Source organism: Barbus barbus, assembly GCF_936440315.1.
Source record: "Barbus barbus genome assembly, chromosome: 5".
NCBI classification, from domain to species: domain Eukaryota; kingdom Metazoa; phylum Chordata; class Actinopteri; order Cypriniformes; family Cyprinidae; genus Barbus; species Barbus barbus.
The window spans coordinates 25,402,771-25,513,303 of NC_136733.1; the positions used below are offsets into that span (position 1 = coordinate 25,402,771).

A 110,533-nucleotide genomic window follows, 5' to 3' on the forward strand; every position below is an offset into this window, starting at 1 on the left:
CAGCAATGGTTAAAATTTATGTTTGATTATGTTCCTGACAATTACAATTGTAAATTAGCTCTCTGTGCTGCGCATTTTACGGAAGACAGCTTCCAGAATCTACACAAGTTCAATGCCGGATTCAACCAGAAACTATTACTAAAACATGGAGTAGTTCCAACTTTAAAACCAGAGGCAGCAGTTGTTGGGCCACAACCTGTAAGTAAGATTTAATAATTTTAAATGTATTTGCATGTATAATTTGAGACGTAATGCTTTAGTTTTAACAAGGACGTAAACAAATGCCAACGTTGGCTTTAGTAGCCAGTTAGTTATGCTTTTTCGTGTGTCTATGACAAATGCGTACAAGCATTTTGGACCCGAATTTGTAATTATGTACTAATTTTGTAAATGTATTTTCCATGTATACTTTATGACGTAATTTTTCATGTAATTACTCAGTCATGTATTCAGTTATATTAAATGTTTAATCAGAAGAAAACCATATCTCAAAAGCTAACAAACAGCAGTAGCATTTTCAAGTAACAGCGTATCGAAATTCTTTGAGAGAATAATAATAAAACAAAAAAGTACCTTTCAGAAACGTTTTGTAAGAGCTGTGTTTGCGGAGGTTCTGCTTGACTCTCTTCATTACCGCTTTCTGGGTCTGATTCTGACTCAAACTGACACCATTATTTACATTTGACCGGAGCACATGCAACTGTCGCCCCGTAAAGGTAATAGGCGTGAAGTTTCCGGACAATGCGTAGTACGCAGTTTAGCCAATCACAACACACCGGCACAACTAACCAATCTGAGCCCATTGCCTGTTTCTGAGGGAGTGGTTTCATAGAATCAGGAAGTCAACCGGTCGTTCAAATGACAGAGGAGAAAGCGGCTTACAATAAAGGTGAAATTTATGAAAAATAAGGCGTTTTTTAACAAACGAAACACAAAGACATGTTATATTGCACCCCATAAACACAATCAAGCAAAGAAAAAAGGCAGTAAACCACCCCTTTAAGTGTCCCCAACTGAGCAAGCCAGAGGCGACAGCGGCAAGGAACCAAAACTCCCTCTGTGACAGAATGGAGAAAAAAAACCTTGGGAGAAACCAGGCTCAGTTGGGGGGCCAGTTCTCCTCTGGCCAGGAGATAATTGTTTATTTATTGTTTACTTATTGTTTTAATTAAAATTTTAAATGTATAAATGTATTTATTTATATTTTATATTGTTGCAATTTCTAACAATAATAGTATTATGTAGTTAGGTATTTTATTATATTTTTAGTCATTTTCTTTTATTTTAGTTTTAGTTTTATTGCATTTAAGTTGAGGTCTTCACTGGGGATATGTCCCCGGGGCTCATCCAGGTGTCCCAGGTGTTCTAGGTTATTACATGTGGGGTTTTTAGTTCCAATAATTAACACTTCTGTTTATTGGAGAATTAGCAGTAAGAAATTACTCGTCATCCAGTTTTTTATATCGACTATGCATTCCGTTAGTTTCTCAATTTGGTGTGTTTCACCGGGACGTGAAGAAATATAGAGCTGAGTATCATCAGCATAACAGTGAAAGCTAACACCATGTCTCCTGATAATATCTCCCAAGGGTAACATGTAAAGCGTGAACAGTAACGGCCCTAGTACTGAGCCTTGAGGTACTCCGTACTGCACTTGTGATCGATATGATACCTCTTCATTCACTGCTACGAATTATATCATTAAGTTTAAAACTTACTGTCAGAGAGCAAATCTCTGAGAGAAGTGTGTCTTTGTAAGATTTATGGCAATACTCGCTGGTGAGGTGAGATCTTCAATTCAAGTATAGGATAGTTCAAGGATAGTTTGCCTAAAAAACAAAATTCTGTCATTATTTACTTATTCATGTTGTTCCAAACCCATAAGCCTTTCTTTCTTCAGTGAAATGTAAAAGATACAGAGAGTTGTGCGCTTAGCTGAGCGCATCTCAGGGTCTGCTCTCCCCTCTCTGCAGGACATCTACCTCAAACGCTGCAAAAGTAGAGCTGTTAAAATCATCAAGGACTCAAATCACCCTGGTAACCATCTATTCACTTTGCTTCCATCTGGTAAGCGCTTCCGTAGCCTGATGGCAAAGACTGAGAGACTTAGAAGGAGCTTCTTCTCCCAGGCCATCAGGCTCCTAAACTCTAACTCTGTGTCATAACATCACTTGACTCCATGTAAATATCACCATATCAATAAGCTATTCATAATTTTTTCTACCTCATATTGCTGCTATTTAAATACCCTGTACAACTTTTTGCACATTCTTTTTGCACATTCCTCTTTATTACTATCTAAGTCAACAACATACTGACCTGCACATTTATATTTATATTTTTTATCTTTTATTTTATTTTATTATTCTTTTTTTTTTCTTTTCTTTTTCTTAATATTTGTATACTTTATAATTGCACTGTCCTTGGAGCGGACCTGACCTACATTTCACTGCTGGTTTTGCTCTGTATAATTGTGTATGTGACAAATAAAAATCTTAAATCTTGAATCTTGAATGAAAATAGTTTTGTCCAGTGGACACTAAATCTGTTTGGTTACCAACAACACTCTTCAAAATATATTCTTTTATGTTCCACAAAAGAATGAAATTCATACAGGTTTGGAACAACATGAAGGTGAATAAATGATGAGAGAGAACTGTACCTTTAAAGCTAAACTAACAACGATTTTGTCAATTAAAATAGACAAAATGTCTTTATTAAGAGAGCACACAAGAAATCGTTATTATTCTAACCCCAATTATTATTCTTATTCTATTATTCTAACCCCAGCTATTCTAACCAAGCTACAGTAATTCATGATTGATATTTTTAACAGTCAGGTTGAATTTAGCAGGAAATTTAAGATTAGTTTTTTTTGTCCTTGTATGTCCCGTATGGTGACAGAAATGCTACTAACAAAGCTGATATTTCAAATCTCCAGTCTTCAGTGTCACATGATCCTTCAGAAATCATTCTAAAATGCTGATTTGCTTCTCAAGAAACATTTCTTATTATTATCAATGTTAAAAACAGGTTTACTGCTTAATATTTTTGTGGAAACTGATAAATTTTTTCAGGAAAGTTCAAAAGAAAAGCATTTATTAGAAATCTTTTGTCACATTATAAATGTTATTAATGTTATTCTGATCAATTTATTGCATTTTTGTTGAAAAAGTATAATTTTCTTTTAACAACAGCGACAAAAACCTTACAGAATGAAAACCTTATTGAATGATACTGTGATTCTGATCTGTTCCCAAGCCACTAGGCTTCAGCATCAAGCATAAACCAGCCTAGAAATTCATGCTAGTCAAATCTGCTTCAGAATGCTGTCAGATCTTCGCTGAAGACACCAAAGACAATTTTTGTAGAGGTCTGGCCTTGCATTAGTTGTTTCCTTCCTCTCCTCACACAAACCTTTGGTTAAATATCAGTTTAAGGGAGTTTTATGTGTGTGCCTCAGGGTTATGTTTGCTCATTACTGCATTACTCTTGTTTGCTCTCACAGATATAAGGCCTGAATCTGAGTGCAAACGCTGAGAACGGTTTTCAGTGGAGAGAAAAGGGTTGGCCATGGTTCAAAAAGCAATGGACCAAAACTTTCAAACATAAAAAAGAGACACATGATGGAAACTTTATTTTTCATCAAGTGCTTTTAATGATTTCAGTGCGAAATTTCTGGGCCTGGATGCAGCTCACCAGAAAAAGCCTTGTCGGTTTAATGTGTCTTCTTGTAATTTTGGTCCCGCTGTATTTTTTCCTTTAACAGCCTGGCCCAGCATCTGTCTGTGGGGAGCATGGAAAATAGCTCAGTGGCACTGCTCCAACCGGCCAATGCAAAGTGTTCTCCACGTGGTCAATGAGAGCGTATCGGAGAAAACAAGGTTAAGAACGATACAATTTACTTGGATTCAGTGCAACAGAAATAGCTGTTCATCTTGAAAGCTAAAATCAGCTGATCCGTTTTAATATTAGCTGTATAAATTAATTTAACCGATTTTTCCAGAGATTTAGCGATCCTGAAGCCACAAGAATCTGGGAGTCTATAGAACTGAGGTGTGAAGAAATAAAGGATTGCACAGAATGAACATTTTCCCTCCACAACTGTTTTTACAGACATATACTGTGTCAAAGTGATTAACTGTATTAGACTCTCCATCTGTCCTATCAAAACCACAATGAAACATTATGCATTTCAGTTTATGAGTCTGCCTAGTTGCTGTCAGTATAAAGATCAAAGCTTTTTAGTCTGTGTTTGTTTGAATTGATTCTCAGAGTCCTGAATTTGCAGGCCAGCTCTTTGTGGTTGGTTAACTTGCTGCTTGGATGAATGAGAAAAAGACTGCCATCTTTTCCCTGGCATTAACAATGTCTGAGTTTGCACTTTTCTCATAGGCAAAAAGAAGCTTTGGCTCTTTCGTTTTTAGCGAAGAGATTGGTGCCATGTTCCCACAGTAATGGATATGAGCCTCTCAAATCAGGCACTGTGGTCTAGTTAAAACACACAGTACAAGAATGTTCCTTGATTGAAAGTAGCTTGTAATCATCAGATCAAATGTTTTGTTCTCAGTTGTTTCTTAATTATGACCGGAGGACTTCCAATATTGTGAGTGTCTGAATAAAATATGCATTAGAACTGTTTAAAATGCCAAGGACAAGAATTTAGTCAGACATTTGGATGAGTCAAATAGCATAAAAACTGGCAGCTGTGGTTGCTGTATAAATTTTTATTTATATTTATATAGTTTGGGATCAGTAAGATTGTTTACATTTTTTAAAGAAGTTTCTTATGCTCATCATGCTTCTTATGCTCATATTTTGAATAAATGCTTTTCTTTTAACTTTTTATTCATCAAAGAGTCAAAGTATTACAGGTTCCAAAAAATATTAAGCAGCACAACAGTTTCAACACCGATAATAAATCAGCATATTAGAATGATTTCTGAAGGATCATGTGACCCTGAAGACTGGAGTAATGGCTGATGAAAATTCAGCACTGTGTCATAGAAATAAATTATATTTATTTGTATTAAATCAATTTAATACAATTTTTATATCTTTTTATATACTGATAGCCACCTTCATAACATTGGTGGCACGATAGAAAGCCACATGATGACTCAGAGCTCACCGAGGTTGTCTTGTCTACAAAACTTGACCAATTCTTGTATATAGATGGTGCACAGGATCAGACAGACAAAACGCTGTCAGGGTAAAACACACTACACTAAAATAATGCTATAAACATTAACTAACCAACATAAATTGCAACACAGAGACATTACTGATAAAAAATAATAAGAAACAAAACAGTTTAAATAAAATATAATCATATGTGTTATTATGCATGGACTTATGGAAATGTCCTTTTACTCTTTTTCATGATTATTCTTCCAAAAATATAAATGTGACAGTATTTTACTGTAAAATTACATATAATGTGATGGTCAGTTTTCTGATAAGGTAACTTTAGTTTTAACTGTAGCATTTTTATATCATTTATTTCTGTTAAAAAAAGTACAGTATACAAGTGTTAAACAGATCTTGAGATGGAAGATTATATTACTCTTATATCATGTTTATCTGTCTCAAAATCCTAAATGCACTTGCTTCACTGGAAAAATGAATGTCTAAATCATTCATCTGCTAGGCATAAAAGAATAACACTCATTGAACCCCCAGATTTCTGTGGTCACAGATGGGCCTGAGGATTAGCTCTGTGCAATCCGGATATTCAGGTAATACTGTCTGGTTTGTGGAACATACCAGTTTGAAGCCCCACAAATTACATTCCACCATGTCTGGCTCTGTGATTTTCAGTCATGCACATTGTGGCTTTTTTGTGGAAAGTTGTGGTTGATTTGTGTACACACAGGCCCATGCGCATACACATCAAATCTTAGCTCAGTGTGTGGAATTACAAAATTGAATTGAAAGTAAGTGAATATATATGTGGGTCTCACATGTCCTATTTAAGATACTATAATACAAGGTTTCTGTTTTTCAAATACGTTCATGCTTTAATTTTATTTGAAACCCTTTTTGATTTCAAGTTTAACACGTAGTGTTTCTGAGGTGTGATTTCAAGCTCAAATTGCTTTATTTGTCCCCAATGGGGCAGTTCGTCGTGCAACAGATAGTATAGTACAAATCACAAACAATCACACACACAATACAGAGATTGCCTACCTTACAGGCATGGCTAAAAACAATAAAAACCAATAAACAATCAATAATAGAAAGTCAGTAAGTTATGTATGGTTCTTTATAGAATTGAGAAGCAGAATGGCAGCAGGTACAAAAGAGTGTTTATATCTGTTAGTTCTGAATTTTGGGAGTTTAAAGCATGATCCCGATGGCAACATTCAGCCTGTAAGGGATGAGAACTATCTGACAGGATAGATTCAACCCTTCTTAACATTTTCTTCTGATAAAGTTCCTCCAAATCTTTCTGCTTAGAACCTGTAATGCATCTGCTCATCTTAATTAATCCTGAAAGGGAGTTTTTTGTTTTACAGTAATGGACCCATAGCAGGCAGTGATTTTATGTGGTGAAAAAAGCTGTACAGTTGTTGCTTTGTCCACTAGAGGGCAGTAGAACAACATTTTCTATTTATTCCAGATGCGAATCTTTTTACTTGCACTAAACTGTGCCTTTAAGGTCTGCTGTTTTTTTATATAAGCATGTAGCTGGACTGTCCTTTAATGCAGGTCTCTGTAGTGCAAAATTGTTTAGTAGAAAATCATTGATTTTAACCATATTCCAGCCATAACTGTATTTTACTGCTACTTTTTCTCATCTCTTCGGAAATAATAATAGTTTTTAATGTGTAAAATAAATTTGAGCACTATGCAGGAACTATGTTTTTGACATTTGTATGTGTATGACTGTTAGAGATAAAAAAAACTGTCATATTTCTGCACTTTCTAGATAAATATAGTCAGACCAGCAACAGCAAAAGATACGATTGATGGTATGTTCAAGTCTCTGAATATTGTTCAAGGCTATATCGCTGTGAATGATGCAACTGTCTTTGGGACGTTTCCCCACAAACCCCTCAGAGTTATGTAAAGAATGTGTGCCAGACTGCTGGCCGCGACCGGATGGCTTTCATCATGAAACCAGGCTTCAGGAGGAAACGCCCAGCCAGTGCAGACTCAAGTGCAGTCCGTTATGATTTGTGGTATTTTTTTATTTATTTGATTTATTCATAACCTGGTGGAGACACCTTTCCTCTCAGCAGTAATTGAACTGATTTTTCCATCTGTTTTGTTGGAATATTATGATCCTGCCAGGAGGGAGGACAGTAAAATGGGGTTGCTTTTCCAAATCTGTCTGAAAGGATAATCAAAACATATAAAACTATAGTAACTTAATCATGAAGTAGCTTCAGGCTCGAGGCAAATACTCACCTCCTTCAGAATGACTGACACTGCTCAAGGCCAGTCAAATCTGTCACCAAACCAGAAAAAGATGTTTACAGTAATTTCCTTCAACGTTTCAATATGGATTATCATTTGACACCTAATAACTTTCTGTATTGTTAAACAAAACAGCATTGCACAGACCAGGTGAGATGAAGTGTCTGCTTCACTTGAGCACTTGGGCCAAATACAGGAAATATGTCATGTAAGTAGACAAGTAGTCAAGTGCAAAGACTGCAAGTCTGGTTATTTGGACAAGGCCAAAGCTTCCTGCTGTAATCACCACTACTGAATCAGTTAGACTAGTCTGATTCTGTAACGAAAGACTCTTGTGAGCTGGTTCTTTTTGTGAATCACAAACACTTGCGAATCATTCAAAAGAGTGATGAACTTTTGTGAAAATGTTACTTAACTGAACGTTATTTTTGTCTCCAACATGATGATTAACCGTGTTATGTTGAACTTTATGCTCATGAGAATACAATCAACATTAAATCATTACTTGCTTGTTGTTTATAGGCTATTATTAGTTGTTTTGCAATCAGTGGCAATTTAGAGAAATTAATGTATAAATCTCATTATTTGGCAACAGCTGATTGTGTGAATTGCACTTCAGATATTTCTACCTCAAATGTTTTCTACTAAAAAAGTATTTAATGGAACCCAAACCGAAAAGGTCGAAACCGTCCCTAATCATTCAAATGCTGCCTAAATAGGCAGTTGACTAGAATTTGAAACACCGCCACTGTGGTATTCCTTCTTGTGTCAATTTATCCGAGATTGACTGAGCGTCTCTCTTCAGTTGGGAGTTTGAAGAAGGGGCGGGACGATCTGAATTATCTCACAGGCGCTGGATGGTGCATAATGGATCCCAGACGCGCGTGCAAAGTTAGCGAGCGCCGAACCGAGACGTATTTTCATTTGACAACCTCAGAGCCACGGACACTGTCTGTATCTACAACAGGCTGTCCTGTGGAAAAGAGCAGCCATGGACTTTAATCAAGCTCTGAGTAGATCACATGAAAGGGGCGAGTCGCTGGAGCTGCTAGAAACATTTTCATGAACATACAGTGACTAGTCGCTCAGGGACTTTATACGGATGATTGCAATGATTATTGAACTCACGGGAGCCCAAACAGCGCGTGCCTGCTGTCTGGAACTGACCTTACTGCAAGAATGATGATGATGATGATGATGAAGGGGTGCAAGTGAACGTTTCAGGTACAAAACACGAATTTGCTAGTTTAAATAGCTGTATTATGCCTATTAGTCTATGTCTATTAAGCTACTTAAATGTTCGATGTATGTATTATGTTTAAGTGAAGACTTGTAAACAAGTGTTTTAAGAGCTTGACTTAATAATTACAGCGTTTTGGAGAAGAAATAAAAATCTTACAGATTATATTCAGTTATACACTTTTTTTGCATTGACTAATAGGTATCAGATAATAATGGCTAATGATATCTAAAGGGTAAATATCGGTTTCTAGTTTCTACAAAATTCAACAGCTTTTCATGTTTCTTATTGTGACATAAATCTGGGAATCCCTGGTATGACAGCATGTTTGTTGCTGAAAAATAAGTATGTTTACCTCTACTTTAACCCATAAATCTGGTTTAATCTCTGCCAATAGCATTAATTCATGTACTAAATCATGTATTGCTCTTTATTGGCAAAAATAAGAAATAAATAAACCGTTCTGTTTAGAATTTGGTTTACTCCTAAAATGGCACTCTCCCACAGTTGTTATGCGTTTAATGTGTTTCCTAATCCCATTTTTTTTTTTTTTTTCAACATTCTAAATGGCCAGTATTATCTTTATGTAGCTTTGTGGTCTTATCTGAACTCGTAGTGGATGAAATCAAAAGGTACTGCAAATGCTGCTTTGTGAATGGAAGTGTTCTATTTCCGAGGAAGCACTGTGTAAATAGAGCCTATAAATCTACTTATCTCTGAGTCACATAAGCTCCCCAGCAGCACTGCACAAAGAGGGATACTCTATGTCCTCGCATTTCTGAAACTCATTTGACAGGCTCGAATTTATGAATGAACAAAAAGGGCTTTGGTCAACTTATTGCACTAAATATTCCCTCCACAAAATGTACTGCTGCAATTCTGCATCTTGAGACTTGAGTAATGTTTACAGAAGGGAAAGAGGTTGTACATGCCATATTTTGTGGAATTATCCTACACTTTTCTTCTTTGTTGATGTTCTGTATGAATTATTTTTGCACTGCTTTGAAAGTCAGAATCCCAATGCAGCTTTAGTGCACACTGTCAGGATTTGGCGACGAGTGTATCCCTGAATTCCTTTGAGCCCCCAAAGGGAATAATAGATTTGAGCAACCAATTGGAACAGGTTTTGTGGTAACTAAGATCTATTTAAAGCAATGGGTCACGTTTGGGTTGTTTGACTGTCCCAAACAAACAATTTTGTTTTGCCTTCCACGGTCATGGTTTAGAGATGGATGACCATCTGTCTACATGATAATCTGAGTGAGGGGATATGGTTCCCCATTTCATTATTTTGTATACACTACTGTTCTAAAATAAGAGATTTCTTTCTATCTATAAAAAAAATCTTACCGACCTCAAACTTTTAAATGATAGTATACATCTGTGTTTTTATGGGCGGTTGAAGACATTTGATAAGATACTGACTTTACATAATGGTGATTTGAGAATTTCATAACAGGTCAGTATTGAAAACAGGAGTTCCTATTTCAAATAAATATAACAGAAACTGTATATTTCTGAGCTACCAGTATAGCAAACCATTTTGAAAACCTGTATCCCAACAAACTAAATCACACACTCCCAATTACACAATATGCAAGAAAAAGTGCACACATAGAAGAAATGAGAAGCTGACATCTGTCTCTCCATCTGAGAGCATTCAAATACAGAGCCGCTTGTGGTGGGCTTTATTTCCCCTCTGCAGGCTTGTTCATGGGGAGATTGCTGACTGAGGTTATTACTTCAGCTCTCCACCACACTGAGGAATGTCTTTACTACAGTATGTGTGTACGGCTGCCGTCTTGTCTCTTTTTGTAACTTGGGAGGCTTAACTTGTTTAAAATTAAATTTAAATGTATTTTAATGTAGAAGCATAAAATGACAGAAACCGGTGGATGCTCAAATCAGGATTCCTTGATAAACATTAGGGATGCACCGATAATCTTTTTTTTTTTTTTCTGAATCGATCCAATCCTGATGCCAGCCAGACTAACCGAAAGTAGAGTTTGCCTTTTTGTGGGGCTTAAGAATAACACAGAATAGTATGCACAGTATTGGTGTTGGAACAGTTTTCGCTGATCGATAACTGATCGGGCAAATAATGGCAGTATCGGATCCGATACCGATACTGAGTGTCAGATTAGCACATCCCTAGTAATCATTTCATAGGACTTTTCGCTTTAGTATAAATTTAGTTGAATATGCACAATAGTTTGTCTTTTTGACCTTTAGAAATATTACAGACCCTAAAAAGCATAGCTGTTTCCAGTGTCTTGGGGCTGGTGAAAATAGAAATGTAAATGTCTGTGGCTGGACACTCATTTGAAGCGACTGTGAAAAGCTGCTTCACAAGACATAAATATATTTGATATTTGTGGGATTTCTTGTTGACAGAACTGTTATATCAACACACTTGGAATTCAGATTATGTAAAATGTTCATGCTCTACTGTGTTCCATCAAACACTCTGTAGTTTAATTTAACCATTAAGTTTTTTTATATAGTGACTGATAATGATTATGCTAACAAAATATCTAAGACTGCTTTTCAGACAAATGTCACAAAAACATGCTTGTTAGGTTTTCTGTTTAAAACAATATCGATATTTTTTTTTACAGTTTGGTTATATAATGCATTCAGACATTTTTAAGAGTGATTTAAGTGTTCAATTAATTTTAGGGCCACTGTATGACCTAATGTGATTCATTACAAGAATCTCATGATTCTGTACAATGTCTTCCTCGCGTCTTCACAAATAAGCTTTTGTCATAAGATTGTTTGTTAATCTAATTGTTTTTTCAATATCATTAGCTTAGTGTGATGTCTATTTCTTGCAGTAATTTTAAGGCACTGAGCCTAATCTTAATCCTGTTTTTCTAGTGCTTGTTATTAATGTGACTGCTCATTCACATGTTGTTCCCTTCAAGTTAGTCACATGATGCTCTGACAGTTTCTTGTGTTGGTCACCACTTTGTCCTATGTAAAATCTGGATCCTGAAGCAAAACCAGCCAAGAACCACTAATGTGGATGCAGTTAAACGGATACTTTTGAAGAAATGTCAGTGTTTTGGTTTTGAGTATGTGGTGAGTCAGACCTTTCCGATCTTTGATTGTTTCTTATGTGTCTTTTGCACTGAGCAGTGGTCTGTGTAAAGTTTCTATTTCAAAAGAGTTTTGGAGCATTATATAGATCTCAGTTTGGACATGGAACTACATGAATCAGAGTTTTTGCTAGGAGCCTGTGCAATCTTCATCAGACTCCACAAACACATGAAAATGTGGAGTTGAAGCAGCATCTGGATAGAAGCGCTTATATAATAAAACTTTCAATCATTGCATAATAATCATTGATATCAGATGTCCATAAACCAGAAATCAGTTTATATAAACTGGCTCCTAGCTTGACTCTTCTTTTCTTTTATGTGGCCACCAATCTATTTATTGTATTGCCATATCTCATCTTCTGGTTTCATTACACAAATCATGACAAACAATAGGTAGAACAATTTTCTTCTTTCTTCTCTCCACCAGACTGATGGAATTCACCCCATTTGCCAGGAATTCCTAAGTGCATCTGTTTAAAAACTAAAAGCATTATCCTGTTATGGAGCCATTGCTTTACTCCTGTCCTGATTATGACCATGATCAGGGTCCTTTGCATTCCTCTCATGCCCCCGTAATCCAATGTCGTAATGTGACAAAATATCTTGCGCCTAACCCTCAATGATATTTCCGTGCGAGTCGTTATGGCGAATAAGGTGGAAAAGTATCTAAATCTAACCCAAGAAATGGGATTTCCTTACTTGGTCTGTCACAGTATCGGTTTATTCTTGTGAGTATGCAGGATCCGCAACATATGATATCCAGGTGCACAATTTTATGCACGTCTGCAGTCGCTTGGCTCACAGCCATGGGAAAAGACTTTTTAGGAGGTTTCAGCAGTGGATATAAATGGGCGGCTTCCCAACCTGATGTCTGCACCTTCGATACGATTCACACGTAGGCGCCACTTCAAATCCAAGATTGCAGAAAAGCAAACATAGTGCTTTGAAGGAAGACGTAGTTCTGTATTGTTTAGCCAACACTATGGGAAATGTCTTTGGCGTCCTCCAATCCACGACAACAAATCATTCCACGTAGCTCAGTTAGACTTCGAGGACTTCAAGACCATTTCAGCCAGTCGGTGTTTGGCTGGAATAGATGGATTTCCCTACTGCAGCTGTGGTTTAGTCTGAGAGAGGCAATGCAGGCTTGCTGGGTTTCTCTGAGACCCATTAGCTTTTACAGCAGCTTAAATTTCTTGTCGGTGTGCCAGAGCTGAGATCATGACTTGTTTTTCTTCTTGTTTGGTCTTTAGCAGACGCTGATTTGCATGACAGGTCTTCAGAATGGCAGGTTTTTATCTAATTTTTCACTTCAGTTGTTTCTCTCGAGCGTAATAATGAACATGTGTCTGCTTCGGTGGGACACTGATGTGGGCGATCACTTGAAAGCTCTCCATCAGTGCATGGCACACACCTCGTGAGAAAAACCGCGGTTGCAGAACTGAATTAATTTTTTTAACCATTCATCTGCATCCACGTTCCTTCTTTCCTTCAATACTTCCACTGATATACTTTTTTCGTCCCCTGCATTTTGTGCTGTGGTTTTCATCCATCATTCTGTTTCTGAGACACAGATGGTAGTTGGCTGAATGTTTGATCAGTGGCCTAAATAAAAGCAGTTTATGGCTTTTGATTGATATGAGGTTGATGAGCACCATTACAGTGTCTTGTTATATCACTTTATTGTGTGGTAATGTAATGTTTATGTTGCCCTCTGCTTATGATCCAGCATGTGTGGGTTGGCATAGCTTGAGTTAAATGGTCTAGCAATAGTAAGTAATAACACGAACTGAACATACATCATGTACATAATTCACATTTGGAGCTGCAGACTTACTCACTGCAGACTTGAGACACTCCTTCCCTTTTTATTAAAGAGGCAGTTCACTCTAGAATTAAAATTGTCATTATTTACCCTCATGTTGTTCCAAACCCTCTTGACGTTCTTCTGTGGAGCACAAACTGTGAAAATGTAACATTTTTAAAAACAATTATTATTTTTTTTTTATATAATAAAAGTCGTTTAAAAATGATGAAAAAGCACCATTAGAGGCTCAAACGTGGACTATATGGCTTCTGAAGTCATACAGTAGCCAAAATTTAATTTGTTATTCACTGACAATATCTTTGGCTATATCTCAATAACCAAGAATTATATCAGATTTTATTTCAGTTTGTTCCTTCACACTTATTTTTCAGTCTGGTCAGGGATTTTAATTTTTGGGTGAACAGGCATGAAATAAAAAATTTACCTTCTCTTAATCTTGTTGTTAACAGTTCATCCATGCATAAGTTTATTTTTTGATTTTTTTGAACATTTAGTTTTGAATCAAAATGTCATAACTGGCTCTTCTGGTAAAACAAAAAACTTCTGTCTGGTGATTGTATGTCGAACTCTTAGTCCTCTTAAACCCCATGCACAGTCAAAAACAAACACATTCAAAAACTGAAGGAAAGAAGTCCCTGCCCAACATTTTTTTTTTTTTTTTTCCAAATCCGTTACTGCCGTTATTTCCGTTTCATTGCAGCTTCTAATATTCTAAAGAAAACAAACAACTTATCCTCAAATATTTTCACCTTGTTTTTTCTGTTTTGGCACAATGTAATTGCAGTTACACAGGGTGCAGTTGTTGGGACATACACACCAATAGTCCACATGTGATATATGTTATGTCATCAGTAGCATTGTGAAGGTTTTAAGGGCTACAAGTAAAATAATAGTGTTGCAGTATGCAATACATTTTTTAACGCAGCCGAGCCAGACAAAGTGTCATCCATCTGAATAATTTGGAATGCAGTGTAACTTTTCCAGTCTGCCTTGGGATTGGGACTGTCATCAGAATCTAGGAAAGCAGATTTGGGTTTTACATGTGGCAGATTTGTGCTAAGATAGATTTAGTTGAGTTATGTTGAGAGATTTTCTCCTTTTTCCATTGATTTTCATGTGGGATGATTTTTGTCTCGAGTCCCACAACATTACAAACTTTGTTCTTATCAAAAAGGGAAGCTCATGGAAAACAGATCACGACAGAAATGGGTCAGACACTTTTCATTATCAGCTAGATGACAGAGGGAAAGAAATACCACAATAAAGGAACACTATAGAGGCCCGAAGTCCGTTGTCTCCAATTGAACGAAAATGAGACCACAGCTGCTTTAAAGCTTCAGACAGTGTGTCAAACCAACAAATTCCAGAGATGTGCTTTTTTTTTTTTATACCTGAAAATGCCTGATACATCCAAGCAAGCATACTGTCAGAAACTGCATAAAACTGCTGCCTCCTTCTTCTTCAGGGAATTGTGATCTTCATCGACATTTCCTGAACAATCCTCACTTTGTTGTATTTTTAACTTGCCTGTACTTTCAGTCCTTGCATGTTTTAGTTCCAGGAGATCTAATATGACTGCATTTGCATACCTCATTGATTCTGATCTCCAGAGAGGATCAGACCTGAAGCTAGCATGCATGTTGTTTATTTAAAAACAGCTCTTGCTAATTTTGAGGATGAATTCATATGGTATGTTTGCATGCCCGGGCTCTGTAATCATCTAAACAACAGCTTGACCTCGCTCTGTCATTAGCAGCTGGCCAGAGTGTAGAATGCATCATTTCTGATTTGAGCTGAAACTCAGAGGTTCTCATATACATGACTACTACTTTAAGTGAGGCATTGTCATGAAACATACATTAAGAGGTGAATAATAGCAACATATACTGATAACATTGCATGCACTGTAAAGATGTCAACAAGCAAAAAAACAACAAAAACTGTGTCATTAGACTTATTTTGTAATTGCTCTGAGTTTGAATGTGTTGAGAACATCTTTTGATGACCAAACTGAAAACATTAGCATGTACTTATGATATTCCATTCATGACACATTTAATCACGCTCTTTCTCTCTAAAACACCTATAGTTTCTCTTTCATTTCTTTCATCTCCTCCATTGTCTGGCTCGCTGTTTAGCTGATGTAAGCAAATGCTTTGTTTTGCACTGACAGTATGGCTAGTCCTTGTCATAGAAAGTCCACTCCCCCATGCTTTTATACAGCTGAAAGCTTGGAAAACTAGGGAAACAAATCACTCATCCACAGTTAGATCTGTGTGCAGCACGATGTAGTGTTTCCATAATATTCAAGGACATTCATTTGACCCTGGGACCCTGACATCAGTTAAACGTGAGGTGTGCGTGTGCTCTTTTGACTTAATATAGCATTTCTTAAGGCTAGTAGTTGTTCAGCAGTTTGTCTCTGTCTTTATTTGGTCTGTTTGAAAGTATTGTTCACCCAAAAATGAAGCTATTGTTTATTCATTGCCATGTCATTTCAAACCTCTACTTTCTTCTGCGGAACTCCAAAAATTTCCATTGTACTATGGACAAGATTTCACAAATATCTTCTTGTATGTTCTATAGTCATACAGGTTTGCAATGACGTGAAGGTGAGAAAATTATGACAGAATTTTATCTATACGTAAAATAGGCTGCCCACTGCTCCGGGTGTGTGTGTGTGTGTGTGTGTGTGTGTGTGCATTTGTTCACTACTCACTGCTGTGTGTGTGCACTTGGATGGGTTAAACGCAGAGCACCAATTTCGAGTATGGGTCACCATACTTGACAATACGTCACGACTTTACTTTACTTTACTTTACTTTACGAAAATGTCCCTTTAAGGATACGTAGATGTGATCAAGCATTTATAAACTTTAAGACACATAAATCCTTCATGCTTTGTGCTTTTAGGTCACCTTTTATATGGCACCATTAAAACCAAACTTTGCAAAACAAGCAGCACAAATGATTAACTATGATCATTTTAACTTGTTAATGTATAATAATGTTTCAGATCTCAACCAGCTGAGATAGTCAGACATGTTCAGTATACAGCTAAATATGTCAGTCTAAGCTCCCTTTATGAGAATCACATGAGAGAAGAGCTAAAATGGTGGTAATATAAGATAAGTCTGTGAAAGCGTTTTCTGCTGCTAGCAGTTAAACTTCTAAGTTTTAAGTGTCCTGGGACATGTCCCTGAGGTGCCATATATCACTATATCAGTTTCTTCTGTCATGACTCTGTCTTTGCACTTGTCTAGACATGGTGTAAAACATGCTCTGTGCTTTTTTGTATCAGTGCCCTTCCTTATTTCAAAAACTCCCAGATAATTTCAAAACCATTAATTATGACAGATTTAGAAACTCCTTCGTTTGCTCTCTGAATTATACAGGCATAGTTCACACAAAATGAACATTTTGTCATTTTTCTCTTCCTCACATTGTTCTTGTATGATTTTATTGTATGATCCTCCATAAAACACAGAAGGTGAAATATACACTGGTTAAAAAGGGTAAAGGTTTTAATGTTTTTGAAAGAAGTCTCACCAAGGTTGTATTTGTTTGATCAAAAATACAATAAAACAGTAATGTTGTAAAATATTAATATACATTTATTATATTTTAAAATGTAATTTATAGCCATTACCTGAGGCTTCAGTGTCACATGATCTTTCAGAAATCATTCTAATATGCTGAATTGATTCTCAAAAAACATGTATTATTAATAACAGGTGTGCTGCTGAATTTGTTTAATAAATGAATATCTCGTGTATGCTTCTTAGTATAAAGACTGGGGCTGTCAAACTCTAAAATGACAATAAAGCACCATAAATATGTCATTAAAGTGGACCAAGTAACACATGTGTTATATTCAATGTCTTCCAAAGTCATACAATAACCTTATCTGAGAAACAGAACACAATTTATGTTATTAACTTTTAATCTTCCAGTGGGTCATTATAGCCAGATCACCGAGTCATTGTTTGAACTCGAGAACCAGATCAGACTGGATGAAAAGATTTGGTTTAATAGAACCCCAGTACCCCTCTCATGAACTCTTTATCTTGAATGCATAAAGCAGAGGCGCAGTGGATGTCAAAATTTGTAAATATAGGCTTTGTAAGACTTTGAATATAGTGTGTAGGTCATTTAATTTACTTATACAGTAAACAATATATATATGAAACTATATATATATGTTATATTAGATTTTACACGTAAAAGAGTGGACAAGATATTATTTAAAAAAATCATCTTTGCTGTTCCACAGAGAAAATAGAGCACCTGGGTGTGATCTGTAAATATACATTTGACTGTAGGGCAGTTTATTCAGTGTGATTTTCTAAATCTTTGATTTGATGGACACCTCCATAATCCTTAGCATTGAGGGAGAAAACGTGTTTATTTTGGTATCAAACTGGTTGATTTACATTGTGATCATATATTAGGAGTTGGATAATTGTTTTTTCTTATTTTTCTTCAGTTACTTGGCGGACCAGTGCTGGAATGGAGGCTGCATCTACCTGATCATGTTGCGAAGAATTAAACGCAAGGCTCCTCTCCCTCCATGCAATGGCAATGGGGGCAACTCCGTGGAAGTCTCTAATGAGCACCGGCGCAATGTCTCCTCCGAGCCTGCAGGCAGCCCCACACAGAATGGACAGAACGGCAAACGAACCCGCAAATTTGGCGTCATTTCCCGTTCCTCCTTCACTCGCGATAGCAAAGACAGTAAAGATAGCCGGGACTTTGAGCATGAGAATGGCTACAGCTCCATTGAGGCAGAGGTCATGTCCCCAGAGAGCAGCACCCCTCAGGACACACCGACCGATGATAGTCCAGTTATTGGCTCCTCAGAGCTGATGTCCAATCACTTGAAGGTGGGAAGCACAGCCACCCTACCCAGCCGATCCCACTCACGCCTGTCTGAAAGCTACAAAACTGAGTCAATAAGCAGTGAACCTTCCAGTCAGGTAAGAAATATAACAGTACAAAATTATTAGATTAAATATATTAAGGTATATTATATATCGTAAAATAGCCTAAATTCTAAAACATTATGATATATTGTATATTATAAAGCCAAACTGTTTGAAGTCTGTTGTGTCTGGGGAATAGTTGCACAGATTATGGCCTGAAATGTCTCCGTAAAAAAAAAACTAAGCAAACAAACAGAAAAGAGGGCACTTTAAAGTCTTTGGAAACGCCCTTTAAGTGCACATATTTGAACATTTGCTCACTTTGCCGTTAACTTTGCTTTGAGGTTGAATGAGTGGTTGGTTGATGCTCATCATCTAATTAGAAGTTTGGAACCCACAGTGCAGCTAACTGCATATGTTTCCGATTTGATTCTCCATTGGGACCCCTAGTGTTCCTTGGAGCATGTAAGCCTTGTGACATTAAACTGAGTGGCTCACTCAAAATAACCATAAGGGTTCTTCTAGATGTGTCCATGTCAGTGGTTGGAAGAACTGCTTGGAGGGGTCATCCCAAAAAGCTGCATGGGTCTGATTTTGAACAATCACATGGGATTTTGAAAAACCAACAAGGTGCGGCTTCCATGAGATTCTGCAACAAGCCATTTTCGGAAAGCCACATGAGAGGACGACAGACTGAATCCATATGCTTAATTGTATAACTGTGTCCTTAACTAAAATTCAAAATAAAATAAAAAAATTTTTCCACACAGATTTAGCAAATACACACTCTTTTAAGGGCTTGAGATGGGTTATATTTTAATAGGGATGCACAATATATTGGTGCCATATTGGAGTTTGTTTGTTTATTTATTTTCAGATATTTAATTTTGCAATTTCATTTCTGCTATTAAATTTAGACTGCTTTAGCTATTCTTTTAATTAAAACATAATTTAATAAAATAAATTTAAATTAAATGTCGCCTAATCTTAAAATGAAATGTAATCAAATTATATATATATATATAATAAATTATATTGGCACTTCTACAAGCAAATGAAAAATGTAATATCAGCATTATCTCATTGAGCCACTGAAATTAGTCATATTACCTTGAAGCAATGTAATATCTTAACCAGAATGTGTATTATCTCCATTGTTGTATCTCACCAACCACAATATCAAAGAACAATTCATTGTGTATTACTTGTGCAAAAACACTGATGACTAATCAGTTATGACTTCACAATCCAGATGACAGAAAACATCATCTATGGCTAACATTAATGATGTGCTCTCTCTTTTAAAAACACTTATCCAATGTGATAAAATACATTTTCTATACAGTCCTACAGAGATTACCATGCAAGTAATTAGTAGCATTAATGTGTCTATGCAAGCGTTGAGTAGGAACATGTCAGTGGGATGATGTGCAAGCTTAATCTGACAGTGAGCAGGAAAAGCGTGAGAACCGGAGAAGAGAGGCAGCAGACCATCTCAGTCAGATATCTCGTGTCGGTGATTCACCCTGCCGACAGGCTTTCCTTGAGAACATGCCCCTATCCTAGACTGATTTCAAAGGAAACACGAACAAGTGGCAGCATGTTTGTAGTTTTGAGGTGTGTGCTGACTGTCATGTAGGGAAGGAGTGATAGAGGTAGAGTGTGTTTCTGCGCCACAAGAGGCACCAAGCGAAATTGCAAAAAATAATGAGCTTGTCTCTAAGCAGGTTACTCAGAAACCTCAAGCACCCTCTATCTAGGCTGAATAGTCAGATATATGCTACCATTCAATAGTTTGTGGTCAGTAAGTTTCTTTTTATGTTAAAAAAAATCACTTCTACTCACCAAGGCTGCATTTATTAGATGTGAGAATACAGTAAAACTGTGATTTATGCCTGTGATGGCAAGGCTGAGCAGCCACAACTCTTCAATGTCTTCAGTGTCACATGATCCTTCAGGAATCATTCCAATATGCTGATGTGGCGCTTACATTGCATATTGTACATTTTGAATACAGTGTCCTGCTTAATGTTTGTGGAAACCTTGATACCTTTTTTTCCACGATCCTTTGAATTGAAAGTTGAAAAGATCATTGAGACAAAACAATCACGTTTAATCAAATTAATGCATCCTTCGAGATAAGTAACCATTTCTTGAAAAAAAATCAGATATAGTTTTTATATAGTAGAATTAGTGCTGTCAAATGATTAATCGCGATTAATTGCATCCAAAATAAAAGTTTTTGTTTACATAATATATTTGTGTGTACTGTATGTATTTATTATGTATATATAAATACACACACATGCATGTATATTAGGGATGGCTCAAAACCATAATTTTGGCTTCAGTACGATACCAGAATGTAATACCTCGGTATCGATACTAAATTGATACCATAGGTGACAAATAACCAGCCTCAAAAGGTAAGTGAGTTGAAAACAATTATATTAAAATAATAATAATAAAACAGATTTGTATCAAACTGTAACAAAAAACCTACAGGGAACATAGGTTACATTTTGATGTTGGAGAAAAAAACAAAAACATATCTGAAGTAAAATATATTCAAATCTTCTTATCTTTTCAGTGCAAACAAAATGTCTCAAAAAAAACCTACCGGGAAGATAGGTTACATTTTGACTGAGTTTGAACAAAAAATAAAATACAACTGAAGTAATGCAATCAATGCAACAAATGTTGCTTTATTGTAAAGTTTTATTCTAACAGTCAAAGTAATTTTCAAAATCACGTTATTATTTATCTCTCTCTCAGATTTTTTTCAGACTTCAGACTCCGATAGCCAAAGAAAAAGCATTAAATAAATCTCACTCTCTCGGCTGCTTCATATTAATGGTCGGCAGCGCGGCAGAAACATTCCCTTCATGTTATTGATACGAAAATTAATATAGCTAAACTCTTGCTTAATTCAAATTCAGTTAATACTTGACTGTATGAAATGGTTTACTGGTTCTAGCGTGTCATGCACATTTGAGCTTTCGTTGTTACTGTATCACATCTTATAATATGTGCGTTGATCAGTTGTAAATAAAAGTTCAAATTAAATCTGAATTTATGAATGATGCACTCATCTGTCGATCTCTTAATTTTCTGAAAGATCAGGATGAGGCCCGGCCCGCGTCTGAACTATGATGTGAATATTGGCCCGAAGCCTGGCCCTAGGGACATAAAAAAGTAGGAGCCCGACTTTAAATAAAAAAAAAAGAAAAAAAAAAAAAAGAAATGGGGGCTAAAAGTGTGTTGTAATGCAAGCGTTACTGAACATGTACAGAGTAAAATATTACTGAAAATTGATTAGTAATGCCTTACACTACAGTAACGTATTACTTTTTGCTGTAACGCAGTAATGCATTACTTTTGTAACGCCTTACTCCCAACACTGCTTAAAGACTGTATAACTTTCTCATCCTCGTGCACTAAAAACGTTGAATAGATGCATTTCTTTATGCATGAAATATTTGAATATAAATTTGTTGTTAATGAGTTGTTAATTGCAGATAAACCATAGTTCTGTCATAATTCTGTTAAACCATTTCTGTTACAAAGTATTGTGGTGCCTTACACAAAAAATAAAAAACATTTGAAGAGTCAGGACTGATGTTTGCTATAGTTAGTCCAGAGCTACTAAAATATCAGTTTAATCAGTGAATCTTAGATTTTGTATTCTCCTGGGTGCACAAACTGCAGATTATATGAAAATTATAATATAAAAATATGAATTTATCGGTATCAGTATCGGCCACGAGAAGGACTTAATTATCGGTTATCGGTATCGGTTAAAATTTTTCATATCGTGCATCCCTAATGTAAATATTTTCAAAATATATACTGTATGTGTGTATTTATACATAATAAATATACACAGCACACACACATATATTATGTAAACAAAAACTTTTATTTTGGATGCGATTTTGACAGCACTAAGTAGAATATTTAGCTAATACGTAAAAAATAATTTTAGCAAGTTTGGCAGGTCTGTAAAAAGTCTCATTGTTTTTTTTGTTTTGTTTTTTTATCTTCCATGTTAACATCTTGTCAGTGTTTTTTTGTGTTGCAATATGTTTAGGCTTTGGCAAGCCTTCTAACATTAGCCATTTTAACATTGAAATTCCAAAAATTCCAATATTTCCTCCAATATAACTGTATATATACAGACATAAAACAGAGCTTTAAATGACAAAATGGTAACTGATGACAGAATTAACAATATGAAAGGTTATGTAAAATCAAATTAATATGCTAAGGGAATAATTGTCAGAATATTGATTAAAAATATATTTTTAGGCTAATGTCATGACACGTCTTTGAAATGGTTTTTGAAAATTCATGGGCTTCTGTGTTAGTGTTACTGTTAGAAAAGCTTTGATGTCAGGCACCATAGCTATAAATGGCTCGGTGGCTGAAATGAATTCATGCATTTGAACGCTGCCTTTCGAGTAAGACTGCTACAGTAGTCCTGCAATGCCACAAAAATCAGTTTACAGTTGATGACAACAGTACCCTCATGGATTCATAATGTTTGCATAATTAATTGCTACTTGTTTTTCTCAAATCTAGTAGCATATTTAACTGCAATTTGCGTCTAGTCTTCTTATTTAAAATATTCTTATTAAATCACTTTTTACATTGCCTAAGTTGATTATGTATAGCCTGACTGAAAAAAAAAAAAAAACGTACACTGAATATCATGACGTTATACTGTTATGGGCTTATTGTATATATTAAGTTCAGTTAGGAAGATGTCTGTTTTTCCTTCAACTGGAGTTGAGAAACACGATTATGTCGGTTTTAACCTCATTATGAAGCTGTCAGTTATTTTGCTGTCAGTTATTCACTCAAAACAGAGAATAATATGATCTTTTATCTATTGTTAAAAGCTATTTAGCCATCATTACAGACAAAAAAATCACAAAAGTTCACCTTTTTTTTTTTTTTTTTTTTTCAATTATTGCCAGAGCAGACAGAGAGAAAGAACATTAAATGTCACTTGATGAACCTGAATTCATATTCGAGGCCGAATTTCATCTTTTATCGAAGGACAAGAGCATTAATGAACAGTAACGGCAGTGAACATATTAAGATTGATGACGTCCAGCTCAGACGGTGATAGAAGTGGCTGTTGAATCTGTCAGAAACAGGTGCTCATAAAGATTCCCTTCATCTGATTTATGTACCCTCCAAAGAATTCAGTCAGTCTGAACCTCGACTTTCCTTTTCCTTCGAAAAAAACCAAACATGGAAAATACATCAGTTCAGTTCTTCCATGTAACTTTAAAAAAACTTTATTTTTTTTTTATTTGCAGGTTAAAAAAGCTGTAAATACTTTGAAATTGCATAAACAATAATGTTTCCTAATTTGCTGAAACTTCAGAGATGTTGTAGTTATTCTTGCAAGAAATGCAGCATAAAATGGGAACCATTTTGAGGACTGTAATGTAAGTTAAAACCACAAAACAGCTGCTGCAGGACTTGCAGTTTATTTAGTGTTATATAATGAAGAACATTCCTGATTGTTCCACCATACGGATAAATATCCCCCTCTTCTCTGCAGCCCCGTGAGGGCAGCCGGATCTGGAAGATGCACATGGTGAAGGGTCAGGATGGACTGGGTATCCAGATCACGGGCGGGCGAGGGTCCAAGCGCTCTCCTCACGGTATCATCGTGGCCCACGTTGAGGAGGGAGGAGCTGCACAGAGGTAAACGGCTTTCATTTGCAAAGGTTTTGATTTGCTGCTGTGGCAACTGTGGTGACACTGCTCAATCAGCATCTCATGCATATGCGAGCGTCAGGGAGTCTTGAGTGCCCACGATACTCATTAATCTTCAAAGCCATTGTGACACCCTCACATGGGTGCACAGAATATATCCAGTCACGCTGCCATTTATACAGTAATAACCATGAGGTATCAGAAGCTTTTTAATTATTATATTAAAATGGTATTGTAATCATAGGTAAACTAAATGTAAAAACAAGGAAAATGAGCATGCATAATTAAATATTCACTGATTTGTGAATATTGAATATTTAATTGAACTGATTTACAGCACAACTGTTTCCAACATTGATAATAAATCAGCATATTAGAATGATTTCTGAAGGATCATGTGACACTGAAGACTGGAGTAATGGTGCTGAAAATTCAGCTTTGATCGCAGGAATAAATTATATTTACAGTATATTAACATAGAAAATAAATTAAAATAATATTTCACAAAATTAGTTTGTTTATTCTGTTTGGCAGTTTGTGTGTGTATGTCTAAGTATACTACAATATATATAAAAATGCATATTTTTCAGTTAAAGATAAATTATAGTTAAAATGGACTGCTTTTGGTGCTTGCCACTTCATTGGTCAATTTGTGTTTTAAGAATGAGATCCAAGTTTAAGTTTAAATGTAATTGTTTTTAAAGGGGACCTATTATGCCCTTTTTTACAAGATGTAAAATAAGTTTCTGATGTCCCCAGAGCGTATATGTGAAGATTTAGCTCAATATACCCCACAGATAAATTTTTATAGCTTGTTAAAATTGCCACTTTTAGGGTGTGAGCCAAAACGCGCTGTTTTGAGTATGTTGCTTTAAATGCGAGTGAGCTGTTGCTCCCAGAGAAGAGGGCGGAGCTTCAAGAGCTCCAGCTCTGCATTAGCAGTGCTAGCCTTTGCAAATAAACATTCCACTATTAATACAAGCCTGTTATCTTTACAGAAAACTACTGTTTCAATGTCTGTCATCTGATTTTACTGTGCATAATAAATTTGCGTTTATGAATTACACAGACAGGAAGCACGGCGGGATAAAAATAACAACATAGCTGGTCTCATGCTATCACAAACTTTATAAGTCCCACTTCTGATTATGAGCTCGACAACTTCAAGCGATTGACTCTCATTGCTTTCATACGCAACTTTTAACTTCCACATTCCGATTCGTGATCATTCTGATAGCACTTGAAGGCAGCATCGGTGAAAATACACAGAGAAAATGATAGCTTTAGCAATTAGCCTTACAGAGTGCCAAGAAGCTCTTTCAGAAAGGCAATTTGGAAAACAAACGCGTGATACTTACTTTGTCTGGAGCTGACATTCGCGCTGGTATTGATTCCTAAACATTTAGGGGACGTTACCGATTTTTCTGGGAAATTTCCTTCGAAAATAAAATTTAACCATAGTGTCCTTGGCTCAGATGGGTGGAGATTATGACGACTCCTATGTTCATACTAGGGATGCAGCGATTAACCGGTTCCGCGATTAACCGCGCTTTAAAACGTCACGGTTAATTAATCGTAAAGGTTTCGCAAAACCGAGTGTTTCTGTTGCACGCAACTGAACTGTTGCAGCTTGTGCAAAATGAAAACAAAGTCACAATAGTGGTGCACCAGCTTAAAATTACGTGCTTATCAGAAACACTGAGGCTACTACACTAATTATATTAGTGACAGAGGGACTAAACAGCGAAGCTTTATTTCCACCAAAGAAATGCCTGTCGATAGTAGTGTGCAGGGCTCCACAGTGCGAGCATTTCACTCGCATTTGCGACTAAAAATAGATGTGTGCGAACTGGAAAATGTATTTAGGAGCACAAGTGCGAATACAAAACAAAATACAAAACAGCCTAACTTATACAGTAGCCTATAACAAACGTATTAATTTATTCTGCTTATTTATGTAAAAATTGCGATGCAGCGGAGCGAGTTAAAGTGAAGACTCGCTGAATGACGCACATTCGCCACTAGAGGCCGCTGCCGTTACCCCGGTAACCCAGTAAACAAATCAGCTGCGCTACTTTCCTAAAACTGTAAATAATGTTTCACACTCACAGTCATTTAGATATTTATATTCGCTTTAGTCTTCACAATAGCATCAAATAACTCTTACTTAAAGACTTAATGAGCTATTTATTTTCAAACATTTTTTCTAAGCTAAAACATGGCCCATCCACTGATCTAGAGAACAGTGGGTCTATCTATATATCAACGACTGATTCGTTATTATTGTTCAGTAACACAAGTTCCATTAGTTAACATGAAAAAACAATGACTGCATTTATTAATAATGCCATCTTCATTTCAACTTTTAATAATACATTATAAAATCAAAAGTTGTCTTAATATAATTCAATGGAGCTAACATTAACTAACATAGTTGTATTTTTTATTAATCAACATTAACAAAGAATATTAACTACTGCAACAATTAGCTATTGCACATTTTTAGTTAATGTTAACCTGCTTTAACTAATGTTAACAAATGGGACCTACCCCACTAAACATTGGACGTCGGATAGACGTGCAGATCATGTCTATATTGGGTCCGTCGGTCCATGACCAATTCTGGACATCTATTCGACGTCCAAACTAGGTCCACTATTTGGACGTCCAACCATGACCCAACTTGGACGTCATTTTGACGTTCAACATTTGACCTAATCTGACTTATTTTTTTTTGGACGTCATTTGGACGTCTATGGCAGTTGTGATATACACATTAGACGTGCGGTAGACGTCGAAAAAAGACGTCGCCTGGCGTTACAAAAACAACCCCATCAATGGACGGAAATTGGACGTCCAAAATGACATGGAAAAGACGTCACTACGACGTCACATTGCGCAGTGGGACCTATTGTTCTTTCGTTCATTATTTTCAAAAGAGAAATACTGTCATGGATGTTTGAGCAGCGGTCACCTTTTTTTATTCTAATGGGAGAGATGGACTTTTGTTTGTTGTTTGTTTATTATTATTTTGTGCTGTATTGTTGGTTACTGTGTTATTTCTGTTTCAAAAGCCAGCAATAAATAACACTTTAACATCTAAAGAGTGTTCATGTGATTTTATACATTCTTAATGTTGGGAAATGAATAAATGCCTAATAATCGTCATAATCGTAAAACCGTGATTATTCATCAGACAATAATCGTACCAGCAAAATCTATAATCGTTGCATCCCTAGTTCATACCAAAACACAACACTTGTAAAGCGTCTTTGGCGCTGACATTGTATATATCCCCAGTAATGGCAGGACCGCAGCTTCTCACTCAGGGCTGTGTTTATGCTAATAGGACAGAGATCTTCACAAATGGGCGGGGCAGTAACGAAACACTCCTGTGTGTTGCTCGGAGACACACAACAGTTCTGCTGTGGCTTTGATCAGAACTATTTTCGTCAGCGAAATTGAGCAAAAACAGTCAATATTTTGTCTAAAATCTAAGTCACTTAATTTTAACTTCTTGTTTATTTAAATACTATTGTATAAAATCAGTGTCACGTTGATATTGATATCCGGGGAAACATCATGGCCGTATAATGTTGCTTATCTAAATAATATATTGAAAATATCTTTTTTTTTTTTTCTTCTACCCAGTATGCTTCTATACATTTATGTGAGTTATTTTGTGTGTGCTGTCTCTCTCACGCTCACTCAGGCTGTGCAAGCCTCATCTGGCACGACATAAATACATTATCAGTCTCGTTAACACTGAATACAATTAAAATTTGAATCTTTCTCACGCAAAACGATGTGTTTACACACGACTGTGAGTGTGTACGTGGCTGTGACGTCATTGCCTGCGCCGCTGGCAATAAAAGGATCGGCTCGGAATCGGCGAGATGTGAGACTGACCGGCCAGTCACCGATCCGGGCTGGTCATCCGAAAAATCGGCCGATTTCGATCACTGGCTGGTCAATCGTTGCATTCAGTTGGTCAATCGGCTGGTCAATCGGTGCATCCAGGTGGATGCTGCACACTGGTGGTGGTTGAGGAGATTCCCCCCTTGTATGTAAAGCGCTTTGAGTGCCTAGAAAAGCACTATATAAAATGTAACGAATTATCTCTGCTAGATATCAGTGAGCGAGGAGTGGAGCCGGGAGCAGGGAATGGTGAACCCGGAGCGCAGTGATTATTAAATGCTCAGAGCGCAGAGGGGAAATTGTTGCCGCTCCACTCCGCTCACATACTCTGCTCGCAAAACAACCTTTTCTGTATTTGCAGCGCGTTTCTGTATTTGGTTGTGTTGTGAGTATTTTCTGTGTGTTTCTGTTTTGCAGCGCATTTCTATATTTGGTTGTGTTGTGAGCATTTGGAGTACGTTTCTGTATTTGGTTGTGCTGTGAGTATTTGCTGTGTGTTTCTGTTTTGCAGCGCGTTTCTCTATGTGGTTGTGTTGTGAGTATTTGGAGTGCGTTTCTGTATTTGGTTGTGTTGTGAGTATTTGCAGCGTGTTTATGTATTTGGTTGTGTTGTGAGTATTTGCAGCGCGTTTCTGTATTTGGTTGTGTTGTGAGTTTATGTAGTGAGTGTGCAGCACATGTTGTTATGCTGATGAAGATGTTTTCTTAATTTGCTGGTGTTTTTTCTACTTGCATGTGTTTTTTCATTTGCAGAGCGTTGAGCTCTCTCGGCCACCATACATGCGTATTGCCCCTCAAACTCCATTTTAAGCTGCAATATGTTGAATAATTTGCTGACTTGTTGCCCTTTGCGATTCATTAATGCACACTTTGACAAAGTTTGGAGGAAGCACAACAACCTGATGGTAATTATCCAAAAGCTGAAATGAACCCTCGTTGCCTCAACAAATTTGAATTACTCCCTCCAGGTTATGTGCTAAGTTAAATAGATGTGTTCAGGGAAAATAAGCCCTTGTGGCTTTGCCATGGGACCCAAAAAATGAACTGATTTCAGTTATACAAATTCATGAGATGTTGCACATCTGTTGGAAAATACATGCGCAGCTCCCCCACATCGCCTACAGACAGAGCAGGCTATTTTTTGCTTTGACCGGCACTAGGGTTTATTGTTATAATTTAGCAGTACAACATTTTCTCCCACACAGTTTTAATGGGGGGCTATTTCTGAGAAACCTGTAGACATGAATCATGTGTATTGGTCAAACTGGCTGCTTTCCAAATCTTTCTTTCTAGTGTAGTGCAAGTGGTGGCCTGGTGGTCAGATCAGGGCCATCAATTATACATGATGTGGGTAGTTATGAAGTTTCCTGCTCTTATATAACGACTAACACTGAAATAACCTCAGATTCCTTCATCTGTGACTGAAGTCCTAAGGATTTTGACCAGTGAGAGGCTTTAAGATTTTGAATGTTTCTCACTTCACTGCACATTGTTCATCGTAATGAAGCTGGTCAGGATGGAACGATCCAGACTGCCTTAGGACATTTGGAAATAGAAGAATGTAACAGAGACAGACTTTGTCTTTGTGGGATATTATGACAAATTAAAATCTTTTTCTTGATAAAAGCATGATGAAACCGTTCTCCTTTTGCTCTGAGCTCAATGTTTATTGCATCATTTGCACCTTCTAGATGGATAAATAGTTAAAATGAATGTGGATGACCCAGAAAAATTTTTTGAAGCTCCAAATGTAGATAATTATTTCTCTTGACCCATGACATGCAGTCATCAATGACATCAAATATAAAAATTGTTTGAAATGCATTCTTTATTCTCTCAGTTCAAATAAATTCTATTAATTTGATTTATTTCTTAATAAACATTCCTGGAATAATTGTGAATGATTCATTGGTCCACATAATCGGGGACATCGCTAAAAGTCACTGCCTCTCGAAAAAGGCTTGCGAGTAGGCAGAACAATTGAGCAGAGGATTTTTTCCCAAACATTTTGACAGTAGTAAAATTTTGTTGTAATATTTACTGTTTTATTAATTTTGCCACTTTATGTGCTTTTGTCATATTTTATATTAACAGTATGTGTATGTATGTATATGTGTATGTGTATGAATGTACATATTTTTTTATTACATATATTTTATTTCAGTATTTTAAAATATTTTAGTTCTTCAACTTAAAGGAACACTCCACTTTTTTTGGAAATAGGCTCATTTTACAACTCCCCAAGAGTTAAACAGTTGAGTTTTACCATTTTTGAATCTATTCAGCCGATCTCTGGGTCTGGCGGTAGCACTTTTAGCTTAGCTATATAGCTAGCTTAGATCATTGAATCGGATTAGACCATTAGCATTTGGTCATCAAAAATGACCAAAGAGTTTCAATAATTTTCCTATTTAAAACTTGACACTTCTGCAGTTACATCGTGTACTAAGACCGACGGAAAATGAAAAGTTGGGATTTTCTAGGCTGATATGGCTAGGAACTCGGCTGACCCGGAGATCGGCTGAATGGATTCAAAAACGGTAAAACTCAACTGTTTAACTCTAGGGGAGGTTTAAATAAGCCTATTTCCAAAAAAAGCCCTGCTGCCATAGAGGATTCAACACAGGTTGTTTTTGTCCCTGATTGACATTACTTACATCAAACTGTCATATAGAAACCACTTGTCATGATTCAGTCAATTCTTGATTAACATTCATTAACATCCCATTACCATTTCACTTTAATAGCTGCAACATGACTTCAGGATTGTCTGCTGCTTGTTTTTATTAAGCAAGGAAATGACCTGATCATGCTTTCTCTGGTTGATTTTTTTTTTTTTATTTCAGAGATGGACGTCTGAAAGCAGGTGACGAGTTACTGATGATAAACGGACACTCCCTGGTAGGACTCTCACACCAGGAGGCTGTAGCCGTCCTGCGGTCCACTGCTGGACTCGTGCAGCTGGTAGTGGCCAGCAGGGTGAGTTTGAGTTTGCGAGCAAATCAGCTTATAACTATATCAGTAATTGTGTGTCATTGCATTGGGAAGCGTCTTCATGCTCAAATGCTGAGCAGTTCTTGCTGTGGTCCTTGTATAAAGTGTGTCAGCCATTCAAACACAAAGATGTTATAAGCAGATGCTTGTAGCAGCTAAAAAATTGAACAGCGAAGCGCTGATGGTGCTTGCCGCTCGGCTTTCTGAGATAAAGTTAAAAATACTCGCAGGCTGCTCAACGGCACACAACATGCTTTCTCCAGCTGCTCTTCCTTCCTTTCCCAGGATGAATCTGAAGTGGACTTCCAAAAGTACCCGTCCACCAGCTTGCCCGATCTAGTGAGCACGTGCTCTGGTCCGGACGCCTCTCCCTCCCCTGGGGAGGAGAAGGAGAACATGGAGCCGGATGTGGAGGACGTGAGGGCCAGCAGCCTTTCACTGCCCACCCAGGACTTGGTACGTACGTTTCGACAGACCTATCTGCCTGATTATCTGCTGCTTTCATCTGGTGCGGCCTCAGCTGCCCTCAGATTGAGCTAAAACAGACTGTTTTCTGTTTTTGGTAGTATTTATGATTAAAAGTTTGCTTTGGGGAGAAATGTTCACTGCTTTTATGATCATAATCTGTTTTTTTTGTGTGAGTATGTGTAGTTGTCTTCCCTTAAACATTCAAAGGCACCTTGTTGAGGTGTTTGGAAAAAAAGCAAACACACTTCCATGGTTTGTCTGATAAGAACAAACAAGACTTTCCTGATATTTTTCAGCAAAATCTAAATACCTGCAGCGTGTTGTGATTTAAAAATACAGCATTTCCTTTTAAGGACAGCACAGTTGCTTTACCTGTTTGCCTCGTTTGATCTGTGTGCCAGGGCCCCATTTATGTTCTTGAGGCTTTTATCTGTTGTTTTGCCAGAAAAATATTAGTGCCACTGTTTACCAAGCACCCATTGGCTCAGCATTTGTGCGTTTCATCACAAATAACAAATTATTAATTTGCTCTGTGCAAGCACGTGTACATCAAATCACTAATGCCACACAGCGTTAATGTTTAATCGCACAAAATGAGACGTTGCACTAGTTTCGTGACAACATGGCTAATGCAAGTCAGTGGCACACTGACAGGACGACACAACTCAACATATTAAAATTAAACTCTTGCTTGGCTGTTTCAGAGAACAGCGCCCACGATGCTTTACTTGAGATGTTCTGCGGTGCGGAGTAAAGTGGGTCATTCCACACCACCCCCTGCTGTATCTATGCTGCGCACACATTATTGCTTTCAGGACAAAAAAATGGAAAAGAGCAACCGTCCCGCCTGCTGTTTAATTACATTAGCATTCCATGGCTCCCGCTGGTCGTAGTTGTGAATTTGGGGCAGTTAAGCTTGGGTTTTTCTCACTGTACAGCAGAAAACTTTTGACAGATGTTATTTTGTGATCCTCTAGTCCTTATCAATAATTTACTCATAGTGACACTGTTCAAGCTTAAAAATAGCAAACAAGACAGTAAAAGATACTGTACGGTATATAGTTGAATTTATGTATATTTATGTATATATATATATATATATATATATATATATATATATATATATATATATATATATATATATATATATATATATATATATATATATATAGCTATAGCACTGAATGTAGATAATTGGATGGGGAGACCTTTGTGCCTCATTTACCCCTGAAGGGTGCATATCAGTACCTTAAAAGTACATATTTGTATCTAAAGGGTGCATATTAGTTCCTTAATGGTACATATTGGTACCTTTCAAAAGAGTACCGCCTCAGTGTCAGCTTTTGTACCTTTTTGTTTTTGATTGATTGATTGATTGATTGATTCTTATAATTATATATAAAGATTCTAGATTCTTTATATATAATTAATAAAGTTGTTTCTGAGAATCTTTGCATTGCTAAACACAGACCATCTTAACCTAGTTAAACATCAGTTGGATTCACTTTGTCACTGCATAGATGAGCACGTGTAAGTAAAGGCTCATGAGATATGATGAGGTTTGAGGAGCCTGTGGAGCTTCCTCTCATCCTGTGTTCTCTAGTCTCCAGTGAGCTGTTCTCTCCCTCCAGGCTTCAGTCTCTAATGAATGACAGAGTGGGAGCTCTTACAGGGGGATGGGGACTGAAAGAGGATTAAACAATATAGTTTGCTCTCATTCTGATTTCCTACGATTTACTGTCCTGGTCACATGCTGTTTTTGTTTTTATTATAAATATCTGTGCAGGTGTTTTTTTCATATGCCCTGCAATATTGAAATTACAAATTGTGGCTGTCTATTGAGTTTTCTCCTTATAAGCATCACATTGGAAAATTTGGAAAAATAACTTTTATGAAGAATTTTAAAATTGTGATTTTCCAGTCTTGGAAAATAAAGTCATGGGCAATTCTGATTCTGAAAATTACATCATCTGCAACATCTGCACTAAAACCAACTTTTTTTTTTTTGCTTGCATATTGCTTTTTTGGGAAGCAAGTTATTTAGGCAAATTAACCCCCCCCCCCCTTTTTTTTTTAATTAACAGAGTGTTTCATTTACAGTCAGTAAACAACTGTGACAAATTGCATAGAATGCTCATAGAAGGTTTGCGCTGGAGCTCAGCAACATTTACACCCATATAGCTTTCATTCATAGCTCTTGAATGCGGTATGCAAGAATCACGGTCCATTCACAAATAATTTCTTCCCCTTTACTATGGTCTGCTTTAAAAATATTTCACCAGCTAGAAATTTTTTTTTGAGAGTGCAGGATCTATAAAAAGTTTTTTTTAAATTCCTTCTCCAGTAATCATGAATGACTGTAAAAGTCATGAAAGTTCTTTGGTCTGAAAGTGTGAGAAGCCTATCATTAAGTCGTTAAGTAGAAAATGAAATGGAGAGTGTAATTGGGCCAATCAATTTTTCAGTTTGCCATATGTTTGCTTTCCCCTTTCACTCTTCCATTCCAAATCCAAACACCTGTCCAGACTGTTCTTAGTCTTACACTCCCTTTCAGCCCCCTGCCACAGCAGAAGGGGGCGATGAGCGGTTGCTGTTATGTGGGTGTCCAGTGCTGACAGTGTTGGGTGTGTCTCCAGATCTGTTCTGAAGTGTTAGGCTCAGAGGTTTTGATGAGACAAAGGGAGGGAGGGAAAAAACATGAGAGCACATTTTCCAAAAAAAAAAAAAAAAAGGGAAAGGAAGGATCTGTCACGTTGAGTCCTATGAGGCACGTAGGTATGGCGTTTGAGGAAGCCCACGGGCTCACCTGCAACAGTGTAGCGTAGCTTGCTCATGCAGGAGACAGATCTCATTTCTGACAGCGGAGAGAAGGGCTTCCTGTCTGCATGCCTGAAAAGAGAGCGGTGGATCTTCCCTTACATGCTGCTGTTTGAACTTGTTTCAGGATGCATGAGCTGTGCGATAAACCGAACCTCATTCTTGAAGCTGAGGCGGTTAGAAGGGGAAAACACTGTGGTATTTATTTTTTTTCACAGCAGCCAAGGAAGAGCAGTATTAATGTGGTGCCATGAAGCAGGAGGTTTTCTGACTTCAAAATGCCACTGAAAATAATTCCAAAAATAAATGACTACTTACCATTGTCACCCTTAAAAAAAACGTTAAATCAACTTAATATCAATCAGTGTTCTGCAGGATTTTTCCTGGTCAAAAGTTTTCTGTAATTTTTGCATACAAATACTTCTGCATATGTAAAGTTGACTACATAATTGCAGTTAATTAATATAATGACTTAATTGCATTTTATGTTTATAGTTATTAGTGATAATTTAAGCATGTGCAACCTTTTAAATTTGACCCAGAGTGTTCTGCTTGAAAGTGCTGTGATAAGTCAAGCTAACTTAACACCTTGTTTAGCATGTTTAGTGGTTACCATATAAAAGCAGTGGTCACAAGAGTCATCTTAAAAAAAAACAAGATTACACTGCACATTTTGGGCCACCATTTGAAAGTTTATGGTTGCTGAGATTTTTTTGATGTTTTTGCAAGTATCTTACACTCACCAAGGCTGAATTTATTTGATTACACATACAGTAAAACAGTAATTGTAAAATATTATTACAACATAAAATAACAATTTTATTATATTTTAAAATGTAATTTATTCATGTGATGGCGAAGCTGAAATTTCAGCAGCAATTACACCAGTCTTCAGTTTCACATGATCCTTCAGAAATCGTTCTAATGAAGTAGTGGCCTAATGGTTAGAGAGTCGGACTCGTAATCGAAAGGTTGCGGGTTCGAGTCCCCGGCCGGCAGGAATTGTAGGTGGGGGGAGTGAATGTCCAGCGCTCTCTCCACCCTCAATACCACGACTGAGCAAGGCACCGAACCCCCAACTGCTTCCCGGGCGCCGCAGCATAAATGGCTGCCCACTGCTCCGGGTGTGTGTTCACGGTGTGTGTGTGCATTTGTTCACTACTCACTGCTGTGTGTGTGCACTTGGATGGGTTAAACGCAGAGCACCAATTTCGAGTATGGGTCACCATACTTGACAATACGTCACGACTTTACTTTTACTTTAATATGCTAATTTTATACTCAAGAAACAATTCTTATTATTATCCATGTTGAAAACAGTTATGCTGATTTAAAAAAAAAAAAAAAAAAATACTTTGTAAAATTTTACAGTAAAGTTTACAGTACTTTTTTTAAAGCATCCTTGCTGAATAAAAGTGTTCATTTCTTTTTTTAAATTGTACTGACTCAAAAATTTTGAACGGTAGAGTAGGATAAGTTTTTTAAATTTTTTTAATTAAATTATTTATTTTTTCTATTAAACTTTGAAGAAACTGAAAGCAAACATTTATTATAATATTCTAATAATAAAATAATAATTAATAATCTAATAATTTTTTATTTATTAAAATTAGTTTTGTACTAAGGCTATATAATTTACAGTAAAAAAATATTGTTTAAATCGTAGGGCATAAAGCAAGGGCACATGACACATTTCAATTCCACACCTCCAAGAAGTCTCCAAGAAAACATTGGCTTTCGTTTACACATGAAATTTGATCTCCCTGTGTGAAAATATGAAAGTATTCACCATAATGAGTGTGCAACATTCCCTTCAGTCCTGCATAGTGAAGGGCAAACAAATGTTTATGGCTTACATTTTAAGAGGAAGTGTCACAGGAAATGAATGAGGAATGTTTACTCCATTTGCTTTGTTTCTCATTTGGAGCCAAGGCATGTTCCCTAAATCCTTCTGTCTCCTGACTTCCAGTTTACAGATTTTGACAGACTTGAGGAACTTGGCAGGATTGATGGTCCCAAGGGATGTTGCCGAAGCCCCACACCAATGAAGTTCCGTAGCAGATCTCAAGGTTAAACATATCCAGAGCATGAAAACTTTGTAATGATATTAAACTGTGTTGGATTATGGCCAAGGGTGGATCCACCAATTCTAATTTCTTTATGATAGATTCTTGCACCGGATCAGGGTTTACTGAAATTGTTTAAATTTTTGATGATTATGCTTGTTAATCAACAGAGACATTTAAATGTGAATATAAATGACTGAATTAAGTGTGTTTACATATCAAGTTAATGTCTTGATGTCATTATGATCAGGTGGAGGAAGCCGCCTGGAGTCTGTTGGTGAAGACGATGAGCTTATCGTGGAAAACGGTGATACAGGAAGTGATGTGGCAGAAAAGCCAGCGCGAGGCGGACGCAAACATTCCCTCCCGCAGCAGCTGGATACAGTTGGGATTCGACAGGTTGCTGCATAATTCAGCTCACTTCTTTTCATTGTTTGTCGTCTTCAATCTATCATTCTTGATATCGTGGGTGTCTGGTACCAGTTCCATGTGTTGTGATGGCTCAAAACAAGAATTATTATGTGGCATGCCCACTTTAAAGATAACTCACCCATTCATTCCATACATGTGGGTAGAAGGTTTCTCTTAGCTGTGCTGATTACAGTGCTCGTCAAAAGTTAACGTGTTCATGAACTGCCTTTGTTTTTTATTTTGTACTGTTTTCTGAGGTCCACTTATGTTATTAAGATTGTTACATCAAAAAACATCATAATTTAGAAATAATAGGCTATTTTCTGTCCTGTTTTGACCCCCCATATCGTAACACTTGTTTAAATTGCCATGGCGGGTTGTAGACTCTGAAGTAAACGCCCACTGCTATGATTGGCTTGTTGTGTATGTTTGACAGCCTACGTACTTCACAGATGGACACTGCTGTGATTTAGGTTAAAAACACATAAATACTCAGTACATATCAAACAATCTGTAATTGTGATCAGGTAAGAAAAACAGTTACTTACACTTGTGTGGTGTGACATCACTGTCGGATCCAATATAGTCGACACAGCATTGTCTTTTAGTTTCAATCTTTCTGAAAATCCTGTGTCGAATTGTACCTTGTTTGTAAAGGAATCTGCGGTAAAATGAAGTGAACAAAGGACCAAGTTCTTACTGACACGGTCTGGAACGTCATTAAAAATAAAGTTAATGAAATAAAGTGTATTGTTTGGTGTCTGTGTAGACCTCTTGTTATTTACACTACATGTGCGAATCGGTGGGCGGGGTTAAACAGGCAGTGATGTAGAAGCAGGCGAAAATGCTTTTTTCGCAATTTTCAAAAATGAATTTTTACCACGGAATGCTTAAATTCACCAATAACATTCAAGTATTCGAGATGGCCTTGTAATAAGCTTAAATATAGCTTTCTATTTATAATATAATAGCCTCAATTTGTTAGGTTTTTCTTCACAATAACATTAGCACAATAGCATTTCCATTATCTCATCTGTTACTTTTAAAGTGACTTACAAATTAGACAAAGCATTTCATAGGTATGAATTACTCAAGGTAGCTGCTTATTTTCCTCCCAATTCAACACAATAAAAATAATGCTTATTTTATCATCTGTTTGTTTATTCATAACCTCTTTTATCATCCTCTTCAGGAATATCAAATTGTGAAGAAATCGGCTCGTTCCCTGAGCACTGTTCAAGTGGAATCTCCATGGCGACTGGCACAGCCATCCATAATCTCCAACATTGTCCTAATGAAAGGACAGGGCAAGGTGAGGGAGGCCCTGCATCCAGGACAATACACGCTGTCACCATGCGGATTCACACATATAGCATTTTGGATATAAAACGTTTTGATCTTGTTGTTTTTTATTTATTTGATGGTGATTCACTCTCTGATTCATATTGTAACGAAAGGGATACAGAGGTGGACAATGAAACCTCTATGCAGAAACCATTTCATATACCAGATACATCACCACCTGTACTATTGTGAATCCAGGCTCATACAGATGTGTCTTTGAATGTGTAGGGTCTCGGCTTCAGCATTGTCGGTGGGCAGGATTCAGCCCGGGGGAGGATGGGTATATTCGTCAAGACAATTTTCCCCAATGGAGCAGCTACAGCAGATGGAAGACTGAAAGAAGGTAGATGAACACTGCTGATCATGATACAGTAGCTCTAATGCACTTGGAGCAATTGTCATCAAAGCAGCTGGACCTCAACCACATGGCATGAGGATTGTCATTGTCTTTGGCTTTTATCTTGAGCTTTTTCACTGGTGAACGTTTCTTTTTCCACTGTTCAGGTGATGAGATATTGGAAGTGAATGGAGAGTCTCTCCAAGGCCTCACGCACCAGCAGGCCATTCAGACCTTCAAGGTAAACTGCTCAGTCACCCCAGAAACACCTGCAGCGGTGCGTAAAACCTCAGAAAAGAATTAACTCCGGACTGTTAATCTCAGGCACATTTCTTTGAATTGTTTTGTCATTGGAAAAAGGAAATTACTAGGAATTCTTAGGTGTTCATCTCATTCAGCATCTAATGGATAACGTTTTTCTCCTTTTCAGCAACTGAAGAAGGGAGTAGTTACCCTAACTGTGCGGACCCGTCTGAGAAGCCCAAGTCTTACACCCTGCCCCACACCCACCCTGCTCAGCAGATCTAGCTCTCCAAACTCAAATGCCAGTGGTGGGACTCCAGTCCCTCCTAGCTTTGAAGATGGGGACTCTCGTAAGGGGCCTGGTCCCAAAGATCGCATTATCATGGAGGTTACACTGAACAAAGGTACAATCATGGCTTTCTGATAAAATAAACAGTGACTTGCAGAGAGGTACACTAACATGCAAAAGTTTGGTCCTAGTAAAATTGGTCTCATAATGTTACAAAAGATTGTTATTTCTAATAAAGGCTGTTCTTTTGATCTTTGCATTCATCAAAGAATTCTGGAGAGAAAAAAACACTGTTCGCTAAATTACATTTTAAAATATTTATAATATAATATGTAATATATAATATTATAATAACATTTGTTAAATATTTGTAATTTGTATCAAATAAATGCATCCTTAGTGAGCATTAGAGATCTCTTCAAAAACTTAAAAAATCTTACTGAACCTAAACATTTGAACAGTAGTGTATACAAAATTAACAAAACCAGCTGAACCACCACAGTAATAGTTTTGCTTGTTCACGTGTACTTTGTTTGCTTTTTGTAAATTGCTCTTCCAAATTTTATTGTTCTGGGAAGAAAACAGTTTTGAGAAGTAACCATTAGCCCTGTATTCATTTAATAATCAGCTTCAAAGTTATTGCAAGACTCCTTTCCATTTGAAATTAATTGTTTTTTTTTTTTTATTCCAAGGAAATGGGCTTTAAAGTTAATTTTATTAACATAGACACACACCTGTGTGTCAGGATGAATGTGTGTTTAAGTCTTAAGGCTCATTATGTGTCCAAATAAACCGTCCTGCCAAAATGAAAACTGTTATTCTTGGATCATCATGCTAATAAATAGACCTTCCAAGTGCCTTTCTCATTATTTGAGTTCTGTTAACTTCTTCACTTCAGGGACACCGCATACTTCTTTGACACGAAGGTATGCAGTGTGTGTGCATATTTAAATTACAAATATGTATCTTTTAAATCAAGACTCTAGGCTTGATTTCCTTTACGTTTATTGGGTAATTTAAGCTCAGCAGTTGTTGTATCTATTTGAGGAGGCATTAAAATCTCCGACCTGTTCCGACAGAATGTCTAAAATCCCTTTAACCTTAGAAATAAGACTTTGGAATCATGTCTGATGTGAAGTGAACAATTTGGCAATGCTGTTTCTGTATGTGTTTCAGAGCCAGGTGTGGGGCTGGGCATCGGTGCCTGTTGTCTAACACTGGAAAACAGCGCTCCTGGGATCTACATCCACAGCTTGGCACCGGGATCTGTTGCCAAAATGGATAGCAGACTCAGGTAGACTATTGTTTCTCATACACAATAGCTGAGTGGTAAATTAATATTCATTATTTCTTATTCAAATCTTAGTTTTTCGATGTTTAACAGTGGTTAATCAGCAGAAAAATTGGCTCAAAGCAAATCTGACTTTTTAGTTTAGGTGCGCTTCTAAGAAAAAAACATTATGGCATATATGACATAAGAAAAAAACAAAACAAAATAAAAATGTTTCTATAAAAAATTCATTATAAAATGGTTTCATCGTGGTTTCATCATGGCTTAAGTAGTGAAATGTCCTAAACTTTTTATGTAGTTAAGAGTGAATGGTGCTGGTTTGTTAGACACTGGACCCCTTTGAGCAATCATCTTAAATTCTTCCATTACAGTTAATTAAGGAAGGGAGCGGCAGGAATAAGACCCCACTAGGGAGAACAAACACATAGATCTTCATTTTCCCTACAGAGCCTACAGTGTACCCGGTACACGTGTTTGAAGCTGATTCATTTTTGTAAAAACATCAATAAACCTCATTTGTTCTCATTGTCTGCAGTTTTGTTTGTGATTTGCGAGAGTTTGTGTGTGCTTGCTGCTTTTTAGATGAAACACCTCACAGACTGAAAATGAATGCGCAAAAAGAGCCAGAAAGCCATGAATGGGGTCTTTATGGCAGGAGATTGAGGTCCTGAATGTTAGATCTAGTTGTGAAAGTGGTTGCAGCTGTCTGAAGGGAAAGATAAGGCTGTAATACACTTTCAGGCATGTCTATTTTTACAACAAAAGCAATTGGGTTGACACTTAAAATACCCTTGGATTGCATACATCAATGTAATCCCCGTTATCATGTGATGTATATTATACTATCGTTCAATGGTCTAGACATAAATATATTTTGAATGTGCTTATTGAATTTAAACCTAATAAATCTCTTAAATCAATAGGACTGAGTCGAATAAAAATATGTAAGGTTCACTCCAAACATGGTGAGACAGCTTTAAGTTATTATGCCACCCACAGCTGGAGCCAGCTTCCAGAAAATATCAGATGTCCTGCAGCGTTATCCACATTTAAGTCCAGGCTGAAAGCATGAATGTAAAATTTGCCAGTTTACACTATCGATCTAAATTTGTGGTTGGTAAGATTTTTTTTATGTTTTTGAAAGATTCTCACTTCTTATTCTCACCAAGGCTGAATTTATTTGATCAAAAATGCAGTAAAAACAGAGTAATATTGTGAAATATTATTACAATGTAAAATGACCATTTTTTATTTTATTATATTTTAAAATGTAATTTAATCCCATGATTGCAAAGCCCATTACTCCAGTCTTCTGTGTAACATGATCCTCCAGAAATCATTCTAATATGCTGTTATGCTGCTCAAGTAACATTTCTTACTTTTATTATGAGTGTTGAAATACTTCTGGAATAGAAATACTTCTTCCCTTTAAAAATACACAATCAAACAGTTTAAATTGCATTGTGCTACATGAATAAATTTGCCTTGCCAATATGTTTATGATATTGATGAGTAATGTGTGTATGTGTGTATCAGTCGAGGAGACCAGCTCCTGGAGGTGGACTCTGTGAGCCTGAGACACGCAGCATTGAGTGAAGCCTATGCTATCCTGAGTGAATGCGGACCCGGCCCAGTCAGCCTCATCATCAGCCGACATCCAAACCCCAAAGTAAGAGCTAAACACAGACACACATGTGGAGCCCCACCACGGTATCTTATTTAGCCTCAGTATAGAAATTACTGTATTTACAAACTATCATCTCATTAACAACTAAGAATATATGGTAGTATAATAGAAAGTTCACCCAAAAATGAAAATTCTGTCATTAATTGGTGGTGATGGCGCAGTGGATAAGACACATGCCTTTGGTGTGAGAGACCCGGGTTCGAATCCACTGTGAGACACCAATGTGTCCCTGAGCAAGACACTTAACCCCTAGTTGCTCCAGAGGCGTGCGACCTCTGACATATATAGCAATTGTAAGTCACTTTGGATAAAAGCGTCAGCTAAATGAATAAATGTAAATGTTAATTCCTCACCCTCATGTCATTCCAAACCCATAAGACCTTCGTTCATGTTGGGAACACAAATTGAGGAAATCTGAGAGCTTTCTAACCATAGACAGCAACACAACTGACACGTTGAAGATCCAGAAAGGTAGTAAGGACATCGTTAAAATAGTTTAGTTCAGAGGGTGCAACTTTTTTAGGTTTAATGCTCCATGAAAATGAAATATTTTAAAGTCCATATGAATATTAATAATGCAAACACCCCTTATGAATAAATAAACCCAAGCATCGGAGTGGTGATGTGGTCACACTTCTTCAGTCACAAGGGCCTCTTCCTTTGCCAGACTGCTGCAAGTGGAAATCAAAAGCACCATCCACCTGTTGAGTTGTAATTTGCTCCTAGCATGAATCATTGAAGCCTGACAAAAAGTAAACAACATTCCTCTCCCCCTTGTGCTGGTGTAACTTGGTTTTCATCGACGTAATGAATCAAGATGTTGAGAAATGTGGCTGGGGTCGGGTACAGCAGGAGATTTTGGTGGTTAGAATATGCTGGCTGTTCTCTCGGCCTGATAAATGAGAGCCAGTGCTAATGTGCCATGAGCAGAGCGGTGTTAAGACTAGCTTAACACTTACCATGTGACACAAGGTCAGAAGACTTTCTCAAAGGGTCATTAATTACTTAAATCAGCACCTGACATGTAATTTTATAGATATTTATTTATTCATTTATTTTTTAGATATATGTTCCTATATATTTTAAAGTCCAACTTTTTGTCTTGGCATAAACACATATTTGGCCCACGGCTCAGAAACAGAGGAGCTGGAAAAGTTTTCCTTGGGTGGATTTGTTGTTAAAGACAGCAGTGTTTTTAAGCGTGTTTTTGCCATACAGGTTCATGTGGCATGAAGTGTCTGTTTTTGCACTCAGATGTTGAGTGTTTCTTTTATTATGTTACATTTGATCGATTCTTTTGAGTTGAGAAAGACCTGTATTGAAGTCAACAATAAAAGTCAACTGAAATAGAACTGGCAAAACCTGATCTCATCTCGAATCAGTCAGGTCTTTTCTAGCAGAGTTGTATAAAGGCAAATTGGGATCTGCCTGTAGCAGAGTGCTTCAAAGTGTGGTGTCAAAACAACTAGGCTAAATGGTTCACATTGTTTAAATGTAATTAGTATTCTTTAATATGAAATACCAGAAACAGAATCGCACATTTCTTAATGTTTTTCTCAGTGAATGCTTTAATTTGATGTCTGAAATTATCATTGTTTGTATTTTTATTGTTGTTCGTTTATTATTATTTGAATAAAAATACATCTCATTGATTGTAAGGTAATACATAAAAATGGTTATTTAAGGTTAAATTTAAAGTAAAATAAAACAGAATTATGAAGGAGATTCTAAGCAGTTTACTCTGCATAAATCACAGTGCCGCCTGGTGGTCAGAAAATATATTTTGTCATTCGCCTCATTTTAAGGTAAACAATAGTAAAGATATGATACTTTATATTTGATATTTAATTAAGACTGAAGCATAGGAGATATAATATTTTTCCAAGGTCCGTAAGATTCAATGGCTGAGTGTTTTGTATCATCATCTCTCACCCTCAGGTGTCTGAACAGGAGATGGATGAAGTGATCTCTCGCTCCGCTCACAGAGATAGTCATTCTTCCCACACGCTCGGTAAACTGCCTGTTCTGTTTTGGTTTGATTGTGGCCACTTTTCTCAGGGCTCTGAAAGCCACAGGGTTTAGTTTAAAAAATTGTTTTAAAAAATTGTTAAATTCTGAAAAGCTCTGTTATGGCTTTGATTTATTAAGTTCATATCACGTTCCAAATATTTGTTTTGAATTTCTGATGCAGCTGTATTCTCTGATTAGATAACTGGAGATCAGTGGTTTGTATCTCAGCAAGAAATACAGCTATTTTTTGACTGTCATTTTCTTTTGTGCTCTCTTTCACAGGCCTGCCGTCCAAGAGTCCATCTCCCACTGTTAAAGTCAAGCAGGTTGAGGGTAATCCTGCTCTCAGCTGGACCATGAAGAGATTCCTTGAGCCAGCCAGCAGGGTAAACTAGAGGCTTTAATCTACAGAGGTCTCAACTTGTCAGTGAAAATAGACTTGAAATTGATCAAATCCATAAAACTTTACTTCATTTTAATTGCATTTTAGGTACAACGAAACAAGTGCTCGGACACTTCAGTCACACTGAAAATGAGATGAAAATGATGTCTTTGGATGAAATATCAAAAATACCAAACTAAATTGTATTTGACACTTTAAGCAGGCAGTCCACATTTTTGCTAAATTTCAAATGATAAAGCTAGATATTTTGTTCAAAATTAAGACCACTGACTTCTTGCATACACTACAAATCACCTTTCATTTGCAAAAATAATTAACCCAGAAAAGTGATAAGGAAAAATTAAGGTCTGAGCATGGTTACTTGCTTTATTATTTTGTGACAGCAACATTTTTAAATGTGACTTAAGCATCCAAAATACTTTTTTTGGCCAGTGTATGCACACTACTTAAAGGGTTAGTTCACCCAAAAATGAAAATTCTATCATTAATTACTCGTTCCAAACCCGCAAGACCTTCGTTCATCTTCAGAACACAAATTAAGGTATTTTTGATTAAATCCGAGAGCTTTCTGATCCTACATGGACAGCAACATAACTGACATGTTTTATTGCCAAGAAATGTAGTAAGGACATCTTTAAAATAGTCCATGTGACATCAGTGGTTCAACCGTAATAAAATATTTCAGTTCCGTTACTGTCTATGCAGAAAGCTCTTGGATTTAATCAAAAATATCTTAATTTGTGTTCCAAAGATGAACAAAGGTCTCACACATTTGGAACGACATGAGGGTGAGTAGTTAATGACAGAATTTTAATTTTTGGCTGATCACTTTAATGTTTTACTATCAAATTTTTTACTATCACTTTAATGTTGTTGATCTTCAGAAAGATTTTAATTTGATATCTTCATCTGACTCTTCAGCAAGGCTCGTTGAGTTCAGAGGCAGAGCTCTCTCAGTATTTCTCGGTTCACGATGTACCCAGCCATTCTTCCCTTTCTGAGACCATGGCGATGGGATCCAGTGATGACGATATGCTGCATAGTAGCAGGAGCTGTAATACATCTATGGAGGAATCAGCAGCACCTCAGCCGCATGGTAACATTACAGAATCTAAAGTGTCATGTTGATAAAAAGATCAGTGACAGTTTATCACCAGAGCGTGTGTTTTTTTGTCCTCTTATCATAACAGTCTATCAGGATTGCTCGTATAAAGGTTCAGACAGTAGTCCCACAACCCCAGAATGTTGTAAAGCCTCTGGAGGGGCTGGTCGCACTGCAGACACACCCCAACAGGCCAGCGTGGGAAGCAGTCCGAGTTCTGTTCGCAGCCCACTTCTTCGTCAGCGTCGGGTCATCTGCTATGAGGATGAGCCTAGTGACGACGAAACCGGCCTTGAAGAGGACAATGGCCCCTTCCATCACCGCCTTCGCGGTGTCTCGGATGGCAGCCACCACCACCACCAAGAGGAAGACTCTGGTATTGTAATAGCCACGTCATCTCTCGAGGTCGATGATGAAAGCCAGGATAGCAGTGAGAGCCATCGACAGATCGGTAGCGAACCAGCCACTCCGCTCTATGGCAGCTCGCTCGAATCTGAGGAAGGACCTAGCGGCCAGACTGGTGCCGAATCTCCCTTCATGCCCATTCGATGTTTGGAGGCAGCCGGAGGAACAAACCTGGGCGTCAAAAAAGAGCCCCATCGGGAAGGGCAGGAGGTCAAACGCTCGCCCAAGCTGGAGCACAAAGCCGTGACTCGTGTCAAGAGCATGATGAGCATTGAGTGCCCCAACCCTCCACAAAGAGCCAAGGGTGAAGAACAACCTTTACTTCCAGCAACAGCTGCCCAGGTTACACAGAACAGCACACGGCCGCCCTGCAGGATGCTGCACTGCAAGAAGGGGGAATCCACCGAGTTAGCAGGGGTCTGCACCATTGAGACAATAGTGCTCCAGCGTAGTGAGACTGAGTCTTTTGGTCTGGATCTGGAGATTAAGTCCACTCCACTCAAGGTGCTGATCACAGGGCTGAGACCGGGAGGTGTTGCAGAAAGGGTAGGTTGGAAATTGTTGGAAAATGTTTTTAAACATTCAACTATGGCTGAAAGAGAAATAGACTGTATCTGAAATCACCCCCTATACCCTCAGATAGTGCACTATTGGAGGGGACAGCCATTTTAAGTGGTGTTCGAAAAGGATAGTGGATGTTCTCGAGTGCACTCATTCAATCCCACAATGCACCGCAAAAACGAGTGTACAACCGATGGACGGGCTAGAGAATCCCCAGAATGCACTGTGAGAATTGCTCACCGAATGAGTTCCCGCGTCTCGGCAGAAGATGGCGCACTGAATTATCCATCCATTCCTTTTAGAAGCGCTCGTCCACGGCGTAATACAGCGTAATACAACACAGGTACAAAATTAATTGTAAATTGACTATTAGGGTTTATATATAGTTTCCATGACAGAGTTCAAGATTAATCCTTCAATCTTACTACTGGAGCTGCCCGTATCAAATGATTATTAAACCGCAAGCAAACTATACAAAAGCGGCAGTCCTTCCGGTGCACTCAGTGTCCGAATTAACTCACTCGTTTTCATTCACTCCTTCAAGTGAACTGTATGAGTGGACTAATGTAGGGAATAGTGAATGAGGGTATAAGGGGCGATTTCGGATACAGCCATAGACTTTTAAAAAGAAATGACCAGAACCAAAAGACATTTGGTTCTGTTGATGGTTTTTACATGTTAATTCTTCCACCAATGCGAACTGAATATTATACTAAAATACTTTGACAGAGTAGTCTCGCATTACTGATTCAGTGGTGCCACAACATGACTACTGAATCTATAGCTTAAAATAGCAAAATTGCAAAAGAATGATTTTCATGAGCATTTTTTTTTTTTGTGAATTAAATTTATATAATGTAACCAGTGTAGTTCGGTTCCCAAACAAACAAGTTTAATGAGTCTGTGTTGTTAAAAAATAAAAAGAACACTGTTCACAACTGTGAGATCTCAGTTTAATTACAGGCTGGTTGTACACATGACAAAGAGTAACTAAATATGTACATGCATTTGTCAGTACAATTTCATAAAAATGAATGAAAAATGTTACGACATTTGGGAACACTTTAGTATTGGGACCAATTCTCACTATTAACTAGTTGCTTATTAGCATGCCTATTATTAACATATTGGTTGTTTATTAGTACTTATAAAGCACATATTCTGCATGACCATATTCTACATCCCTAATCCTACCCAATTCCTAAATTTAACAACCAGCTTACTAACTATTAATTAGCAACAAATTAGGACTTTGAGGCAAAAGTCATAGTTAATGGTTTGTTAATAGCAAGAATTGGACCTTAAAATAAAGTGTGACCCCACATGTAAGTGTGACCCCAAACAAGTGTGTTTGTTTGGTATTGATGTTTGATATATTGTTAAGACAAATTACTGAATTGCATTTATGGCACCCCTATGTATTTATTTTCAATTTATTTATATCTTTCTTTCCCTAAAAGACTGAAAGAATTGTTAAACTGTTAAGGTACCAGAATTGTTCAATTCTTCATGATTCCCATCCTCACTTTTGATTATATAACACTTTGTGTCGGACAGCTGGTTGTGCTTGGAGGCATGGATGAGATATCTCCAGAATAAATCTGAGGAATGCATTTCACCCATTTCTTTCATGTCTATTCCCTCAGGAAGCCTCAGGGAAGATGAGCGTCGGTGATGAGATTGTAACAATTGGTGACACCCCTGTGTGTACATCCACCTATCAGGAGATCTGTGACCTCATGCACAACCTGCCAATCACATTGACTTTAGAGATTAAGAAGCCAGTCTCAGGTGAGTTGCAGCCGGCATACTGTATCTATTGCTTTCTGGAGTTAACCAATGAGAAGTTGATATTACCTTTGCTGATGGGTTTTCCCATGTATGTCTGCTCATTTAGATGTTCCACAAGAAGGATGTTCACCCCAAAATGAAAACTCATAATTTACCACACTTATATTGTCCCAAACCCGTATGATTTTCTTTCTTCAGTAGAACACGAGGAGAAATTTTGCAGACTCACTCGTTTCAAGCTTCTTACATTTCAAGCTTAAATAAAAGAACAAATTCACCATAACATTATCATAAAACTAGTTAAATATGATTTCTCTCACAAAAGAAATAACTTCTAATAGTACTCATTTCGTATAGACTGATTTTGTGGTGCTTTTGTATCCTTGTTGTCTCTGTTCATTGTTCTGTGGAAGAAATAAAATCATAATGGGTTTGGAACAACAAAGGATTTCATTTTTGGACAATTTTATAACCTCACAAGATATTTTCCCTAATCTAATTAAACATCTTCTCTACACTACACTTTAGGGATGCACAATATTGGATTTTTTCAGATATGCCGATATTTTTCATCTAATTTTGGCCGATACCGATATATTTCCTTTTGTTTGGAAACAACACATAGTCTCTCCTGTGCAGAAATTATAAGCAAAATATTTTTTAATTTTGGTTAGTTTTTAACAAGAACGTATTTAATAGAATTAAATAAAAGATAATGAAGGTTTTTTGACAGTACATTGAAGCTTTGAAAATAACTATAAATAAACTATATCAATCCCCCAGAAAGATGCAGTGTTAACCCTAACATTATTTTTAAGATTGGTCTAAAACAAAAGAGTTGAAAATATCTGAAAATCTTTTAGAGCTCATGATTTCTTTAAAAAATAAAACGCATTACACCTTAACGAATAAATCAGAATATATAAAATTATTGACATGTTTTTTTTTTCATTTAAACTATAGCTTCTGACCATTAAATCAAAACATACTCATTATTTTATGTCATCAATTACTGTTAAATGTTATTTGTGTAGGCTGTTTTAGTTTTAATTTTATTAGAAGTAGGCCAACAGCGCCCCCTACAGATTAAATCTCCTTACCGACTGGGCGTTAGGACGCGGGGTAGGCTGCGCTTCTGCCACTGCACGTGCTATTACTGTTTATATACCGAACGCGTCATTCTGTGCTTTTACAGATTAAGTGCAGCAATCTAAATCAGTGAATATAATCGTCATTCATACAAAACTTTGCTTCAAGAACGAGCCACACTGCTGACGTGATCTAATCACTAGCACACCCTGAGCATATGTGAATTAATCCATTCCTCTTTTCGGCAAGACATGTCGGCATAATTTTTCATATCAGGCCGATGCCGATATTTACATTTAAAGCCATTATCGGCCGATTCCAATATCAGTCCGATAATATCGTGCATCCCTACTACACTTGTAACTGTACTGGTCCCAATTTACATGGACAATCTAATAATCAATTTATGAATTTGCTATGATCAAGAATAGTATTCTAGTCAATGTTGTGTTATGTATGGTGTCATATTGCTCTAGAAGGCTTGTTAAAGTATTATCCACATTCCCTCCTCCCTTCCCGCAGAGTGTGGTGCTCCAGCAGATTTAAAGCTGTTTCCTAATTATATAAACAATATATCAAAATATAACAGGATAAACAGGTCTTTTATAATATATCTTTCTCAAGAGATTGTAAGCACAGGTAGAATTGCCGCTGCAATAAAGAGATCAGTCTGTCTTTTCCCATGCTGCCTTAAAGAGATAAGATTACTACAGGCTTCCCCTTTCTGGCAGTACCCTTCACCAGCTCAAAGGGAACTGCAGGCTCCTGGCTATTTGTCAATGGTGACTATTGATTACTTCACTACCGTAGCCACTGTAGATGTGTAGAGTAACAGCGCTAATGCTTCCTAGAGGCCGTTAGTCAATTAGAATCTAGATTTGGTGTTATTGCTCTGACTTCCACATTAAAATTTTAAATGAAAGATGTAGCACATTCATAAAATGTTGGTCAAAACATTTGTTACTAGGAGATCTTTTGAATCTCATTATGCAGAGCAATAGCCTCAAGAAACAACTGTTATATAGTGTATTGATATGTGTCTGTCTGTCTATACCTTCTGTCATCTGATGTTTATACTGTATGTGATCGATCTTGTTCATCATATACATTAGAGCATATGCTCATATGCATTTATGTAAATATGAGCATTAATTGATGCTTGATGTGTGCATGAGGTTTAGAATAACATGCACTCCATGTTGAATGTAACACCAGGTCTACCATTTTCAGTTATGCCCTGTAAAATACCCTTTAAATGCATTCAGTATTTCAGGAAATGTTGCATATTTTTGTCTGTTTAATCGTGAATAGAATATTCAGAGGTGTCGACTTCAGATAAAACTGAGCAAAGTCTTAGAAAATATGCCTCCAGGATGCCAGTAGTACATCATCGAAACAATACAAAAATCCTTTCTCTTTGTGTCTTTGTCTTTGTGTCCCACCAATCCCTGGGTATACTCGGAGTGAGACTCGCCTTTTTTCTCAGAAAAGTTATTTCATAGTAGTCCAAAGTTTCCTACGGAGTTTGGCTCTGTGGTGCTGACTTTGAACAACATTAATGAATAACAGAATCAGTGAAATATCAGACTATGAACAAATATTGCTACACATATTTGTAGGAGAATGGAAAGGATTACTTGAAATAGTTTTCCAATGGAATGTTGATTTATAATGCAGGCAATTTGTAGCTTGTCTCGCAGGCTTCAGTGGTGCATTTATGTGGTAGGATTTATCTTGATGTAACGTTGTCATATCCAGCGATACTGTTTGACACGTTTTAACTGCCTATTATTGATTTGAAGTGCAAACTGATGTGATTAATCGTGTTGCTTAATTGAATATGATATAATGTGTAACCATAGTGTATTTTGTACATTATTTGCAGCTGTAGATCGACTTTCTAGCCTGATTATGTCTTCTGGCTGTGAGGGCTCATCTAAAATGGAGACACCTAGACCTCCAGAAGAAAGGAATCATATGGACAAAACTATTGTTGCAACCCAAGAAAGCCTGTCATCAGAAACAAATGCGAAACAGGCATTAGCAATTCACAGCAACAGCATTCCCATCACTAATATAGATGATGTCATAACTGAACTGAACTCAGCAGAAATCAAAGAAAAAGACAGAAGTTTCTTGGATTCCACAGATGCAAGTGCAAAAACAGAAGAGTGCAGTCAAGTAGACGACAGAGGGACTGCAGTGCAATCGCAACATAATCTTCTGGATTTCTCTGCCCTAGATGTGGGGAACAGCGCTTGCCAATTTCCTGTAGGAAAGACGTTTTTAAATAGTTACTCAAGGAACTTTTGTAATCTCGGAGAGGACATTGTCCCTCTAGAGAAAGGACATGGAGAGAAACCAAGTACGTACAGTCTGGTGGAAGATGGTGACTCTGAGAGTGACTCTGCAGACAGTGCTGTCAAAGTAGAGTTGTCTCAAGGTCACTGTGAGGATCCTCAGGACACTGACTTAGATGAGGAAGAGGTTGAGCTCTGTTACAGCACTGTCAGTCAGCCTGCATTCAGCCAATCAGAGGTCGGCTCTCTGCCAGATAGAAAAAGCATGACCAATTGCCAGACTGTTGACAGTCTTGCTAGTGGCGGCATACTTGCTAGTCTGGATCTCCACAACCCTCTGTCACTCACAATGCAAGACAAGGATTCGCAAGAGAATCATTCTGTCTCTAAGTTACCAGATCCACTTTGCCCTCAAGTTTCAGGTGATGATCTCCTAAATGGGGCGAGTGGACACACTCCCACACAGCATGAGGCAATGTGTGCATCTCAGAGGGCACCATCAAACTGCAACACTGATGAAAAATGTGAAACCTTTTCAAAATCTGTTCAAGTCTGTCAGACACCAACAAGTGTCCCTTACCCTGTTGTTACTCCGGGCATTAGTCACGTCACCCCAAGAAGTCCAGAGAGGACAACTAAGTTGCTCTCAGATGCATCTCTGTCAGTACAGAAACTCAATACTGGGCAAGTGCCACTGGGGTCAACTGTGTCACAGCCCAAGGCATTAAATGGCAAAACTAGTGGGCAGCCCTCCTCTATAATTGCTCCAAAAGACAAGGAGAGAGAGAAAGTTCAACCTTTACTTGACTTGAAATCATCACTTTCCCAAAGTAAATCCACCTCTTATTGTGTCAAATCTTTGGGAACTAAATCCCCCAATGACACCCCTATCTCGCCCCTGCTGAGAAGTAGACTCAAAGTTGATGATAAAAAGTCAAATACCTCTTCTAAACTTAAGGGTCTTAATATTAAGAGTAAATCCAAAGACCAAGAACAGTCTGTCTCTAGAACGCCAAGGGTGGAAAGTCCAGGACAGAAAAAAGCTCTCAGCTCCCCAAGTCAGTCTCCTAAACTTCTCTCCAAAAGAACCACACCAACTGGTAGCCCTAAATCCACCAGAACATCTGAGAAGATCAGGGTTACTTCTTGTAAAACTGACCAACCAACTGTGTCCAGTGTCTTAAAGACAAATTCCATCAACACCACCAAAGAAGAACTCAAGCCTTCCAAGAAGGAACAAGTCTCGGACCTAAAGGAGCAAGTCTCAAAATCAGAGGTCACTGTCGTCAACACTCAAAGAACTTTCATTGAGGTACGACTCTCATCCTCTTCATCGTCTACACCTGTGCTGACACGCAAGGAAGTTGGGAATGCAAGTCATTTAAGCTTGGCCTCGATGTTGGTTGATCAAGTCCAATGGGAGGAATCGAATTCAGACTGCTCTCTTGGAAGACACACTGTCCCATTAGAATCAACCAATTCTTCTTCTATTTGTTCGCACCACAACGGTACTAATAAAACAAATGAAACTTCTTGCAATGACCAGGAACAAAATCTCCTCAGGAACTCAAATAATAAAGATGCTGCTTCTAGTCTCAAAACAAGCATATCCAAACTGTACCTGAGGGGACTAGACCGCAGGAGCTGCTCTACAGACATTAGTGGGTCACTTGACCCAAACCCCTTCTCAGTTCGTCAAAGAATCCAGTCCTTTGAGAATCTAGCCGGCTTTGATCGATCTGTCATAAAGTGTATAGACATACCTTTTTATGCTAATAACTCAAAGCCACCTCTGAACCGGAGGTTATCTGGGTATGCTGGATCTGTTAGCAGTCAATCCAGTGACAGCCGTTCTTTGAGGAGGAGTTTCAGCTCTTGTGTAGATAATTTGAGCTCTGCCACTTCAGTTGTCACCATCTCTGAATCAACTACTCAAAACCAAACCACAGAAGCTGTTATGAAGGAGAAGGTCAGAAATGAGGCCTCTGTGAACCAGCCTGCTGTACACACACCACCAGTACTGCGCTCCCGCAATGCCCGCGCACATGGAGGCCTGTCACGCTCCAAACTGAGAGAGATAAAGGCACTGAGCATGCCTGAACTGGACAAGCTGTGTACTGAGGATTTCACCAGTGACCCTGAAAATGTGATCTTTAAGACAGAGCTGGAAATCCACCCTTGCAGGTCCATAGACTCAGCATCACACAACCAGCAGTGCACCGTGGTGACCAGGGTGAGCAGTGTTGATGCTGGGGTTCTTGGTTCAACCAGCAGTGGGGACCAACATGGAAGCCAGATCACAGGGCTCTCATGCTGGTCTATAAGGTGAGGGAAGACCAGTTTATAATGTGCAATGAACAAAAGATGACAAAAGTTTACTAGTCCTACAACAGCAGACTAGTTGATTGAGTTTGCCTTTTTTATTTTAGCATTTACATTTTTTAAGTTTTATGTTTTTTATATTTTAATGGTGCTTTAGGGTCACATATCAGCACATATTATATTATATTTTTATTTCAGTGTTGTGTTGTGTGTCGATGTTACTGATCACTGATGAAACTTCCAGTTTATTTAGCAACCATTAGTTGTTAACATTGCTGACTAGGGGAAAAAAAGTATTACAACTGATATTGGTGTTGTTTTTATCCAACAGTTTGAAAGATCTTGAATCTTCTCCTTTGGACCAAAATAAAGTGCAAGATGTTCTGTGTTCCCTCGCAACCAAATTTAATGTGACAAGTCTCATACAGGAAACAAGCACTCTTTCAGAGGTAATTTATCATGTCTTGGGCTTCGCAGTATTTTTCATGTTCCAAAAATGGTATTCAAAATTATTTGTTTACATATCATATTGTTTTAAAGTCTATTTAGAAAGCTAATATTGTAAATATAAAGATGATCTGGCATTTTTTCTGATGTTTCTTTTTAAAGAATGGGGAAGATATGCCTTTAGATAGCAGTTACAGAAATGCTTTTGTTTTGGCTTATTAATATTATAAAGCTCACAGTTTTTGAACTGTGACTTTTTTGTTATTTTTATCAGTCTGTTTTCCTAACAGAACAGTCATTGCTTTTATGGACCCTATACATATATATATATATATGTATATGTATATGTGTATATATATGTATATGTATATATGTATATATAATTTTTATTTTATTTCAAAAACGTTAACCAGTCTTGCACAAATCTTTTTATTTAGGTTAAAGATGACATTTACTTTGTGATCTTAACCAAAGTGCAAGGATCTGGACTGGGTTTCAGCATCGCCGGAGGAGTAGATCTGGAGCAGAAATCTATTACTGTAAGCGCTTTTGTTCAAGCAAAACTGAAACCCTTTGCTTTTTTAAATAAAATAAATAATAAATAAAACCAGTAGCTATTTTCAGTAGCATTTATAATTATACATTATCTCTCCTTTGTGGTTTTCAAAAGAACCAGTAGTAACAAATGAAGAGTTAATTTGCAAAAACAGGTATCTCTGTTTTTAACCATTTTCAAAAATCATGTTTTTTCATTGTGCATTCCAGTTAATCTCAGTCAAACTGCAGTTGGGTTATTTTGATTAAGTACAAATAACAAAGAAAAAAATACAGCTAACTCATACAATAAAACACAATAAAAAACATGATTTTTGATGATTTGTTTTTGCAAATAAACTCTTCATATAGTCAAATAAGATTAAATTGTTACGTTCTAAAACTAAGTTTAAGCTATATTTCTTTGTCATAGGTCCATCGAGTGTTCACTCGAGGGGTGGCAGGTGTGGAAGGTACCATTCACAGAGGAGACAGAGTTTTGTCAATAAATGGCACCAGCTTGAGTGGTATCACAAACGCAGAGGCGCTGTCCTGCCTTCATCAGACCAGACTGCCAAAGCAGTCATTGGTGATCATCCAGAAGGGCAAGAACACTGAGCCAACATCACCTAGACAAGAACTTCCCCTTCAGACTGGAATTTGTCCAACTCCGGGCCATAGAGACAGCATCAGAGAACATAAAACAAGTGAGTATCTGGAGTCATTGTCACTCTCGTGGCAAAAGATTTACCTGCTATCAGTCTAACTTATTAGCTTGGATTTTTACAATGTTTTTCTGTTCCTAATTGGCTTCTTGATGTGTTGTAGGTGTGGAAGTGGGGCCAGACGGGGCTTTAAGTGTGGAGTTACAGAAGACTACAGCCGGTTTAGGGTTCAGTCTAGACGGAGGCAAAGCATCTGCCCATGGAGATCGACCTCTTTACATCAAACGCGTTTTCCGTGGTGAGTGCTCTACTCGAACATTTGAAAATGTCCACTAGGGGGAGACTAGTGTGTAACTTGTGTATCAAGAGAAAGCATAGCTCATCTTCGAGCACAATAAGAATGTAAAGTTTTGTGATTATGCGTTCTTCGTCACCACTCAGGAGGAGCCGCTGAACAGTCCCGGGTCATTGATGCTGGAGATGAACTTCTAGCCATCAATGGCAGGTCTTTGCAGGGTCTTGTTCACTACGATGCCTGGAACATTATTAAAACAGTCTCTGAGGGTCCCGTCCAATTAGTCATCAGAAAACCCAGGACTTCAGTATGACGTCTGGTCTATCTGCACGTGCTGCACGTTTGTGAGATGCCAAACTGTGGTGGACTCTCATTGTACATAGACTTTGCATTCTTTTTATATTTTTGTTACAGGATCTCTATGATGAGGAATTTGTTGCACATTGATTTTTACAAACCGATGCTTCTGCAGATTTGTGGTAGACTCGCATATGCGGGCTCGAGGTATTTTTAGTATGTCTTTGAACTTTGTATCTCACAGACTTTGTGCTTTATGACTTTTTGAAGACATTTAAGCCTAATCGTAAGAATTCTAAATGATATGGTAATAAATGCTTCACTTGTATAATATAATTTAATGACAATATTGTGAAAATTGGTTTGTACGTAAAGCTATGATTATATGGTGACGATGCAGACCACTAAAGAGTGTGTTCACTCTGCTTAATCGAATGGATTACAGTAGATCAACATAGATATCAAACTCTATGTGAATCATAAAATGAGCTTTTGTTTTGAACTGGTTTATGACCTTTATGATTTTTTTTCCTGTTATCATAGTAATTTACCGGTATTTTTATAGTTCCTTTTGATGATTGCAATTTTTGGGGGGTTTTGGTATTGACTTATTTTATCTTAAATATTGTTATGTGAATATTGTTATGTTTACCATCTGAGATTTTCAGTAGAGTTGTCTCCCTGATAAAAATATAGCAGTGATGTTGTTATATTTTACTTGAACTGTCTTTGGGTAAATATTGAGGCTCCCACTGATTTTATTGTAATTTAATTTTGCTGAGTATTAAGCACAAGTGTATTAACTATAGCATATATGAAAAAAGCTATCATGAATATTTCTTTTGTGTATCTGACTTTTTGTTCTGCCCTTGTGAATAAAGACATCAGATATTTTTTAAATGTGCTATTCATTTTACTCATGCACCTTGGTAACTGTGTTATTGTTTGTTCATTTCTTATATCCATATTAATGAATACTACATGTTCTTAATGAGAGGCACAATGGACTGAAGTGGTGTTTGGTGCTAAACACATCAACGGCCCAAGCAGTCAATGCAAATGCTCATTTTGAGTATAAATACATAAAAGTTTGAGGGATGTTTTTGTAAAGGTTTGATACACTGCAAATATCACAAATAATTGTTTTGCCTGTAAAAATATTTTTTTTCATACCTGACTTGAATTTAGCATTTGTGTCATGCAATTCCTTATAATATTCAAAATATATTTAATTATAATAAAATGATTACATTTACACTACTGTTCAAATGTTTGGGCAATTTAAGCTTTTTCAACTTAAAAAGCAAAGCATTTTAAAAAAATACAGTAAAAACAGTAATATTGTGAAATGTTATTACAATTTAAAATGTTTTCTAGTTTAATATATTTTAAAATTGAATTTATTTCTGTGATCAGTGTCGCAGGATCCTTCAGAAATCATTGTAATATGCAAATTTGGTGCTGAAGTAAAACATTTCTGATTATTATCAGTTGAAAACAGTGATATTTCTGTGGAAGCTGATACTTCTTTCGGGATTCTATGATGAAGTTCAGTTCAAAAACAGTTCAGAAGAACAGCATTTATTTGAATAGATAGAGATTTACTGTAGATTGTTGCTGCAAGTTTGGACATAGTTAGCATCCTCTAATAATGGATGATAAAGAGAATGTAATGGAAATGTAATTTTTGTGGAGAGCAGCTCATCCTTTTCATCAACCTAAGGAAGCATTTACACAGACAAAATGCTGGTTATATTTATGCCACTAAATCAGACTGGTTGGAACATTTACCGCATTATAATTTTTCAGTCACTTATTTTTTTTTTTTTGCATATTAATGCAAGAGCAGCACACAGGGGCTTTGTGAAGGGGGAATTGTTTGCATCTCTTTCCAGTCCAGATGGTGGCCACAGTCTCCTGGGAACCGCCGCCACCTCACTCTACCTGCCAAGAGTTTGTAATAATCGCTGGCAGACATCAATCTCCTCATAATACGCCTCTGTTCTCTGTGAATGTCTTTCTGTGATTCAGCCATTGCAAAATGATCTAAACATGGAAAATGCAGCTTTTGTGACTGTCAGAGTAGTAGCTGGTTTCTCTTTGCCAGCACACAGAATCTGCAGGGCTATCACAATACACAGGTTGATGTAACCATCGTAACAACAGTTTGTAAACAAAAACAAAAATATTACAAATACTGTATATGGGTCCTCTATACTGCCAGGTGTCGATGACAGTATAAGCAAAACTGATACGAGAGCTCTACATTTATTAAACACAATAGGCCTAATAGTTAGCCTACAGATAACTGACAAAAACATTTTCATCCAGTTCTGTCAGCTGAGAGAAATGCCTAACCTATATGTTCAGTTTGTTCTCTGGAGCAATGATAATGATGGCACTTTTGTCATGGAGAAAAAAACTATTGCAGATTTGCATAGCCTGTGGCTACATGAGTTCAACTGTCAATTAAAAATGTGCTCCAGCGTACGATATTTAATCTTTCCTGGACATTATAAATTATGCAGTAATCAACTGCATCCGAGGGCCTAGCAAAACGTAAACTGCCTTTATTATTACTCCCACATATTCTGCTCTTATCATCCTAATAAAGGCATTAACATTCCTCTCAGGTGTTGTTTTGTGATGTGAATGATTTTTCAATTAGCCCACGCCTTACTGTTGTTGAGCTTCACACATTTATTAGCTATCAGTTTAATTCTCCCATATTCATTGTTGGTGGACATTCCCTGTTGATGTTGCCATGGAGACTACACTTGTTGAAAGGGACTTTTTTGTGTGGTCCAGTGTGCTATATTGTTCAAAACCCCCAAGTTTGATTGTCTGTTTGTTTCAGACTTTCGATTCTCCGACTCCACGTTCACCTTCACCTACTCAAAAGGACCTAAAAGGTAAATATCATAGAGCCAGCTATGCTCTGAATGTAAACAACTGCTGTACACCCACACTCCTGCTGTGTTTATGTTTCGAGTTATTAACTATATTTGTAAGTGTTTGGTTCACAAAAATGAACATTTCATCATCTTTTTATTAGCCTCATGTTATTCAAAAAACCTTTCTTGCTTCTGTGGAAAACAAAAGATGCTGCCAGGCAGAATGACTCTATCCTTTCGCTTTTATTTTTGGAAAAAGATGGAATGAAAGTGAAAGGAGAGTGAAGCTTTCTCAAGTGAAACATCTAATTTGCGCTCCACTGAAGAAAGTTATAGAGTTAGAACAGCATGAGGATGAGCAAACAATGACAAACCTATAAAACAATGACGGTGTAATTGGTGTTTTGATGCGAAAGGCTGTAATTGGATTGAGGTTCATGTGTGTTCGCTCTTTACATTATACCCCATCAATGAGGACAATAATCTCATCTTCATTGTCATTGCTCACTTCTGTTGTGGTCAGCAGTGATTATGAATTCCTGTGCATTGATAAATATGTACCACCTTAAGCATACGCAGTCTCGTAGCTGCACTGTGATTAACAATAGATTGTATTTACATATAATTAATTACCTCGTACTCTGTCATTGACATATTAGACATTGACTAATCACTTTTACAGTGATGAATAGGCAGCCATTTTTAGCTGCTGTGTTCCTCACATAAAAATGAATAAACTCATTACTGTATGCTAGTAAACAACCCAGAGCACTAAGAGACTGTCTTTTGGAGAAGATCAAGTCATGTACTTTTCTTTCTTTGTTTCTCTCGCTCACAATGCTGTTTTTAACCCTGTGCATTTGAATCCAGCTGATGGAAATTAAAGTCTATATACTCATTTTTCTGTTGATCATGAATGCCAGTGTGTTCAAGCGTGGTTGTTTTATTTACATGTCACTCTCCTGGGGTCACACTTTTGGGGCATATTTGTGTAATGATTTGCTTGAAAGCTGTGAATATTTGATAGATGAGCTTTGATGTCAAGTTGAAATATTTTTGGTTTATTTGTTGTAGAATGTCATTTACTTGCTGGTCTTGACAATACAAGACGGTACAAGAAAAGCTGACGGTTTGTTTACTGAATGAATGTTTGTCTCTACACTACGTTCTGTTAGCGGAAGTTCATGGTACTTTCAGTTAGGAGTGGATTTGGGTCTGTGAAAGCTTGACGTCAAGTGGGCATGTCTCGTTTTACTCAAGTCTTGTGTCTAATGCACAATATTGTCTGGTCAAAGGAAACATGAGAAGAACACCATTGCTCTAATTCTTCAAAGGGCAGTCTTTTCAATCTATTGACCTGTTTACTATACAAACCCTAACTCTGTCAACATATTTAAAACTTCTCCACCAGATTTAATTGAGAGACAGACAGCTTTTTCTTTGGCAAAATGGGACTTGCAACTTCATTTCACAACGAAGTCAGATGTGATGCCAAACTGAAATTTTAGCTCAAGGCCATTTAGATGAGTAATACCTGCAAAGCTACTAGACCTTGGTTAAAACGAGCCCTCAATATAAAATTTGCTCCCTATAGTCATGCAAATTTTATTTGAAAATTATTTTATTTTTAAATATTTTATTTTATTTCTAATTTTATTAAAAATTAGTTGTCCAGGAAAGCACTTTAAGCTCACTGAAGCAGTACCAGTACTGATAAGAAGGTCCTGGAAAGATTTATGGAAGCAGAATGGTGGATCTTGTCTCCCCAATAGTTGCTTTTAAATAATTGTCTTTGAGTTTCAATTACTGTTGGTTAAAAGTGGTTCGTTGTATCATATTATTGATTTGTTTTCATGTCTTAATAGTAATTACAACACCAAACACAAACTCTTAATGCATGTACATGTATTTGGCAATTCTAAAATTTGCTCTTTCATTTGTTTTGTAACACTGCACTAGATTGAATGTTTATTTCCATGTGCAGTCATTTGCCACAGCAAAAATTTCATCCATTTAGGTGTTCTGAATTACAAATGGGGAGTTCCTTGTCATCTTCTGTTGGAACTGGTTTCTTAGAGGAGGTGCTTTGCGTTATGAGCAGGAAATGAGCTGGCAGGCTCTCTATGAAAAATCATTGCACCTTTCGTTATAGAGGAAGTAGCACATTTCCTGTTTGTAGAGCTGCAACCTGCACTCAACATCTTTCACTGAAGGATCAATGTTTCTATGTAAAAAGACATGACCTCGTTTTTGTGCACCCTTTCTTTGTCATTTTTGTGTTTTTGTATTTTCTTAACAGAAAACAGGGTAGCTCTAGTGTCTGATATGCCAGATAGCCCTGATATTTGATACAGCAAACCATTCAAAGATGAATATTCGCATGAAGATCACTTTTGTTAGATGTTAAGAAAGTAGGTATAAGATCATTAAAGCAGTGAAAAGAACAGACAAGCCCATAATCCCAGAGATGCAGTAGTTTCTCATGAATAATCCATCATGGCCAAGATCAACACAAATTATGTTTGAGTTTCATCATCTTGGTATAACTGAATTTGCATAATTACTATGAGTGCTAAATTGTGACAAGCTCTAATTCAAACAAATGTTGTTGCAGTAGATGTGGATACTGGTAGACCGCTGGAAATAAACTTTGGGTCATTTGGTATACTATATCAAAAGGGCGTAAACTATTAATTCAGGGAGTGGATGAGGAAGTGCCATATTTAAGCAATATTTGCTTAAAATGTGTATATTTAAGTTTGTGTTTATCATTGTGTACCAAGTAAACCATATATATAATTAATAGATTATATAAGAGGCAGGTGGTAATGTGAGGAATATTTGAATAGTTAATGTGCCCAATAGAATAATATTTTATGCAGGTGATGCAGAGAAGCTTATATTCTGCTTTAGTATTATCTGCCCAACTTTTGGCTTTTTTTTGTTGTTGTTTGTGGGGCTACTAGTCACATATTTGAACTGTATATCAGCAGTACATTTATGCTGTAGCAACATGTTGAGCCCTAATTTCATCGCACTCATCACTTTACAGTTATGTTGTGGCAGTACTACTTGCCCATGACCTATGCAAACCATAAGGGAAGGATTCTCTTAATGTGACAGGCAGTTGAAAAATGACTGTAGATGCACTTCTGAGACCTGCCTGGAGTGTTTCGTTCTCCTGTATTGGGTCATCCGCATGTAGAGGTTGTTTGTTTTCACTGAGGTCCATGCATTCTTCATTCCATATACACAGTAATGAGTGACCCCGTTTGTCAGCAATTTATAATGCTGTTCTTTAATTTTTATCCCAGAATCAAGCCAACCAGGGCAGGAGATACCAGAGGCAATAGCTGTAATTACCTTGTCATTTTGGATTTGGGTAATTGGTGGTCTATTCCCTAAAAATCCATACATTTGACTTCAGAAATGGATACTTATTACTTTATTGCACTATGAGGACCCTGTAAAAGTAATTTCGGTAACACTGTACAATAAGGTGTAATTTATTAACATTAGTTAATGTATTAACTAACATGAACAAATAATGAACAATACATTTATTACACTATTTATTAATGTTAGTTAAAAATACAGTTGTTCATTGTTTGTTCATGTTAGTTCACAGTGCATTAACTAATGTTAACAAACACAACTTGTGATATTAATGCATTAGTAAATGCTGAAATTAACATTAAGATTAATAAATGCTGTAGAAGTATTTTTCATTCTTAGTTCATGTTTACTAATGTTGTTAACTAATGAACCTTATTGTAAGGTGTTAGTGTAGGGCTGGGCAATATATCGAATATTAGATTATTGTGATAATTGAATAATTGATATAAAATTACAGGATATTGAATATTGTTGAAAATTAAGATTGATTTGCCAAAGACGGCACCATTAGGCAATTTCGCTCCTGCAAACTAGCCAAGAAGTGCTTATGTATTCCAGTAACCCATTCCCCACTAAAGAATTTGTGTCAGTGGGAATATAGTGTCATACCACAGAGTATCACTTGAACCAAGGAACCGTTGATACACTAAAAACTTGTGAAACAGAAAGCTTTGTGTAAAATGCTGTATGTGAATTAAATTGCTCTAAAGAAGCTGTCAGAATGCACTTTCTGTAGTCACTTTGCATTCCTTTTTCATATTGTTACATTTCCATGTGTTAATTTAAGAAAAAGAAGCAAGTGGTCACTTGGTCCATTTATTTTAATTGTGTCAGAATAAATAAACTTTTTTTAATTATTCTAGAGCAAGTGCAAAAATATTGAGAGATATCATCGTCAAAATTTGGAAAAAATGTTAGATATCAAATTTAGGTATATTGCCCAGCCTTAGACCAATGCAGTAAAAACGAAAACAACCTTTGTTTCTTTACACAAATTTGATTGCAGGCACAGATTATCAGTGATCAATTGATAAAGACTTATTTGTGCACACTGCACAGTACTATGTTATGACTTCAAAACACTTTTACCATAGTGCATGATTATTAAACTGATACATTTTGATGTTTGTATTGCATTATAGCACAATATGTGTGGCTTTTCTGACATGGTAAACTTGCTCGGTAGCTCACCTGGTAGAACATGGCACTTGTGACGCAGAGCGCACAAGTTTGTGTCCTGTGAAAACACAAGTCATGATAAAAGAGCTCAGAGGTTTGTAAAAGCAAACAAAGATGGCATGGCAGTTTCAGTAAATGTGTTGGACTGCCTCGGTTTTAATGCAAGTAGAAAATTTTTTTATGAAGTACGGTCATTCAGGGAATTGTTTAGTAAGATTTTACCTGAAAATATTTTAGATTTGTTATCATATGTTAATGAAAGAAATCTTAGATTTTTAACTGCTGTATTGTTTTTATATTGTTTTGGTTTTTATTTTGTGTTTATGTAAGTCTTGTATTATTCCAACCCAGTTTTTGCCATGAAGATAGCCTTTAGATGCTGGCATGGCAATAAAAGTAAATAAGTACTACTACTCAATGTGTTTGCATTTGTTAACACCATCAGGTAGATTTAGGGTAAGGTTTAGTGTAGGTGGTATATTTATTTTCGAACTCAATAGAGCATTAACCTTTAGCGCCCCTTACTGAAAATTTTTATTTCTGAACTGCGATGATGCATACAAAAATGAACATAATACAACGTTGCTAGATTCATGTTCAAGTGTTTTGGATAAAACTGAAATTTTTTTTTTTGAAGATTTTTTGGTTAATTGACAAAGCATTTTAATATTTTTTTCAGTAGCAGAAATTGATGTTGGGCAGAAAAAAGTTAATTAGCGATTGTGACAGATGCATTTTTGAGCCTGTGAATATTAAGAATACTTCGATAAAACATAAGCATAAACCTCATACACCTGAACTTAATGCATTTTTGCAGTTATTGGCATTTAGCAGATGTTTAAAGCACTTGAGAAAAGTGTATTCATGTAAAACCCTGTATCATGTACAAAACCAAGTCATTTCTTAATAAAGCCATGTGTCATTGTGAATAATCCTTTCTGTGAGTGGCACCATCCAGTGGGAGATCTCAGGAGGGTTTTCACTTTCACTGAATCAATCTCTCTTCTCTGTGTTGTCATCACATAGGCCTAATTACGTATGGGCTAGTATTGCTTTCTATGCCAGTAGTAGTCAGAGTCTACATAGAGAATGCTTGTGTTTATTTTCAAGAAGTTATTTGCCATGATTTCTAATGGTATGTATAAGGTCATTGGCTCCATTAATTCCAGAATACATTTTCTCATTTTGTGCAATGGAGCAAAAAACATAAGCACATAAAGGTCACTTGCGTGATATTTTATTTTTCACTTTTGCCAGATCAGCCTATATCAAGGTAATTAATATGATTTTGGCAGTTTCATGCTGATCACTATAGGGCTTTTTAGCAAACCACTTAATCTCCACATTAATTCAAGGCACTTCACAGGAGACCGTGTCCTGTTGTCAACACTGTTCGTTGCAACCTTATTTACTTGATTGTGTGAAATGGATACTACACTTTCCTTAATTACCTCTTACTTAAGTGTTTAGACTAGCTGTTTTCAGGACTTGAAGGCAGCATCCTTCTGCGACTTGATGGTCTTTTCTGTGAAGTGTCACTTCGAATTTATATATAACATCTCTTTATTTCCATCAAATTTAATTTAGCCTTTATTTATTTTATTGAAGTTTTGCTGCTATATTAAGTCATGTCAACGCTAGATGGTTTTTCTGTATTCACAGCATTGTGCTTCTGCACTGCACCAAAACATATAATGAATAGATACATTTTTTATTTTTATTTTTGGAGCTGATCATTTGTTTTAATTTATTCAGAAGCCTTTATGCGAACAATTTAGAATGTCAACTATTCGGTGAGTGATGGACTGGTGACAATTTTATCTTAAAAAATAAAAAGAGAGAGGAAAAAAAGAATAGAAATGCCAAAAATAGAATAATATAGAAAATGCTAAAAAAAACTGTATTTTTACTGGTGGTCTCAGACTTTTGACTTTTTAACTTATTTGTGGCATCTGTGACAGTACTGTACTGAGTCAGGTAGAATAAATGAAAAGTTTATTACAGTAAGATTGGCACAGGTGCAAAAAGACCAAAAAAAAAAAAAACCTCTCCAGCATCAGTAGCTCCAGCAGTGCACTGTCATAATATTTGATATGATAATATTCAAACTGTTTGTGCTTTGATTCAGTGTGATGAAATGATACATTTGTGTCAGTTACCATATGTGCATGAATGTGTCTGAGAAGCAATATAATGGACTGCAGTGTTACATGTATCCCTACTACTGTTAATATTTGTTTTTTTGTTTTTTAGGGTGTCCTACTCCGTTCATGTCTCTGATGATTATCCAGGTATTGCACACAGATTGATGGATTATTTGATAAATGGATGGATCATACACCCAAACTCTCACTAATCCTCTGCATGTTACAATAAGGAGCAAGAGTCTTTTAACACTAGTCCTACTACTTTATTATGAGTTTAGAAAAAGCCTTAACTCTACGTTTGTGCAAAGGACATGAATAATTATTAAAATTGGGGGTAATGTAATGGTTCAAAACAATTGGATTAAGCTATTCAGTGATAAAACCAGCAAAAAATACCATATGACTTTTATTGATTTAAGTAATTATTTATTTGTCACATACATAAGCATACAGAGTATAACCAGCAGTGAAATGTAGGTATTATAGGAAGAGATACAGCTTGACATGAGGAGAGGGGGGAGAAAAAAAATAATTCACAAACTATGCTCTTATGAGAGTACAGTGTGAGAACAGAAAAAACACCCCAGCAACAAAAAGCACATAGTCAATCAACAACATAGTCACACGACTGCAGCAGGGGAGTAATCCAGTTCCGGCAAGCAGCCATCCGGTCCTGCAGCCATTCTCGGCACCGGTCGGACCCGCTTGTCAGGCTGGCGGTACAAAGCGGCGAAGGCGAGGGATCGGGGGTAGGAGGTGTATTAGACAATAGACAATAGACGAGACTAGAGAGCAAAGCAGGGAAGGGGAGGAGAGGGAGAGAAAAAATGCGACCGCCTTCGCTGAGAGCCAAACGAGAATAACTAGAATTTTGGGACTAGAATATCATATAGAGTTGAGGGTGGACTTTATATGGACCAGGGATGAACCATTCAGAACACTCTAGTAGCATCCACATAGAGATGTTTTAAAAAACATTCAGAACACATAAGCAAATGCATAACAATACCCTGACAAGCACCCACAGTGTTAGCACTGTGGGAGTCCAGTTTTTCAGTTCAAATATAAAAATATAGTTCATAATGTCATTTATTCCATATTTATGTACCTGACCTGATAGGAAAGATGATGCAGGGTCTACAGTGTCAAGTGACAGCTGATGCTTATAAACCAGTACTAATATGGCTAAGCTGCATCATTCTCAGCTGTACCACAGTTTATTCGTAATGATAGAACTTAATAATTAGAATTAAAACTTGGTAACGTATGAATGCATATTAGTTATTTTAACTGAACTTAGGACTGGTGGTGGTGGTGCTTTTTTGGTCATTTAGTGTTTCTGTAAAAAAAATAAAAAAATAAAAAGGGAAAAGACTAACAATAAGAAGAATTCTATTTAAGTCCGTGTAAAGAGATATTAAAATGTGTTCTGAGTTTGTCACACAACAGAAAAATGTGTTAAGCACACAGCCAAATTTGAATGATAAAAAACCCGCCAAGTAACTAAAATAAGTTATCAAAATCTTTGAAAAATAAGCAGGACTCTTTGCTCTCAAACGCTGGGGGCGTGTCCGCTGTCTGCGCTGAAACCACGCCCACTCTCGGGAAAGTGGCCGTCTCTCTCAACTGTCAAATACAGCTACAACCTGAATCGATGCTACTGATACTACTTCTAGTAGTTTAATTGGATTTATACAGTCATACATGTTTGAGCGTGCAAGTTCCTTATTTAATTGTAGACGCGCATCAGCGCTGCAATGAGTTGAAACCTTCTCGACGTCAAGGCAAGCGCGGCTCATGGTTGCTTAGCAATGGCCAACACCAGGAGAGCGTATATCTAACATCACAGACATTCAAAAAGACAAATTAAGAACTTGACCTCTCAATGTAGTTATTATAGTGTTATAATGTTAGTTATTATAGTGTTATAATGTTAGTTATTATAGTGCGTCATCGAGCCACCATTTTAGCCCCTCCCAAAAAATCCTGAACACAGAATTGCATTTACATTTATTCATTTAGCTGACGCTTTTATCCAAAGCGACTTACAATTGCTAAATATGTCAGAGGTCGCACGCCTCTGGAGCAACTAGGGGTTAAGTGTCAGGGACACATTGGAGACACCGAACCCGGGTCTCTCACACCAAAGGCATGTGTCTTATCCACTGCGCCATCACCACCCACTATTGGTGTCGGTTTAACTCCAGAATTCAGTACTACATAGTTCAGAGTCTTTGTCATGTGATTCAGCAATACATTTCTAACATTTGTAATGTTTGGAAACAATTCACAGAATTCTCTTTACAAGGACTTTAAGAACAATATAAAACGCACTAAGGATTAATGAGCTGCTGGATTCATGAATATTAATCAGGTTGTCTGCGTTCGCTCGAACTGATTCGCTGAAATCAAAACAGGGACGATAATAGGTGAGCGCCAGCCAATGAGATTGTCGTTTGCGCATTAGTTCCGCCCACTACCAGAGAACCTGGCAGTTTTTAAAAGCTGAAGAATTCCAAAGGAACTCCGTTATTTTGACAGGAAAATACAACAAAGAATACCGTTTACATGTAGCGCGTCTATTCTGCATGCCCCTCGCTCTGTATCTTTCTTTGCGTGTGCGACGGCGAGTCACACTAGAGCTAACGGTACGTCAAACACAGGTGCGCTGCGCATCCATTCAGATGAACCGAAAAAAACAAAAAACACAGATCGCTTGACGGAGAGTGAAACTCTGAAGCGCTCAGTCAGTGTTCGGCGAGTTAAAATATATCTGTGCTAGCCTCCAACTCACACACTGGCGAGGAAAATCTGAGAATTCATTAGCCAGTGGCTAATATTAGTCATCATTTAGTCGCCCAGAGTGAATATTTAGTTGCATATGCAAGTTATTTACTCGCAATGTAGAGGGTTGAATAGTTCACAGAAGTTCAACATTTATCCCCCTCAAAACATACACACATTAAAATAGCATTTTGTTGTGAAGCTGTGGTGTTACTCTAAGCCTAAAATGTACTTTAATGCTTTGATTCAACACAAGAGTTGTCCCTTAAATCTAAATCTAGAAGATGCAGACCTCCTTTTTGCAGGACTTAGTGTAGCCAGCATAGTGGCTACGCATCCATTCAGATGAACTGAAAGAAACAACAACCTTTGCATAAGAATGGGGAATTTGCTTTGCATAGATTTAGACAACATTGCCAAAGAATGCCATGGGATGTGTTAACCTGAAAATAGTGGATTGTCCGGAAACTGTAGAATTAGCGCGTATCTCTCTTCACTCTCATTTGCAGTGTTTCTATTTATTATGTATAAGTTGCAAGCTACTGGTTTTGGTTTCCACTTGGCTTGCCAGGCTTGATTACACTGTTAGATCTTCTTCAGGTTTACTTTTCTAGGCGTTTTAATAGCACCTGCTTGTCTTTGTCTTTTCAGATAACACATATGTGTCTAACTCTGAAAACAATGATGAAGTGTTAGTCACCAGGGATCCAATACCAGTGATTTTCCACAGAATTGCAACAGGTAAGGATCATTATCATATAATAATGAATCGTAAAAGAGCTGCAGCTGAAGTAAACCAATGAATCAGTTGAGTGATCAGATATTTTAAAGTCACGCCTAAGGGAAAAGGAAACCAGCAGCCTTCCAGTTCCAAAGTGTACTTCAGGAGTATTTCAGTCATTTTAAAATTTGGTCAAGGCGCTGTCAGCTGAATATTTCTGCTCCAACCCTAAACTACCATGATTCCAACACATACACGATCCAATTTTATTTAGCTGACTCAGCAGTTGAACAATAATTCTTCAGATCTGCCATAAATGATGGTCAGTAAAAATAAGTACTGTGGTGGAAGCACGTGGTGCTGAATGCATGCCATGTTCATGTAAATACAGCATTTAGAGGTACTCAAAGGTACCTTAAATAGAACCTTGATATACACAAACACTACTTTTCCAAAGTTTGGTGTCAATAAGATTTATTTCTGAAAATGTTTCTTTTGCTCACGCAGGCACATTTATTTGAAACGTAATACAGTAAAAACAGTAATGATGTAAAATATTATTGCAAATATTTATTGTTTTAATATGCTTTATTGCTGAATACATTTTTTTTCAAGAAAATCGTATTGTCCCCAGACTGTTAAATGATAACGTACTGTATGCCCCCACCAAAAAAGAACATGGTAATGCAGTGGTAGATGTTAGTTCCTTTTTGTGTAGGATAATCATCTAAAGATCCTATTATTGCAATATTCACACAGTGTTAGCCAGTCTTTCTCTGTTTTTGGAGCTCTTTGATTACACTGGCAGTAATCCTAGAAATAAATTATCCTGGAATCGTACTGCATTTCTTCTGTTCCTTTTTTTAGAACTGACCAAGACATATGTGCCAAAACAAAGTGGCAAAACAGAAGAGATGTTCACTAATTTCCCCCAGCAGTTAGTTAAATGCTTAATAGATGCTTGTCTTGCACACCTAATATTTTTCCAATCCACACATTTAATAAAAAAGCCTTGACATCTTCCGGCACAGTACATTACAACTAATGATCCTGTGTACATACTGCTGATGGATCTTGGATGTGCACACTTTTTCAGTTGTAAATGTTTTCTGACTCAGACCTCTGCATAAATAATCTATTTTTACTCTGAGATGTTGAGAAATGCAAGTACCACTTCTTTGGTCAAGACCTCACTGTTCTCTTAGCACTTTAATGTGGCAGTGTGTTATTCCAGATTTTACAGATTTGAAATTCTGAGCAGTGATTGTACGTTTTGTGGTTTGGAATTGTAGTGGAGTTAACAATAAAAACTAGTCTTGTAGTAAGACCTACAGCGTTTTGGTTGAAACATTTGTATTGCTGTCACCATACACACATAAGGTCTACAAAAAACAGTGGTTAGAAAGTTTGGATATTCAGGACATGACCAGGCCTGTCAGAGGAATTACACCAGTTATGATCTTAATCTGAAATTTTCAGTTCGCAGTATCATGTCATCCTCACACATCTGTGCTTTCACTCTACTCTGTCTTTAGAAATACGCATAAATAACGATGCCACCAGCTGTCTGTCCATTAAATCAAAACTTCAAACCGACAAAAACACGGTAAGAAATGTGATATTTTTTTAGTTTTATCATAAAATGTCTTTTATTTACAAACGTCAGGTATGGAAATGAATCACTTTACAGTGACCTAAAGTTCTGCCTTGATTTTGAAACCTCTCCAGTGCCATTATGCTATAGAGGAGGATTCAGAGGGTGACAATGATTCTGAGGAGTTCTACTATGTTGGACAGGTAAGTTCAGATGAGTCACTACGCTACATTTATGTACATAACATTTCAGTCTGTGGAATCTGTGCAGTCTTATTATAAATTGTTGTCATAATTGTCAGGGCAAACATGCCTTTTTATATTACTGCTCAATGTTGTGGAGGAAAGAAATTAATACTTTTATTCAGCGAAGATGCATAAAATTGATACTACAATTTATTTACTATCAACAGACACATCATTCGTATTGAATTCTCTCACAACAATGAGAATGAATAATATTAAATTGCTATTTTATGACACTTATTGGTGCAGAGTGAAATTTAGAAGCATGTGCAAATATGACCTTTAGTTATAGGGATAATAGTGAAAGTTTCAGATTTAGAGATTGCTAAATAAGGTCCTGCCTCACATGGTCACTGCAACTAAACTTCCTGAGGTCTTAAAGGTATAAAACCAGCTTCAAACCCACAGCACCTGGGGCTTCAGACGTTTCATTTCATGGTAAATTTACTTAAAGTAGTTTGCAGCTCATATAAAAGAACTTTATAACTCTCTTAACTTTTAATGATTAGTCCCTCACTCTTCTGAGAAGGTTTCCATCCTGAAAATGAATGTTTGCACACATGGATTGTGCTTAAATTAATCATGTGACCATCCACTGGAGCAAATCCATAAAGCTAGAGTGAGTGGGTGAGTGAGTGAGTGAGTGAGTGAGTGAGCTTTGTGTACTCTGTGAGAACCAGTCCAAAGGCGATGAAGATTCATACCCTAATGCCTGTGACATGCTGTGAAAGCTCACTGGCTTTTGCTGACTGTAATGTGGCAGTTTTGCAATCCTTTGCTGTTTTGATGGTCTCAAAGCCTTCAGGAGACTCTTCCATGCCACATGCTGGCAGTTTCTCTCTGAACTTCAGAACAGCTGACGAATTTTCTTGATCGCTGTTGTACTAAATATCTAAAAAGACCAAACTACATCTATAATTGACATCGACGAAGGCATGATCAATGCATGTAATAGGCCATATTTATTTCCTTTTTATGTATCAACCTGTATGTATTTATAGTTTTTTCATAGCAAATTAAGAAATAGTTTGTAACTTCCATGCCACTAGTGTCACCAAATGGAACTGCCAAAATGACTGATGATGATTAAATGATCACAAGTTTCCTTGCACATGTCTTTTAATTAAACGGATAGTCCTGTCCCAAACGAATGTTCAGACTGGTTGAGCAGTGGTGATGGGCAAGTCTAGAGGCTCAAACAAACAGATCAGTGTTTTTTGATAGTGCCACAGGCACACAGTGTTTACACTTTTCATGGAAATACGAATGACTTGTCTGATGAGTTATTTTAGTACAGTATATTACACTGGATTAGAAGAAAGTATATGAATATCTAAAATGTACTTTTAAATAAAACAAATAAAAAATACTTCACTTAAGTTACTCAGTAGCTAAGGACGTTTAATCGAAATCTTGATTCAATCTATTTTGCATTTCAAATTCACCTTTCCTGTTAACTTTTTGCAGCAATTATTACTGACTAGGTTTGAATGAATATTATGATTACTCTTGGATCTCCTGAAAAATATGGTCTCTGCATTCTTTTAAAACACAGCATCTCTGTGTCTTTTAATCAGCTCAGCTCAGCATTAGAAAAAGGATCAAGGAAAATAAAATCAAATTCAATGATAAAATCAAATAGTCTGAAGATGCTGGTATGGCAAATTAACTTTCACAAGAAAGCCAGGTAGTTTGTTTTGGACACAGTCTAAAGAGACTAAAGTCTAATCTAAAGTCAAGGCTCAACGGTAAGGATTTTTCTTTCGCTGCCAAAATTTTCATTGCCCCTGCCATAAAAAATTAAATAGATAGTTAGACCCATGTGACCTTAACATTGCATAGTCTTTATATATTAAATATGGATTAATCCTAGTTAAAGCTACAAAAGTTATTCAGTTAAGAGCAGTGAGTGCAGTTAAGCTTTGTCTGTTGTTTGACTAACATTGATGACACACAGCAGCAGGTTAGGAATCAAGCACGGAATCAATATAATGATACACATCCTATTTATTCTTTCACTTAAGACAGCTAACTGTGTTTTCGAGGATACACGCCAAGATGGTAATAAGTAAACTTGACATCATTTTGTATGTATTTATCTGCTCAAGTGAAAGAAAACACACTGAAAACAGCACACGAGTGCAGCATTCCAGTTCTCCTTTGAAAGCACTTGAATATTTAAATTGGCTAGGATTTAAAGCAAGTACAAATGATAAACTTTTGTGACGACGCAGCATTGGCCTGATCCTTAGCCTTTTTTACACTGATGATTGGTCATTGGGCAGTCCTTGTTGTCCAGCCCTGATAGTGTATGACATATATTAATTGTTAAAAGAGTTCAGAGACATCAACAGGTTAAAAAGAACATGATTAATGTCTGGAAGCTTGTTTGAATTGCTCTGGATCTTATACTGATTAAAAGCTCATTGGCCCCATCCCAAATCACACCCTAAACCCTTGCAGTCTTCCTTTGAGTCCACACTTTTGTGGTGTAATGCCGCTTTGACTGTCGGGTTGAAGTCTTCCATGGAGCTCGCCCCAGTGTGGGCTCAGCAGAAGTGCATATAGCGGGCTCAAAAGGGGCGCTCGTGAGCACCCTCCTGAAAGCTAAAATGACAAATGGGACACCTTAAGGTCTCATGGACTTAATGGCTATGCTTATGCCACGACCATTGTCCACAAGACCGCAAAAAACAGGGCCATTGTATAGCCAATAAAAATGCACCTCTGAAGCCTCAAGGTAGAAACAATCATGAACAGAGAAATTATTGATCAGCTGTCCCCGTTTCTTGATTTTTGAAAGATTTTGGAACTGGTGCTCCTATTTATGAACCCTTTGACCTGTGTGTTGATGCGGGCAGGTAAATTATGATGGAGAGCTTCACAAACACCCCCAGCTGGAGGCTGATTTGGCAGCCGTGAGGGACCTATATGGCCATCATGCAGTATCTCTCAGGTATCTGACCATTCTTTTTTCTTGATGTTAATGTGAGAACATTTTGAAACTTTTGAAAATGAAACTGTTTTTTTACACAAAATGAAAACCATTCAATAGTAAAAGTGCAAACATTTCATCAGCTCAGAAAAAAAGTATTGAAATTGTGACTTCCTTCTGAAATCCCCCACCACCAGAGAAGTGTTTTATGGGAAAGGACACCGTGAGCAATCATTCTTTAGTGTTCTGGCACTGTTAACCCACTCAAGGATGTTCTCTGCCTGAGCCAGGTCCCATAACCCTCAGGTGGCCAGTTCTCCAATCTGTCATTTGGGGAATGCTCTGTGATCAACTGAAGGATGATCTGTGAGAGTCTGTGCGGTTTCAGTTTGATTACAGGCCTGTAATGGTGTAATGATTGCTGTGTTTTTATCCTGATAGAGAGGCTTTCTTTTAGCTAATCTGCGCTGCAATCAATGTTGGAGCAAATTTATAGCAAGAAATAACTCATTTGAAACTGCTGCTTTTAAGAATACTGTGGACAACAGCAAAAAATGTACATGCTCTTGTTTGCCTAAGTCAGATGAAAAGAAATCATGACAGATTGTCAACAAGAATGTGATTCACCCCTCAAAATCTGGCAATCTGAATGGTGTTTCATGCAACGACAGCTATTAAAAGCTTTGTCCTTGAAAGTTTATCTTGTCAAGCTGCTTTTGATAACGGCAGACAGTCAAATGAAAGAACAGCATAAAAGGCTCTATTCATAGCAGCAGAAGTGTGTTTTATATTCGGTCTAGCGTGTGATCTGTTATGGATGGAAAACTATTTTGAGTATTTATTCAGCGTTCTGCTTGAAAAATGACCTGGGCTGCTTTTTGTCTCTATGAGTGGGGTCTCTGAGGCCCCCTTTAATACTTCCAGGACATGTCCCACTAAGTGGTTTTGCCTATTCATTGAACTGGATTTTAATGAAAAAGCAAAACCGTTTTTAGGTCATTGCACAACATTTTCGGTAAACAGCATAACACATCTTAAATGATTCCTTGAAGGTGCTCTGATTTTCTTTTACCGTAGTAAATATGTAATTTTATGTGTTTACATGTGTCTGAACATTTTCAGACACATGTAAACACATAAAATTACATATTTACTACGGTAAAAGAAAATGTTCAGACACATGTAAACACATAAAATTACATATTTACTACGGTAAAAGAAAATCAGAGCACCTTCAAGGAATCATGTGTTTATGTGTGAACGTGTTTATCGGCTGTATGTAAGCTGTTTCCTCTTGACAGATCAAAGGGGATTATTATTTCCTCAAACCTTTTGCTTTTGAGACACAGCGACTACATTTGGGACTGAGGTGTAACCATGGTAACAGTTAGCCCAGAGCAACGCAACAAACTCATCACAATGGTTTTATGAGAAATAAATGCTTTGAGTGAAGCACAGCAACAGAGCTGGAACATCAAACTGCATCCTTCCTACGTCATTTAGGGCCACATGCTAACCAGTAGCCAAATATTTATATTTTGTTAGCAAATTTGCATTCAGTCTAATTTCACTCAGTTATTTGCTGATAGATAAAAAAAGAGACCTGTGTTATTTTTTTATTTTTTTCCTTCCAACCCACTTAAAATAGGGTGCAAATGACTATTCACGTCAACTTTAAAGGAGAATGTTTTGTAAGCCGGCTGTATAAACAAAGTGAACTGCTTGATCGTGTCTAAATTTATTGTGAATTCCCCTTCAAATCCTAAAAGCTTTGTGCTCGACTGTCAACAACATATTCTGAGTAATTTATTGTGTCAAAGATGGAATGTCATAATCACCAAGCCTGAAATTGTATCTATTCCCCCCCCACCCCAAAATACAGGGAATATGGTGCAATTGATGATGTGGACATCGACCTACACATTGATGTCACTTTCCTAGATGTAAGTGTTATTTTTTATTTATTTATTTATTTAGTCATTTAGCAGACGCTTTTATCCAAAGCGACTTACAAATGAGGACATAAGAAGCAATCAAAACCAACAAAAGAGCAACAACGTGCAAGTGCTATTACAAGTCTTGGTTAGCCTAACGCAGTACAGATAATTATTATTATTATTGTTGTTATTTTTTAATAAAAAGACATAGATAAAATACAATTAGAATAGATAGTGCTAGAGTTAGAGGGTCAAGTAAAGAATTGTTATTGTTCAGTATCTTATTAAAGATAATTGTGATTTATTTATTTTTTTAATTTTAATAATTTTTTTTGTGTGCCAGTTGTAGTGTGTAAAACTGAAATGATGTTTTTGTTCATAGGAGGAGATTGCACTTGCCTGGGATGTGATCCGGAGTGAACCTGTTATTGTGCGGCTTCACTGCTCCCTCACACAGTATCTGAATGGACCAGGTTAGTTCTCTCTCGCTCTCTTTCTCTCACACATATACACACACAAAAATAAACTTTCTGTAATAGAATATTAATCTTATAAACATCTGTTGCCCTTATTGAACACGGATGAAAACGAGACTGTGAGGTATAGACGTACAGTCTTGACAATGGTGCACACTGTATAACGATCCTAAATCGTGTAATTTTCACAACTCACACTTTTTCAAAACTGTTTCATGGCGTTTTTGTCTACAAAATAGTCTTTTGTAAAGACTGTGTTGTTAGACAACATTACAGTCCATTGAGCGCACTGTAATTCTATCCTTCACAGCTTCATTCCTGTCAAACTTCCTGTCTATTGCCATGATTCCCAGCCAGGGGTACTTTGTTAAATGTATAAAACAGTTAACAACTCTTTAAGAAAATCCTGCAAATCATTTTCTTGTCAAAAATATTAGACTCGTTTGGCCAACTTGCCTTGTTAGATGTTTTTATTCTGTGTTCCTTTTGCATAAATACAATGTGACTTGTCAGTGAGAGTCGCCTGAGTGTCCTTGCACTGAGCTCTCTCTGTTGATTGTAGATTTGTTCAGAATTACTTGCCTCAAGAACTTGGCCACTTCAGTTCAGATTGCATGAGAAAGAGAGAGAAGTTACTTGGACATGGCCGTAATGCCTGCTCTTGTTCTTTTTCCAAGATATTGCTCATCATAAGTGGCTCATTTCAGAGTGGCCTTCTGTTCTAGTGTTTTAAAAACCTCTGATACGCTTTGATGGCCAAACAACTGTAGCAATTGGTTACATTGTGGTACTTTGTTTAGCAATACCTTTCTCATGGAAAATCTCATATCCTGTTTCCAGTTCCCACTGTTGATGTGTTCCAAGTGTCTTCAAAAGACAGATTTGGACTTGGGCATCAGTTGAAAAAGTAAGAAACTACTGGAAAATGTTTTCTAGTCTTATGTAGGGTTTTCTAGTGTCATTAAACTTCATGAGTGTGTCGTCTCTTGGCAGGGTAATGCAAACCTTTGTCACACAGCAGTGGAAGTGTCAGAGCAAAGATAAACTCATCAGCCCACACAGCAAAAAGCAAAATGAGAAGAAGGTGAAGTCTCCCCTGCACATTTTTTCAACTCTACGCAGGTAAGAACAAAATCACTCCGCTACACCAATACTGGACAGTTTATCAGATACAGGCCAGTCCTAGTCCTTAGTTTTATATATCCCTCTTTGTAGCTCTTATACCCAGGATTAAAGAACTCTTCTCCAAGAAAATTGGTTGCTTCTGGTGAATGTCAACATATTTAACTAACTCTCTAGAAATTTGGTAACACTTAGAGTATAGGGACCAATTCTCAATGTTAACTAGTTGCTTATTAGCATGCCTATTATTAACATATTGGCTGATTATTAGTACTTATAAAGTACATATTCTGCATTACCATACTCTACATCCCCAATCCTACCTAATACCTAAACTTGAGTGTGAGCAGAATTTTTTTTCTTCTTCTGTTCTTACTTATTGCAGTTATTGCTTTGTACATGCTATTACAGAACAGTTTTTCAAACATTGAATCATTATTCTCTGAACACGTTTTAAAGGGGTCCTATTATGCTTTTTCACTTTTTGAATTTTAGTCAGTGTGTAATGTGTATGTTTGGGCATAAAACGATCTACAAAGTTACAAATCTCAAGTCCACTCCAAAGGGAGATATTTAGTTTTTTAAAATGTCCCTTTTCAAGAACTACAGCGAATGGCTTGTTTGGACTACAAAGCCTATAGAAATTTGAATGGTTGGGGGGTGGGGAGAACGCTTGGTTGAGCACTGCACATTTCAAAATCAAAACCTGGTGCGGGTGTTTTTATATCACTGTATTTCCTATGGAAACCTATGGAAAAATTTTGGATGTCATTTTCATTTCATCTTGCATGTAATGTCTGATAAAGCAGCGTTTGTGAGCGGAACTCTGCTTTGTGTACAGCGTTACCAAGGAAACCTTGATCTCTCCCGCTCCAACAGCGTCTCCCGCTGGCAGAGAATTAATTAGCATATATATGCGGCCACAAATAGTGTAAATCTGTGGGACTATGGTATAAATAAATTCAACTGCATAACAGTTTCAGTGCAATTCATGTTATAATGTTAGAATTAAAGAATAATAAACATAATACATATTACCGCTGCACTAATGTGTACATAGTCAATTCAGTTATTTTTAAGCTGTTGTTGATATCCCATCTAAAACGTGATTTAGCCAAAAAAAAAAACAATAACATTACCACTTTAATATGTCTTGCAATATCTGTGCGTGCAAAGGTTCTGCACGATCCTCTTGTTCAATATTCTTGAGGTCTGAATTGATCTGGCAGGGGGCGGGGCAGTACTGAAACGCCGTCTAAGCTGTTCGCCAATCACAATGCACTGGGACAGCTAACCAATCACAACACATTTAGTTTTTTGGAAGGCGGGCCTTCATCAAATCCGTAACTAATTGAGCCGTTTGTGCCAGGCTGGGGAGAAAGGTATTTTAATAATGTAAATTATATGAAAAATAATGGTGATTTTCGAACCACCAAGCATGAGAGCATGTTCTAGTACACCCCCAAAACAAAATCAAGACTTTGTAAAAGAGCATAATAGGACCCCTTTAACTTGTCTTAACCTTACTCTTAAACTTGTTTGTGCACTATTCTGTGGTTCATCTGTTTGACTAGGTTTTTACAATTAAGAAATATTAGAAAAATGTGTCTTGTAAGAAGTAATTGTAATGCAATGTAAGACTTCTTTTGAATAACTGTCTATAGAGAAAACTGTTTTCTGTCCTCTGTTTTACTGGAATAAATTTGTTTGCCAATCAGCATAAACAGTATATGAGTAAATTTAGTGATATTTTTTTCCAGACATTTCACATTTGGTGTGATTAGGCTAAACTTATGTCTTCAAGACCAGCATTTACTTTTATGCTAAAATGTGTGTCAGCTTCATAATCTCTAAATTTATTAGACCAGTTGGAGAAATAAGAGCTGAAATATTCTAATGAATGACCCTATGATGAGTCAATAGTTGGTTATCAAATTGTTGGAACTGCTGACACAAATCTGATGTTTCACTGAATTGGAAAGACTCCTAGACTCCCTGATGAAATTGACTTTGTAGCCATGGGTTTGGCATTTTAAAACCATTAAGAGGAAATCTTACCTGAATGTTTACCTGTCTGTGTGTTCTTTTTAAATGAGTAATAAAATGATCCAGAAATGAAATTTAAGATGCAGAAAAAAAAAACGGTGAGGCAATTTGTCAACAATGCTTAAAGCTTTGTATCTCATTAACTCCGGCACAACCTTCTGTAATTCATTAGTGCAAGAAACGCAAATTTCCACTGTGAACTATGCAGACCTCAGCATGAAAAATTAGATGGTGTGAATCAGCCAATGAAGTATTCTGAAATGTGCAGAATTTGCACAAGCGTAATTGCACAACATCTTTCTGTGTTCCTTAATTCATGTTGTTTGATTAATGTGCTGTGCTTGTGCAAACTCAGATCCCCCAGCTACCCTCCTCCTGGCTGTGTGAAGAGCAAAAAGAAACTCAAACCTGAGCAGGATGGTGTGTCGAAATCCCACCGTCTGTTACGAACATGCTCAAGCACGGTGAAGCCAGAAATGGACGGCTGCGTCGGCAAGTCGCACAAGCTCCTGGGCCATTCCCTCTCCAGTGACCCACGGATGGAGCAACATCAGCCCCTCAAGCAGCCCCACCGGCTGCTGTCGAGGCCCTGCTCGACCGCAGTTAAACCGGAGGACTGCACGCCGCTGCGGCCTCATAAACTGTCGCCGCGGTCGAGTGCGGCAGAGTCTCGCTGTGAACACGCTGCTGGCAGTAGCGATGGCGGTGCTTTGAAGCCCCACCGGCTCCTGGGCCGCTCCTGCTCGGGCAGCGTGCAGACTGAAGAGCTGGATGGCCTGAAGCACCACCATCGTCTGCTCAGCAGGTCCTACTCCAGCAGCACCAAGATGGGCAAAAGTGACATCTTTAAAGAGCCTGTCACGGAGAGCAGACGCCTCTCCCTTACCTCAGGGCTAATCGGCATCCTGGCCCCATCACTCTCTTCCACACCTCAGGTAAGGATGTTTCCCAGAAGCTGCTTGGGATTTTGTCACATGAAAATAGTTGCTTGAGATTACATAATTTAGACACTTTATTGTGTGTTTTGGATAAAGTATTATTTAAAGGGCACCTATTAGACCCTTTTTTTTACAAGATGTAATATAAGTCTCAGGTGTCCCCAGAATGTGTCTGTGAAGTTTAGCTAAAAAATACCCCACAGATCACTTATTATATCATTTTGAAAATGCCCATTTTGAGTGGAACAGACACGCGCTGTTTTTGTGCATGTATCTTTAAATGCAAATGAGCTGCTACTCCCCGCCCTCTTTTCCAGAATAGAGTGCCTTCTATCTCAGATACTCAGACAATCAAAACCAAACAGATATTTTTTGGCAATCATGCTGAAATCATGCATTTTAAAGCCATTTCAGTCTAAACTTATGATATATGGTTTTCTGAGCACACACATTCTGTGAACGGGTTGATCTGAGGCACTGCTTATGATTTATGGGGATTAAAAAATAGGAGCGGGTGGATTTTTATCATTATAGGATGGTTGTGTACACACACTGCCAACACACATTTATGCTCAAACAGCATGTAAAAGTGAATTTTGAATAATAGGTGCCCTTTAAAATAATTTATTTACTGCAATTTCACAGTTAATTTCTCCAACAGGCAGAGATGAGAGTTTAACAGGTTTAGGACGGCGATTTATTAAAAAAATGCTCTTGCAGAGAGAGAAATTCAGTAGTTGAAATATTTTTTTCCCACAAGTGTAATTTTTGGCTTGAGGCATTGAAAACAACTTTGTGTATTTGGCTTGTGAATTTGGTTTGGAATTTAGAGGGAGTTCAAACTTTTTTTTTCTTCTTCTTCTGTTTTCTCGAGTAGCCAAACATCGGAGCCAAATCCATTCCATTCAGAGATAGAGGGTTCCTTGTTCAGGTAAAAAAAACAAAAAAACACTACACTTCCCCCTTTGCCTTAAAACATTAATCAAACAGTATTTGGGGGTCTGGTTAATACAACTCTTTTACTTGCAAATACATGCAAAATCCTTTCCTGAAGCAAATTGAGCTTGAGGGCATGTGTTTGGTTGCAGTAGTTGACATTCTCCAGTCATTAGTATTCTTATGACCAAAACTGAATGTGCAAGAAACATTTCAGGAAACATTCCTTTCAAATGATACAGACATGATGAAAATATCTTCTTTTTTAGTGAACTGTCCTTTAAATTTGTATTAGGGTTTTGGTGGAGCTCTTCTAGCAGCTGCTGATGTTGTAGTACTGTTATAGAGGGGAGAAATGTTACTTAATGGATGCTTTATGTGTAATTGTAGACTATGGAGTATGCAGAGCAGCGTATCCCTGTCCTGAACGAGTTCTGTGTGGTCTGCGATGAACCTCACGTGTTCCAAAATGGACCAATGCTCCGAGTGAGTCTGTTTGCTCTTACTAGCAGTCTTGGATTGACAGATGGTGTGATTTCTTTGCATTAATTCTGGATTACTAATAACATTTCACTTCTAATGATCGTGTTTATATGTGTCCTACAGCCCACAGTGTGTGAGAGAGAGTTATGTGTATTCGCCTTCCAGACGTTAGGGGTCATGAATGAGGCTGCTGATGAGATTGCCACTGGTGCTCAGGTACACAAACAAAATAGACATACTTGATGCACAGATTCTGCACAGATGTTTCTAACCAAATGGTTTACAATTTCTGTTTGTCATTACAGGTAGTAGACCTACTGGTATCCATGTGCCGATCTGCACTGGAGGCTCCGAGGAAAGTTGTCATTTTTGAGCCATATCCCTCTGTGGTGGATCCCAATGACTCACAAGCACTTGCCTTCAACCCCAGGGTACTTAAAACACTAAGAGCATTTAACTTTAGCTTGACGTGTCTCTTTAGTGTAATCCTGCTATTCAGAAAGGAATATTACATTGATTGTTTGAGTTCTTCTTCAGAAAAAGGACTATGACCGAGTGATGAAAGCACTTGACAGTATCGCATCTATCAGAGAAATGACCCAGGTATCAAGTAGAATTTTACAGCAAGAGCATGTTTTTTTGTGATTGTTATATTGTTTTGAAGGCCATCAGTCAATTAAAATAGTGATTTTAATAAAATAAAAATATGAAATAAATGATTTAGAAATATTACAATGCATTTTTATAATCATTTATTATACTATTTAATCTAATGTAATATTTCATAAATTAATCATGTATAAAAGTATAATAATAAATAGCATTAAATGGACAGCCCTAGTTGTTTATAATCCCCATATCATGTGTAGCATACGACTTCAGAGAAATCATCCAATGCTTTATACCTAATTTATAAGCCTTAACAGAATGCAATAACATGTTGACCGTTGACATGTCCTCTGCACAGGCTCCATACCTGGAGATAAAGAAACAAATGGACAAGCATGATCCCCTGGCTCACCCACTGCTGCAGTGGTATGACAGAATGACATTTCAGTCATTATCTACATTTACATTTATGCATTTAGCGGACGCTTTTATCCAAAGCGACTTACAATTCAAGTTACAGTTTCTACATTTTATCAGCTCTTGCTTTCCCTGGGAATTGAACCCATGATCTTGGCGTTGCTAGCGCCATGCTCTACTATTTGAGCTACAGGAAAGCTACAGGAAATCTACTCCACTCCTGCATTTTAACGATGTGTAAATGTGATGATGAGCTCTCCTAACAGCTCCAATTACATAGTCTTGGAGAGTGTGTACATCCATCTTTATGATCATGTGATGAGCTATTACTCATATATTGAAATACATCTATGGTCCTGCAGTGGAGGGTTGGAAACCTAATGGGGAATATGACACGATTCATAAATCCATTTTCTTTACAGGGTGATTTCCAGTAACAGGTCACATATAGTGAAGCTTCCTGTTACTAGAGTAAGTTTTCTTGTATCTGTCTTATTAAGCATATGTAATGATGTGCCTGAATATTTCTGCAATCAAATGCGACACGAATGTGCACATTTCTGAGATCTAGATTAAGATGATCAGGGTTAGACTTGGGGTGATCAATCTTGAAGACGTCTACGATCTACTTCTCAAGCAAATCATAGAGATCATGATCTTTTATGTCCTCATAATAATGTTAAAACTACAGCAATGACTGCCTACAAGTAGATGACTGTGGCTGGTCAAATTATATCACACGTCTCTATCATGTCTTTTATGTGTGGTGACATATTTAAAAAACAACTCAACGTGAGCTAGCAGTAGTAGTGCAATAAATCAATAAAAATTGTAGGGTTTTCAACGTCCAAATCAGTCCAATTATGTAATGTGACTTGTAAAATGCAGTCTACTGTGGGACATGCTTTATTTTTAAAAGAGTTATTAAAAGCATATTGGGAAAGAGCCTGTTCCTTAGATCTGTACATTCTACCTTGTACCTAAGAGAAAGCATTCTAATAAACCTTCTCCTGTCTGTGTCATTAATGTTAATCAAAGAACAAAAGACAGAAAATCACTCATTGATTCTTTTTAAAATTATACAGTGATTTAGTCAAGAGCAGTGTATATTTGTTTTAAAGTTGAACTCAGCCTTTAATGTCCATTTTGTTTGATGCGATACTGTTTTTCAAACAGACAAGCCATTGGCTTTTTCAGGTCTGGATATTCTCAATAGTTCATCTCAAAATTGGAAAGATCGTGGTTTTGTACGATAAGAACGCGATATGATATTTTAGGAAGTTCGTCCATCCCTAGGTTAGACTAACTGGCATCACCTCCCTAAGAGAACCATGACTCCTATAGAAACCATCTTCCAGTTCTTCTGTATTCCTGAAAAGTTTTAAATTCAGAGGAACTGTTCAATATCTCAGTCTCAAGCTGAGAAAATGATTAAGGCTTAACATCTCAAGTGTATGCTCTTACATCTTGTTTTTCTCACAACAGCAACTGAAGTTCATGCACACACCCCATCAGTTCCTCCTGCTCAGCAGTCCGCCAGCCAAAGAATCCAACTTTAGAGCTGCCAAAGGCCTGTTTGGGAGTACCTTTGCTTTCCAGTGAGTTCCATTTTAAACACCCAATACAGCATGTACCTAAGAAACTGCACATCTGACCCACATCATTACAAATAAATGATTAGGGTACAACAAGGATAATGTGTTTTATCTGGTCTCTTAAAGTATATTACAGTATCTGTCCATTCTTGCATTTTTGGCAAGCTCTTGGCGGTTTTGTGTGCATTGTGAATCAGGCTGTCTGTGGGTGTGCTGAACAAAGGTTGTAGATGCCACAAGCCTGGTTTGCACTGCAAGACATAACAGAAAAGCAATAATTTCTTACGTCAAATGCTTTATGGCATTGTGATTATGTCCACTGATAATAAATATTCTAAATTTGGAAATACATTTCATCGTCACAATAAAAGGAAACCAGTTCCAGCTGTCTTAACTAGTTCAGTTGTTATTCAGCTGTGCAGCAAGCTGTATTTTGAAGGAGTCATAGAATTCAAATCTGTCTTTTGCACAAATCCTAATTAAAGCCACAGCTGTACACAAGGGTGAAGTCTCTTGCTGACTCGAGAACACTGGTTGTTGAATTTCCAGTTTTAAACATACAAACTGACTGGCTCTTTCTCCCTCTCTCTTTCAGTGGATCACACATAGAAAACTGGCACTCCATTTTGAGGAATGGTTTGGTCGTGGCATCAAACACGAGGCTTCAGGTACTTTCATCTAATTATGATGCAGATGCATTACCCACGGTGTCTGGTTCTTTAAAGAGGCCAATCATAAAAAGGGTTGAGGGGAAAGATGTTTTTATAGAAAACAAGCTGAGATGAAGTGTGGATGAAGCTGGGGTTTGTTTTATAGTGGAAATAGATGTAGTAAGATGTAATAGTGTATACATACATGCATAATACATTATGTAAACCTATTAAACATCTGAGCAGACTGATGTACACTGACCTTTTTACACCAATCTCTAAATTTATGTAAGAAGGTTTATTCACTGGATGTTTCTTACAACATAATATAGAACTCAAATGTCTTTAAATCCAGTTGTGTACTGTATGAGGTCACTGGGTATTTCTGCAAACATAGTTCACCTTTTGAGAAGTAAAACAGTTTGCAGTGATTTAACTCAATGCCATAATGAATCATTGTTTTGTTTGCAGCTACATGGCGCTATTTATGGGATTGGAATCTATCTCAGTCCATTATCAAGCATATCCTTTGGCTACTCAGGTCTTAAAACCTTTATGAGCAAAACTCCTGTACTTTCTACATAAATGTATGCAAAAAATTTAAAAACATGTTACATGTATAATTGCTTGACATAACTGTGGCTTTTTGTGGAACAGGGATGAATAAAAAACAGCAGAAAGTTGCTTCAAAAGATGAAAATGCTGCCAACAAGTCCAATATTAATTTGCAGGTATTTAGTTTTTTTTTTTTTTTAGTATTACTACGATTTTCCCCCAATCACCAGACATGCATTATTAGAATGGCTTTCTTAAAAAAATTAAAAAAAATGCTTGGTATCCTGAAAACTGTTGGACATGATCCACATGTTTCTGTTTTTGCTTTCAGTCACAGAAGAAAGGCCAGAACCCGCAGTTTCTGCAGAGCCGCAACCTGAAATGCATAGCCTTATGTGAAGGTACACATTTAACAAAGATTTATACCATCATCTGCAATCTTTATCATGTTAATAATCACTTCTTTTTATATATATATAACAGTTATTACATCTCCAGACCTGCACAAGCATGGGGACATCTGGGTAGTTCCAAATACAGATCATGTCTGCACACGTTTTTTCTTTGTGTAAGTACATTTACGTCTATCTCAGCGCACATCACTGTGTATCTCACATACTGAATGCATTCATTCCATCAGAACATAAAGCTGAATTTGTTAATAGCAGAAGTACTGAACTTAATTTGATCTGAAAGTCTACTTCTGTTTTATTTATTTATTTTTTTGCAAACTAGTTATGAGGACGGACAGGTAGGTGACACAAGTATAAACACACAGGACCCTGGCATCCATAGGGAGATCCTGCGAGTCATCGGCAATCAAACGGCTACTGGATGAAAGTGTTTGAACATAATACCGCTGCCTTGACCTCTTTCCCAAAGCTGGACATTTGAGCGTAGGAGGCCAATACCACATGTATTTTTGGTAACCACAAATACATACAAAAAAACAAAAGGCATATTCGCAGTCTTCAGAATACACTATTTCTACTGTTCCCCTGGAATACATGCATATTTACACTGGCTATTCAAACTATTACCATTTTGCTAAGTTTATAAAAATAAGGTACATTTTGAAAGAGCATGGTATGTCTCTCAGTTCAACTGATAGACTACTTATTTTTTGTAAAGAATACAAAAAATGAAACACTTTGAAGAATAGTGTTTTGAGACTTTCCTGGAGAAAATACAATATTCCTGTGAGGATATTCGCCATCTGACCTTGTTTACTAAGGAGTTGTACTTGTTAAAGTACATTAATTTGTGTATACAAAAGGTGTCTACTGTATATGCACTTTATTTTTCTTAATGTATGATAGTTGTTTCAAACTTCCATATAATCTTAAATGCCTTTGAAAGACAGACGTATTTATTGTTTGACAGTGCTGAACACAAGCGAGCAACATCTGATGTTGACTGCATTTACAGCTGGTGGAGAGCTTTGACGAGTGAATTTAAAAACAAAATCCCTGTGCTACAGCTAATATTTTCTGCTACTTAAAAGTAGCTGTCGGTTTACAATTTCTAAAGGCCTCAGTTTAGAATTTGCCCAGATGTACTGAACCTGCCACTTCGTTAACATCGTCATTTTAAACGTACAGTATTGCTGTAACGTATTCATTTACGAGTGACTATACCAAGTATGAAAAAAAGTAAGATTTAAAAATACAAAAAAATTTAAAGACTTTATATATTCGGCAGCGACAACTAAACATAAGATGCATGCTGCTTTCCTTACGTTTTCAGATGTTTTGATAATGGACAAAAATCGGCACCCAATTGTAAAATGTCTTTGAATATTTCAATATAAATCTTTTTTGTAAGGTGATTTTAAGGCAGAATAAGTGTTTGCTGCTTGTTGTTTATACATTGTAATGTATTAACAGAAGGTACAAATGTGTGAGTATTCTGTTCAATTCTTTATAGTGATGTTTAGACACCTGTGTGGTTGTTAACTTTACTTTCGAAACATTAAATAGTTCGATCATTGAAATCACAATCTTTTTTTGAGAATGATCACCCAATATAGGTATTAGGAATATATGCATAAAATATGTAACACGTTTGGTTAAAATTAATTAAATTGTATTAAAAATACTATACGAGGAAATGCAACTTTTACATAAAGTCGAGATGTAGCACCACAACGTTTTTTTCGCACTTATGGGCAGAATTATGAGTTTTATTTAAATATAGGCACATTAAATATGTGGTACTGATTATTTTGTGTGCAGAAAAGTATTTTGTATTTTTCCATGGGACTCTGAAATACTGGTAAATTCACATGATGTTCACTTGCAATATACTCCATTGACTCCATTGATTATAGTTTCGATTGAATGTCAACAGCTTAATACATTATATCTAAAGTGAAAGTTTACGTAATCATTACACATTGTCAAGTTTGTCATTATTAAAACCAGATGTAAATCAGATTAATTATATTGATTCTTCTTTCAAATCCACAATCTAATCAGTTAATAAATATTGTTTAAATATCTTTCAAGGATTAAGATGGGGGTAGTTCTTACATGCATGTACACTCATAACTGTTGCAAAACATTTAACAGCAACTTATTTTTGTTTGCGTTTATATTTTTTCATTGTGATGGACCATGTTCATGTGTGATGGGTCTATTTGTATAGTTTTGTACATTTTCCGCACAATTTGGTAAAAAAGGATCATGCTACTTAACATTTGGTGCCTTATCGATAAGGATTTAATGGCAAACATGACAGTACTGTCATATGAAAATACTGTATTTAGTGTAAATAATGCTACAGCAACATGGAGGCCAAATATTTTCTGTAGTACGTTTTTACTTTTTCCTTATTTTGCGAACGGATCAAGCTTTTTGGCTTTTTACAAGTTATGGAAATAGTAGCTTATGTATCTGTTTATGTTCATTAAATTCAGATTTGCCAATAATTCAGACATTTGTCTTTTTTTCTAATTGAAATCACATGTAAAACCCTAAATACTGCAGAATACCAGTTCAAGTACAGAAGTCTGGAGCCTTACTAACCTCACTCACCTTTGATCAGGAGCCATACGCAAGAGCCGTTCATTTTTGTTACAACCATGAAACACCTGGCCAACTGCACAACAAACAACTTCAAAATATTCATGTCTATGAGAGGAAAAGCAGTGCATGGCGATTTTGTATAAATTTGTAGAATAGATCACAGGGCTTGACGCTTACCTTTTTCCCAAGGAGCACGTGCTCCTAAGTCTAAAAAAAATTTAGGGGCGCAATGCAAATTTGTCAAATTATGTGTTTTAGCTTAAGGGGATATGAAGAGACATTTACAAGCACAAGTATTTAATTTATCAGAATACAGAAAGTACTCTTTGTATCATGTTCACACTGCACCAACAGACACCGACCAACTCTCATTGACTGGGGAGAAAATGGATGATCCTATATCTATAAGCATGTTCAATTGGGTGAAAACAAATTCCAACCAACGCCAACAGGGGTAACACTGATCCAACAAACTCCAATGGTCTAGTTTGTTTTGTCTGTGTGGTGTGAATTGGCCTTTACCGAACAATAATAACGAATCAGTCAATATATAGATCGGTCCACTGTTCTCTATAGGCCAATTCACACCGCACAGACAAACGCCAACAAACTCATCTGTGCTCATTTAAATTAAACCATTGCCTTTTTAAAGTTCAGTAATCATATGAGGCTGTATCGCAATTTTTCCATAAACTGAATAAATTAATACATTTGTCATAGGCTACTGTACAAGTTTGGCTGTTTTGTATTCGCACTCATGCTCCTAAATACACTTTCCAGTTCGCACATATCTATTTTTAGTCGCAAATCCGACTGAAATGCTTGCACTGTCGAGCTCTGGGTCAGCCATTTCATTTCAAGTGTCTGTCCTTTAAAGCAAAAATACAAATTATTCCAGTGTTCCTATTGCTGTTTTTCTCATAAAATGTTATATGTTACTAATTTAGCTGTACCTCTGTAAATCAGTGCTAGAACAGGCTAATCATTGACTCAAGTTGGCCAAAAGCCAGGACACTTGGGCCAGGTAAGTCATTGATTATTATTATTTGTATATGATGCCTAAATACCAGTAAATCTCTCTGCAATGTAGCATCTTTCTGAGAGAGGAAAAAACAATATTTGATAAAGAAGCATTTGAAATTAATGAAGTTCATGTACACTTTTGCATCTTTCACTCAAGTTTTAATACTACAACCCACCAAAATCAAGACAAAGGTAAACGACAAACGATCCAGAGAAAAAAAATCAGTTAATATTAAAAAGCCTGATACCAATGGGAATGGTTTAGTGTTACTAAAATGACCCATGAGTTTCTCATGAACACCAGTCACCGGAGTTTTTTTGCTGCTGAGACTCTTGATAACTTTCTATACACTCACATGACACTTCATTTTACTGCATGTTCATCCATTTAAAAAAAAATCTAATCCCAATATAAAATAGCAATGAAAAAGTAAAAAAAGTAAAACTGATTTCTGTTGATGTTATCCTCTGTGATATTGACATGAAACTATAAGGTTTACATTTAAAAGCACAAACAAGATATACTGCATACATAACACCATAATAGTAGATTTTCTTATGAGCATTTTGAAAATCACGTGATGCTGCGAAAGACATTAAAGCAACGGTCAAACATCTCAGTGTTAAAACAACGAAAAGGTAGAGCAGTGGAATCCAAAAATGCACTGAATGGCCCTTAACTCTGTTTCTATTATACTGCTGCTTGAGATTCATACATTCAAAACTGTTAAACAGTAAGAATGCCTGTAAAAAAAGAAAAGCGCTTTACCTTGATTAGTGATTACAAGACTGCAATATTACTTCATAATTTTCCTTGTATTAATATGACTACTGCTTGTAATAATGGAGTCTGAACTGATTGCAAGGTTCAGACTGTACAATTAATCAATTCCTTTTGCTTTCAGTTCATCTTGTACTCGTTTCAGGTAGTCTGGATCTGGGTAACCATAACTACAAAGAAGAAAACATCATTACAACACGTGATAACTATTGTAAATTAAACAGTGCTAAAAATAAAATGGCTTGTCTCCGATAAGGCAACCACCCAAAAATGATGACTGTGTACTCACCTGGTTGGCCCTCCATAACGAGAGGTCTTATGGTGAATGTCATTCCAGGTCACCACATTGTTCTGTCCAGTGGTTGATGAGTGTCCAATGGTGAAAGTGAGTCGCTGGTCAAATGCTCTCTGCAGAAGCTTCAGTACCTTAATCCCCTCTTTTGAGTTCGGGAGGTAAGCTATGCGGGATGCACCCTGGTAAGGCATGCCTGGGTTTGGGTGTTCAGCCTGCAGAGTATGAGGTAATCAAAAGATGACATTTCAACTGTGTAACTGATTGTTGTCATAACGAACAGCTTAAAGCAGAAGAATTTCTAACACTTCATTGCATTTGTACTCACCCCTTGACGTCCACTTGGTATATGGTAACTAATTATAATTGTACCATAGTTTTCATATCCAGGTAGAGAGGATCTGTCCGATGAGACAGTCATGCTCCCTCCCTTTGGTTGCGTCCCTGTAAGACTGCCGTATATCTCTCCGCATATCGGACAAGTTGGCTTCAAATGGAAAGCTCTCTCCAAACAGTCTTTACAAAATCTGTGTTTACATTTAGACAAGACAGTGGATTCAGATATCTTGAGTGTTTCCAAACAAATTGGACACGCCTCATCTTTGGCTTGGTCTATTGATTTCTGTTTTTTCACAGTTTGCTTGTAAGGTGTGTCATTGACTTTAGTTGTATTTGGGGTCTGGTAGTGTGAATATGTCCGTGTACTCCCATTCAACAATGTCTCAAATCTTTCAAGGCTAATGAAGTTGCCAGTCAGCTGCAATTGCCTTTCATCTTTACGAGTGATTAGGAGTTCTGGAAATTCTGATTGACAACGCTTAATAATTCCTTGACTGTAATCGTATGTCCTGGTTTGCAGCCCGGTTACTATATTTTGATACAATGTTATAAACTGTTCTCGTGCAAACTGAGCGTGAACGCTGTTACCAGACGGAGACATAGGCCTAAAGGTCACATATCTCTCGTCTCGCTTCATGATAACTGCATTCCTTTTTTTAATTATGTCGAGTTCCTTGGATTTCATTACTTCAATGTAATCCATAACAATGCCATCAACCTTAACTGGTTGAACTACTAAGGAGTTACTTTGAGCTGGTCTCTCCTCTTGTCTTACATCCCTACTTCCATTACGTGTTGTTTGCACGATTACACTCCTATACATATCTTCAGCCTCTCGAAACGACCCGCTGGCAACACCATTCGCATCTTCATGTCTGTGTTTCACAGTCGTGCTTTTGCTTGAAACTGAATCTGCCGGGTGTAGACTCACTGCAGTGAATATCTGCAATGAATTTGAAAATAATAAGCATAGCTGATTTATTAACATGGGTCTCTGCATTTGTTTTGTTCTTTTTTAAGAACTGACTTCTTAAAAAAAGTCTTCTTAACTAACTGGAGTCCCGACATTAAATCCTTAAATGATAAATAATATCGTTGACAGGGTTTTAGCACGACTCTTAAACTCACCTGTGGCAGGCTCATCTCGGTCTCCACCGATAGCGTCGTTCAGTTGAGAGGGGAATCAAAACGATATCAAACGGGAACAAAACGAGCCAAGACCTACCGTAACCGTCAAGAAGTTTGTTTCAGTAAAAAGGTAACGTTATGCATTGTTTGTACAAGTTGAAGCGCTTTATGTTTGGTCCAATAAATCATCAACACTTTTTGAATGTACTCACGCTGCATGTTTGTTTCACTTTGTTAAGCAGGCAGTCATCAGGATCGGGTTGCCAGGTCCTAGAAAAAACAGCCCAAGGCAGCCTCAAAACCCGCCGAAAAGAAATAAAAACTACCCTATTTGCCTCCGACCAGAGTTAACAGATGCGGGTATCAAAAACATTTTGCACTTAGGGTTTTAATATTATAAAGACACGGTTTTCAAATATTTTTAAAAAAATAAAGTAGGTAATTCTACCCACTTAACAATTTAAAAGATCAGTTAAGGTATACGAGTATCGTTATCGGCTACACTGGCCTGTCTCTATTGAAACGACAATATATAGGTTAGATCAGTGGCGTAAATTGTACATAGGCTACTGCCAGGAATTTAGAATAAAAAAAAATCTGTAATCAAGCGCTAGAAGTAATATGTTCACATTTTCCCGAGTCTACTGAAGTAGCTAGTTGAACAAAATGCTACAAATGAGTCATTTAGAAAATAGTCCATCCTGACTGTAATAATATCAAAAGTAGCCTACTTTGAATAATGTTAACAGTTACAGTGAAAATGCATGGATTCCTCATTGAGTAGACGACACACTCAGAAAAACATTTACACCACAAGAGGGAGTTAGAGGTCCATTCAGGTACAGACCTTATCCCAACAGGAATAATATATGTTCTACTCTCCTTCCCAGGGATCAAGTGAGCTTCCTCTCTTGTGAACTAGGGAAACACCAGACTCTGCGGTGCCTGAGTAAAATTTTGCATATACATTTTTATCTGACAAAAGAGATTGCTGTATGCTTACCTGAGAATACTTATCCCTGTCAAATTTAGCTCACCTGTGATGGACTGGCCATCTGTCTGGGGTGTCCTGCGACCCTATGGAGGACAAGCTGTCTGGAGAATAGATAAATGGATGGATCACCACCATCCATCATCACCCTAAGCCCATTCACATTAGATTTTAAAAGGGTCCTGTTATTCCCCCTTTTGACAAGACATAAAATAAATCTCAGGTGTTGCCAGAATGTGTATATGAAGTTTAAGCTCAAAATACCTCACAGATCATTTACTGTTTGATGCTGTAAATACAGTTTCTTTGGCAGAAGCAAAAAATTCAAAAGAGAGAACCGGCTGAATTTGATGATCCGCTCTGTCAATGACAAACACGATGTGAAATTTTCCTAAAAATAATTGTCATCACGTCCCTTTGCAAACCAGCTAAATGTGCACTTAGCTCACCATCCACAAACAAACACTTAGTCAGAGCTGTTGTAAAAAAAAGATGTACTTGAGCATAATGCAGATAGGCCTACATAATATTGGAACTAGGACATCATTAAACCTTTAAACAACATTCACCAGAAACCCACTAACATATTGCTGGAAACCCTCCCCCTCAAAGATATATCATCAGGGACCCTTGTCTCCAGTAAAACATCTTTAGAGAGGCCCACCAGCTAGCATCAAGGCGTCACTGTAAACCACCTGCCTGCACAAGAATACCACCAAAGACCCCCATACCTAAATAATCAGACCTTTTAAATATAAAGACTAAAACCCAGCATTAAACCGATGTAAAAATAAAATAAAAAAAAATAAATAAAAATTACAAAATTTTCTCCATGAATGTAATGTTTCCAAGAATGTTAAAAGCTACAAAAATGTTAAAAGCAACAAACAGTTTTGAATTCATGAGTTTGTATCTTCTTTTCCAAATCAGCTAGTAAATGTACATTTTCTCGATGATAGAGAGCTGACTTGTTCATACTAGCAGACTAATGCACATTTTCAGACGATGTTCTACAGAAGCACACTAGATGGCAGTAGAGTAGTTTATAATAACTTAACAAGGCATTCTCTGTTTGCTTGTTCGCTAGATGGCAGAAGAGTTCACGCTTATGACAAACTAATCGCACCCAATCTGCTTTTTAGTAATAAGGCTGCAGTTAGACTTTCATTTCGACAACACACATCAAGCAAATTCATGCCAAAATCGATTGTTACAACACCTTCTCTTAATGTTTTGCCTTTCTGACCAGGGGGAAATATAGCACTTACTACATGACACAGGCTGCTCACACAGACACAACTGTCACCCAAAACCCACATTTCTTCTGCACTGAGTCACTGCTGTTTGCGTTCATTTACATTAAACTTAAGGCTGTAAATGGGCGGAAAAAATAGATATTTCTATGCATTACATGTTTTGTTTTTATGTTGGCGGTTGGTGGGTTTTCACGTCTGGCTAACATGAAATTCTTAAATGGGACCCTAATTGGAGCGAGACTTCACCATTGAGATGCTCCTGTCGGATATCACACAATCGGCCACCTGCACATGACACAAATTATGTGTCCGTACAAGACGACTTGTCAACGACTCTTTGGGACATTTGTGAAAACAGGAGGACAGCCAGCCAAACCGACTCCCGTTTATCACAGTATGTATGCCTGTCTCTAGAGAAAGTAGAGATTTTCAATCTGAGTTGGGGAGCGCTTGGTTTCTTCATCTTGCATAGGCTATTATTCAAGATTTTTGTTTTGTTTTTTAGTTAAGACGCGCTTTTAGTTTTTTCTTATTCAATTCGTGTCATAGGCTACGCACGAAACCTTTTAAATTAAAATGGCATAAAATGACTTAATACTTTTTATACCAGAGTGCTTAATTTGTTTTGATATTATTGCAAAAATGTTTGAATATGTTGTGAAAAAATGATAGACTATGTTGTGTATTTTTCCTGCATTTTGAAATAGCAACTATAAATAGCCTATATTTTGACAGGGCACGCGTCTCATTAGGCTATTTAAACATAACAGATATCAATATTTGATAATGAGTCTTTTTTCCTTTAGAATTTACACACACAAAAAATCGTTTGCAATCATTTTTTAAACATTTAGCCTGATTCAGTCATTTTTTAAAAATATTAGGCTAGATATATATATTAAGGCAGGCACGGCTTTATTGAGCGCGCGTAGCCTAATATTATGCTAGGGTGCAATAGTGTAACTTGTGAGGGATAAATTATAATATTTTTTAAGGACAATTAAAATTAAGGTTGATGCTGTCAGAATGGCTATTAAATGAATAACATGTAAAGTGTGCATAGCCTATTATAGCTAGTATATTCGCTCAGGATTTTTAAGGCTACTAATAGGCCTATTAATAATATACTAACAATAACTTTTGTTAGCCTAAATACTATTAAATAAGAAAAATAAAATAGTAGCTAGATAATATTAGCTGTTGTTACTAAATTAACAACAACAGCAATAATAAAGTATAGCCTACATTTATGTTTAGCAGGTTTAGAGAATATTCAGAATTGTTTTTGTATAGGCTATATTTCTACGACCGCATAAGAAAAGGAACGTGTACATGTTCTGTTCCATTTGAACCATTACATTCGTCTTGACATGCTGGAAGATTTGTTTCCCTTCTATCGATTTGCGCAAAATGCTGGAAATCACTGCGTTGCTAAAAGCAAGACGCTGAGTCTGCGAACGCATGCATCACAGCGGAAAATATCAAGCAATGCCCCGGTCCAAGCAAATCCAGCCCGGACAGAACAAGTATCAGTGCCAGTCCTCGGATAGCACGGATCCCAAAGAGGCCACCAGTGTGGATTTAATGGCAGTGAAAGTATTATGTGGAATCGGATTGAGGGAGATCTAGACATCTGTCAAAAGCAGCCAATAGAATGTACATTAGTAATATTGAACCAAGAAAGACGTCGGCAGATCGGGGAGGATTAAGTACAATTCATAATCTGATCAGGAAAAATCGGCTGCTTGAAAGCATCCAGGCGGCCACAATGCGTATGACAAAAGGGGCACAGATCAAGATCAAGATCAAGCCCTTCTGCGTTAGATTCACAATCCAACATAAATGTTCAACCATTTTCTGTTCGGAAATTACATAAAATAAACGTTATTTTTCATGCATGCATATGAAATGCTCTTTTCAAAAGAAAATGTCATTGGAAAATGAAGATTAGTGTTATTTATTAAGGTTTCTGATTTATTTATTACTTGTAGGCCTATTGTATTTATTGCAGCAGAATATTAGGCTAAATAATAGCGACACAGAAACTAAAGTTGCTGTTGGAAATTATTTATTTTTTTGTAAATGTGTAACAATATGGTTCTACAGAAATTTCACAGTGACCTCCTGATAGACTAAATATTGGTGTCAGACAATGGATACTATAAGCAGGATAGACAACAGACAGCAAAAAGGGACAGCTAATCTGATCTAAATATGACAGGGGCAGTGGGGTGATGGGATGGGGTTGGGCTGGGTGGGGGTGTAGGGGGCTTAATTATGTTGTTGTTTTGCCTTGCTGTTTTTTTGTGTTTGCTTTTTTTTTATTGAAAACCCTTTAAATGAAAAAGAGGTCCATGAGAATAATTGAGATAATTATACATATTTATGTGTTTTGGGTTTTCTTTCTGAAATCAGCCAAATACACTCCATGCACATGCTCTATTATTAAAGATGCTATTGTTGCTCCTACTTTGACCAAAAATGCATTAATTGTCATGTTTTGGACAATGCTATAAGCTACAAGGGCTTGCTTAGTGGGAGTTTTTTTTTTTTTGTCAATGGGCATTTTTTGAACATTCTTAATGGTCACAAACACTTAACAATTCAGTAATGTAAAGAAAACCGTTTTTGAAGCATCAGATTCCTGCTAGCGTTGTGACAAATAGCTAATAGAAATGTTTGAAACAACATTATATTCGTTTTCCTATTTTCTTAAGAAATCATAATATACCACCCACTAGTTTGCATTACAGAATAACTACAGAATAATTAATATCACTATCATCATTAGCATCTGAGATTTGCATTTAGCTCTTTAAGTTTGAATGCGCCATTTGTCCAAACATTCTACATGTTCAGATTCAGATCACAGCTGTGAGGAATTTATAGATTATGCTGTACATTTTTAAGCCGATGAGGACTCCAAATGTTGTGTGCACTTTAAGAGCTGTTTAATGTAAAGGTAAACATCCAAGACTCATCTGAATCCCATTTATTAAATTGAGACAGATACTTAGATCGTAAACTATAGGGATCCAAAGCATATTAAATCTAAGAGAAGTAGCCTTGAGTTTAGGTGAATCCATCTATATGATCGTTACCTTGGGAATGGTCTGAAACATTGTTCAGTGACAGGAGATGTACCTCGTGAACCATTTTCACTGTCAGCTAGTAATGTGACTGTCAGGCTTAGCATTGCTATCTCTCGATCTTAGCGTTTCTATATAATTTGATCCCCAAAGATGAAATATGGTAGATTCCCATACTTGAAACACCTTGAATCTTACATTTTCAACCCCCTCCTTTATATGTCAAATTACAATGCAAATAGTGACAATTTGTTCAAGCCGATAAGATGAATGGAAGATGCGTGTGCCTGGGAAAGAGAGAAAAATTGCAGTGGGTTTGAACATTGATAACCTGAGAATGACCCCCGAGTCTGTTTTGTGTACAATATCCCCACACCTCTCAGAGCACTCGGTCTTCAGAGAACCTTACACGTGGTTTCTTGCTTCCATCTATACAGAAAAGCATCTCACACAGTGGGCCTTAAAATATGAATGCCAGTGAGGTCATCACTGAATGATGCAGTCACACACACACACAATAATAAAAAAAGAAACTGGATGAGACATAGCACATTGAATTATATTGGGAAAGGGAGGACCTTTGTACAAATTTATAGAAACATTTTTACATCAGTAAATAAAATGATACACTATATTATAAACAGAAGGGAGACATTGCTTGACCAATTAATCTCTGGAAATTTGGATATTGATCATGTCTGACAAAGCAGACTTGAGCGAACATGTCTCCTAGTGTCAGAGAGGCTGAAGGCTAATCCTTCTCCTCTGGATAATTAGTTGACTTAATTATTATTCATGCAGATTAATTGATTGCACTTGAGGCTGAGGATAAATAAATAACATTAGACTTTAACGTATTGTTTAGTTGACTAAATGATTTAGGGCAGAATGTTTATACTTTTATGAAAGCTCTGTGTTAATTGGTGATTATAGCTCTCTGATTATGCAACAGAGTTAAATGTTGTTATTAATCTTTGTTAAATAGATGCATATATATATAAACAGATACGTACACAGAACAAATCTGCAATTCAAACATGCGTTAAATGGAAATGATCTGAAATATAAACCTCAAAGTTCAACTAAGTTGTGCAGTTTCTTTCAAATTTAGTTAAAATGAGCTCATTCCAAACTCAAAATATGAGAATAACACTAAAAGGTTGTGGTCCTTGAGTGTCCGGTGTGCCTTAATCTTATGCATTTGCATTTGTCGAGAGTGTTTCTCCCATTTGATTCAAAATCATATCATCAGACTAAGTAGAAAATTCAAAGTGAAATGGCTGATGCAGTTGGAAACGGTGTTTGGTTAATGCAGAACCGCTATTACTGCTGGGGTAATTATGTATATGTGCACAGGACTGTTGAATCTGAAATGTCAAATGGAACACTGAATGATAGTGCTGGGCTTTTACTGATAGGTTCTTAATATCTTGCACACAACTGTGGACATCTGTCTTTTATATCTATGTCATCACATCAATACAATGACTGTTTCTTAAGATAAATGTACAGTTTTTATGGAATATTTTACATTGTTATTTTATATTATCAACATTTGAAACAATGAAATTTTCTAACATTTTACAATGCTCTTTTAGAAATAAAGACATGTTTGTTTGAGGTGGACTGCACTACAGAACTGTGGAAAAGGCAGTTTATTTACTGTGTGGAGACGTGCTGATATCGCATCTAGTTCTGTGTCTGCGCTTGCTTGGCCATTTGTTGTGAAAAAATAAAGGAAAGTGTGTTCAAGCGCCAGCAGAAAACAGTGTAAAGAAATACTCTTTGAGAGAAGCAGTCTTTATCAGCGGAAGTTAAAAGCAGCTCGTAAGTGTATTTACTTGTCTTATTATTGTTTAGCGCAGTTATCGTTGCTAGGAAAAGCTCGTTTTGTTTACTGTGTGGAGACGTGCTGATATCGCGTTTGGTCTCGTTATGTCTTGCGTATCTTGTCAGTGTCTGCGTTTGCTTGGCCATTTGTTGTGAAAAAATATAAGGAAAGTGTGTCCAGCTAAGTTCAATTAGTATTTTGTTAGATGGGTATAAAAAAAGCTTAGTTTACCGCGGCAGCAGTCGCGTGAAGGCCTCCTCGTGTGAAGACCGAAGAGTGTAAAGACCATCGACTCTACTGTACGACTCCACCGGGCTGGGACACCAGCTAAAGATAGAAGTATCGCTTTTGATTTCTCCTCTTTTCTACTTGTTTCACTTCTGTTTCAGTTTTTATAACCATTTCTTTCTATGCGTAAGTTGTTGTTTTTAGCATGTGTGTTTGGTAGAGTTATTTCTTAGGATTACTGATAAACTATACTGTCGTGATTTGTATTTGTTATCTATTTTAATTTGAGTTAAATAATGTCTGAATTTATTATGTCTGTATAGGTCTTTTAAGTTTTAGAGTTATTTTAATACTTCAACAAACTAAGTGGAAATTAAATCATATATATATGCATGCATGCGTGTGTGGTTGTACATATATATATATATATATATATATATATATTAGTTTTTTTGTGTGTGTTTGGCTTAGTGTTATGTTAGAATCATTATTATACTCATACCTTTTGTTCTTTAATATTTAGAATTGTTTTTAGCTTTATTTTTTCATTTAAAATGTTAAGTTTTGAAATTTTGTTGTATGCATTTGTCATTTTTATTTAACTTTATTTTTAAAATGTGTATAGGTAATATTTATAAAGTTTTAGATCTGTTTTTAGTTGTTTTAATACTACAATTGATTGCTTCTGTTGTCCTCATTTGTAAGTCGCTTTGGATAAAAGCATCTGCTAAATGACTAAATAATAATAATAATAATAATAATAATAATAAACTAAATAACATATGTACAGTATGCTTTATATGTCTTGCATATCCATAAACAACAGTATTAAGGTTATATTAGACTAATGGATGGCAATAGATTAAGTCAGGCGAGTATGCTGCTGTGCTGTCTGGTCTCAAAGCCATGTCAAGATGAAAGCAACAGCTGGATGTGAGACATAACAACTGGCTATAAGAGGAGTGATGGGAATGAACATGGTCTTGATCCTCTCACATGGCTTGTGTGAGGGTTTGGAGGTGGTCTACGGCTGGACAGACCTTCTCGATTTAGAAACTTTTAAATACATTTTACTGCATTTATTTTCACAAAAAGCAAAATCCCTGTTGAAATAATTACAGTTGTAATGTTTAGTGTTTTTAACGGCACCTTAAATTCATTCAGTTTACTTCAAACTCTTTTAGAATAAAAAAAAAAAACTGCAACTGAAATTCTGTTATTTACTTACCCTCATGCTGTTCCACACGTTTTATTTTTTTCTGTAACTAAAAATAAACAATTTGAAGCAACTTCTAAAGCAATGTGTTTTGTGTAATTTCCATTGTTTATTTTCTTCATCTTAAAAATGACCACGATATGAATGAAGGTAAGGGGGAGTAAATAATCTACCTCTTTAATAGACAATGAAATCCTGATATATTAGTCAAAGTTTAATCTATGTCCGGTAACTTGGTGCCTGGTAAAAAACGTTTTGTCCGAGTGCAGGCTGATGGACAGACATCCTCCTGTTAGGAAAGTAATACTTGCTCTTCAGCCTTGGCTTCTAACGCCATGTTAGAAAAACAATTGCTTTAAGGTGCTGAAATTACATGCTGACAAATGTTATGTTTAGGCTAATAGTTAAGACAGTCTGTAAGGGGAGCTGTGCATGTCCCTCTGAGTATGCTGGAGACAAATTTACAAATGGACTTTCCCCCGATGACAGCTTTTAAGTGAAGGCTACATCAGTAAGACTGCAGATAGTCTCCATAGTAACTTCCACAAATGAAACACCTGGAAATAGAGAAAGATTACTGGGGCCTCTTCCTCTTTCTACCTTTAAAGTGAATGAAATTAATGACAGCCTGCACAGGAAGTCTTGGGAAACTCTTCCCATTCTCTCCGCAATGGTTTGAGACCATGTGGAATGCCAGTGTGTTTAAGGTTGACTGCATGACTGAATGGCATGAACTGAAATATATGGAACTATGGCAAGCATAAAAAGATAACGTGTTTATATTTCATGGTTTTGTCTTTTGTGGGTGACCTGAATGATACTAAATATTAGTTCTAATATCTGACAGTGTAGAGTAGTTATTTCCCCCTTTTTTTGTTGCAGATTAAACATTTCTTGAAAGAAACATGTATGCTGCTCACATTTGCATTTGAGAAAGAGCATTTTAAAGTAGGCCCATTTTATTTATTTATTTTACAAGAAACAATATTATATCAAATCTTTCCTGCTTCTCCACCACAATATGCTTGTTCTACACAATTATAAAATATTAGTGTTCTTAGAAATACTGTAGAAAGATGGAAGAAACCCAGCTTTTCACCAAACAGCGGTATGCTATGATTCTTTTCATAGTTAACTTAGTCTATTACAACCCCAAATCAGAAAAAGTTGGGACGGTATGTTAAATTAAAGTCAAACTGAAAACAGTACTTTGTTAAATTATCTTTGACCTGTATTACATTGAAAACAATACAACAGCACATTAATGTGTTCCTCATGAATTTCATTGTTTTTTTCAAAATAAACACGTATTCCAATTTTGGTTCTTGCAACACATTTAAAAAAAAGTTGGAACAGTAAAGCACTTACCACTTTGTAATGTTGCCATTCCTTTTCACGACACTTAAAAGACGTTTAGGGACTGAAGACACCAAGTGATGAAGTTTTCAGGAGTAATTTTGTCCCATTCTTCCTGCAAACAAGTCTTAAGGTGGGCAACAGTAAGGTGGGCAACAGACAAAATGCGCCACATTCTCTATTGGAGACAGGTCGGGACTGCAAGCAGGCCAGTCAAGTACCCATACCCTCTTCCTCCGCAGCCAGGACTTTGTGATGTGTGCAGAATGTGGTTTTGCATTGTCTTGTTGAAATATGCATGGGCGTCCCTGGAAAAGATGTCTTCTTGAAGGGAGCATATTGTGCTCCAAAATCTCTATGTACTTTTCAGCATTAATGGTGCCATCACAGAAATGAAGGTTACCTTTGCCAAGGGCACTGACAACCTCATACCATGACAGACCCTGGCTTTTGGACTTGTTGCTGGTAACAGTCTGGATGATCCTTTTCTTCTTTGGTCTGGATCACATGGCGTCCATTTCTCCCAAAAAATAACTGAAATACTGATTCATCTGACCACAGTACACGTTTCCACTGTGTGATGGTCCATCCCAGATGCCTGCGAGCCCAGAGAAGTCAACGGCGCTTCTGGACACGGTTAACATAGGGCTTCCTTTTGGCACAGTACAGTTTTACCTGGCATTTGTGGATGTAACTACGTATTGTGGTACTTGACCACAGGTTTGCCAAAGTATTCCTGAGCCCATGTGGTGATATCGCTTGTAGATAAATGACGATTCTTGATGCAGTGTTGCCTGAGGGATCGGAGATCACGGTTGTTCAGCTTAAGCTTGCGCCCTTGTCCTTTAAGCACTGAAATTCCTCCAGATTCCTTGAATCTTTTAATTATGTTATGCACTGTTGAAGGTGAAATATCCAAATCTCTTCCTATCTTTCTTTGAGGAACATTGTTTTTAAACATTTCAATAATTTTTTCACGTATTTGTTGGCAAACTGGCGATCCTCGGCCCATCTTTGCTCCTAAAGGACTAGACCTTTCTTGGATGCTGCTTTTGTACCAAATCATAATTACAATCACCTGTTGACATCACCTGTTTCAAATCACATCATTATTTAACCAATTTACCTGATTACTAGCCCTAAATTGCTCCTGTCCCAACCTTTTTTGGAATATGTTGCAGGTCTGAATGACAGGAAAGGATGTATATTTACAAATGAAATGAAGTTGACCGGACAAAACGTGAAATATTTTGTGTTCATATTGTCTGCAATGAAATACAAGTCAAAGTAAATTTAGAAATCACTACTTTCTTTTTTTATTTGCGTTTTTCATATTGTCCCAACCTTTTCTGATTTGGGGTTGTATTACTGTAAGAGGAAGAGGTCTTCTGCATATGATGCATGAGGCATTAAATCAGGCATGCTGTGTGCATGTTAAATGAAATACTTTCTAACAACTGCTGTTATTAAAAAAAACTCACACATTTACTGTACAAATGCATGGATGAATATATAACCTTGGAAAAAAAAACTTAGTTCTGTCAAAATGCCAGATGGTGCAGCTGAGGAGATTTACCAATACTGCAGTTGATGTTTTTTTTTATAAGTGGGCTAAAAGGCTTCCTGCCATGCAGAGACCTTCGTTTGTTTGTCACGTCTCATCAACACCAACTCGGAGAGAGACCGTCATGTCCCTGACCACTCATTCAGCTCAATACATACCTAAAAATGATAACGTTTTTGTGTTCATTTGCAGGAGGATGTATATATGGATTGAGGTTGTCTTATATTGTTGATTGGAAACCAACCTTGTTAAATTTCTATTAACAGAAAGAAAAAACGCATGGTGATAAATCATGCCTTTCTAGGTTATATTTTACATGAAGAAATTAAAAAAAAAAACTCACCAGAGCAAATAATAGAAAAACCTCACGAAAGATCATGGTTTTTAATTTATAATATTTGAATTAATAATTAACAGCAGCATACCCGAAGCAGGCGAACAACATCATGCTTTCAAACAACTCAAACAAAAACTATATGCATGCAGCAAACACTCATGACAATCAAAAATTCTAAATCCATTAGCAACCTCGTGGCCCACTACATAATGAAAACACACGCTCACTTTTGCCAGAGTCAGATAAAAACACCACTTCAAGTCTCTCGGGACAAGAAGAGCCATTTCATGTCTGTATGAAAAGCAGCATTGTGGATATTTGAAATTATTCTTTAATTAAGAGATATCATGTGTGCCACATGTTGAGATATTTCCATAAGCACCATTGTGGATGGGTGTAAACCAAACTGTGCTTGAGCGAGCGCATTGCAATTACTGTGAAGGTTAGGTGTAGCACAGGGGGGTCAGCATCATGGCTGGCTTTCTTTTCAGACCAGCACTTTAGATGAACTGTTGCCATGATCTGAATTGCAATTAAAAGGAAAGCCTTAAATCACAATGCACCAGTGGTACAGTGTTTTAATTCCTCCGCTGGCACATAAGCTATGCAATTGTTGTGCTATTATACGTAAAATGTATTAGAATATCATTATGAAGTTCCCTCGACTATTAGAAGTGCTTCACAGGAACATGAATCTACTTGTAACACAATCAATTTGTTTCATGCAGGAAGAAAGTGAACACGATTCGAGTCCCTCAAGGTGATTACTGAACATGAGTCTTTTCCAGGGCAGCACCTGGAGACTCCGTATCCAGCGTCTGTGACACACTGTTGCCCATGGCTGCCTTCCAGCAGTGCTTCTTCAGGGATCTGAGCATGTAGAACAGGAGCTGGAACAACCGCCCGGAATCTTCAGCCACGCGCCGCCTGAAACTTTAATGGTGACACGAGGAACGAGTCGTCCAGATGTGAACAGGGAATACCTCTGTGATACGGACAGCAATCCCACCTCCTGTGAGTGTTGTACGAGACACTCAGGAGTGCTGGAGTATGTGTGCATGCGTTAGCAGGGATGCGTGGCAGAACGTAGGGAGCGATGACTGCTTGAGTTAATTTCTCTTACTTTTTTTGGGATTGTTTTGCCAGATGACAAGTTTCATACCATCTGCTTCCTTTCCCCTGTTAATAAGTTTTCCCAGCCAGCTGAGTGCCCAATCAATTATTTAGTGCGGCGGGGCCGCTGTCAGATCCACATCCACGCTTCCATGTCCATCTCCATCTCACCGAGATGCAGCACAGAAGTGCTCGCAAGAACTTTAAAGGATGATTTTTTCATACTGTTACATTACAAAAATGTACATATTGGACTCCACCAAAGTGATTTAAACCAAATGGATCCAAAATATTCTTGGTTTATAAATTACAGTGCTGGCCTTTCTTTCAATGTCTATGAATTGTTGTAAATTCTGAGGAAATATAGTACATGGTAAAGTATTGTCTAGCAATTCATTAGCAACTTTAACAACATTATACACATAATGAGTAGCTCAGATGCATGCAAATATGAATATATAAATTTGTTAACAATATTGTTTAATATTATTACAACTTGAAATAATGTTTTTTTTACATTTTAATGTAGCTTAAATTGTTACTCATGTGATGGCGAAGCTGAATTTTTAGCAGTTTTGTGGAAACTGTAATACTTTTTTCATAATTCTTTGATGAATAGAAAGTTCAAAAGGACAGTTTTTATTTGAAACAGAAATCTTTTGCAACATTAAAAACATCTGTACTGTCAATTTAAAAGTAATGTAGCTGTAAAACACTTTTTAAAATATTCTAACATGCTTTATTATAAATATAATGATTAATAAATAACTAGAAAGCATTATACAATGCTCTGTACATGCTGTTTATGTACATATTTTACCAATATGAATATATGAAATATCAGTCTGTTCAAATGTGTAGTTACAAATCAGTTTTTTGTAAATATTATTATTAAAAGTTACTGATGTGTTACGGACATCTGTAGCAGTTTTAAATGATCTCATTGTTCACTAACAATCCTTTGAACCTTTGTGAATGTCACTGTCATACGATCAAGTTGAATTTGCATCTTAATATAAAACCCACATCATCAGCAAAGGTGTTATGGTTGCTTTTGACATCTCATCAGCATTCCCAAATAAATATTCAGAAGATGTTCTTAATGTGAAAGTGGATTTAGAGTGATATGATGTTTTTCACTGAACACTGCTCTGCCAGGATCATCGCTCATGCTGCCAAGCCCTTTATTGTATTGGCTCTTGCCGTTGTGAATTGTGATCTGAGATTGGCGCTGTAAAAAGCCAGGACCTTTGATGTGTTGTGCTAATTTGATTACCATATTACACTCTTCTGTTTGCATGCACTTTGCCGTGTGTACCTCATAAAAGCAAACACTAAACTGCCTTTAAATGACAGACAAACAACACAGCATTGTACACAATGAACTACTAGTAGTACTGAATCGGAATAGAAAGCAAAAGTAACACAGAGAATGATTTATTTCATTGTTTATATAAGTGGTTTTTGTTGTAAGGCTAGTTCAAACTGGCCCAACACACACAAACTCACAACATTTGTTGGGTTTTGTTCAATGACTGTGTTAACCTTGTTGGTGTTTACTCTATATTTATACATTAAAAATCCTCCTCTGCCTTCTCTAAGATCTACCATAGTTCTGCACTTTTGAGCAAGTTTAAGGTAGTTTCAAAGCTTGCAAACGTTACAAGTGTGTTTTTCAAAAACATAGTTTCATTTCACTTGTGCTTGAGATATGGAGAGATAAAGCACCATATGTGCTTTATTTCTAACCCCCTTAAAATCGTGAGGGAAGATCACAGCACATGGATGTTTCCTTATCAATTTTTAATCACGCTGCCCCAGCAATTCTGTCAACAATGATTCACAACTAAAACCCCTGGCACATTCCCTCTTTATGACATCTCTGATCCGTTTCCTAGTATATGTAGTTTCTTGACCTTGACATAAATATCGAACATGTCAAAATATCTCTATTCATTAAATATTTCTTTTTTAACGTTCATACAAATTCTTAAAGCATGCTTGAAAAAATGTTGCGTGTGACAAAATTAAAACTGAAATAACTTTTATTTCAGTTTTAATTTTCATTAGTACAAGTAGTTTTATTACTACTTGAGACTATACTACTTGAGGTTACACAAACAAACATTCTGTAGGTTTAAACAGCTACTCGCATTGTCACTTTTTGCAGTGTATGTTGCAGTTTACATTGAAAACCCCAGCTCATAAAATAATAAACACTGGCAATAGAGCATTAGATAACAATTAAAATGACAACACTTCTTAAGCATAACGTCATTAATTGTAACATTATATGTGAATCCCTGTGTCCTTCACAGCTCTCATTACAATGGCGACGGTCAACACTCGCATGTAAAACATTTATCCACTCAGACTCCAGTGGAGAGAAAAAAACGGAGTGTATTCTTTATTCAAATCTCCCAGGATTCCACATTCTGGCTCATATTGTAACAGGATGTGACACGTAGTCTGCTTTAATCAGTGTTTGAGCTGGCAAGATGGCCACGGCTGGGAAAAGGGCACCTCCACCATTGCTTATTGAATGCCAGTGGAAGAAATCTGCACATAAAGAAAATCTAAATAATAATGCAAAAATATATAGGCCTATATGTATATGTTGAATTTAGACATTTATACATTTAGAAAGTTGAATTATCTGGATGAAAAAAGAGAGAGTGTGTGAGGAATGGAGAGAGAGACAAAATGAAACAGACAAAAACAGACAGAGGGAGAGGGAGTCAGTCTCTTGTGACCTACATGAAAGCAACGGGAGCGTAGCCGTGCCTCGCTACTCCTGGCTAAATGCACTCTCATATTAATATTTTAAAATGCCGTAATGTGACGGTGAAACCCTCAGAGGACAGATACATCAATTTACAGGGGCCTCGGCTCCAGGAAAGAGAAACAGGGATAATTTGCCATTAGGAGAAATCGTTCATTATGGGCAGCTTCTTAGGAACACATAAACCAATTCCCCTCTCTCACTTGAGCTGCAAATCCACACTTTTGCGTGAATGGAGACATTGCCCCAGAGCTTTAGTGCTCCTGGGTCATTAGTACAAAAAGGTTTGTTGTGCTGTTAAATCTGCAGCATGTTGCGGTGATCAATCAACATGAAAGGGGCTTCCCACTAAGACCGGATCACTGTAAATAAATCAATTAGGCCATGACAGTCAAGCTTTTATCAGAATTGTTGCCACACACACATTTTAGGGCTTATAGATTCAGGCTAGCAGCGTTCAGGTAAACATTCCTGCTCGGATGCAACTCAACACATATAATACATCTGAAAAAGAGTTCATTGCTCAATCTTTCAATCATCAAATGAGATCACAGGCATGCATGAATAAAATGTGCTTCTCTATTAAGATGGTATTCTACATATGTTAGTGTGTACTAGTACTGTACAGTAACAGGTATGAGATTTTGACCCTCCAGCTGACTTTTCAAGCAAAACATTTCACAGTTTGTTGGGTTTTAATTGATAAAACATATACATACTCTTTCAAATGACATATTTAAATAGTTTGTGATTGTCAAAGGTTAGTGGGTCATGCCCATGTGATGAACTACATTCCATTTGATGGGATCTGATTTCAAGCATCTCCTAAAAAACACCTTTGACACCTTTGAAGTAAGTTCTGAGAACATCTCTAGCATAATTTGTTTGCAAATGCCATTTGCTTTGGTATTTTGCTTAATTTAAATCTGGCTTAAGTGTCCAAAGATTTTTTTCAGGTCACTGTATATAGAAAAAAAGGTTTGAATTTTAAACTAACATTCAAATCTATACTAATAATTGTAATTCCTAAAACTTTAATTTAACTAACATTTGACTTAAGCACATACTATATATATATATATACACATGCTTTTCTCTTACTCTGGCTAATATTGGATGTCTTAGGACAGCTAATAACTTGCTCTTCACGGTTCTTTTTCAAGTATTTATCCTCTTCTTCTGTTCCCATTTTACTGATTTGCATGTCATTGAGTTTATACACAATGGTCTAATGAGAGATTAATGAGTCACTCAGTAATTATCATCAATTTCATAATTACATGCAGTAGTGTGGCGTAATGGTCTGCCCAGTTCGAGGAGGGATGAATGTCTACTCTGAATGTTTATTGACACCACTGCAAAAACACAAAACAAACACAATCGTTCCACTATCAGCACTGAGAGCAGGAAGCTGGAGTCACAGTTGCTTTAGTTACAAAAATGAGCTTGAGGGACACCATTAATTGACTGATGGACGCCCGAGAAACAAAGGAAAAAAGAGAGCATATTAATAGATAAACAAATAACGGAAAGACATCATTTTCAGATACTTGGAAAAATGCATAAAAATAATATAGAAATATATATTAGATTATATATTCCTGAGGACACCAATGAAGCCCTTAAAACCTGCCGAACCGACAGGCAGCCTCCCCCATGACCTGATGCTTTCCTCGAAACACAATTATGTAGCCAAAGGTAAACAACCACACCGACCCAATGTTTCCTTTTTTTCTTTCACTCAGTCACCAGATGGTTCCATTGAGAAGAAAAAAAAAAAAATCACTTGCATGACTTGGCTGTCTGCTTGTTCTGTTTGCTTACTACTCAGAGACAGGGTCACAATGGAGTCTCTAATGGTTATAAAACACCTGCTCAGCCAATCAAACAAACAAAACGCAGGGGGGGAATGAAAGCAAAATACCTATGTGATCAGGTTAAAGGGGCTACTGGCCATGAGGGCTGCAGATGAGACAGGAAGCACAGGCAGATGTTCCACGTATAGAGGTAAGAGTATTTGACCTTACCGCCACAAAGAGGTATACAATCAGATCTACAAGATAATAGATAATTGGATATTTGTTATAATAATGGGTATAATAAAAACCATTGTTGAGCAAAGAGGTTTGTTGGATGATGTGGCGTAGAATTTCAGCAGTGTGCAGAGATTAGGAAACATTAGGAGTC

The 110,533-nt window shown here is 37.0% G+C and overlaps 3 protein-coding genes across 5 annotated transcripts; 2 read left to right on the forward strand and 1 right to left on the reverse strand.

Annotated features, from left to right (window-relative positions):
• Positions 1 to 8,207: 8,207 nt before the first annotated feature.
• Positions 8,208 to 56,958, forward strand: LOC306869419 (PDZ domain-containing protein 2-like). The gene is made up of 24 exons (XM_079416189.1): positions 8,208 to 8,646; positions 18,081 to 18,570; positions 24,092 to 24,237; positions 31,014 to 31,146; positions 31,447 to 31,617; positions 36,416 to 36,515; positions 36,763 to 36,911; positions 38,116 to 38,235; positions 38,496 to 38,610; positions 38,772 to 38,845; positions 39,035 to 39,251; positions 40,313 to 40,430; positions 41,964 to 42,096; positions 44,053 to 44,125; positions 44,407 to 44,510; positions 45,449 to 45,623; positions 45,718 to 46,580; positions 48,242 to 48,386; positions 51,361 to 54,100; positions 54,429 to 54,546; positions 54,982 to 55,083; positions 55,512 to 55,785; positions 55,907 to 56,041; positions 56,185 to 56,958. Exons 2-24 carry the CDS (start codon positions 18,127 to 18,129, stop codon positions 56,349 to 56,351), a joined length of 6,816 nt encoding a protein of 2,271 aa, XP_079272315.1. The 5' UTR covers positions 8,208 to 8,646; positions 18,081 to 18,126; the 3' UTR covers positions 56,352 to 56,958.
• Positions 56,959 to 57,986: 1,028 nt separating this feature from the next.
• On the forward strand, positions 57,987 to 88,922 carry LOC306869474 (protein mono-ADP-ribosyltransferase PARP8-like; the record flags this gene model as incomplete). Its single annotated transcript, XM_079416246.1, has 26 exons — positions 57,987 to 58,004; positions 59,144 to 59,247; positions 66,058 to 66,095; positions 69,387 to 69,476; positions 70,992 to 71,062; positions 71,185 to 71,253; positions 74,157 to 74,251; positions 76,113 to 76,173; positions 76,550 to 76,640; positions 77,484 to 77,550; positions 77,637 to 77,765; positions 80,167 to 80,746; positions 81,627 to 81,680; positions 82,076 to 82,171; positions 82,292 to 82,384; positions 82,474 to 82,599; positions 82,706 to 82,771; positions 83,136 to 83,203; positions 83,617 to 83,665; positions 84,680 to 84,792; positions 85,385 to 85,457; positions 85,911 to 85,980; positions 86,097 to 86,170; positions 86,326 to 86,395; positions 86,478 to 86,562; positions 86,730 to 88,922. 26 exons carry the CDS (start codon positions 57,987 to 57,989, stop codon positions 86,830 to 86,832), a joined length of 2,553 nt encoding a protein of 850 aa, XP_079272372.1. The 3' UTR covers positions 86,833 to 88,922.
• A 1,262-nt stretch (positions 88,923 to 90,184) lies between these two features.
• LOC306869950 (putative E3 ubiquitin-protein ligase DTX3) lies at positions 90,185 to 92,864 on the reverse strand. Of its 3 annotated transcripts, none has more exons than XM_079416920.1 (5): positions 92,796 to 92,864; positions 92,584 to 92,676; positions 91,445 to 92,398; positions 91,114 to 91,331; positions 90,186 to 90,994 (listed from the first exon to the last, which is right to left on the reverse strand). In XM_079416920.1, exons 2-5 carry the CDS (start codon positions 92,596 to 92,598, stop codon positions 90,925 to 90,927), a joined length of 1,257 nt encoding a protein of 418 aa, XP_079273046.1. In that variant the 5' UTR covers positions 92,599 to 92,676; positions 92,796 to 92,864; the 3' UTR covers positions 90,186 to 90,924. The 3 variants fall into 3 exon arrangements, with proteins under 3 accessions (XP_079273047.1, XP_079273046.1, XP_079273048.1); XM_079416922.1 differs by having other exon boundaries at positions 91,445 to 91,643; positions 92,796 to 92,845; XM_079416921.1 differs by having other exon boundaries at positions 90,185 to 90,994; positions 92,584 to 92,831.
• Positions 92,865 to 110,533: the final 17,669 nt, after the last annotated feature.

Excerpts from the sequence above, each read along its gene's own strand:
- LOC306869419 (XM_079416189.1), top strand. The coding sequence starts at position 18,127 with ATGTTGCGAAGAATTAAACGCAAGGCTCCTCTCCCTCCATGCAATGGC. Across the intron at positions 38,236-38,495 it reads TAATGAAAGGACAGGGCAAG|GGTCTCGGCTTCAGCATTGT; the intron begins GTGAGGGAGGCC and ends TTGAATGTGTAG. Across the intron at positions 38,846-39,034 it reads AGGCCATTCAGACCTTCAAG|CAACTGAAGAAGGGAGTAGT; the intron begins GTAAACTGCTCA and ends TCTCCTTTTCAG.
- LOC306869950 (XM_079416921.1), bottom strand. Across the intron at positions 91,332-91,444 it reads TACCAAGTGGACGTCAAGGG|GCTGAACACCCAAACCCAGG; the intron begins GTGAGTACAAAT and ends CATACTCTGCAG. Across the intron at positions 90,995-91,113 it reads CGTTATGGAGGGCCAACCAG|TTATGGTTACCCAGATCCAG; the intron begins GTGAGTACACAG and ends TCTTCTTTGTAG.